This window comes from Phaseolus vulgaris, chromosome 4 (genome assembly GCF_000499845.2).
Source record: "Phaseolus vulgaris cultivar G19833 chromosome 4, P. vulgaris v2.0, whole genome shotgun sequence".
NCBI lineage: Eukaryota > Viridiplantae > Streptophyta > Magnoliopsida > Fabales > Fabaceae > Phaseolus > Phaseolus vulgaris.
This window is the reverse complement of record NC_023756.2, coordinates 42,416,931-42,561,109: the sequence shown is the minus strand read 5'-3', so window position 1 is coordinate 42,561,109 and position 144,179 is coordinate 42,416,931. Positions and strand designations below refer to the sequence as shown.

Sequence of the window (144,179 nt, the reverse complement as noted above, 5' to 3'; positions counted from 1 at the left end):
AGTTGATCTTGTATCTCCGCCCATCTAAAATTACTGGACACTCAGCACACATGGAAGAAGTTACTATATTACCTTCTATTGGTGTAAATGCCACCAACTCAATTTCTAATTCTCGAACTGACAACTTAAGTTCCTTAGCATAATCAAAATATATAAAAGAATGGGGGTTGTCCTAGAATCAAATAATACAAATAATTACGTTTCAAGGATAGAATAAATACCTCTAACAAGGCTATCAGACTGTGAAGCTTCAGCTCCGCTAATAGCAAAAACTCGACCCGCTGCTATGGGTTTTTTATTATTATTCTGTTGTACTTGCTACACTCCACCAGAATTTAGAGCTCCCAATTGGTCACGACAGTTTTTTGTTGTATGACCATACATGTGACATCTATCACATGTCACATTTAACATTGGATGAGGACATAATCTAACAACATGTGGCCCACCGCATCTAAAACAAATGAAACTAGGAAGTGATTGAGAACTAGGTATTCCTTTACTATAAGATCGAGGTCTAAAATAAGGTTTCTTTCTTCTTCTTTTTGAGCAAAGAATTATATGAATTAAAGGGAGCACTTTAGGGGTGCTCCAACCCTTATACAATAACCATCAAAGCAAACCTACTTTTCATTCCTATATCCCAAGAGATAGTTCTACCACATGGGTTTAAAGATTCTATAAGAACTAATATAACTCCCTCCCTATTACACAATCTTTATAACAATTGCATAAGAAACATCAAGCCATACCCATATATATAAAGCTGGAAAACCTCCCACATTAAATTGGAATATGCAAATAATCCCATAAAATTGGCTTCATTATTGATTGGCCAATGAAAACCACTTTAACAGTGTGCACCTTTGCTTGATTACAAACATCCTCTGCTCAATAAAACCCCTAGTACAAATTCCTTCCATGTATACTTGCAAAACTACATTGTCTTAATGTTTTGTTGTCGAAGTATAGATTTCCAGCATTTTCAGCAAGCCTTTTGGCACCATGAACCAACATTCATCGGCCCTTTTTGATATTTACTTTCTTTTGTTTGTCTACTCACTACCTGTAATACCTCTGTACCCCTGCAACACCGAGACAATACCATCCTTCCAGCAAAGATCAGTGTTAAACAGAACCAGTTCCAAGAAAAACATGCATGCACAAACTTGCAGGATTTGCTAAAGCTAGTTTTCAAATATCAGAATTAAACCAATGTTGTTTTTCTTAAGCCAGAATTCTAAAGTTCATCAAATATATTCTAACAGATTTAAAGAGCCAAATAGTTTAGAGTCTTACCTACAATTCTACCTTTTATAACTTGTTTCTTATTTTGTAATTCCACATTCCATCATCCTTAAAGCCTCTAGTAACCCTCTAGCATAATTGTAAAAAAAAACTGTTGGCCTTCCACGCCTCTTCAGCCAGCACAAAAAGCATAATCCAGCAAAAATGGTAAATCTAAACCAGTATTTTAACAACAATAGCTTATACAACAAGTTTAAATTATAGACTATCAACAACAAACAATAAGTAAACAATTAAAGATAATGCAAGTTACACTTGTATCCCCAACAGGTTATGTTGTTGCCATATTAATCCATGTTAGGAGAGATAAAATCCAGTCAGAAAAAGAGAATTTAACTTTCCTTACTTTTTGTTTCATCCATGCCCATGATTGAATTTGTGCCATGGTAAGAATTTCCTCAGCATCTATCTTTGTTTGATTAAAAAGAGCCTTGTTTCTATGTTTCCAGATACACCAAATCACTAAGACCCATAGGCTTTTCCATAGTCGATTACCTTTTTTTGTTAAAACAGATGTAGGAGAATTGCTCAAATTGATTGACCAACTCATTGTGATACACCGAACTAATCCCAAACCACCTATTGCACATATTCCAAATGGCAACAGATACCTTACATGAAACTATAATGTGTGAAGTCGACTCCTCTTCCCTCCCGCATAGGGTACATAATGTATCCCTCAAAATAACACCCCTTTTACAGATTCTGCTTAGTTGTTATCCTATTCGAAAAAACCCTCCACACATAAAACTGAGTCGATCGCATAACCTTTAAATTCCAAAGATATGCAAGCAGCGATGATACAACCCCAGTTCCATGATTAGCTAACATTTTATAAACGGATTTTACCGAGAATGTATATGATGGTGGGTCGTTCCATAGCCATAAATCCTCCTTATCTCGATGTAAGGAAACCTGTGAAATACTTGTCATAAACTTGTCTACCAAAGGTTTTTCCCACTTGAACCACTCCCTTCTCCAGCGAAAAGCCCACTCCCACCCCTTTGTAGACAATCTTCCAAATCTAACAATAGGTTCATCTTTAATCAAGGAATTATTGTAGATTCTGGGGTATCTCCCTTTGAGCTGACAATTGATTAACCATTTATCTTCCCATAATTTAAACTTGGCCCCAGATCTTACTTGCCAAACCACATTTGAATTGAACCAACTGCTACCCTAAACCCTAAACAGATCAATTCGCCTAATGCCAAGGTCACCCTCCTCTTTTGGTTTACAGACGTTCTCCCAGCTAGACCAAGTTATTTTCCTTCCCTCCGCACCCCATCCCCTGTTATTTTTTTTATTTCCTTGCACACTCCTATAGGGGCTTTAAAAAAGGATAAGAAGAATAGAGGTATGACATTAATAACTGATTTTATAAGACAAACTCTTCCCACGAATGATAGGTACCTCCCTTTCCACGCCGAAAGTTTCTTTCTGGTCTTAGATAGCTAGGCTCCCAAAAGGAACACCTAGATGGATTACTGCCAACAGGTAGGCCTAAGTAGGTGAAGGGTAATTCCATTAGGCTACAATAAGTATTTTAGAGAACATATTCACCAGGTTCTTATTTACTCCTATTGCACATATTTTAATCTTGTGGAAATTTACTCTAAGGCCAGAACTTAATTCGAAACATCTTAGCATAGCCTTAATAGTCATGATATTTTGCACACTGGATTTGCAGATGAAAAGAGTGTCATCGACAAACTGTAATAAATTCACATCAACATTTTTATTTCCAACTTTTATTCTGGAAAACAAAATTTTTCTTGTTGCTTGATTTACTAACCCAGATAAACCTTAGGCCACAATCAGAAACAAAAACAATGTCATTGGGTCCCCCCTTGTCGAAGGCCTTTAGAGGGTTTGAATTCTTTTGTTGGGCTACCATTTCCCAGAACAGAGATAGTAGCAGGTTCAAGACAAGCTCTAATCCACTATATCCATTTTCCACAAAACCCTAATATGTCCCACATGTAGAATAAGAACTCCCAATTTACCGAGTCATACGCCTTTTCAAAGTCTAGCTTAACAATCACCCCACATCTCCTTCTTCTTTTCAATTCATCCACAACCTCGTTCACAACAAAGACACTATCTAGTAACCTCTATTAGATTAAAAAAAAAAGTTGATTGTGACACATCGATGACCTTCTCAATAACTTTTTTAAACCTATTAGACATTACTTTAGCTAGTGTCTTGTATAAGCATCCAACAAGTGAGATGGGCCTATACTCTTCTAGAGATTGAGGGTTCTCAGATTTTGGAATAAACGTTATGAATGAAGCATTATAACCCTTTGATACCTTCCCTTCTCTGTGGAAGTAATTAATTGCTCCGAACACGTCCTTTTCTAGTAGAACCCAATGCTTCTTAATAAAACTGAAAGAGATTCCATCTAGCCCAGGGCTCTTACTACTTTCGCAATCCCAGATAGCATCCTTAATTTCCTTTCTCCTTAAAAGGTTCAATCAGCAGTTGATTATCTGAATTTGATATGGCTCTGAATTCCACGTTATCCAACCTGACGTATATATCCTCAACAACCAACATCTTGTTTTTGTAGAACTCTTTGACCATCTCCTTCACAGAGTTTGGTTCTTCCACCCAGGTGTCAGAACTATGACACTGAACTCCTTTAATCTCATTTCTCATCCTCCTTCATCTAATTATCGCATGGAAATATTTGGAGTTGGAATAACCTTGTTTGAACCATAACCCCTTTGACTTTTGTTGTAAGATGACTTCACTTCTCATGTTAATAACATGTAACTGACTCAAAATCTCTCTTCTTTCCTTGATCATATTTTCATCCAGATTATCTACATCATCCAACAGATCAATCTCTTGTATTCTATTCATGATATCAAGTTTGATCTTGTTAGTATACCCAAAAACCTCTTTGTTCCACCCTTTCAAATCGCTCTTTAACATTTTTAATTTATCTTTTAACGTTTGGAACATGTTCCCCTTAACCAAGTAGCTTTCCCATTTACTTCTAACGAAGCTGCCAAAATTCTTATCTTCCTGCCAAATGTCAAGAAATCCAAATGGCTTTGGCCCCCAATCCACCAAGTTTGATTTGAGCACCAAAGCACAATGATCATAAATTTGTCTGACTAGGATATATTGCTTGCTGCCCGGCAATGTTGCAACCGTTCAAAGGAAGTTAGGAACCTGTCAAGCTTACTCTTGGTCTTGTCATTAGGTCTATATCAGGTGTATTTCCTGCCGATACAAGGGATATCAACAACTTCCATGCTTTCGATGAAATTATTAGAAACTTGCATTTCTCTCTCATTACTTCTGATACGGTTTATCCCCCTCCACTCACATTCATTTCTTACAGAGTTGAAATCTCCCAAAATGCACCAAGAATTACATGCCTCTCTTTGTCTGACATCTTTTAAATCTTCCCACATTTGTCTTTTCACTTGTACGTTACATGAGGAATACACATTCGCATAAGCCACAAGGGTATTTTTCTCTTTAATGCACCTGATGAACACAATGAACCATCTATTAATTATGTGATTAGTACATTGGAAACACTTATTATGCCAAATTGTCAAAATTCCACCAACCCCATTAATAGGTTCACTATAGAAAAACCTAATGTCATTATCCCCCCATAGCTGACAACATTTTTTCATACTAAAAGTAATTATTTTTACTTCATGAAGACAAACCATTTTAATACCTTCCTTCCTAATGAGATCCTTAATATATCTCCACTTCATAGGGCTCCTAAGACCTCTTACATTCATAGAAAGAATTCTAATTGATAACCTAAATTCCCCCATGCTTTCCTTTCTAACTTTAAATTCTTGTCCCTAGTTTCAAGATCTTTTACACTAACCAAGAGTTTTCCTTCATCTCCACACATAACACCTAGTTGTTTTCCCAATTCCCATAATTTAATTGTCTACAAACTCCCATGTTTTAATCAAAATAAACAATCACAATTGTTAATGGCAATATCAGAAACGAAATTACTGATTTGAGATAAAACTGACCTTATGTTCTTCCCGCTTGCTGTTTTTGCTTGATTCCCCCACCTAGAAAACTCTTCTTTCCGCAAGCTCTTTGGAGTTAAGGGCCACCAAATTGTTACAATCCCTTTCCGATAACTATTGAATGTGTACCTTTCTCTGTTCATCAAATGGGAGATAAGTTTCTTTGACTCTGAAAGATCCTAAACCTCTCAGAGAGTGTTGATGGTCCATGGTTACTTTTTTTTTATTGAGAAGATTTATGGTTTGATGGGTACGCTTCTCAAAGATGGAAGCAGTGGATACCGATTGAATTGGGTGAGGTGGATTGTTATGGCCGATTGATGTATGGCTAGAATTTGGAGAATGATTTGGATTCTGCGGAATGCATTTTATATTCTGAAGAGGTTAAGGGAGACGCGGTGTCGCGTTGGGATCGACAAGAGCGATTGAGAGCTACTGAGGGATTGGGTTGGGCTCCACTTGTGCAGGGGTGAAAGAAGCACAATGTTTTGGGCTTGCGGGATTTGGGCCAGAACAAGTCTTGGCGACCAAAGAAGGGGACCACGTAGGAATAGTAGGTTTATCAATGCTATTCTTTTGTAAAAGAGGACGAGTACGAATTAAACTTGCCTTATATGAGTAACCATTGCCACCCCTACCACATAATTCATCACAAGCCTTTTCCTTTCCCCTATTTGTGTTGGCTACAAGCCTAGGTGTTGATTGTAGTCGTTCTTCTGACCAACTTCAACGGTTATAGTAAGGGGGGCCTCCAGTATTCCTATGTCATTTTTCGATGAGACAACGATTGCTTCTCTTGATTTAGCATTTGTGTTGCCTTTTGATCGTTCCAACTGTTCAAAGCACTCTGATTGCGAAGATAACTCTTCGAATAGGTCTTTTAACGATAGGGAATCTGAGATTGTGGAATTAAAATTACCACATCAACACATGCAGGGATTCTCTTAGATCATCTCGTCCCAGACCACCACATGATAAATTGTACCGTTGATCTTCACGTCATGTATGAAGTCAATTTTGTGCCCTAAAGATGTTGTCATTTGCACCTTTAGATATTCAAGGTTGATTATAGATATTGAGTTTTGGTCGATTGAAATAAATTTCCCATCTGTAGAAACTATTTTTCTAATGCATTCTTCATTCCAAAGTGAGACAGGGAGTCCCCAGCACCTTGCTCGAACCACTTTGTTATTCAGAATCTTCCCATCTACCATGGAACAATTGAGTCAAAGACAGATTCTAGCCACACTCTGTTTTCTTCAATCATCTTTTCGAAAGTATATTTTTCATCACTATAAATAAGCACCATATTATCACCCAGGTAACTTGTTTTCAGACTTCCCATACCTTTCATAATCAAATTTTCTTGTATGTTGCCCAAGGAGGAGGTATATTCGCTTACTTTGCCCACCAAGCATTTATCGAGCCACTCTGTATAGCAAACCTCAGAGTTTAATTCCATACCCTTCCAAACCTCCCCTGAGTTTGCTCTAAGGATGTGTCCCTTTACTACTTGTGCATACGATTTTGGTGGTTCCCCCTTCTACGCCAAACTTTCGTCACCCTGTTATTTCTTTGATTTTTTGTGTACCTCCTATGATTTGCATCCGCTTTTGTTCTTCTGAATCTTGCAAAGTTGAGATGTATTTTTTGATTACCAATGTTGATAGCATCAAGTTCTTTTTTAAGTCTTTCAGCATTTCCCACGTCAAAAAATCGAACAAAGATGAATCTTCTACCCCTTCTATCTGTTTTCATTGGAATGAAAACCTCTTTAATTCTTCCCCATCTATGGAACACTCTTCACATATCTAATTCACCGAAATTGTTAGAAAGTTAGTGAAGAAGAAAGGTGTTTCATTGTTGTTGTTACGTTTCGAAGCTCTCGAATGCATGCTTCTAGAAGGTCCTCTCACTTGAGGCTTAGCAATTCTGCTACTATTTTTCAAACTATCCACTACTTTTGTCTTCTCCACTAGAGTAGGAAATTCTCTAATGAACATAGAAGTCACCACTTCTTTATGTTCTTGCTTCAACCCAAACTCAAATTTACTACATCTCCATGGTCATGGTTTAGGTGTAAAATCTAGCTAGGTGTTTGAACCTAGTAGCATATTCAGTGAATTAAAGATTTCCTTGTTCCAACTGCATGAATTCAATTTCTTTTGCATATATGACACTATCAGAAAAATACTCCTCCAAGAATCTTACTTCGAACTCTCTCAAGTGACAATTTCTTCTCTATCTTCCATCATCTGCTTCATACTTACCCACCAAAACTCAACTTCTTCAATAAGCATATAGATGGCATAAGATAACTTTCTCTCTTTAGGGCATTGAGTAGCTTTAAAGATTCTTTCTATGTCTCTCATCCACTGGTCTGCTTCATCTGGATTTACCTTCTCATTAAATTTGAGTGGATTGTGTCTCAAAAAATCCTCCAGACTAAAGGTATGGGGTTGTTGATGAAGCTGAGACACTTCTGCTGCTAGTCTAGTTGTTTCAAATTGATGAAGGGTGGCCTGATGTTGTTGTGTCATAGTAGCACTCTGTTGTTGCAAGGTTGTTGCCATCATCTTTATTTCCCAAGCCAAGTTGAGCATATCTACTGATGGAGGAGTGAGTGGTCTACATGCCATTTTCTAAACACATAAAGAATTAGGTTAGATATATCTTTAAGACAAAGCAACTTTAAAGAAATAATCACACAAAATAGGTACAAAACCAATCAAGACTTATCTCTAAAATGTATTCTAATTATTTAGAATTAAGATAGAAAATCATCTTGATCTAGTCATGAGTGTGCACCCTCACCATTCTCTCACCACTCTATCAAGATTTTTTTCATTCTTAATAATTTCATCTTTATTCATAACAACTAGTTTGACTCAAACACAAACAAGATTTCAAGAAAACAACTTTGTCAAAAACCTTATTAGAAACTTTTAACTAAGTCTTTAGGCTAGACTTAAACAAAAATCGACATGCGGGAGAAAAAAAATAAACCCACTACCTTCATGTTATCTTAAGTATGAACCACTATGATATCATTAAATATAACATTCCAAAAATACGTCTAAATGTAACAATACAAATCCTACATGTTTATTATATACAAGCTTAGAATTACGAGATTGCGGGGTTTTCTTGCTTCTTTTTTTTACGTTCTTACAATAGGAAGGGAAGAATACATCATTGGAAAGAAAAAGATAGATAGAAAAATAAATAAATAATTTATAATAAAAAATCGTTTAAAATTATTATTATTATTAAATAGTGTATATATATTGTGTATTTTGATTAAATTTGGGGGATATTCGATAAGACTATTTCTCACATTAATCTGTTTTACCAAAATACCTTATGAAGACTGGAACAAAATATTAACAACTACATATTAATTAAGAAAAGTGATGATATTAGTACCCATAGTTTTGAAAAAGAAACAAATATATGTGTGTGTGTATAGCAGCTAAAAATCATCTTTAGGTGTTAAGTTTAAATATAATAAAATATCTAAAATCACGTATTTTAAATTTAAAAGTATTAAAACTAAATACAATTTTCACAAGGGACAAAAATATATTTTGTTCCAAACTTACATGTAGCTTTTAAAAAAAATATAAGCTTAAATAAATGTTGTCCTTATATAAAAAGGCAAAGATGGTACAAAATCTTAGGCAGGAAATCTATCTAGTTAATGCGCCTTCTCAAATGTCGACCCTTTAGACATAAACTTACCAATTTCTTGACATTGCTATTATACTAAATTAATCTAAAATAATCTACCTCAATTTTACAGCCTCCAACGAGATTTATATATAAAAAAAAAAAATAGATTCATAAAACCAAGTATGCTTGAAATTGATATGCAGTGAAGAAAATGCTATTTAGATAGCTTTTAAGTAATAAGTTGCCAGATTTTAAGTAACTTTTCAAATAGTAAAGAGAAGATGAAGATCTATAATCTGCATAAAATATATTGTTTGATGCAGCATATACTAAATGAGAGAAATAGGGTAACACAATAAACAAGTATCATTTAAGAAACTGGAATCAATTTGTAAGATCTGTATTAATTTTGAACGTTGCTAAATATCTTACAAACTTATGGACAGCAGTTGGAAAGGATACCACTACTCTGATTTACAAAAACAAAAACAAAAATTGAGTAAGACCCTATAAAAAGTGTATGAGCACCAGCTATTACAATGTTAGAAAATAAGTGAAATCCCTGAATGTTTTGACACCAAATAAAATATAGCTAGAAAAAATTTGACAAAATTTACCTTTTGTATAACTAATCACAACATTGTCAACTCTATCTGCTGGATCCTGTTTTGTCAAATTAATTCTGGCTTTCTAGTATTCTTCATCCTTGCACGAGCCAGAGATTCCAAAGGTTCATCCCATCTAGCATGCTGCATTCCATTGCTGCTACAAGCAACTGCATATCTTCTTTCTCTTTCAAAGTTTTTCCTTACTGCGCATGTCTTTGTCCTTTTCCTGCTGTACTTCCCCGAGTTTCCGCACATCATTGATCATTTCCTCATTATTAGCTTTTGTCATGTCGTCACTTGTATCTACTTCCTGCATGTCTTCATCCTCCCCCTTCTTTTCTTCCTCAACTTTTCCCATATAGTTGATCATTTCCTTATTACTTTCTTTTATCATTTTATCGCTTGGTTCTTTGACATCAGTATCCTCTTTGTCTGCCATGTCTTCCACCTTCACAACTTCTATTAGCTGAAGAAATTCAAATGGAGTAGCAGCTGGGTCCAACACCCTGCAACCCTTTGGAGCATCTGGAGCTTCTTGACCAGTGAGTACATATGAAGGTATTTGATGAGAGAATCGAAACATCTCTTCCATCGGAATGATCCTGATTTCTGTTGGATCTAAGTGGTGGTGAAATACTGTCCTGAATCCAGCCACTTTGACCAGAGGAATAACATCTATACCATGCCCTTCGATAAAATCCTCAAGTACTTCAACCACATCAAACTTGTGAATAACCTCATCTGGTGTTACCTCATCCCAGTCAGGAGACCAATTCCTGTATAAGGCCCAAACATCCCCTTTCCTGGGATATATACAAATAGCTCCATCAGCACCTGTTCTCCACCTAACCTTGTGGGAGAAAAAGTTGGTCGAGCTACAGATTTCAGGTCTGCTCAATCTGAAATCCCCACAAATTTTTGAAAAGCCTGAAGCAACCCATTTAATGGGGTCCAGTTTACTATTGGTATTTGGGTTGAGCCAACTGATCTTTATCTTGAATGGATTCATGGAGATGATGCCATGAATCATAGCATAACATCGAGGCATCCCATCATCGTTATCATATACAGCCCATACTTGATTTTCAGTGAAAGATACTTCAGTTCGATCTTTGAAAAAATCATGGAAGTCAGGGTCTGGTACATCAATAGCTGTTGTTTCTAGAAATTTTCTGTTACCTTTAGCAATTGTAGAGCCTGCTAACGACATGATGGCAATGTTATCTTGAGCAGACGTTTCAGAATTTCTTAAGCATTTCTCTCCTTTATCGTTCACTTTATAGAAGTTATCTCCACTCTCTTTCATCACTGTTTTATCAACAGCATTTGACTGATTTCCCAGGAGTTTATTGCTAATTTCTTTTCTAGCTTTCTCCATAAGAAGATTCCGAAGCTCAACTGGGGAGATTTCCCCCATACTGTCAGTCTTGTTGATTCCATTAACCCTATTATATTCAAAATTAGCCGGTTTAGATCCACCCCGATTTTCCTTACCACCACTTGCACTTGGGTCCTCCATGCCCCCTCTTCTTCTCTTAGCAGGATTATAGTAACCCTTTTTAGAAACATGCTGCTTCCTTTTTAAGGCTTCTTCCCTTTTGCTAGCTGCTTGTGCCTCCTCCCGATCTCGCTTCACTTTATCATATGCCTGCTGAACCACACTTGCAGCTTGAGCCACGTTGGAAACACCGGATGATTTTGAGAATGGAGCCCACTGGAAACTGCCTGTTTCAGTATTACTATAAGATCCTGCTCCAACATTTGGAGCAGCCATGTCATTCCTTCCGGCATTCGATTTGCTTTTATTAGGTACTTGGCGATTGGAATTTTGCTTCTTCTGTGCAAAATTCCATTGAGTTGCAGGTCTAATACCACTTGCAGGTGGAGGAGAAGTCTCTACAGCCACAAATGCTGTACGGCAGTTGGGGCATAAGAGTTTGAGGTTAAGATAAACTCTAAGATACTCGTACTGCATTTTGCACCGAGTGCAAACAGTCCAAAATGTATTTGATTTTGACTTATGAGTAGAAGATGAAGTGTGCTCTTTAGCAGTACTCTTCTGAACAGCTGCGCTTGAAGGGGTAGTCTTTGTAAAATTGTAACTACCATTAGTGCCTTTTTGTGCTGATGAACCTCCAAACTTGGAAGAGACTTTCCGTTCTTTTCCACTTCTCTTATCATATGCTGCTCTTTTAGTCTTATCTGATAGTAAACTCCATGCCTCAGAAACAAGTTTAAAGGCCCCATCAGCTCCAATGGACTTGTTCTTATCAGGGTGAAGCATGAGAGCTAGCTTCCTGTATTGTCTCCTTACTGTATCATCATCAGCAAGGGAGTCCACACCAAGTACACCGTACCAATCTGCTTCTCCATTTGTTTTATTCTCAGCCGAAATATACACATCAAGTGTTGCTACCATCTGAGAAATACCCTCAAGTTCAGGAAATAGATTTAGGGCCTTCAAAGCAAATTTCTTTGCTCCTGATATATCCTTTGCAGCAAACTTCCTCTCAGCAATTTCTTTTGCCCTGGTAGCCTCATCCTTATTGCACTCCATTTTGGTCGCCCTGCCTTCTCGATGTCCTTGTCTACTTTCTCAAGTTGTGATATAAAAATATCAACATTTCAATCTAAAAATATCATGATTCTTTAAATATTTCTACATAGTCTGAGCTCCACACAGCTTTGAAAATAAATTTGTCAATGGCAACCGAACCTGCAAAGACAAAGTAAGTTTTAGTTGATAAATTAACAACTCAGAGAAGTAAATTGAATTCAAACAAATTCAAATACAGAAAATACACATGCAATATTATTTGGGTAATGCAACAGTAGGCTCGACTTTATAATCGTAACGGCGTATAGTCAGCACTTACAAATTACAGGGAGCTACACAGTTTAAAAGAATGGAGCCTGCACAAATTTTAGAAAATAACCAAAGCTGCAACAAGCACCCAGCTGTGACAAGACCATTAATGTTTTAACAAAGTAACAAACACCACTAACAAAGTATTTGAACAGAGTAGAACAAAACTTTGGTGTTATTAGAATTTAATCAAAATTGTCAATCACAAAATACCAGCACAGAGAAGCTGACCCCAAATCCTCTTAATGGTAGCAGGATGGCCACTATGTTAAAGTCTTAACATATATCTTAAGTAATTTATAATAACATCACATATATAAATGCTCAGCAATTCAAAAACCACGAAGCACCCAAAGTTATAAATTAAAGGGAGGAGAACACCCAGACCGGGAACTAAAAGGGAAAAAAAATCACAAGATTTCCTCAACTAGTCAGGTTTTAAATTAAGAACTTGCACATCAAATTAAATTAAGTGAAACTCAAATATAGAAAATACAAGGGTTGTGATAATATTAGAGTAATGCTACAATACGCTCAAGCTTACAAATGCACCTCTTCATTGGTCAACAATTACAAATCTGCAACAGCTAAACAGTTTAAAACAGTGGGACCTAAAAGTTTTGATAAACAAACAATGCAGCACACAAAATTGCATAAAAGTTCAATAAGAAGTATCTCAGTTACATTTACAGTTTTCAGAAAAACAAATGGAAAGGTTTCATTACATCATTGATGTTTTAAAGCCCTAACCAAATCAACCGATTCAACCAGTCAGACCATGAATCCGCTGTTTCTCCCATCAATTCCCGTTATTCCTTACTACCACCAACTTAACCTATTAAATCAATCAACATGCAAACTAAAGGTCTTGGTCAGCACTTCAATTTAAAATAAATTGCATTATGTTTTTATGTTATCAGGCACAGCACATCACACGGGAATAGAATCAACACAAAGGATCAAAACAGCAAGTAATACTAAATGAAATAAACAAGAAAAACAAAATCCAAAAACACAACCAATTCCTCCGCAGCACTAATCTTAATTCATCACAGGGCAACACAACTTCGTAACTGAAAATGAAAATCAAATATACTCAATTGAAGTAAAAGCAGCAAGAGCATAACCAAATTACCAATTGCAGAAACGAACTCAAAACTCGAACACGCCGAATCTTCCACCGCAAAAACCTCAGAAAAAGTTCCTGCACTTAATGATGATCGCGGACAGAGAAATTCTGATAAAGGGGAAACAAAACCCTAAATATTAATATCCACATTAACAAAAGAAAAATAAAAATGAAGGAAAATTAAAAAAAGGGCAACCCTAAAATAAGATAAAGTTAACAACTTTGGATTGAAAAGAGAGAATAAAAGGAGATTGAGTAAAAGGGGTTAAGGAAGCAGGAAATAGCACAACCTTTCAGGTTTAGTTTTGAAGTAAAGAAGAAGAAAAGTGGAGACTCACGGTGAGGGGATTGAAGATCGTTGAAGAAGAAAGAATAAATGAATATGGTGAGAGAAGTTTGGTTTCATTCTCTCTTTTCTTCTCCATTTTGGTGTCTTCGCTGAGAATTGCTCATGCTTTTACACCTTCTTCTCTCTCGTTTCAGGGTCACACACTTGGAGAGGAACTTCTCTTCACAATAATAAATTATTCTCTTTTGTTGAAATGAATACTTTTGTAACAAATTGGGGGCAATTTATAATATTCGGCTTCAACTAATGACAAATAAATATATAATCATGGCTCCAAATTTGTCTTTACATAGACTATATTCTTATAAAACTAGGTAATTTCCAAATTTTTAAATTGAGTATAAAAATTAAAGGGTTAAATATATCTTTCTATTTTCTAATTCAAATTTTAGACTTTTTTGATACTTATAAGAATGAGTCTTTGTCAGCTTTTTTACGTGACTCATTATAATATTATAATAAGATTTACGTTAAAAAAATTCAATGGAGTATTTTATCATTTCATATGAATTACTTAAATATAAAGGGGATAATTCATTATAACGTTTTGTTGTGTAGATAATTTTTTTCCGATTCTATCCTTATTTAATATATTTCATTTTATTAATACAATGGAGTATTTTATCATTTCATATGAATTACTTAAAAAAATTATTTTTTCATTTTTTAAATTAATATTATTGTACCATTTTTATATAACTCCATCACTCTTTTCTTAATTTTTTATCTTAAAACAACTACGGGAAGAAAGAGAGAGCATACTCTCACACATTCCACACCAAATCTTATCTATCAAATAAAATAACCTTCATTTTCAATCACTCACTGCACTCCATTTTTTGTTTTTCAATTTTGACTCATCCAAAATTATTTATGTATCTATGTTAAATTTCTATTATCATAAAAGTTGAGTAAAAGAGAAAAATACGGAAATACATTGTTACAATAAAAAAAACACTTGATAAACACTCATTTCAATAGTTTCTTTTCTATAAATACTTAGGAAGTCTAAATTTTAACTAAAAACAAAAAATCAATTAAGTGTTGTATTACAAAGATATAGTTAACTCAAATTAATATATATATATATATATAAATTTAACATTTTAATTTGAGATGAAAATAGGATAAATATGTGTGTGTATATTAACTATTTCTATATTTATAGTATATGTATTTCAAAATTATGAGAATATTTTTAATTTTTTCAGCATTTTATTTTGAAATTTGTATTTTGTTATTTGATATTAGAATAAGAAAAAAAATATTACATTTTTAAAATATTAAATTTTGTTAACAGTTACTTTTACTTTTATAAATAAAGTATTTAATGAGCATGTGAACAGTTACAAATGCTAGTATAAATATATCCGTTAAGGATGAGACAAATTATATTAATTAATTAATTAATGTGTTTACATTGGGAACAAGACAATAAAACATGCATCCACTCACCTCTTGCCACGTGTGAAGGACTATTGTGATTTTGCTGTAAAATTAATTTCATGAGATTTATGACAACTTGGTAATTATGATTTTTTTTTATGGAAAGACATGGGCTTTTAAGGAATAAAATGGTCAACAATAATATTTTTACGCGTTTCAAAATTAAGAAACTGATCTAACATTTATTATGAAAATAAATAAATGGTGGGGATGCTCAATTTATCTTAATTATTCAATAAGCCAAAGCTCAAATTAGAAAAAAAATAGTAATTATTATTTTGTTTTAAAATATGTTAAATAGGAAAATGATTATTTTTTATTTTAAGATATAGAAATTTATCTAATATTTACAGAAATAAATAAAGGGTTGCTGAATGTATCTTAATATGTCAAATGCCAAATTAGAAAAACTAAATAAATATTTTTCTGTTCTAAAAAAATCAAATTGGAAAGTGTTTAATAAAAAAATTAACTTCTTTTCCTTTTCAAACATATTGAATTTTTTGGGTACACATGTTGCAAAAATTTAGATGTACATGCATTAATTAAGTTAGCTATAAAGTTTTGGGTTTAATATGGGTTAGGGCACCCTTCCTACATGTTTTTTTAATTAGAATATAGTAATAAATTTATGTAAAATAAATAGAATATAGTAAAAAAAAATATATAGGAATTTATGATTTTTTAGGTTCATTGTAAACATTAAAAAAATCATTAAATAGAAATCAATCTTAAATAAAAAATAATTAATCATTTTATTAATCATATTAAATATTATTTCAGAAATTAAAAAAATTAGTAATATTTAAATTATTAATAAATAGTTTCTAAAATATATCTAATTATTTATCAAAATTTTAGTTACTAATTATTCTTTAAAATAATATATAATTTAATTGATAGAGTGATTATTTATTTATTTGTGTCTTTAACATTAATTTCTATTTTAATTTTTTTTATTGAAAATTTTAGATGAATGCATATCAATTATGAAGTTTTTAAGTTAATCTCTTATTTTATTAAGGTAACCCTTTTTTATTGAATTATATCATATATGTCAAAAAAAAAATATACTCATGAATAGGGTTTGACAAAATTCCCCCTGAATTATTTTTTTCATTTTCATGCCAAAAAAAAACTTCAATCTAAAAGTTGTTCTAGATTCCATCGTATCAAAACCACAAATTGTATCAAAGTTTATGTCTTTTACGCATCAATGCTCTTCAACATCAACACCTTCATTCAATAACTAATGATGCATATCGATCACACATTTTATGAATTAAAAAAAAAGGAGAAAACAAATTTGATAACACAATCAAATGTATAATGTGTTGCAGGAGTTATTCAATCTTTAACATAATGAATTTTTTTAAAACTATTAGGAAAATTTATTGGATATTTTATGGGAAAGAATTAACATAAATAAGTGTGTTATAAGGAGTATTGATATTTATGAATGTGGACAATAATTTATTTACATTCAAGATAGAGATATAAAAGAAGATAGAAAAGTTTTAAATGATAGATATTATATTTATATTTTACCATTTTGTAATTATTAATTGATGACTTGCTTTATTTATGAAAAAAGTTACATAGTATGTTAATATCTTGTTAAATTTAGTCTAATATGATAATTTTATGCCTACAAAAGATTGGAGACTCAACAAATTGTTTTCTTTTATTTTATTTTTGGTATTACAAAAATATCCTTGTATGCAAGGATTTTAAATTGGTTATTAAGAAAATTGTTGTAGGTAAATTTATGTTATTTTTTAAATTATTTTTTAATAATCAATTTAGTATAAATCTAGAGGATTGGTTAAATTCAAAATTTATGTAAAATCAAAACTTTTCAAACTGATTATATTGAAAATGGATTTAATAGGTGTGATTCATATTTTATGGTGAAAAACAAACCAGTCTCAGAGTCTTTTTTTCTCGTAGTTGTGTTTGTTATGGCGTCTCCACATTAATTTCACTTTGCCTTTGCATGTTTGGATCAGGAAGAGCACTGTTCTTCCAGATGGAAGTAATGTGCACCCCTTGTTTTGATCAGCGGATTAATGAGAGTGGGCCCGAGGATGGAAAGTGAAGGTTCCTTCTGACAAGTGCAGAGAAAGATGAGGGAGAAGAAAGAAAGCGACTTAGGAATGTGGTAATGACGCATATGTCCTCATTTCTTTTATAAAATTTCCTATGAATTAATCATAATCTGTAGATCTACTTTTTACTTATTAATCAGAATTAATAAAATACATTATTTGAAATTTTAGGTTTTATAATAATATAATATAATAATAAAATAATATTATAAATATTTATATATTTATAATAGTAATTTTTTATTAACATTAATAATATAAATTTTTAAATATTAAAATAAAAATAATATGTAAAATTAATTTGTAAAATAATAATGCTAATTAAAATAAATTTTTAAAATAATAATAATAAATATAAATTAAATAAATTAATAATAATTAAATAAATGCATTAAATAATACTATTATTAATAATTATTATTTTAATTTTATATTCTTTTATTCTTTTATTTATAATTAAAATTTTACATTATTTTAATTAACTAAAATGTACACAAAATTATTTTTTTATACACAAGGATAAATTTGTAATCTTACAATTTATACCATTAAAATAATTAGAATATCCTTACAACCATCACATCATTTACCAATTTCAATAAACTTTTCTCACACATCCACTCTAAGGTTTTGTTTGGATTAGAGGGTGAGGGGGAGTGGAAAGTTGAGGGTGAGGGGGAGTAGAAGTGTGAAGAAAGTTTAGGTTGTTTGGATTAAAATATGTTAGAGTAGATGCGTGAAACACTTTATTGAAATTTGTGAGTGATGTGATTGTTGTAAGAATATTATAAATTATTTTGAATAGTAAAATTTGTAAGATTACAAATTTACCCTTGTATATAAAAGAAGAATAAATAATGATGAATCATTTTTCATATTTTAGTTAATTAAAATAATTTTAAGTTTCATTTATAAATAAATAAAATGTAAAATTGAAAGAAATCATGAATTATAATTTTAAATTTAAGTATAATTTGATTATTTAACATTTTATTTATTTTATTTTATTTTTTACTTAACTGAATTTACTTACATAATTTTAATATTATATAAGAATTTTTAAATTATATTATTTTATATATATACAAATATATATATATATAATTAATTTTAATAATGATTTTCATTATTATGAATAGCAAAATGAATATATTTAAAAAAGAAAATAGATATTTAGAATATAACATGAATATTAAGTAGTTGTTAAAATATATAATATAAAGTCATTACATTTAATCCGGAAAGAGATATAAAGACATGTTAATTTGTTTGTAATTTTGAAATTATGTAAAGATGAAGAACATAATAATGTTAATTAGAAAAAGAAAAGACATCCCCTGTAAGAACATTTTAATCCTTCTTGTGGAGACCTTCAAACAGTTTTCTAAAAGACATATATTATTCTGTTGTATGTTAATAATTGCATCTTTTTCATCGGCAACGTCTTCAATGCACCATTTGAAAAAATTACAGCCTAGAACCATGTCACTTCTAATCTGTTTTCAAGAAAACAATAAAATTGAACAATGAATAAGTTTAAAATAACATTCTTAAGTTTCTATCAAACCTAATTGAATAAATTTTACCTTGTAGTTTGGACAACCCCAAAAAAAATTTCCAACATCTTTTTCTATTGTCGCTATTCTCAAAACAACAAACTGTCCAAAATCACAAATAGGAGCAACGAAGACAATTGTGCTGCCAATAGCATGGTTAAAAGTACCACGTTTTTGCACACTACAACCAGTACAACTAGATGACGACGTGTTCTGATAGGCAGACATTGAATGACACTTAACCAATGTTGTCGAACATCCGTATTAGGGTTTAAGGACACAAATATGATTTATGCATAATAGAAATAAAATGGTAAAAATACCGTTGTATGCAAGGATTTTAAATTGGTTATTAAGAAAATTGTTGTAGGTAAATTCATGTTATTTTTTAAATTATCATAACTTTTTTAAATTATTTTTTAATAATCAATTTAGTATAAATCTAGTAGATTGGTTAAATTAAAAATTGATGTAAAATCAAAACTTTTCAAACTGATTATATTGAAAATGGATTTAATAGGTGTGATTCATATTTTTTTTTTCTATTTATTCTTATATTTTTTTCTTGGTGAAAAACAAATCAATCTTAGAGTCTTTTTTTCTCTTAGTTGTGTTTGATATGACTTCTTCACATTAATTTCACTTTGCCTTTGACATGTTTGGATCAGGGGAAGCATTGTTCCCCTAGATGGAAGTAATGTGCACCCCTTGTTTCGATCAGCGGATTAGTGAGAGTGGGGCTCGGGTAGTAGATGGATGGAAGGTGAAGGTTCCTTCTGACAAGTGCAGAGAAAGATGAGAGAGAAGAAAGAAAGCGACTTAAGAATGTGGTAATGACGCATGTACCCTCATTTCATTTATAAAATTTCCTATGAATTAATCATACACTGTACATCCATTTTTTCCTTATTAATAAAAGTTAATAAAATATATTATTTGAAATTTTAGGCTTTATAATAATATAATATAATTATATAATATAATAATAAAATAATATTATAAATATTTATATATTTATATATTTATAACAGTAAATTTTTTATTAACATTAATAATATAAATGTTTAAATATTAAAATAAAAATAATATGTAAAACTAATTTATAAAATAATAATGTTAATTAAAATAAAATTTTAAAATAATGATAATAAATATTAATTAAATAAAAGAATTAAATAATAATATTATTCATAATTATTATTATTTTACATTATTTTAATTAACTAAAATGTACACAAAATTATTTTTTTATACACAAGGATACATTTGAAATCTTACAATTTATACCATTAAAAATAATTAGAATATCCTTACAACCATCACATCATTCACCAATTTTTTTCACCAATTAGAATAAGGCTTTGTTTGGATTAGAGGGTGAGGGAGAGTGGAAAGTTGAGAGTGAGGGGGAGTAGAAGTGTGAAGAAAGTTGAGGTTGTTTGGATTAGAGTATGTTAGAATAAATGTGTGAATAAAATTTATTGGAATTTTTGAGTGATGTGATGGTTGTAAGAATATTATAAATTATTTTGAATAGTAAAATTTGTAAGATTACAAATTTACCCTGGTATATAAAAGAAAAATAAATTATGATGAATCATTTTTCATATTTTAGTTAATTAAAATAATTTTAAGTTTCATTTATAAATAAAAAAATGTAAAATTCAAAGAAATCATGAATTATAATAAGTACAATTCAAAAAAATGTAAATTTTTTTTCCAACATCTTTTTTTTGTTGTCGCTATCACAATCACAAATAGGAGTAAGGAAGGTACTTGTGCTCCCAATAGCATGGTTAAAAGTACCACGTTTTTGCACACTACAATCAATACAACTAGATGACGACGTGTTCTGATACGCATTGAATGAGACTTAACCAATGCTGTCGAAGTTCCGTATTATAATAAGATTTACGTTAAAAATTCATTTATTTATCTATATCTATTTATAAATGAGATTCCTCATTATAACATTTTGTTGTGTAGACAAATTTTTTTCAATTCTACCCTTATTTAATATATTTCATTTTATTAATACAATGAAATATTTTATCATTTCATATGAAAAAAAAATAATAATTCATTTTTTAAATTAATATTAATGTACCGTTTTTATATCACTCCATCTCTCTTCCCTTCATTCCTTATTTTAAGACAGGAAGAAAGATAGAACATACTTCCACATTTTCACACCAAATCTGACCTATCAAATAAATAACCTTCATTTTCAATCACTCACTGCACTCCATTTTTTGTTTTTCAATTTTGACTTATCCAAAATTATTTATGTATCTATGTTAAATTTCTATTATCATAAAAGTTGAGTAAAAGAGAAAAATGCGGAAACATAAACGCGGTTGCACTAGTGTTTCCGCTAGTAAGTATTAATTGGTTTGTTACAATAACAAAAAAACACTTGATAAACACTCATTCTAATAATTTTTTTTCTTTTGTTATAAATACTTAGGTGGTCTAAGTTTGAACTTTCGTGTTATATTAAAAAATATTTTCTAACTCAAATTAATATATATGTAAATTTAACATTTTAAATTGAGATGAAAATAGGATAAATATGTGTGTTTATATTAATTATTTCTATAATATTTATAGTATATTTATTTTAAAGTTATGAGAATATTTTTAATTTATTCAGCGTTTTATTTTGAAATTTGTATTTTGTTATTTGATATTAGAAAAAGAAAAAGAAAATATTAATTTTTGTTAACAGTTACTTTTACTTTTATAAATAAAGTATTTAATGAGCATGTGAACAGTTACAAATGTTAGTATAAATATATCCGTTAAGGATGAGACAAATTATATTAATTAATTAATTATTTTTTTTATGATAAATAACTAGTTAATTTTAGTGTAGTTAGATTAAAAAAAGTATTGGTGTAGGTAAAGTTAATTAGGAGTTTCGTTGTTTTATATTTATCATAGGAAATAAACACAATGTTTTATGAAGAAAATAATATTATTTTGAAGGAGATGAACCTTCATAAATAGAGAATAATATTATTTTTTTTAGATAAATATTATTAAGATACGATCTAAAAAAAAAGGAGAAAACTAATTTGATAACACAATCAAATGTATAATGTGTTGCAGGAGTTATTCAATCTTTAACATGATGAATTTTTTTAAAACTACTAAGAAAATTTATTGGATATTTTATGGGAAAGAATTAGCATCAATAAGTGTGTTATAAGGACTATTGATATTTATGAATGTGGACAATAATTTATTTGCATTCAAGATAGAGATATAAAAGAAGATAGAAAAGTTTTAAATGATAGATATTATATTTATATTTTACCATTTTGCAATTATTAATTGATGACTTGCTTTATTTATGACAAAAGTTACATAGTATGTTAATATCTTGTTAAATTTAGTCTAATATGATAATTTTATGTAAGAAATTATTTGAATCAACTTGTGCCTACATAAGATTAGGAGACAAAAAAAAATATTTTCTTCTTTATTTTATTTTTGGTATTACAAAAATACCCTTGTATGCAAGGATTTTAAATTGGTTATTAAGAAAATTGTAGTAGGTAAATTCATGTTATTTTTTAAATTATTTTTTAATAATCAATTTAGTATAAATCTAGTAAATTGGTTAAATTAAAAATTGATGTAAAATAAAAACTTTTCAAACTGATTATATTGAAAATGGATTTAATAGATGTGATTCATATTTTTTTTTTCTATTTGTTCTTATACTTTTTCCTTAGTGAAAAACAAACCAATCTTAGAGTCTTTTTTTTTTTCTCTATTGTTGATATGAATTTTTCACATTAATTTCACTTTGTCTTTGACATCTTTGGATCAAGGGGAGCACTGTTCCTCCAGATGGAAGTAATGTACACCTCTTGTTTCGATAAGCGGATTAATGAGAGTGGGGTAGGGGTAGTAGATAGATGGAAGGTGAAGGTTCCTTCTGACAAGTGTAGAGAAAGATAAGGAAGAAGAAAGAAAGCGACTTAGGAATATGGTAAAGACGCATGTGCCCTCATTTCTTTTATAAAAATTTCTTATGACTTAATCATACACTGTACATCCATTTTTATCTATTTTTTCCTTATTAATCAGAATTAATAAAATACATGATTTAAAATGTTAGGTTTTATAATAATATAATATAATTATATAATATAATAATAAAATGATATTATAAATATATAAAATATTTAAATATTTATAATAGTAAATTTTTTATTAACATTAATAATATAAATGTTTAAATATTAAAATAAAAATAATATGTAAAATTAATTTATAAAATAATAATGTTAATTAAAATAAAATTTTAAAATAATGATAATAAATATAAATTAAATAAATTAATAATAATTAAATAAATGCATTAAATAATAATATTATTAATAATTATCATTAGAGTCTTAGAGTCTTTTTTTCACATAGTTGTGTTTGTTATGGCGTCTCCACATTAATTTCACTTTGCCTTTGATATGTTTGGATCAGGGAGAGCACTGTTACTTCAGATGGAAGTAATGTGCACCTCTTGTTTTGATCAGCAGATTAATGATAGTGGGTTCGGAGTAGTAGATGGATGGAAGGTGAAGGTTCCTTCTGACAAGTGCAGAGAAAGACGAGGGAGAAGAAAGAAAGCGACTTAGGAATGTGGTAATGACGCATGTGCCCTCATTTCTTTTATAAAATTTCTAATGACTTAATTATACACTGTACATCTATTTTTTATCTATTTTTTTCCTTATTTATCATAGTTAATAAAATACATGATTTGAAATTTTAAGCTTTATAATAATATAATATAATTATATAATATAATAATAAAATGATATTATAAATATTTATATATTTATAATAGTAAATTTTTTATTAACATTAATAATATAAATGTTTAAATATTAAAATAAAAATAATATGTAAAATTAATTATAAAATAATAATTTTAATTAAAATAAAATTTTAAAATAATGATAATAAATATAAATTAAATAAATTAATAATAATTAAATAAATGCATTAAATAATAATATTATTAATAATTATCATTAGAGTCTTAGAGTCTTTTTTCTCATAGTTGTGTTTGTTATGGCGTCTCCACATTAATTTCACTTTGCCTTTGATATGTTTGGATCAGGGAGAGCACTGTTACTTCATATGGAAGTAATGTGCACCACTTGTTTTAATAAGCAGATTAATGAGAGTGGGGCCGGGGTAGTAGATGGATGGAAGGTGAAGGTTCCTTCTGACAAGTACAAAGAAAGACGAGGGAGAAGAAAAAAAGCGACTTAGGAATGTGGTAATGACGCATGTGCCCTCATTTCTTTTATAAAATTTATAATGACTTAATCATACACTGTACATCTATTTTTTCCTTATTAATCAGAATTAATAAAATACATGATTTGAAATTTTAGGTTTTATAATAATATAATATAATAATATAATATAATAATAAAATGATATTATAAATATTTATATATTTATAATAGTAAATTTTTTATTAACATTAATAATATAAATGTTTAAATATTAAAATAAAAATAATATTTAAAATTAATTTATAAAATAATAATGTTAATTAAAAATAAAATTTTAAAATAATGATAATAAATATAAATTAAATAAATTAATAATAATTAAATAAATGCATTAAATAATAATATTATTAATAATTATCATTAGAGTCTTAGAGTCTTTTTTCTCATAGTTGTGTTTGTTATGGCGTCTCCACATTAATCTCACTTTGCCTTTGATATGTTTGGATCAGGGAGAGCACTGTTACTTCAGATGGAAGTAATGTGCACCCCTTGTTTTGATAAGCAGATTAATGAGAGTGGGGTCGGGGTAGTAGATGGATGGAAGGTGAAGGTTCCTTCTGACAAGTGCAGAGAAAGACGAGGGAGAAGAAAGAAAGCGACTTAGGAATGTGATAAATTTGTAATCTTACAGTTTATACCATTAAAAATAATTAGAATATCCTTACAACCATCACATGATTCACCAATTTCAATAAACTTTTCTCACACATCCACTCTAAGCCTGTGTTTGGATCAGGGGGTGGCCTATAGCGCGGACGGATTATAGGGTGGCCACCCTGTTTGGTTTTGTGGGAGGGAGAGGGTGAGGGTGAGGATGAGTGGAAATGAGTGTTTTTTGGGTCATTTGAAATATGAGGAGAAAGGAGAGTGGAAAGCATGGAAAGCCACGTAGGATTGGTTGAATGACAATGGTGCCCTTATTTACGTTACACAACAACAACCTCTTTTATTTTGCATTAGAAGCTAATGAAGCAAATACCACATCTGTTTAGCCTTCACACAAAGAGTTGCATTGATATAGGGTGTTTGGAGAGGGTCTTCAGTGAGCATAGAGGTAGGAGAGTGAATTTGGTAGTTCATGTTTGCCCTGGAGTTACGTTATTTTCATTTTAGTTTGAAGCATAATCGATTATCATTGAAAAATAACGCACTACATAATCGATTATGTAGTTAAAAACAGTTGATAATCGATTATAATCGTGATATAATCGGTTATATAAGAATTTTTGGCAAGCATAATCGATTATGGGACCTTTGTTATTTTGACCATAATCGATTATCTGTTACCATAATCGATTATGTTAGATTTTGAACTACAAGAATAGTCAATTATGACTGTGGATAATCGATTATATGGCTTTTTTTAAGGGAAGTGATAATCAATTATGTTCATGGGTTTCCAGATTTTTTTTTTTTTTTTTTTTTTTTGAATATTCTAAATATCTATTTTTTTTAAATATATACATTTTGTTTTTCATAATAATGAAAATCATTATTAAAATTAATTATATATTTATATATATATATATATAACATACCATAATTTAAAAAATCATAAATAATATTAAAATTATGTAAATAAATTAAATTAATAAAATGTTAAATAATAAAATTATATTTAAATTTAAAATTATAATTCATTATTTCTTTTAATTTTATATTTTTTTATTTATAAATAAAATTTAAAATTATTTTAATTAAATAAAATATGCAAAAAGATATTAATCATTATTTATTCTTCTTTTATATATAAGGGTAAATTTGTAATCTTACAAATTTACTATTCAAAATAATTTATAATATTCTTACAACCATCACATCACTCACCAATTTTAATAAACTTTCCTCACACATTCACTCTAACATACCCCAATCCAAATAACCTCAACTTTCTTCACACTTCCACTCCTCCACACCCTCAACTTTCCACTCCCCCACACTCTCTAATCCAAACAAAGCCTAAGGCTTTGTTTGGATTAGAGGCTTTGTTTGGATTAGAGGGTGAGGGGGAGTAGAAGTGTGAAGAAAATTGAGGTTGTTTGGATTAGGGTATGTTAGAGTAGATGTGTGAAAATTTTTTATTGAAATTTGTGAGTGATGTGATGGTTGTAAGAATATTATAAATTATTTTGAATAGTAAAATTTGTAAGATTACAAATTTACCCTTGTATATAAAATGTAGGGGTATAGGAAGAAACTACCTTTAAGTTTTCCGAGTGATTTAAAATGAGGCAACACATGGACCCAATTAAATAAAGCCCAAATTTTCATAATTAGTTTTTGAAGCCACAATTTGCATGTGACAATTACTCAATCACTAAAACCAAATCACTCACTAAACAAACCTTTTCTATTTTTTAAAATCAATTTATATATGTCACGTAAACCTAATGACTTCTTCTCTTCCAACTTCCTTCATCGTACTAACTAAAGAGTTGCTACATCACAATTAATTTTTTTAAGCCAATTGAATCCATCTCTTACAAGTTCCCCAGTGCAATGATTTGATTAAAACCATCAAAAGTCACAACTCCTGCTCTCCCTTCTCTTCCCCTCATCTATTTAATTTTAGTGAATAAGCATTGCATTCCAAATTGCAGTTTTCTTTCTTCCTCTGTTTTACTCATTGCAACCAAAGTGCATTTTTCTTCCTTTGTTTTACTCACTGCATTCAATTATCACTTCACTGCACCTAATCTGTAGTCCCAAATTCCTATCATTAAAATGAATTTTATACTCGTGATTGTGTCTCCCAAAACTGCTCCAAGAAATAGGAATGATATTGCTTGGAAGCATTGTATCTTAGTTGCTAGGGATACTAGAAAACTTCAATGCAAATACTATCAAAAGGTATTAACAAAGAGAGTTTATCGATTGAAGTATCACTTAGCTAATACTCGAAAGGATGTTGGAGCTTGAAAAGATATTCCTGATGAAGTTAAAAAGGAAATATGGGAAATTGTTGTTAGTTTGCAAAAAAAAATAAAATAAGAAAGCAAGCATGGATGATGAGGAAATGGAAAAAGTTGGTGAGAAAAGAAAGATAGTGAGGAGTCGTACAACAATCCCAGTGACAATTTTTTTTAAGAATAGAGTTAGTACACAAGCTACCATCAATAACATGTTTAAGAAAGGTATGAGAGAGGAGGCATTTCAAGCAATTGGTAGGTTCTTATATAACAACGTTATACCTTTCAATATGGCAAAACGTGAATAATTCACTGCTTTTGATTTGGTTTCAAGACATGGTCTTGAATTTAAACATTCATCCTATCATGATATTAGAGTCAAATATTTGAAGAAGGTGGTAAAAAATACATCACTTACTCTATAAGCACATATGGATGAATAGAAGAAAATGGGATGTACGATTATGACTGATGGTTGGACTAATAAGAAAAGAAGGACAATAATAAATTTCTTGGTGAACAACCCAAAGGGAACTGTATTTCTAAAGTCCGTATAAGCATATGTTATATGTAAAACAACTGAGAAAGTTTTTTAGAGGATTGATAACATTGTTGAAGAGGTGGGAGAATACGATGTCATTCAAGTTGTAACTGATAATGCAATAAACTACAAAGTTTTTGGTCAAATGTTGATGGCAGAGAGGAAAAGGCTATTTTGGACACCTTGTGTTGCACATTGTGTTGACTTAATGTTGGAAGGTTATGAGAAGTAAATCTCAATTCATTAGGAGACAATTCCAAAAGGTGAAAAAATTACTATCTTTATCTATTCAAGATCTTCTTTAATATCTCTACTACAACATTACACAAAAGGAAGAGATTTGGTAAGGCCATGTATTACTCGCTTTGCTACATCTTACTTAACTTTAGGGTACCTTCATGTGAATAAGGGAGCTTTAATTAAAATGTTTAGTAGTGATGGATGTAAGTCTAACATGTTTGCTAAAACAAATGATGGAAAAATAGTTGAAGATGTGATTTTAGATAAAGATTTTTGGAAGAATGTCATAACTTGTTTGAAGGGTGTATTGCCTCTTTTTGAAGTGCTTCGATTGGTTAATTCAGATCAAAAGCCAATTATGACTTTCATTTATGAAGCGAAGGATCAAGCCAAAGAGCATATACAAAAGACTTTCAATGCTATCAAAAAAGGTATTTTAATTTAGTTAGCTAATTATATATGTTTTTGTTTGTTAGGATAGTGATTTTGAAATTCATAACAAAAAACTAACTCAATGTAATATATTTTGGTTAATTATTTGTCTTTGTGGAACATCATGGAAGGTGGGACAAGCAACTCAATAAACCTTTGCATGTTGCAGAGTGAGAGTGAGAGACGAGAAATAGTGAGACTAATGAGAAAGCGAGCAATGAGATTAAAGGGAGAGAGGCGAGAAGCAATCAAAAGAAATTATTAGAGAGACTGAGACACAAAAGATGATGATACCACGATTGACTGAGAAACCACGACAGGATGGAAGATGACGGTGACTGCCAGAGAGACCATGGTGATTGTTGGAGAGTGAGCTAAGGTTGAACTAAGGGAGACCACGAACACGAAAGAGATGTATTAGAAATTGGAACATCAATGTCTCTTAATTAATTCTTAATTTGTTTAGTAATAAGACAAAATTTTAGGCCACACTTTTTTTTAATAATTTTAAAATTTTTAATCATAAAATATAGGCTACATTTTTTTTATGTCGCTTATGGATAAATTATAAGTCACACTTTTATTTTAAATCACACATTTTTATTGTTGATTATTTTTTTCTAAAGACCCACATAAAAATGTGGCTTAAATATCTACCTTTAAAAACTGTGACCTAAAGTGATTATATGACACGTTTTTAAAAGTATTGTCTTTTTTAGTTTTAGGTCACATTTTTACAAGGATAAATCATTGTTGCCTAAAGGTATAAATGTTGTAGTGTGCATAAAATCTCAATGAGTTTTATTTACATAAATGAACTTGATTAAGTGTCTTAATTGTCTTGTTACATTATTAGTATTTTGATTATGGTATCAATAGTTAATTGTAATTGAGTTTTTGTTCTTATAAAGATTAGGGTGACCCATAAGAACACACTTTATATATCTAAATGCTTGTATACCTACATGTTCCCTTGCTTGAACTTTAACAAACTAGATTCTTAGATTTTAGAAAATAAAATAGCATGTTGGACCATTCTGTTTTGCTAAAACCAAGTTGTCAAACACACCATTTAGATCTAACTCCTCTCTAGTGGTAGTTTTTAAATAAAATAATTATAATTATATTAAATTAATAAAGTAAGAAAAAGTCCAATGACAAATAGAAGTTTTTTACAAATAAATAAAATAAAAAATAAAAAATTAATATAGTATAAAATTATACGAATGTAAGACATCAACAGTCACAATATCCTTCCAGTAACTATATTATTAATGTCATCACACTAAAAAAATTATTAAATAAAATTATATACTAAAAAAAAAATTATTAAATAAAAATTAATTTTAGAGATAAAAAAATTAATCATTATATTAATTAAATTATATATTATTTTAGGGAGTAAAAAATTACTAATATCTAAAGTAACTTTTATTATTAATAAAAGTTAAATTAATTTTTAAATTGATATCTAATTAGCTATCAACTACTCTACATTCTAAAATTGATGGTTAAAATCTTAGTAATCAATTAGATATCAATTAACTAAGTAGATATTAATTTATAAATTAGTTTATAAATTTAAAAACTATTTTAGATATCGATCATTTTAATTTATAAAATAATATTTAATTAAATGTTATTAATTTTATTTAACTTTAAAATTAGTTTCTATTATTTAATGATTTTCTAGCTAATTATTCATGCAAATATTGCTCCTTAAAAGACAATTGGAGAGATTACATTCTAGAAATTACTTTATGAAATATTTAAAAAAATTAAGAAAGTAAAATTTGGAAGTTTTAAAAGAATTTAACATTGGAAAAATACTTTGAAATTTTTTAAGTTGGAAATTTAAAAAAAAAAACACTTTTACTTCATAATTTTCAAGTTTTTCCTTCTCAATTTCGAAAAGGAATGTTTTTGAAAAAATAAATATAAAAGGGAAGGTATAAATTTATGACATGGGCCCTAAAGATTAGGCCTATGCTAAGCCCATGCAAGTTCCATAAAATAGGCAATTACTTCCAGCACCTTATCAAATTTGAACATGCACCTAATTTTAATGTAAAATAACAAAAATATTCTTAAATGAAAAGGGATGAGAATAAAAATATATTACAGACCGTTTTCCCTAATATGTTTCTGAAATTTTTTGAATTTTTTTTTTTTTACATTTTTAGAAATTTTATTTTTGAATTCTATTTCAAATTTTAATTTTCAAATAGTCTATTATAAATTTGTTTTTTCAAATGTATTTTTTTTTCAATTTTGAATAATTTTCAAAAATAAATAACATTTTTTAAAATTTAAAAATGTGCATGGTAGAGGTTAAAAAAAAGGTTATGTAGAAAGAATTTGCCTAAAATTACAAATACTTTGACACTAAAGAAAAAGAAAGTAGAAAGAATAACAAGAAAAAATTTACTGAAAAAGGTTACAAAGAAAAAACTTACCTCAAAAAGCAGAACCAGTGAAAGTAGTGAAGTGATTGATGACTACAGAGGAAGAGAGTGCGGTGAAGGAGCCTTTGGATCTCATTAGGCTCAGCCTTGACGAACGTATCTACGTCAAGCTCCGTTCTGACAGAGAGCTTCGTGGAAAACTTCACGTAATTTTCAGTCTTTTTTCTCCTTTTCATGAATTTTGTTTGCTTTCAACTTTTGCACTCTTTTTGTGATTACCATTAATTTACATGGTGTATTAGGTTTTGTGAGGTGAGAAATTTATGATTTTTAAGTTGTTTTCAAGATAATTGAAATCTGGGTTGCTTGCATTGCAATTAATGGCAAGTTTTTGCCTTTCTGACTGCCCTAACGTTTGTAAGAGTACAGGTTTGTTTGGTAATTTCCTGTGGAGATTGAGTTGAATCTTTGATGTTTTCCGAATTTGGGTTTTTGAAGGAATTGTTGTTTATTGCTGAATGAAAATTTCAGTGTTTTGAACTAGAATTTAAAATAAACTGGTTTAGGATGAGGGATGTGGATTGTTAGTTTTTAGTTTTTAATTCTTTGTTGGCTAGGGACTTTATGTAACTGGTTGAAGATTAGATTAGAGTAATATGAACCCTTAGGGATTTCTAAGCCCTTTATGCGGAAAGGATTTAAATGGTTGGATTAGATGAGACTATCATATTGAAATGACTGTTTTTTAAGGTTCTTTTAGAGCTATAACTAAGTGTTTTTTTTTGGAGGAGGGGGGTTTTGGTGTTTTTATGCATTTATTTATTTACTGTTCTTGAATTTCTCTAAGATTACAATGAGTTTGTTAATTGATTTACCGAATGGTTCCTGTTTGTGAGTTGAAACCAACCTGAGTTTACAATGAATTTATGAATTACACATGGTTGTCGTTGGTCTTTCTTGTTCATTTGGTGGAAGTGTAAATATGAGAAATATCATAACTACATAGGTTTCAGATTTCAGTTTGTTATGAAATGGGTGATGAATGGTGAGGTAAACTTTCAGCATGAAACCTCAAAATCAGCTATGTATCCATAAACTTATGATGTGCTTAACATAACTACAGCTATTAAACTTTCAATCTGATCTCTAATAGTTTTGTTGCTTCTCCTTTTCTGTGCAAAGCGTAAAATCACTTCTTGATTGAAGTAGTGAGTTACCTGATGGATAAAGTACTTTTAATGACACACAAAAGTTAAAATGAGACATTATTTAAAGGGTCTTAAAATGGATTAATTTTGGATCTGATTAGTGCTTAAGATGTGCTTCCCCTTAAATTAGTACACAGCAAAGGCTTGCCTTTTTTCTCCTTATTTATTTATCTGCCACGCAGTCAAATAATCTGTTGTCATGACATAACTGGGGCCAATGCCATCTATTTGATATATATTTCTAGTCTAAAATTATTAAACTTGATCTCCAATTAAAGAAGGTAATGTACAGAAAATGTGAATTCCTTTCTATTGTATGTGCCTCCTTCCATTTCTCAATTTGTAGTGGGTTTTCAATTTGGAATTGCAGGCTTATGATCAGCATCTTAATATGATTCTTGGTGATGTTGAAGAGGTTGTTACTACTGTGGAAATTGATGATGAGACATATGAAGAAATTGTGAGGGTAAGCTATACATGTATATTTATATATACATATATAATTATAGAAATTGTGAGGGTAAGCTATATATGTATATATAGACATACATACATATATAATTTTTTGGCAAAGCAAAGCGGTAGAACTATGATTAGTTGATGGAAATTTTGAGTACTTGTTGATTATTGATGTGTAATGCACTATGGACAACCAAAGAGGGAACACCTTTGAGATTTTGCCAAATGCATATATTTACAAACTTCAATCTGCATCATCCTTCAAATTGGTTCTATTGAATTAAAGGCAAATGCATGGTATATTATATCTAAGATAAATTTCCTTGGATGATGTTTTGTTTTGTTTCTGATTGCAGACTACTAAGCGGATGGTTCCTTTCCTGTTTGTTAGGGGAGATGGGGTGATATTGGTTTCCCCACCCTTGAGGACTGCATAACATGGACCGATGAACTATGTGATGATTTGAATAACAAGTGTCACTGTTTATGAAATTGTACAACTGAAGTAGTGATATCATTTCTCATGATTAGAGATTTATGTTAGATAGTCAGTTTTCAATCATCTTTATAGCTTAAAAGAATCATGGCATGCACATAAACAAGGAATTTTGCTGTTGTTTGGAGCTTCCATTTTATCGGTGATTCCATTTTTTTGGTGTCTAATCTGTTGGTTAAAACACACTCAAAGAATTTGACTTTATGTTTTTTTGCCTAATCGATTCTGTTTCTATTCCTAATTGATTTTGTTGGTTAAAACACACTCAAAAAAATTGACTCTATGTTTACATTACAATAGTTATTCATATTTTAGTTGTTATTCAGATATATTTCTGTATAATTATTATTTTTATATCAATATGATTTAGTTTATTATAATCTGTTATAAATTTATTTTTGTATTTTAATTACTTATGATGGTTAATTTTTTGTTTGGAGTAGTACTTTTTATTTTCCATTACTCCAACGTTTTCTAATTTTGAAAAATATTGCTTTGTTTTTATGTGATTTTGTTTAGAATTTTATAGTATATGTTTAATGTTTATAAAAATTCATGTTGTTATGTTTATATACATATATTTTTCTGTATAATTATTATGTTTATATCAATATGATTTAGTTTATTATAATCTGTTATAGATTTATTTTTGTATTTTAATGAGTTATGATGGTTAAATTTATTTGTAGTAGTATTTTTTATTATCCATTACGAGTACTTTGTTTGCTTTTCATTGTTTTATTGCATATAAATTGAAATAAAGAATGATACATTAAATATAAAATATCAATTTTTAAATGTTGTTAATTCATATATCATAATATTTTTTAAAATACAATTTTTTATTTTAAATAAATTTTTAAATATTCAATTAAATTTAAAATGTATTAACCTTTTCATAATAATAGTCATAATTATCATTATTATTAATATTATTCTAAATATAAAATACGTATACGTATAGTTAATAATCCAAATATTAATTATTACCTAAATTTAATTAATATAAATATTTAATTATATTATTAATAAAATTATTTACTAATTATACTTTTTAAATTTATGAATATTTAATTAACTTAAATCTACACAAAAATACTTCATATTTTATTATTCAAATATTTTTTAAGACAAAAATAAATTTGTAATCTTACATTCTCAAATATTCCAGTTTGGTGCATCTAATTATAAAGTTTTCTAGACATTTTAATCAAAAAGAAACTTTTTTCCGAAAAAATAATTAAGATAATTTGCCATTCATGATTTGGAGAATACTGGTAGCTTATTATAGTACAAAGCACAGTGAAATCATTAATGATTTGTTTGATAGAGGTAAGAATCGGTTCGATGGAAATAAGTTGGTATAAAGAAAATAGATGAGTTAAAATAGAAATCAAAGGTGTGTTGTGTACATTAGATTGTTTAGACTTGTATATCTTCACGAATTGGGGAAATAGTGCTGAAGAGTGTTCTGAAATGTGTACTTTCATTATAGTAATTTGAAATAAAGGTAATGAAAATATGTTAAACAGTAGTTCTTCTCCAGTAAGATGCTAAATTGCTACTTTATTCTAAATAATTTTTTATGTACATAAATTTTATAACCATGACAGGCACGTTAACCACTTTTATTAGCATAAATACAGAGCAGTTAAGAAGTTTTGAACAAGAACCTGCTAATAACAATGGGAAAACAAGTGCATGTGAGTAGCCAAAAATACAAGGATGCATGTGTCTTTCAGGATCATTCTTCTTTACCCTCAGCAGCATAAAGCGCTTTGATTTCCTCAACATCATCATAGCTACCAAGGAAAATGGGAGATCGCTCGTGCAACTTCGTTGGAACTAAATCAAGTGCCTGATCACATTCAACATTCATCAGTTCATTGCCAAATGGTACCTTTGAAACTATACAGCCATATTTCCTTTGGTTGCATTTGGTAGGGATTAATAGAAATAAGTGAATCTCAATCCTATTCCAACTTCATTTTCATTCCACTTAAGGACTACAAAATACTAATGGATCTCATTTTTTTAATTTTCATTTCACATCACTTACACTCTCTCTATTACACTCTCCTGCACCTATTTTCGTACTGCCAAACGAAACATTAGCAAGAGTGGGTAGAGGTGATTCAAATTTCAAATGAAAAAAAAGAGTTTAATTAATATTTTAGTCCTTATTTGTTTTAGTTTATACCATATGAAAGACGTATCAAACCCAAGCATGCTACAAACACAGACATAAAATAAAAGACTTGGAGACACCACATAATGAAATGAGTAATAAAACAAAATGTTCAAGTTGATGAAGTAGGCCTAATGAATATTAACTTGTGTCCATATATATGGAAGTCTTTCAGTTTTGCGAAGGTGTTAGCTTGTGTCAAAAATATATGTCGAACAAATGTCAGAAAGTGTTGGTGTGGGAAACTTGTTCGACATAAGAATACTTCAAATAAAGAGAGGCTTGTGCTTCATAGTTTATATAATAAAAACTCTATTTTAATTCTCATGGACAATTTTTTTGGTTACAGTTTGTGTTTTTGGCAGTGTAAAAACCTCTATAAAATGAAAATATAAGGATTAAAATATAGAAAAATTGATTATATAAAAATTTAAATATAGATTTTGAGTAGAATGACAAAAGAAAAATTGGCATAGGTATGAAGACCTAAATATGTTAAATAAACCAAGGAAATATTGGCAGAGTCGGTTAAAAATGGATGTAAATTACCCGTTCCTTGCCCGTGAAAGACTGTCCTCCTGCCTGTTCCAACAAAAATGACATTGGGAAGACTTCATACAGAACACTGCACAAAACAGTTCAATTCATAAGCCAACAATTTCAAATGAATGACTAAATATGAAGGTTAAACATGACATACCGAAGTTTTCCGTTAGGATTTTTCTTATCACCAGGGTACAAAAAGATGCCTCCGTAAAGCAATGTACGATGAACATCAGCTACCATGCTGTTAATGTATAGAAATGTCGTAAATTGAAAAAAGAAGTTGAAACTTATATAGGGTAGTCATTCTGTGGTGTCATTCAAGAGCAGCACTTAAGAGGATTTCTTTTGGTTCATAGTTCATGAGGATAATGCAAAGCAAAGTTGATTTGAACTCAAAATAGCTATTAACAAACTCTGTTAGCAGTTTACTTTCAGAGCAATTGTACATAATATGTATTTCTAAGCATAAATGACTATTGAACCATGACATTCTTCAGAGCACCCGAACTATCAATTTTCTTAATACTCTTTCTGTGAATAAACGAACTAAGTTATCAGTTTAACAATTACATGGAGTACATTACAGGTCTTTTTATCTTTTATTCTATGACTGATCCTATGACGCACGGACACGAGATACGAGTAAAATAAACAAAAGCCTTACAAAACAGAAGCAACAGAAAACAGAAGCCAGTTTTATAGGAATAGACCCTCAACAGATACAAATTTTGGAAGTGTCTACATGTATCCGTATCCCGTGCGTGTTGGACACAGATACATTAGGTCAAATGTCGTGTCTGTGCATCAGAGCTCATCCTTTATGTATGCTCCGGTAAATTTCAACCAGAAAAAAAGTTCAGAGTAAATTGGTGTGTGTGATTTAGATTCAAGGTAAAAACATGTTAGACCGGAAAATATAAATCAACTGCTAGAAAATTAATGATTCTTGACAGACTATGGCAATGAGTGTTAATTGTGATGGAGAAACAATAACACAATAACAATACATAGCACACTCTAACGGTTAATGTAGTGGAAAGATTTTAACACAAATGAAAAATAGTAACAAATCACCAAAATCATAAACAAACCAAAAATTTAATGTGGAAAACCCTTCAAAGCAAGGGTAAAAACCACAGGTCGTCCAAACCAAAGAAATAGCTCCATTGTGATTAACAAAACGTATAATGGTGTCTCAATCAAGTGCACAAACAAAACAGTGCTAACACCCAACCAAACAACAAGGCAATAAAGCATACAAAAAGAGAACAAGGAAGATGAAAACCTTAAATACACAGCTACTATACAAATTGAATATCTCTGTACTCAGACCCCGTATTAAAGATTCAACCGTTCAGAATGAAGAACCAAGTGTTAAATTATCATTGATCCAACAGTGAACTAATCTTCAGTAGCGATTTTACAGTTGTTATGTGAAAAACCAAGAATGACTTTCTCTCTTCCTCTCCCTCAAAGTGATGGCGTTCTAAGTGACTTAAGACCTTTTTCTCTTACTCTCTTTTTGACTTCACAGCCCTCTCCACTTAGTTAAGTGAGACATCAAGTGGGCTTCTCAATTTGGACCTTCTCTCCATATAGGAAGGGACCAATAGCAACATATCTCCAATTATTTGGAGATAACTGGCAAACCGACGAATCTCACAACAAACTTCAAACTTTTCTCTTGGGAATGCTTAGTCATCATATCAGCACCATTATCATCAGTCTAGCATACAAAACATCACTCATCCAATGATACCTTACATCAATATGTTTGAACCTTGAATGAAAAGTTGGATTCTTACCAATATGAAAAATCCCAAATACACAACTATTCAAAATGAAGAATCAGGTGTTTCAAATCAGCTTTGAATCAGAGGTCAAATTTTCAGTTTGATCCAATGGTGAACTAATCTGCAGTAATGGTTACATGAAAAATCGAGAATGATTTTCTCTCTTCCTCTCTCTCAAGTTGCTGGTGTTCTAAGTGAAACCCCTCTCCTCTTACTCTCCATTTAACTTCAAATCCCTCTCCACTTAGTTAAGTGAGACATCAAGTGGATTCTTTTCTCCACATAGGAAGGGAGTCCAATATCCAACAAATTATAGATAACCGTTAATACTTAAAAACTCAACTTTACTCTTAGTTGAAAATTTGCAAGCTTCATTATAGAGCAAACCATTACCAAGGAGAGTCTTAGGTGACTTCTTTTTTATTTATTTGTTATTAAATGTTACTCTTCGTACCTTTTTAAAACTAACTTTGGTCTGATTATTATTTCTAATAGTTGTTTGTATTAGCTGTTAGAAAATAAGTTGCAGGGTGGCAATTAACTAATTCAACTCTGAGATCTAAACAAGGCAATGAGTAAATTGAACTGCTTCAAGGATTGAGAATCTAATGATACCTTCCAATATATCTTAGAGACTTTGGCGATGAACCATCTTCTGGAAACTTGCATTTTTCAACGTAACTGCACAGAAGCAAAATACGAATTACAAGATGACAAAATTTGCTCTTTAATGCCTGAGAACACTATAACATTACTGAATTCGAACATACGCTGCAGTAGGACCATCCCAGTTTTTCGCATTTCCTTCATTAACTGAATAAATCTTTCCTTTCTTTGGGATCTGCAAGAAGAACAATACATCACATGATCAACATATGGCGTGGTTATTCGTATATGAATTGGTGCAGTAACTTTCTCTGCCTCAAAATCCAGTAAAGATCAAGAAATACTGGTGCAATGATAAAAAATCAGGGATATCAAAGGACACTGGACAGGAACATAATTCCTACTTCCGAAGGTTTAAATAGGGACTCTTTCAGGTTAAAAAAATAACAGAAGAAAAAACATATGCCGTCGTACATTTCTATTATTCAAGGAGAACAGATCATGTCAATAATTTTTTTATGTCAATCATCTAAATAGTTAATAAATATTGTTGGGCACAATATGGTTCTAGAAAATATTTTGAAATTGGACTTAAGTCCTTGTAAAAATTGAATACATATTTTTAGTTCCTATATTGCAATACAAAATATACGTTTTTAATCCCTGAAAAGGGGTTACAACTACATTACTTTTGGTAGAAGAAGATATTGAAAAAGCATTCAGTTTTTATATAGATTCAAACTGAATTTTAGGATATTTTGAGGGACCAAGATATATTTTACCAAACATCGTCAAACATTTTATTCTAAAGAAGGAAGGAAAATGATTAGCGTCATCCTAACTAAATTAAAATAAGTCGAGCAAGTTTGTATGGGAAGTAAAGCCTCCGGCATCCAATTTGAAATTGCTCAGTCTTTAACCAAAGACACTTTTTGTGGCCTTTGGGCATAGTTTAAGGCCAAGAGAAATATTTTTCGTTAGATTCAGTTTAAACAAATAGAAAAATCAAGCAGGTGCTGACTTTCATACGAGCAGCCTAGCAAGCATTTCCTGAAAGAAGATAATTTATAATAGTCACACATAAGTGATAAGAGTAATACCTTAATGTCAGGGTGAGTTAGGATGAATTCACCAAGAGATGGGTCAAGGGTGAAACCGTTAACACCAGCTCCAGTACTTAAGACAAGCTGCAAAACCGATAGGTTTCAAATTGAAATTGAGTTATTAAGCATTGCAAGTTTCTAATGAAAGCAAAGGAAAGTCTCAGTCCGCAGCTATTCCAGAAAAAAAAGAAGATTGAATATTGTTTTCTACTTCCCCCCAAAAATGTGAAACAAAAATTCATACCATCTTAATAAATTTTGTCCCAAACGATAAAATACTGTTATCTAAATTCTAAGCAATAAAAAAGTACGTAGGTTTGTCATACCGTGCAAGAGCTTCCATACATACAATAACCAGCTGCCACCATTTTCTTCCCAGGTAGCAGGACATCCTCTACAGTTGGTTCATGGACATCTGCTAACGTATAAATTCCAAAAATCTACAACATATTCAATTGGCAGGCGCAATATCCAGTTAGTCAGGAATTTTAATCCTTCCATAAATAACTCAAGCAACAGAGGATTCCCATTGAAAGCACAACTATAATATTATTATTATTTGTGGTGGTGGTGGTGGACAAAAGTTATATATACTTGTGTAGTTTCTTAGATGCTTTTGGTACTGCTGTTCTTAATTAGAATTGAAGTGAAGCTTACTTCAGTAAAAATTTGAATTAAACACATTAATTACGGAGTCAAGGAATGCTAGTAACACATTCTTCCTATTACACTTTATAATTGACTAAAATTTATTGAAAACTACAAAATCAGTAAATATAATTATTAAACCTATAAAAAAATTTAACTTTCTATACAAAAATAATGTGTTAGAGATTGTTGTTAGCATTTTCTATTGAGTTTAGACTCTATTTTTAACTAAGAACAAACATGTAAGAAATTGAGTTTAAACTTTTGTCATAACAGTAATAACTGCAAGATGGAAGAGGGGTCGTACTGTGCCAATGGAAACCCCACAATCAATGTTAGACGAGCCATCCAAGGGGTCAAAAACAACACAGTACCTGCCAGCAATTAAAAACCAAAACATCGAACAAACTAATCAGAAAAGAAAAATCAAGCAAAACATTTTCTATAAGGTTTTTAATTGCAGAAACGGTCCCATGATGCAGCTGTAACTTGCACAAGTCACAATTGCCCAACATGTGACCGTAGTTGTTGCAACTGTAATTTAAAACCTCATACACAGAACAAAAACTAACAGAACTAGGAAAGAGAGAGAATGAACAACTTTCCGCGCTTAGAAGGCTCCACAATTATAGCGTCTTCATCTTCTTCAGAAACCAAGATACACTGTTCAAAGATAGACAACACTATCACCAGAAGCCCCATTAATAGAATCACAGCCAAAATAAATGATAAATAAACATATGAATAGAAGTTTTAAACTACTATCACGGTTTTGTTGGGATTGTCAAGGTGGCTTGAATTTCTGAACAAACATGGGGACACAAAGTGATAATAAAATAAAAACCTTGATGTTGCAGCCAAAGGACTGCTCTTTTAGACCTTAAAATAAAGAAGGTTTAAAATTCTTATGGTTTCCTTGTAATTTCAAAATTGTGTAAAGTTGTAAACAAAGGCAATTATATAGAGAATCCAGAACCCTTCGGGTCTAAATCGTAGTCTGGACCATTTTTAAAACCTCAAAATAAACCAAAATTTTAAATTGATGTCGTGTTTTTGCTGTGTAAAATTGTGAACAAATAGAATCATAAAAAAAAATTCCAAAACCTTGATGTTGCAACGCATATCCTTCTTCAGAACCTCAAAATAAATAAAGAAAATCACATAATCACTTACGGTTCGGCCACTGCTTACGAGAGCCTTGATGAAAACCTCATTGGAAAGAACATCTAGCTTCTTCTGTTCTTCACCCTTCCTTCCAAACACAGATGCAAGGAAAATAAATAATTAAATAAATAAAATCCACACACACACACACTGGGTCTTAACTTAATTAAATTACAGTAATGATTGTTCATATTACATACAGATAGCCACAATCGTAGTGGCATTGCAAACAGTGCCTTCAAATCTCACCACACCAAAAAATTAAAAAAAAATTCATCGATTTATTCATGAAGAAGCAAGCACACGCATACCTGAACATTGGTCTCTCCAGCGAGTCCAATAAGCTTAGCAAGTCCAGCCTACACAGATCACGATGTATTAATTGAAGCATAAACACACAATCTGCAACAGAAGTTTCGTTACTCTTCATCTTGATTTTAGAGCAAAATTAATCGAGAAATCGAAGGCAGAACCTTGTTAACCGCGGTGCAGACGAACTTGCAACCAAGCACAATGTGACTGAGAAGGATGGTGAAATCGCCGCGTGACTCGGGGTGCTTGGATTGCTCGTTCAACACGAAGCGCGTTATGGTCATCAAGTCCGTGCGAAGTGCATCGGCACTGTGGTCCATTTTCAATCCCAACAACTTTCGATAACCTTAACAACTTTAATCCCACTCAGACACAACAAGTTAGTGAGTGCATGTGTTTATATATTTAAGAGGAGGAAGACGAAAAGAACTGATGATGATAATAAATAAGAATCACTCCACCTGGGAGATTGGGCCAGTGGAAGCACTTGTCAGTCCACTTAAGGCTGATTCTCTCCGTACCATATCCATTTGCACCCAACACATTAATGTAAAATGTCTGTTTTATCCTAACATATTAACGTAAAATGTCTGTTTTATCCTGATTTAAAATTTTTGTCTTTCTCATATTTACATGTCTAATCAAATTACAAAGTTTCATATATACAAATTTAGAATTAATGTCATTTTTGGATTTCACTATCTGGAAACTTATCTTAATAGTATAAATGATCTTCTGGATATCAAGATCCGTAAGCAAACATAAATGAATTTTGTACCTGTATGGATAGTGGGAGCTGAGTAACGTTGATCCACGTCGATACACAGTGTTTACTTCACTCTTGGTTGTCCTATTCTTCACGTCTCCTTTCCTCTTCGCGTGCCTCGATCGGTCGGCGGGGGTACCTGCGGTTGCACTCCGACGCTCAAGTCAAGGATGGTGCTCAAGTGAGAATTCTCTGATATTATGAAAAACGTACATTTTCCCCCTTTCTGAAATCCCTTTAGTAGGTTGACTTGGGCCTTGGTCATGTGGGCCAAGTAACTGATGGCTAGAGGTATGCTTAGTGGTCTCTGGGTCGTGCTTGGTGACATCCTGAAATCCGGGGAGTGTTCTAGAGAGCGTGTTTGACTTATTCAGCAGAAACTATAACTGCTCGTTCCACGTGTAACCACGTTCTTTATTTAACTAAGTTATTTAACGCAAACCTTTCGGTCGTCCGGTGCCGACCGGTACACTTGCCCCCCAGGCTCGAGGATATGGATGGCCAAAGAGTCGTATGAGACGCATGGGATTTTTGAGGTAGTGCTTGATAGCTGGCACCATTAAATGCGTGGCAGAGATGTGACGCATGGCAGAGCTACCGTTTGGGGGCGCTGTCCCATCCAGATGAATTTAACAGTGAGGATTTTGCGCCGTTTCGTATGCCGAGTGTGCTTGACCGTTGGATTGGTTTTGATCTAACGGTGTTGGACGAACACTGAGGTTTTCTTCTCTCACCTCCTAGCCTATAAATAGCGCCTCATTCGATTGTTTGAAGGTTTTCGCGTTTCTCTTTGCTTTATGAATTTTGTGCTAAATCTTGTGCTTTCTGCTCCCAGTGCCGAGTGTCGAGTCTATTGCCAGTGTTAGTTCCTTCGTTTAAGGTTAGTTATGCCTCCCTCTGTAGAGTCCTTTAATGTTGTAGATTCGTCTCTGACTCGCACTGCATCTAGCAGTGCGAGCCAGTCGTCGGACGGCCCGAGTTATGATTGGGTCGATTCATCCGTCCTCTGAATCCCTAGTAAGATTAAATCTTCTGATGATTTAGATGATTTTTTGTCTGCTCATAAAGATTATTTAGCAGCAAATTTCCCTATCGAGGCGCTGTCTGTCGATATTTGTGGTATGACCGACCGCGTGTGTCACGGTCGGGAGAATGCTCCACATGATTTTTTCTTTGTATATAGCACTTTCTTTTCTCACTTGCACATATCTTTTCCCTTTGATGATTTCACCGTGAGCGTCCTTCGGATACTCAATGTTGCACCGACCCAGCTACACCCAAATTCATGGGCAATTTTACAAGCCTTTCGAATTATCTATCAAATTTTTGGCCTTACGCCTACCCCTGAGTCTTTTTTATATTACTATAATACTCACCCGAGTACTTCTGTCAGTTGGTTATCCTTGTCCAGTCGTCCGGGGAATGTGCGTTTTGCCGCATTCACCACTTCCTATAAGAATTTTAAAGATTATTACTTCAAAGTGTTTGTCGAACCGGACAACCGAGATTTGTTTTATAACGCCGATGGGACCACAAAATTCCCGTTCCATTGGACTGAGAAGCCTACTCCCCTTGACCATCGGTTTTGGGAATCCTTATCCCCCTTTGATAAAGAAATTTTGATGATTGTAAACCAACTACCGTGTAGACTTCCTACTCGAGAATTGGTAGCCCTTTATGGGCGGACCTGAATGGTGAGTACCTTTTTCTCTCGGTCGTTTCATTAATAATTCGATGTTTCTAACTTGTGTATGTTTTGTAGATATTGTCCTGACGATGGATCCTAGCTTGAGGAAATATATGAACACTTTGAAGAGACAAGCGAAAAAAAGTAATATATCTGCCCTTGATGGGATCGCGCCTTCACCGACCGAGCTGGAGGTCGTGCCGGTCGAGCTCGCTGCTGCTCCAGTCCAAGGTAAAAAGAGGGGGCGGCCGGCTAAAGCTCCTCGATCCGAGGCTGGGACATCGTCCGAAAGTCCGGTGAGGATGTTGGGGCTATCTGTGAGGGTGGCTCTAACCATGCAATTCGATCTTCGCCCTGAAGATGAGGGTGTTCTTTCGGTCGTTCCCTGCTTGGACCTGATAGAAGAAAAGGTGGAATTGCAATGCTGGGCGGCCGTGGTGAGCAGGGCTATTGGTGATGAGCTTAAGAGAACCAAGACAGTCTTCATTCCTATATTGAAGAAGCAGTTGAGTGATTCGGCCGTCTCCTTGAAGGAGGCCCTGAAGGCCGTCGATGAAGCTCGGAATGAGGCACACTTGGCCAAGGAAGAACAAGAGGCTCTAAACGTCACCCTAAATCAGGTGATGGCCGAGCGAGCTGATGCAGTAAAAGCAAAAGAAGAACTGACTGCCGATAAAGAATCCCTCAGCTCTCAAGTTGAACAACTCCAAGGATTCATGCTAAGTATTAATGAGGAGTCTTTCAAGCAGGGCGTCCGACAAGTTGCTTTTTATCACGGTGTGCCGGTGGATGATGAGCGGTACGACTCCAACATGGACGTGATAGATGGCAAGTTGATGCCGCTTGGAGGTGAGGAGGTCGAGGATAACAATCAAACCATGGACGATCCAATAGCGGAGACACCACAAGCAGATGACATTGTACAACCGGATGAATCTACACAACCGGATGATACCATCGATATTATTTGAAGCTATTTTTACCTGGACCCGGGGTGTGGGCTAAGAACAATTTTATTGCTTTAAATTTGAACTGCTTTGAACAATCGTCTTTTACTTTTCATTATCAATATGATTATGCACTTTCGCTATGTATTTTTGCCAATTGCTTTATTAATACTCGTTGATTGTGCCCTAAGTTATAATTCGGATGGCCGACCGCTAAGTATTAATGAATAACGTAAAATTATTAAGTTATTGTTCGGATAACACTAAAGTTATCATTCTGATCGAACGACCGGTTAATTAATAATTGATGTTAATTTCTGACCAAAAACTTGGTAAATAACGTTTAAGTTATTGTTCGGATAACATTAAAGTTATAATTCTGACCGAACGAACGGTTTAATTAATAGTGAATTATTAATTTCTGACCAAAAACTTGGTAAATAACGTTTAAGTTATTATTTGGATAACATTAGTTATAATTCTAACCGGACGAACGGTTTCATTAATAGTAAATTATTAATTTATGACCAAAATAGGTGAATAACATTTAAGTTATGATTCTAACCGAACGAACGGTTTAATTAATAATAAATTATTAATTTCTGACCAAAATAGGTGAATAACATTTTAAGTTATGATTCTGACCGAACGAACGGTTTAATTAATAATAACTTATTAATTTCTGACCAAAATAGGTGAATAACATTTAAGTAATGATTCTGACCGAACGAACGGTTTAATTAATAATAAATTATTAATTTCTGACCAAAATAGGTGAATAACATTTTAAAAGTTATGATTCTGACCGAACGAACGGTTTAATTAATAATAAATTTTTATTTTCTTACCAAAATAGGTGGGTAACATTTATGTTATGATTCTGACCGAACGAATGGTTTAGTTAATAATAAATTTTTAATTTCTGGCCAAAATAGGTGGATAACATTTAAGTTATGATTCTGACCGAATGAACAGTTTAATTAATAATAAATTATTAATTTCTGACCAAAATAGGTGAAGTGCCTCGTTAAAACCATCCCGATCGAAAACCTTCCTTAGGGATAAAACGACCGAGCGAGGAAATAGTGCACTGATTTTATTTATCAACTGTAATAGAATTTGAGATGCGTGGCATTCCACGTTCTCGGTATGGATTTTCCGGATAAATATTCTAAATAATATGCTCCTCCTGCTGCTGTATCGGTAACACGGAATGGTCTTTCCTAGTTGCTTGAAAACTTTCCGCCGTCCGTCCAAGCGTCGCTGCGCATACACCAAACTAAATCTCCTTTTTGATAACTTCGTGGCGTCACCTTCGATTTATATCTTCTTGCCGCCCGTATCTTGCACGCTTCTTCTCTTATCCTGCATTTGTCTCTTAATTCATTGATGAGGTCGAGGCCGACTAGTAGGCTTTCTCTGTTCAAGTCTAAGTCTAATGTTTGCCGGCGTAATGAAGGTTCACCGATTTCGACTGGAATCATGGCCTCAGTGCCGTACGTCAGATTGTAAGGTGTTTCCTGAGTTGTCGACTGAGGAGTACAGCGGTAGGCCCATAGAACTTCTAACAGTTCTTCAGTCCAATTTCCTTTGGCTGGACCAAGTCTTTTCTTCAACTCGTTGAGGATGACTTTGTTGGCGGCTTCAGCTTGACCGTTGGTTTGTGGATGCTCGACCGAGCTCTTGACATGCTTGATGCAGAGTTTTTCGTAGAATTCAGCTAGCCCTCAGTCAGTGAATTGCCGACCATTATCCGTGACAATAACCTGAGGTAGACCGAACCTGCAGACAATGTTTTTCCATAAAAAATTCTGGAAGTTGCGGGCGGTGATGGCCGTCAATGGTTCGGCTTCGATCCACTTGGTGAAGTAATCAACGCTGACCAACAGGAATTTGCATTGCCCTTTGCCAGGTGCGAAGGGTCCAATAATATCCATCCCTCATTTCACAAAGGGGCAGGGAGATAGGATGTAATGTAGATTTTCCGATTTTATGTGCGATAGGGTGCCGAACTCCTGACTTTTTACACATTTTTGGACATATTCGGTGCAATCTCCTTACACGATCGGCCAATAGTATCCTGCCCTCAATATTTTGGCGGACATGGTTCGTGCTCTAGAATGGGTTCCGCATACCCCTTCGTGTAGTTCGGTCATCACATAAGTGACTTGCTCTGGACTAAGACACTTTAGGAGAGGATGGGAGTATCCTCTCCGATAGAGGTCTTGGTCAATGAGTATGTATCGGGCGACCTGCAGTTTCAACGTTTTCTCCAAGTGTGGATCACATACTCCTTCGGTTAGGTTTTGCTTGATGGGAGTCATCCAGTTAGGTTGAGTGTCGGTCGCCATGCATTCTTCGATACCAACACTTGGTTTAATAAGGGTCACGTGTATGGCCGACCGATGAACTCCTTTCTTTTTTATAGTGGCCAATCTTGACAGAGCGTCCACCCGAGTGTTATTTTCTCCCCGTACGTGTTGGAACGAGATTTCTTTGAACCTGCTTACAAGATTTTTCACAAAATGGAAATATTGTTGAAGCAATGTTTCTCTTACCTCATACTCCTCTGTGAGCTGTCCGATGACTAGACGGGAGTCACTTTTACAAGTTATATTTGTTATCTCTAACTCGATTGCCAGGTGTAAACCTGTGATTATTGCTTCATACTCGGCCTGATTATTTGAAGTTTTAAATTCAAACTTCATGGCTTGCTCGATAACAATTTCTCCCGGTCCTTCGAGTACCACTCTTGCTCCGCACGAACGACTGTTTAAAGATCCATCCACGTATAGTGTCCATCGGGGTGTCTTCTCTTCTCTTCAGTCGAGTAAGGAGTGAGCTTCGCTGTGAAGTCAGCAAGGGCTTGGGACTTAATGGCTCCCCTAGGTTGGTATTCGATATGGAATTCTAACAGTTCGACTGCCCAACCTATCATCCTTCCGGCTAGGTCAGGTTTGGTGAGGATCTTCATAATGGGGTAGTTAGTTTTAACTATAACCCGATGATTCTGGAAATACATCCGCATCCGTCGTGCGGTAATGACCAAAGCTAGTGCGACTTTCTCTACCATCTAGTACCGGATCTCCGCACCGTGCAAGACTCGGCTAACGAAGTATACTGGTCGTTCTTCTGCTTCAATTTCTTGCACCAGAACAGAACTTATTGCTTCGCTGGAGATAGCAAGGTAGACTATGATGGGTTCGTGTATGTTCGGTTTCTGGATGACCGATGGGGATGCCAGGAATGTTTTGAGCTGGAGGAAGTTTTGTTCGCATTCACCTGTCCACTCAAACTTCGTCGTTTTCTTCAAAAGTTTTATAATAGGTCTAGTTCGTTCGGCCAGCTTAGGTACGAATCGAGATAGTGATGTAAGGCGACTGACCAATCTCTGAATCTCTTTGAGTCCGCTGGGACTTCTCATTTCAGTGATTGTCTTGCATTTTTCCGGATTAGCTTCTATGCCTCGATGGGTGAGCATGAAGCCTAGGAATTTTCCACCTTCTACGCCGAACACGCACTTTTCTGGATTCAAGCGCATGCGGTACTGGTGCAAGGCTTGAAAAACTTCTTTCAAATCGGAAATGTGTTGTTCGCACGAATCTGATTTGACGACAATGTCGTCGACATATACCTCCATGTTTCGACCGATCATGTCGTGAAAAACGTGATCCATGAGTCATTGATATGTGGCTTCGACATTTTTGAGGCCGAACGGCATGACCTCGTAGAAGAAATTATCGGAATCTGTTCTAAACGCAGTCTTCTCCCAGTCACGGTGGTACATCTGTATTTGGTTGTATCCCGAATAAGCGTCAAGGAAACTTAGTATTTGATGGTCGGCCGCACCGTCGACCAGTCGGTCGATTGTAGGTAAGGGATACGAGTCCTTTGGGCATGCTTTGTTAAGGTCTGTGTAATCTACACACATTCTCCATTTACCATTCGCCTTTTTGACCATCACCACATTGGCCAACCACGTTGTGCAGTGGGCCTTCTGAATAAAACCAGCTTGAACTAGTTTGTCTGTTTCCTCCCATGCGGCTTTGCGTCGTTCTTCACCTAGTTATCTTTTCTTTTGAGCGATCGGCCTAGCCTCTTTATAGACAGATAATCGATGGGTGATAACATCTGACTTTACCCCTGGCATGTCTGCAGCGGTCCAAACAAAAAGGTCAGCATTTTTTGTTAATGTCTTACCGATCGCCTCTCGGTCGTTCGACTTGAGGGATGTCCCCATGTGCGTTTTACGGTCTTTGTCACGGAGGAATATGGGTTGAAGATCTTCCCCTGCTTCCATCCGGGGATCATCCAGCCGGGGGTCTAGGTCGACTAAAGTGACTAAGTGTCTTCTAGATCCTCTTCCTCTAGAACGTCTTTCTAGCGATCGGCCTCTCCGTTCAGGGGTTTGGTCGGCCGACGTGGTATATAGCCTTCGGGTTGGTTCTACCTTCAGGCTAGCTACATAGCACTCTCGCGCTATCTTCTGATCTACATGCACGGTGGCTATATCCCCGTTGACCGAGGGGAATTTCATGGCTAAGTGAGGGGTTGATACGATAGCTTTCAACCTGTTGATGGATGGACGATCGAGCAAGATATTATACGATGTATTGGCGTTGACTAGTAGATACCGTATGTTAATAGTCTTGCTGAGGTAGTCATCGCCGAACGTAGTAAATAGGTCAATGAATCCTCTTGTGTCTACTCTTTCTCCTGAAAATCCAACTATCTGTTCGTTGTATGGGTGTATTTCTGCCTCTGAAATCTGCATTTTCTTGAATGTTTCCCAGTAAAGTATATCGACCAAGCTACCTTGGTCCACAAGGACCTTAGCGATTGCAAATTTGTCTATCTCCACGGTTATGACCATGGGGTCATCCTGAGCAGGATCGATTGTTGTGAAATCGTCGTCGGTAAAGGTGATTGGCGGTATATGTGGTCGGCGGTGTGTGGAGGCCGAATGGACGGATTGGATCGCCCTTAGATGCTTATTCCTTGTCGAATTGGAGCATCCACCACCTGCAAACCCACCTGCAATGTAATTAATCTCTTGAGGAGGTGTGCCAAGTGACACCGGTCCAGCGATTGTATTGATGACCGCACGAACTTTCTGCTTAGTTCGACTTCTCGCTCAAGGCTTTCGCTTTTTGGCCTCGTCCATCTGACCGGACTTTCACTTCGTTTCCTTCTATTTGAGCGACGATGATCGTCGTGAGTTCGGTCTTCTCTTTGTCCTGAACATTCTCGTGGATCCGGGTCGCGCTGGGGCGATCTAGGTGTAGTTATAGTTGTCTTCACAAATTTGCGAAGATGACCGACTTGGATAAGTTCCTCTATTTTATCTTTTAATGCTTGGCAACCTTCGGTCGTATGACCGTAGTTGCGATGGTATTGGTAGCGTTTACTCGTGTCGACATTGGGAGGAGTTTGTGATTGTTTCAGTGTTGGAATCAATTCAATCTGCAATGCTTCATCCAAAATCTTACCCCTTGGTACAACCAGCGACATATAACTATGAAAGCGGGGACCTCTATTTGGACGATACCGGTCTCAGTCGGCCGATACTATGGGAGGACGAATCCCTTTACTTCTGTTTGTGTTTTCAGCATGTGTTTTGCGATGATAATCAACACGCTCCTCAATTTGCATGAATTTTGTCGCTCTTGTTCTTAATTCATCCATATTGTACAGTGGACGTTTGATAAGACTGTCTGTGAACCTTCCGGGCAGTATGGTCGAAACCAAGTGGTGCATAGCTATTTCTGGATTCAGATTGCGTATGCTCATACAGACTTTGCTGAATCTGTCCATGAAAGCCCTCAAGGATTCTCCTCTTTCTTGTTTGACGTTAAGAAAGGACATGGAGGACGTCCGATGGGGTCTACTGGTAGCATATTGTGTAGTGAATTTCAATTCTAAAGCATCGAAGCTTGCAATGGAATTAAGGGGAAGGTTAGAGAACCATCCGAAGGGGCCTTCCCTGAGCGAGGTGGGGAAGACCTTGCACCATATCGTTCGATCAATCGTGTAGAGGGTCATTTGCGTTCTGAATATATTCAGGTGCTCGTCCGGGTCTGTGGAACTGTCATAAAGGTTCATGGTTAGACCTCTCCATTTGTTGGGGAAAGGTGTGGCTATGACATCATCTGTAAACGGATGGCCCCTTGGGTTTGCTACTCTGTTTGGGACTACCTGCTTCACACTCTGGTGGGTTTGCTGGACGAGTGATGTGGGAGGTACAGTTTGGGCTACCGTTTGGGCTATTGTCTTCGTCCCGGATTGGTGTGGTGGTGGATTAGGTGCACGTGAATGTCCCTCACGCTCAGATTGCTCGAGTCTTTCCATCAATCTTCTGTTTTACTCTTTTAACTGAGCTATTTCCTCTGCATGTCGTTGGTGTTCTTCTTCCTGTCTTTTCTTCTCCTCCTCCTGACGTAACTAGTCTGTAACTCCTTTCTGAAGTAACTCCTGCATCTGAACTTGGAGAGCTTGGAGCATCATCCTATGCTCTTCAGCAGCGTTGTCATTGTTGGTGTTGTTTGTTGTTGAAGCCATCTTCACTCGTTGGAATCCTTATGTCTGGGAATAGTGATTACTCAGCCCCACGGTGGGCGTCAATTGTACCTGTATGGATAGTGGGGGCTGAGTAACGTTGATCCACGTTGATACACTGTGTTTACTTCACTCTTGGTTGTCCTATTCTTCACGTCTCCTTTCCTCTTCGCGTGCCTCGGTCGGCCGGCGGGGGTACCTGCGGTTGCACTCCGACGCTCAAGTCAGCGATAGTGCTCAAGTGAGAATTCTCTGATATTATGAAAAACGTACATTTTCCCCCTTTCTGAAATCCCTTTAGTAGGTTGACTTGGGCCTTGGTCATGTGGGCCAAGTAACTGATGGCTAGAGGTATGCTTAGTGGTCTCTGGGTCGTGCTTGGTGGCCTCCTGAAATCCAGGGAGTGTTCTAGAGAGCGCGTTTGACTTATTCAGTGGAAACTATAACTGCTTGTTCCATGTGTAACCACGTTCTTTATTTAACTAAGTTATTTAACACAAACCTTTCGGTTGTCCGGTGCCGACCGGTACAAGTTCTAAATTTCAATTCTCAGCATCATTTACAGCAAACCATTTTGGATATGAAAATTCGGAACTCATAACTTACTTCTGGATATGATCATCTGAAAACTTAAATGAAATACAAAAATAACCTTCCGGATTTTGAAATCCATAAGACATAAAATCACTTCCAAACTATCCATAAGCAAAATAAAATCAAGGACAATGTGTTAGGTGCATGTCATAAATGATATGGTGCAGGAAGGAATTGCCTTGCCTCCACTTTACGAGGAAGAAGTCCACTTTATGATTGTTTCTTCCTTTACCCTAACAAATTCTTCCTTACATTCCATCAGTTTTGTAGAAGTTGTTTTATCCTTTTTAGAAACATTTAGAAATAATTTTTAATTATTCTATCCAAAATGTTTCAGGATTATATTTTTTGAATTTTAAATTTATTATTTTGGAAGTCAATGTCTTTGGAAAGAAATGTTATTTTTATTTTTCGGATTTTCTATTCTAGAAACTTGCTTACAAAACTTATGTTTAGAGAACATCCCAATTTCGGAATCACAAAAATTATCGAGGATAATTTGAGTATTCTTTTTTGAAGTTCTGCATTCCCACAGTGAGTAATAAAGGGCAGAGCCAAGGAAAGAGAAGATGAACAGTAATAATGAGAGAGAAACTGAAATATACTAAAGCTTTTATTATTAACGTAATGTTTCACGTTTTTCATGCATCGAGTTGCATGCATTGAGTCATATATATATACACGTGAAGAACGAAAGGAGAGAGGACTCAGCCCAACAGTTTTGTGAGAGAGGGCCCAACCCAATAGTAAAATAACAGGGAACATCAAAACACCTCCTCAAGCTGGTGGGTGAATGTTTAACACACCAAGCTTGGAAAGGAATTTGTAAAAAATCTCTTTGTTAAGAGATTTGGTAAGAAGATCAGCAGGTTGGTTTTCTGTGCGAATAGGCAATAGGTGGAAAAGACCTTGACGCAGCTTCTCCCTCACTACATGGCAATCTATTTCTATATGCTTCGTTCTTTCATGGAAGCTGTTATTTTGTGCTATATGCCTTGCTGATTGACTGTCACAAAATAGGCTGGCAACTCCATCAGAAGTAATGCGTAGATCTTCAAGCAAGAAACTTAGCCATTGAATCTCGCAACTTGTAGCTACAAGAGCTCGATACTCTGCTTCAGATGAAGAACGAGATATGGTGCTCTGCTTTTTGGTTCTCCATGATATCAGAGATTCACCAAGGAAAATGCAGAAGCCAGTGGTAGAGCGTCGTGTTGTAACGCATGATGCCCAATCTGAGTCGCTGAATGCCTTGATCTGCCGGCTTGTGTCTCTGGGATAAAAAAGACCTTGAGCTGGAGAGGCTTTTATGTAGCGAAGAATTCTTTGTGCTGCTTGATGGTGTGCTTTCGTGGGTGCCTCAACGAATTGACTAAGGAATTGCATAGAAAAACTAATGCCAGGCCTTGTATTTACCAAGTAAAGCAGTCTTCCAATGATTCTTCTGTACATGGAGACTTCATGCACCGCTGCATCTTTGTCAAACAGAGTTTCATTCTTTTGCACCATAGGTGTGGCTGCTGGTTTAGCATTCAGCATCCCTGCATCTGCCAAAATCTCAAGAGCATACTTGCGTTGACAAATATGAATACCTTTCACAGTCCTAGCGATCTCTAGACCTAAAAAGAACTTCAAATGACCTAAGTCTTTTATTTTAAATGTTGTATTTAAGGAATCTTTTACTGCATTAATGTCATCAGCATTGTTTCCAGTAATGAGAATATCGTCTACGTATACAAGAAGTGCAATGAAGGAATCCTCAATATTTCTCACAAAAAGTGAGTTGTCAGCTTTGGAGTGCGTAAAATTAATGGAATGAAGGAAGGAGGTAAGCTTATCATACCAGCGTTTGCTTGCTTGCTTTAGACCATAGATGGACTTCATCAAACGGCATACCTGATGGGCCTTCTTGGAGGCAATACCTGGTGGCAATTCCATGTAGACTTCCTCTTCTAGGTCACCGTGCAAAAAAGCATTGTTAACATCGAGCTGTTCAAGGTGCCAATTCATGGTGGATGCCACAGCTAGGATGGTGCGAATCGTTGTGAGTCTTGCCACAGGTGAGTATGTCTCCATGTAATCAATCCTTTCACGCTGTGTGTAGCCCTTTGCTACAAGTCTTGCCTTGTATCTCTCTATGTCTCCATTAGCTTTCCGCTTAATTTTGAAAAAACCCACTTGCACCCGATGGCTGTTTTGTTTGGTGGGAGCTCCACTATCTTCCAAGTTTCATTCTCTTCAAGAGCTTTTATTTCTGCTTTCATGGCTTCCCTCCATTCAGAATATTGCTTGGCTTCCTCATAGTTTTGAGGTTCATTTTGGCATAAAATTGACAGAGCATATTTTAGATGACTTTTTGCTAATCCTTTATAAGATATGACAGAGCTAAGGGGATACAGTACCTTGCTTTTCTGTGTCACATTGCTGCATGGTGATGCCATTATGCTGTGATGATAATCCTCCAAATAAGTTGGTGGTTTCTTGATTCTCATGGATCGTCTAGGCTCTTCTTGTTCAGTGTTCTCTTCGGTCACAGCAGGCTTAGGAGGTGCAGCATCATATATAGCAGAATCAATGTCTTCGAGTGCGGTATCATTACCATTTTCATTTTTCAAATTACAAAAATAAGTCTCATAGAATATCACATTCCTTGATGTGAAGATCTCTCTAGAGTGAATATCTATTACCACATAACCCTTGGTACCATGTTTGAAACCAAGAAAAATGCACTTGCGTGCCCTGAGGTCCAGCTTGTGTCTATTTTGCTCAATTGTAGAAGCAAAGCAGAGACACCCAAACACCTTAACGTTGGAAAGGTCAGGCAGGCTTCCATACAACAGTTTATATGGGCATTCGTTTTTAATAACAGGAGAAGGTAAGCGATTTATAAGGTGCACAGGGTGTAAAACAGCATAAGACCAGAAAGGATTTGGCAAGTTGGACTGATACAAAATGCAGCGAGCAATATTGAGAATGTGTTGATGTTTTCTCTCAACAGTAGAATTCTGTTCAGGTGTTTCATTACAAGATGTTTGGTGTATTATGCCATGTTTATCATAGAAATCTTTCCAACAAAACTCTTTTCCATTATCAGTTCTAATAGCTTTTATATCTTTATTAAATTGGTTTTTGATGTGAGCAATGAAGTGTTGCATGTAGTCTCTAGTTTCACTCTTACTTTTCATAAGATGAATCCATGTATATCTACTATGATCGTCAACAATGGTTAAAAAATATATGTGACCATGCAAAGAATGAACATTTAAAGGCCCCCATATATCCATGTGAATTAAATCAAAAACGTGTTCGCTACTGGTTTTGTTCAAGGGGAAGGGTAGTTTGTGTTGCTTAGCAAGATGACAAGGGGTGCATACATCTATATCAGCAAAGTGTATATCAGTGTATTGCTTAGCAAGTTTTTCTAATACCCTCTTTGATGGGTGACCCATTCTACAATGCCATATATTGAGATCTTTAGCAGCTTCAAAACTTCTTTGCTGTCGTAAGAAGCAGATCAGGTTTTCTTTCTCATTCGTGTGCAGATGGTACAACCCATTCACAATGTTAGCTTGACCAATCATCTTCGAAGTAGACCTCTCCTGTATCTGGCAAACATTGTCAATGAAAATAAGCTTACACCTCAAAGAAGTTATCAGCCTTTGCACAGAGAGGATATTTAAAGTGAAAGCGGGTATATATAATACATTATGAAGAGTAATGTTATGAGTCAAAATGATAGTTCCAGCGTGAGTAGCAATAACATCATGATTATTAGGTAGTTTAACATTCACAGGCTTTATCTTGTAATAGTTTACAAAGGAAGAAATAGAACATGTTACATGATCCGTGGCCCCAGTGTCAAGTATCCAGAAACTTTTACCTTCCTTACCCATGTTGCTTGCTTTTGAAAAATCTCCAATGCTGTTATTTACCACTTTCTGTTTTCCTTTGCAGTCTTGAATCATATTCACAAGTTGTCGTAATTGCTCAGAGTCAAGATCCTTTAGAACTTGATCACTGTAAGCATCATTATGTGTATTCTTTCCTTTCTCTGTTTCACTACTCACTTCACTTTCCATGGCATTCGCAGCATGACCCATTCTCTGTTTGATCCAAGGAGGGAACCCATGCTTTGAGTAGCACTCGTCGGCCGTGTGATTCATTTTATTGCAAAAGGAGCATTGTTTTCCATAATTCTTTCCTCTTCCTCTTCCATAATTGCGCCATGTAGATCATTCTTGAATGAATCTTGTATACTGGCAGCCATTGTCGGAAAAACAAAGCAAGAAGCAAAAGGAAAAAAACGAAGAACGAAGAGAGCAAGATAAGATAGCAGAGTTTAAGAGACAACCAGTTTGCAGAGGAGAGCAGAGCGGGTTAGACCCGCTCTGATACCATTTTGAAGTTCTGCATTCCCACAGTGAGTAATAAAGGGCAGAGCCAAGGAAAGAGAAGATGAACAGTAATAATGAGAGAGAAACTGAAATATACTAAAGCTTTTATTATTAACGTAATGTTTCACGTTTTTCATGCATCGAGTTGCATGCATTGAGTCATATATATATACACATGAAGAACAAAAGGAGAGAGGACTCAGCCCAACAGTTTTGTGAGAGAGGGCCCAACCCAATAGTAAAATATCAGGGAACAACAAAATTCTTTATCCAAAACTGTCAAATTGGGTATTCTAAAGAATATAGAGGTGCAGAAAAGAAAGAAAAATGTAGGCAAAGAATATAGAGGTGCAGAAAGAAGAAAGCAAAAGGTATACAAAGTAAAAAAAAATCTATAATCTTCTTTTCCCATTTATTCTGTATCAAATTTTGAAAAAACAATTACAATCTTATATTATATTTTAAGTGTAATATTAGATTCAAAAAATTGTTTTTATTGTGTTAGCTCACTTTGTTCTTGTTCAAACTTAATAACTTCTTTTATAAATAAATTATATAAAATAATATTAAAACTTTAAAAATGTAATATTTTATTTTATATCAATATCATAATTGAAAAAAATAACCTAACTTTAATTAAATAGTTTAGACTACTTGAAAAAATTATTACACTTTAATTTTTTATCTCCACCAAATATTAGGCACAGTTTTTAATATTCAACAATCCTTACCTTTTTTAATAATTATTACTATAGTAAATATTAGACACATGAACAAAAAGAGTTTACTTGCCACACATGAACAAAAAGATCACTTTTCTACTATCTTTACATTGATAATGGTTAACATTTACAATGAAATCAATGGTTTTATACAAGGAAAACTCCCTCCCCCTCTGTCTTGCAGAGGATGAAAGCATTGATAAATTAACTTTGTTATAAAAATAATATTAAATATTCTTATACAGGTCTAGGAGAGAGGAGAAAGTCTGGTAGTTGTCTTTGTAGCAGTATCCCACAAAAGGGACACAAGGGCTTTGAGGACACTGCTTGAGAGGAAGATTTAGTGAAAGAGTCTGAATCTACATGAAACGAAGACATCCTAAAAAGTGGCTCTGGTGCCAATTTAAACCCTGACCTATGGCAACAGACACAATACCACAAGGGAGTAATGGGGCAAACCTGCATACAAACAACACATCTCAATAACCTGTGAGGCTTAGCATCATCATCACTGGAATTTTCACCTTGACAAAAACCAAACTCAGGGGATTCAAATGGAACTGATGCTGAACAAAAACTGCATGTCTCCACTGCTGAACATTTACTGACCGTGAACCTGCATTTTAAGAGAAACACATTACTGTAATTAGCATATTTGAAGTTCTGAACCAAATCTACATATTTGTATGACTAGTTTACAAGCTTAGTTGCCAGTTTATGTTTGTTACAGGGACAATTAGGTATATAGTTTTTAACTAATCAACCTCTCAAATTAATGATTTTGTAAATAAATGGACACTTGTTGATCACTCTTTTAACATCAAAACCCAGCAGTGTTACTATTTCTAATTTGAATTTATCTACTTATTTATTTTGCAATTTCTTTCCATAAATTTATTATGGGAAAAACACCTTGCCCCAAATATTTTCTTTCTTCGTTAATTAAATACTTATTTTGTAATGAGTGCAAAGAGGAAAAAAGATTATTCAGGTAAAAAAAATGTCACCAAAACAGATAGAAAGGAATGGGAATGAGCTGCAACGGACTGGTCGATTGGAGGGTAATTTAGAAAGGTCAACCATTTGGTTTCATTTCAAGGAATCGTGTTAATATTCCACCAAACTATTCTATCATTTTGAGAATTACTTTCCTACAAATCTTAGACAGGGGGCTGTTGCAATGCCCTCGTGTTTCCAGTACAACCACACTGTGTTTCTCCACCTTTTTCAGAAAAATGCTAATTTATGTTACTCAGATTGACATTTGGATATCCTCAGGGGAAAAAAAGTTCATGCGCGTAAACTGAGCTAATAAAAAAAATCATTATATAGGAAGACAAACGGGAAAAGAAGCACTATCTAAAATCTAAAAAGTACCTTTTCTTGTGAGTAACTTCTGAAGCAATGACTTTCAACTGGTCACCTAAATGTTCCTGGTTTGAAGAAATCCATTGTTCCATCTGTGCTAGTCCAACAGGATACCAAGAACCATGTTGGGAAGATGTTCCAGGATTGGACATGCTAGTTCGGAAAACAGAAAAACTAAAGCCCACAAGCCTTTTTCGGAGCTCCCTTTCACTGCTTAGAAGAATTTCTGTCCACTTTGTAATTTGTTCTTCCATGACAGGACATGCCTCTTCCAGCTTTTCAACCTTTTTGGTTACTCCAGTTATTTGATCAGCATCAAGCTCTGCTAATATTACACGTCTACAAATTATATTGAACAAGTGCAGCAGTCGAGATGGAATGTCTGACAAGCTAGAAGAGACAAATGATAAAACTTTTTCAGAAGGAAGATCCATATCTAATTGAAGGAATGATGAGATCCACTTAACGAGTATACGTTCTGCATATTTTGAATTGTCATCCTTGAACGCCAATAATGCTGTAATTATATCCCAAAGAACCAAAGGCTTATCATGACATTGATATTGGTTTAAAGACCATATAATATTGGTTCCCCAATAAATTAATTCTTTTTCCAGATAACTAGAATTTTCTTCAATGTAACTTGAAAAGGGAGATTTCAGCTTAACATCCATTTGTAGCCCACCAATCCAAAAGTAATCAATAGCTGCCATCAGCATCCTGTCCAAAGTTCAAGAAGAATTTCAAATTTCCACATTTGTAATTTTTCTTTCATGAAACCCATGTTTTGGAAAGGACAAGGGGTACAAAATAAAATTAGGAAAAGACTTAGTAGTATAAACATTACGCTACAAATGTTTCTTGTTTCAACTTTAAAGGTTGAATATCAGCAGCATAATCATTGTAAATATACAAGAATTCTATCCGTTGCCATTCTTTTGCTACTTTGGACACGACTGACTTCAGTAACAATTTTGTATATGCATACTTCCAATTGGTGCCAAATTATAATTAACCAATAAAATACGTATTTATCCCTGAGGCCCCCCTCTGTCTACGTCTCTCCACATACACAACCAGAAAAGAAGGCAAGAAAATAATAATTTGCAAATCAAGTTTATACCTTCCTTCATACATTCGATTCAATTTCTCAACATCAAAGCAATGAACCTGCAATAAAAAAAAAGAATAATCAGAAATAACATATTAATATATGGTCAAAGCAAATAAAATAAGGAAAAGATATGCTAAATCACAACTTCTGTTCACCTTTAATTCCTGATATGTGATTTTGGTTCCCTTATTTAGTCGCCATGTTTTAGAAAATCAGCAAATTTGGTTCAATTCTCAATTTTACATGTAAGTATTATTTTTTATATTTTAATTAAATTAATTATTTTTTAATGGTAGCTTAAATGACATGTCAGATCTAAGGTCCAATTGATCCAAAATAAAAGAAATAAATGCATGTAAAATTGAGGACTAAACCAAAATTTCAGTTTTTTTCTAAAATATAAAAAAAAATAGGGAAAGCAAAATCGCAGAGTAGGAATAAAAGGTTGACCAAACTTGTAATTTAGCCAAAAAAATACTAAAGATGAATATGAATTGCTATGTTATCTGGCAACATATTTATTTCTACTGCACCGATTATTGGTATTTAGCCAATTATCAACCAACCCATTCAACATAATACCTCTTTGAAAAAATAAGAAAAAAAGTTTAACATATATACCAGGTTAGAACCCCAAGATTAAGATAAATTGTTAGATCTAAATTAATTAGGGTTAAGGAATGAATGGTGAACTACAAAGTCAACTCTCACTTCTTAGTATTGTAACCTTCTTTAGTTTCCTAGACATTTGGGGCATTCCAATACACCCTCTCTTGGAAGAACCACATCATTTTGATGCATTTAAAAAATATGAATATGTCAAGAACTGATATACAACTGCAAAATCTAAACGAAAAGAAAAACATACAGTAGCAATGAGAAGATTTCCAGGGGACACTGCTACACCAAAGCATGAATCAAATGCATCTCTCGAAATCTGCAAGGAAAAAAATGTATAATTTAGTAGGAAAGAACAAAGATCGTACTGAAAAGGAAATAGAAGCTAAAAAGATAATAATAACATACACAGACTGAACTGTCACGAGGCATATCAGAATTGAGGGTTACTTCATCAAGATGATTCTTACGCAAAATCCAGCTCCGCACTAAATTATCCTATCAACATTAAAAAAATTGTCCATCCATTATATACATCTAATCAATACACATTAAAAGCACGATTTTTTTTTTTAAATGTAGCAACTATACATAAAATGGAAGAAGGTCATGCAACATCTTGCTGAATGTATTTTAAACAGTAAAAAGCTTAATGCCTAACATAATTAACTAATTTTTCAAGCTCTCCAATTAAGATAAGAAAATTAATCATACTTGGTATCAAGTTCTTTCTTCATTATGAAAACTGACTAGTTGATTGAAACCATGAAATAAATTGAGAGTTTCAAGTTCTAGTGCTTCAACTACAATTTAATTGTTCCTCTAGAACTACCTTATGGTGATTTATGGGGAGCACCATCTAGTGGCTACTATCATCTTTCAAATGCAAATTTATTTTTCAAAACAAAAATCTAACCCACTTCAATTATTTTCATAGTTTAAGTCTACTGTTGAATTGTAATTTAACACTAAACTTGGGCCATTCGAACAAATTGGGATTGGGTGTTTTATCCCTTTTATGTCCATTTTGAAAATTGTACAGAGACTCAATTGTCCTCACACTCATCTTTAATATGACTCAGTAGAAAGGAAACACATGCATATAGTAGAAACGGGTCTCTTATTCCTGGCTCATGCCAAACTTCCCTTTCAGTTTAAGGACCATGCCTTTATCACTGCAGTTTTATTAACAGACTGCCCTTTAACACATTCTTAAAGGTCCTTTTGCTTGATTACCATTTCTCAGACCCAATAATCCAAATAAAACGTCCCTTTGCTAAAGTAGATGCATCTTTGTAGGTTAAGCCATTGGACAAGTATTTTAATGGTAAAATTTGTCTCTGAAGATCTTATAATAGAGATCTCACATCGAATAAAGATAGTGTTGAAAAGAGAGAAACCGAGAAAGTATAAGATGAATAATTCCATGTATAAGGTCCAGTGCAATTATAATGGCATATTGAAGAGATAAACCGAAAAAGAACATGATGAATTTTGTGGGAAACACATAATTACTTTTATTTATAATGAAGAGATATAGTAATAAGGAATAAAATCAATAATTAATAATGAGAAATATTAGCAAATACTTCTATATAGATGCAATAAAACCATGTCATATTTTCCTCTGTAACATAATAAAATCAAATCATATTCCCTATTTAATGTAATCAAATAAAATCTTTAACAAATACAAACATGCCTCTGGAGATGTTATTATTGAAATCTCACAGTTGGTTATATGGTTCTAAGGTTCTAGAGTTTGTTGTAACATAACGTCAGAAACTAACAAATCTGTCTGAAATACAAAATCACAAATTAAATAACTTTTCAAATTCTCTCTTTCTATATCATTCCCTTTCCCTTTTATCTTTCTAATGTGCAGGGATCCAACTGTAATCCATAATCCAGACAATTAACAAAGCATGTTTAACCATGGAAATGAAAATCAAGAATAAATTTGGTAGAAAAGAAGATACAAATGCTGAAGAAAGTTGGTATGGATTATTTTATGTCCACAACTATGATATTTCTTTTTTGCCATAGTTATAGATTGAATGACAATTTTGTAGACAAATAGTCAAATCACCTAAGCAAAAAATTATAACCTGGCTACAGCTGTACAAAAATCTTCCACCGAATGCCCAGGTCAAACCTGTAACCTTAAGGAATTAAAAAATGCAGAGATCAGCAGAGGATGGCCTTTTTCTTTTTTCAACTAACTCCAAAAAGAAAGAGGGAAAAAACTTACAACATAATCATGTGCACAATATGAGCCAAGCTTATCAAATTCCCTAGAAGATATGTCGCATAGCCATATTTCAAATGAACCAGAAACCTTGCCAATGGCTAAAAGAATCTTGGAAGGGTATTGAGCATGGACAGTTACTGAAAGTACAGAAACTGGGACAGCATTGACAGTCATAACCTATTTAGGAATTGAAAGTTGCTCTAACGAATTATTCACAAAAGAGAGGGAAACGAAAAGTCATGCAGAAAATACATTGCAGGTACCTCCTTCAATAATGAGAAGGAAGTTTGATCCACTTTTGACGATTGCAGCAATTTGTCATTGTCAGCCAACCAAATCTTCACACTGCAAAGAACATACATGATACATTCAGCTAAATTAAGATATTAGTCATAAAATGTAGCATCCTAAAAAAGGGTCAATCCAATACTTGAATAAATAATATGAAAATCAAAAGTTTGAAAGTGCAGTTCTCTGGGGATTAGTCTACAGCATCTGATCTTGTAAGCATAAGATGGTAAACTATGAGTGAGTTATCTGATAAATATAAAACATCATGGAATCTTTCCCTCAGCCTTTTCCTAATGGAGGCAGGTGCAGTTTCTTCCATTAAGAAGCACTAAAATAAAATAAAAAAATATCTATTTGAACATTTATAATGGATAAATCGCAAGAATGAAAGACATATTTTCAGTTTCAAGCTAATCAAACAAGTTTACTTTCAGGTTAATGTGACAGGTTTCAGGTCCACACAATATATGTACGATGTAAAAGGTTAACATTCATGTGTCCCAAGAACACATTATTGAAGTCTAATAAGCCAGAAATAGTTGCAGTCTCCATACTGTCATCTTGATTTTTGGAAGTAAATTTTTCCTGTGTCATGCTACCTACATTGCTAATACCAAAGTGAATATTATATAGATAAGGAGAAACTATACGGATTTGATTAGATTGTTGTAAATAGTAACATTTAATTATTATTACTTTTTTGGGAAGCTTAGTTATTGTGCTTAGATGACTGCAAAAAGCTTGATTATGGTTTAATTTGTACTCCATATGTACCCTCAAAACTTCACAAGGTCAACTTGCAGAAAATCTTACCAAAGGATTGTGCAATTCAAATTTTGAAGGAGATATATGCAATCTGGGAATAGAAACCATTTATTCTCCAACTTCAGAGGGAGTGATGGAAATAAGAGTGTCTATGATTATTTTCGATGTAATCATTATTATTATAAATAATATCCCTCTACTGTATGGTAAACAAGCTAAAACAAATTCAGAAAATAAAATCTCAGTTGTTAAATTTTTTCTCCACATCATTAAGTGCAACTCCCATTGTCACTACAATGATGCAGATAAAGCTCAAATAAAAAATCTCACAAGTTCCAGAAGTGTATATTAGTAGTTTAATGAGATGAAATCAGACTGATAATAGATATAACATATTTGCGTAAGCATGCTTAAACTAACCTCCCATCAGAGCTTCCAGAAGCTAATAAAATTTGAGGATTTGAAGGATCAAAAGCAAACAACAACCAACTTATAGTATTCACCCAAGAATTGTGTGCCTGAAGGTGGCCAACAAACTTCACAGTAGTTGGAACTTCTTTGTCTTCAATAGTATAACACTCTGGTGGATGAAATCTCCATAAAGAAATCTTACCAGACTTCCCTCCAACAGCAAGCAGACTGAAAGAATCGCAAACTGGATAATCTTCAGATGCTAAATGCAGCAAGGGAGACCATGAAACAACAAGCGAACATAGCATTGCACTACGAGAAGCATATTGGTCAGCACTTATCAGTGGCAACGCCTGGTTCTTGGGATTTTTTCTTAACAATTTCCCATTATGTTTATGCAAAGAATCCATCTGATCTGATGCATTTTTCTGCAGGAATAATCTAATATTAGAGAAATAACAATCAAATAAATGCAAATCATAGTGATGTTTTTAGAAGGCTATTATTAAACAAATCATTTCTAGTTGAACTTAACCCCGATTTGCATGAGAAAATGTTGCAAAGATAACTAAATATAGATAAAGTTTACACCAAGTGCGGTGGTGGTGCTTTTTTTTTAATCTGGTAAGAAACAACAAAGGAATTCTGTTATTTAAGAAAAGGATTTTGCTAACAAGTGCCCTGAGGCCAATGATTATGAAGTATTAAATACCTCCAATTACTTAAAAAAGAAAGCATTGAAATACTCTCTTTTGATAAATTATTTCTATTTTGTTTTGCTTCACCCGTGTGTTAGCACACAAGTTAGCAGTTGCCCTAGGGGCTAGAACAAGCATTTTAACGTTCACAGCCTGATGGCAGTTGAAGTCCATCATTGTCATTGGAATCTCTAGACACAATACAGATCATTGCACAAACATCAAAACAGCAGTCATATTTAATTGCCTATAAGGAAAAACAAAATTTATGAACATATATAAAATGCTGATGCTTTTACTGTATATATGCACATTAGACGAGGTACATAAATAATATAAGTAACATAAAAGTAGTTCATGCACACTCCTCAGATGTCCCTTAAAACTGTCTTTCACATGTCTTGCTAAATAATTCCACTGAAGGAAATTTAGAAAAAGAAACCCAACCAAGGTTCAAGAACATGGATGAATAAGATAACTTACATCAAATACATCCAATGTGGCAATCCCTATATCTCGAAACTCGGTACATTTAAGATTCTCATACAGCCTTTTAGTAATGTCCACAACCTGAACAAAATAAGAACGGTATATCATACTTGTAGCAGTCTACACATATAACATTAAAATATGCATTTCTATATATTGCACAAATCCATATATGGGAAATAGAATGAAGCCCAAATACTTAACACAACACAGGTATGATATGATACAAACACAGGAATTTAAATAATTCTTAAAAGTTCTAGACTCAATAAAGCCTAAATATCTTAACATGATTTATAAAAATGGCATAATTTACATAAATGCACAATATTTATGAAGAGATATTGATAATTTCTCAATAATACATTATACCATTTCCACCACACATACCTCAATCCATTCAGCACAGTAATCACAAAAAGGTGGACGATAAATCTTCACGTGTCCTTCAGAGGTGCAAACAGCGATCAAGCACCTGTAGCACATTGTTATATCATAAAATAATATTGATTTTTTCATGAACAAACAAACTATGATGCTGCTAGAAGTAAACTACGACCCCAGGAAGCCCTGAGCTATAAAATCAGATATTTGAAACCAAGAATCACCAATCGAAGAGAGTTTTCCATCTGAAAAATCAGAGATTCGAAATTTATAATCACCATTTCAAAAAATCCTACCTGGCCAGAAACCCTATTCCACAATTACACGAGCAATTCAACATGTGCCAAAAAGACTAACTCTTAATTGCCTTCTAGTTCTAGGAGTACATGAAATTATTCAAGAAAACTGAAATCCATACCCTGAATTAGCAGCCATGCCAAGCGGAGACCATGATATTGATCGGACAACAGGCTTATCATCCCTATACAAAGTCGTTGGCAGGAGGCATCCAGAGAGTAAATCTGCAATTTCAACATGGAAAAGTTATATGTTAACGCTATGTGTTTGGTAGCTGGCCAGTGAAAAATTTTCAATCTCATTAACATTATCACATGTGAAATTTTAACCATAAGCACAACAGTAATAATAATACTGTTGCATAATCTTAAAATTTGGGTTTTTACCCAACTTAACCCATAAAGCAATTCATAAATGAGGAAGACTCCCCACTCATGCATTATTTTGATTACATAACTAGTCAACAAGAGATCTCTAGCACAATTCTCATACCAAGGCCAAGAAATCCCTAATGTGAAGTTCAAAAAGTGACCAATAAGGAGTGGACCGATAAGTCCACTTATTACAATTAGTATACATTCTGATATCATCGTATAATTTCAATTTAGACCTAATTCAACCACAAAAACTAGTTGAAAAGATAAAGGTTGCCCCCACTCATATACCCTATGTCAAATTTTCAATACACACCTCACATTAAGGACCAAACATCTCAAGCATTAAAAAAGTAGATGAAGTAGGCAAGACCGAACATTGATAAATCCAACAACATCCACTAGGACAAGTTCTGACACCATCTTAAAAACCAACTCAACTTCAAAAACAAGCTCATGAAGTGAGGCTTATCTACACTTATAAACACTAATTTGAGACAGTCACCACAGGTAGGACACGCAAAAATAGCTCACTGAACTCACTAATGCACTCAACAAGCAAAGCCAAACACTAATGACTAATCAACAATTGATTTTCGGAATGGACAAGGTTGCAGTAATGGCAGTACCTTGTCTCTCTACAAAGCCGAGGGGAAGAGGCTGGCTTGGTGAGATTTTAATCACGCCTCGCGGTCCACCAATAGGCAAGTCAGGTCTCTGAAAAGAAGAAAGAAAATCAAAAGGAACAAAATCATTGGATGGAAAAAGAGAAAGGAAAGCGAACAGCGCATTTATGTTGTGTGACGGTTGGAATGAGTACCAGAATGGTGACGAGGTGGCCGGAAGCAACCGCAATGAGGTTGTCGTCGGACCAAGCAATGGCGTTGGGGAAAGAAGGAGCGCCCAAAAGCGTCGCAGGTTGTAACGGACTGGGACAAGGACGCGCCATGCTGTGGCTTTTTGAAGAGAGAAGAGAATGTGAGTGCGTGAGTGAGGGTTCGAATCCCTAATATCATACAAATAAATAAATAGCAATTTAAAAAATAATCTACTGAACTGAATGATCCCCTGTATGAAGGTGCACGGTGTGGACGATGAGTTTCAAACGAAATTAGGGTTCTGAAATTTCGTCAACGGTAACTAACGAACAAACACCCTTTAAAAATTTGAAGAATATTAAGTTTCCACATTTAATATGATTATTTTCCAACATTTAAAACAAATTGATAGGATTTATGATAAGTATTTTGTATTTTACATTTTAATAAATTTATATAATAAAAATTAGAAAATTATTGAGAGACTTTATGTTTTTTTATAAGATTTGAAAAAATTATAACTTAAAAAAACAAATTTAAAATTACAAAAATTAATGGACAAATTTATAGAAAATATAAGGTTCAGATAGAATGGTAAATAAAATCAATAACAAAGATCAATATTTTATAAGTGAATTAGTTTAAGATTAGAATATCAAAATATTATTAACAAACTTTTTAAAAGTGATAAAATTCTAAATGATATCGTGAAATTTTATGTATTGATATTTAAAAGGTTATATCATTACTATTTTAAATTTATAAAATAATAATTTAAAATAAATTAAAACCCCACAGTGGAGGATGGTAGTGATGGAGTCAAAATGGAAATACAAACTTAATAATTTGACTTTTTCATATATATATATATATATATATATATATATTATTTTCTATGATTTTATTTATTATATGAAAAAAAAGATAATTAAATATATTATTTATTATATATTATATTAAAAGTTATATTGCAATGAAGTATTTGTTATGTAAAATCAAATATTTTGAATATTTAAGGTTTAATTTTACGTATAAGGGAATACTTATTTGTTTTAAAATACGTCCTACTTTTAGCCTTTTTCTTCCTTTTCTCGTTATTTTTTACATAAAAATATTTAATCATAAATTTTGTATTATAACTTTAAAATATTATTAAAATTAAAATAGAAACAATTTATATACACAATATATAAATATATATATATATATATATTGATCTATTAAATAATTAATAATATTGTTCATGAAAAATCAATATGATTTTATGATATTATTTTATTTAATAATATTGTTCATGAAAAAACCAATCTTATCTTATGAAGGACACGTGAAGATTTATCGTCCACCTTTTTGTGATTACTGTGCTGAATGGACTGAGGTATGTGTGGTGGAAATGGTATATAATGTATCATTGAGAAATTATGAATATCTCTTCATAAATATTGTGCATTTGAGTAAATTATGTTATATTTTATAAATCATGTTAAGATATTTAGGGTTTATTACTTTTTAAGTTCTTATTTTGTGCAGGTTGATGTAAGTTATGTTACTAATCAATGATCTTGTTCTTGGACTTTGGTTGGATTTCTTCATTATTAGGAACTAATTCTTCCCATACCTCATCAATTATAATCAATTATAACCTACACCTAACATTTTTTTAAAATCTCATACTTTCTTTGTCATTTTTATTTCAGAAAAAAAACATAGGGAGAAATTCGTTTACTATAGTGGAGGCGTTTTGAGTGGAGGTGGTGGTGGTGGTGGTGTAGTTGTTTGTTGTGGTGGTGGAGGGCGAGACATTGTTGTTAGGTGCGGTGGAGTTGTATTTTCATTTAAGCATTTTTGTTTTCGTGTGATGGATGCAGTGACAATGGTGCATGTCATATTCGTTTCTGTTTTCATTTTTCAGAAAGTGGCTTACGGATGTAGATATCCGAAAGCATTAGTGTAGATTTTGGATATTCGCATCCAGAAAGTAAAAGAAGGTCTTCGGATCTCAGCGTCCGAAAGTAATTGTTGGGTGTCTTGATAAGACTCTGGAAGTCGCTTATCAGTTTTGAACGAGCAGATACAAAAATGTATTGTTTGTGTTGTTAACATAAATATTCATAATGTTAAGGATAAAATAGTTATTTTTTCTACTAGTGTAAGAGAATCATGATATGAAATGAAGATGAAAAAAATTAGGAGTAGAAAGAATAAAGTCTGAAAGTTCACTAAACAATAAAGAAGAATAAATGACATATTTGATTTTCCTTATCTCAATACCTTCAAGATAAGGTTGTTTCAACTTTAAGCTTCCCTTAGTTTATTTGTAAATCATAAAATATGTCATACATGAAATAAAGAGTCATGATACGAATGAAGATGAGAGAAAACTAGAAGAAATAATAAAGCCTAAAAAGTTCACTAAAAGGGGCATAAATAGATAAAAAAAAATATGTTTTAGAAAACAAATTGAAATAATATAAAATTACAAAGCAATATTTCAAATTCTGACGATTAGTGAGTTAGAGTGGTATTTTCAAATTTGGATACCAAAATAATAGAAATAAAAGAAGCTCAACTATGATGTTTCTTGTTTATTGAGGTTATAATGACGGAAATATTAAATTTTTATATATTATTATAGATAATAAATATGAAGATAATGTGGTAATATATATATATATATATATTTCTACCGTTAATTATGAATTGTTAGTGATAAGGAAAAGTGAAAGGAGATTTTTTATATTTATTAACAATCATTTCAAACTTATAACATAGATAAATGTTGCTTCAAAAATGGAAAAAAAATATATGAAAGTAGTGATTTTTTTTATCAAATATTACTAAAATTGACAGATTTTTTAAAAATTACGGCTATAGGTTAGTCATGTCTATACAACATGATTTTGTTGTAAAAAAAATGTGTTACATAAATATGACATCAACCTCTTTTAAGTGAAGTCATGTTTAGTCACAATGACTTTTATGTTAGTATTAAAGTCATATGACACAAATATAACTTTGTTTAACGCATTTAAAGTTAATGATTTTGTCATTTTTTTGTTGGTTTAAATATGAAGTTGTGTAAGGAGAACACAACTTTAATGTTGTGGAATTGTACTTGATATCATGGAGGAGGGATACAACTTCAATTATTATGTCATCTGAATTTAGTATTAGAATGAATGATGGATATAATTGGGTTTTTGAAAAAAAATACTAGTACACTATTTTTGGGATACATGAGCGAAAGAAATAGAAAAAAAATGGTGTAGAAGTGAGGTGAAAGAAAAAAAAATGTGTATTAAAATAGATAAATACCACAATTTTAATTTATAATAAAAAATTGTAAAAAAGAATGTCTTTATGTTACATACTAGTATTTTACAATGATGTGAAAAAATAATTCATGACGTTCTAATGTTTGAATAGTAATAAAATGGTGACACAATTTGGCTTGTAAGGTTAGTAATGCAATGACATGAGTGCAATAAATGTCCATTAAAAATAAATATTTTTACTCATTAGGTATTAACACTAAAGTTGTGCTATCCTTATGTAACTTCATCATGACTTATGCTTCAATCCCACAAATGAAGTTGTACTCTCCTTACATTACTTCAACTTCGATCCCACAACTCTAAAATTGACAACAAAATTTAACAAAATCATTAATTTCGACTATGAAACAAAGTTATGTTTGTGTCACACAACTTTGCCATTAACATAAAAGTCGTTATGGGCAAACATAACTTCATTTAGAGAAATTGAAAATGTGTTTATATAACTTCTTCGTAAAGAAGTTGTGTCACCCAAACACAATTAGTATGTGAACATGTTTTTTAAAATATATTTATTTGTATTGGATAAAAATATAACACTTTTGTATTTTTTTTCAAAATATGTCCAAGCTTGTAAATGTAGGAGTGGTGATAGAGAAAAATGTCATAGAATTTATATGTTTCAATTATTTAGTGAAATTTGAAATTTTTAATAAATTTTGCTAACTTAAATGTTGATGTGTCTAGACAAAGTATGAGAAAAGGAGAAACATTTGTCGAAATCTTAATGTTGATAAATCATTTTGACATCATTACTTTGGAAAATATAAAAAATAATATTCTATTAAAATAAAATTTTAGTTATAGATTTTAATATTGTTTTAAGAAAAGAAAATTTGAAAATAATAGTTTATTTTTGAAATAATAATATGAATTTATTTACACAAATGTTTTTATTTTATTTTATAGCTAAATTCATACTACTAACGAAAAGAAAATTTCTTTTGTTGATCTTCTTGTTTCTACATATCCAGCAAAAAGTTTAAAAACTCTTTCTATTCCTCCTACTTTCATTGAAAAATATTATTTTTCTCACGAAAAATGTTTAATGGTAAGAAAACTACTTGATAGTCATTCTAATGATTTGGAACGATCACAACAGGAAAATCTATTCCACATAAGATGCAAAGTTTTTGATAAAATATGTTCTTTAGTTGTGGATAGTGAGTCATATTCTAACTGTTGTAGTGCGAGAGTAGTACTCAAGTTAAATCTTTCTACCATACCTCATCCAAAACTTTATAAGTTACAATGGATTAATGAGGATGGTGGTCTTATTATGAGTAGCCAAATAAATATTCCAATAACCATGGGGTCTTATCAAGAAACTATTTTATGTGATAGTATCCCAATGGATGCTAGACATCTTTTACTTGGCTACCCATGGCTCTCTGTTCATAAAGCTATTCATGATAGAAAATCTAATAAAATTAATTTTCGTCATGTAGGGAAAAAGATTACCCTTTGTCCTCTCACTCCTACTAAGTATAAGTAGATCAAATTGCTTTACAGAAAATCATTGAAAATGAAAAGATAGAGAAAGATAAATTAGAAGAGATAGCAAAAATAGAAAAAGAAAGAGAGGAGAAAGAAATAGAGGAAAAATAAAAGAGAGGAAGTAAAGATAGAAAGAGAAGCAACGAAAAAGAAAGATAGGATAAAGAAATTTTCTAAAGAGTTTATTAATATTGGGTCCAAAGGAAAGGAGTCTAATACTAGTATTTCCAATGAGTATTTTCTTGATTCAAATATCTTGTTTAAAAATGTTAATCAATTTAATACTCTCCATGGAGAAAATGATTTTCATCATAATTGTCAAATTTTTCAAAAAATTTCTCTTATGGATAATTATCAACTTCTACCTTTGTTTATTCAAATGTTGAAATACAACATAAATACCCATTTTCCATCTTATAAACATCTTTTGATTCAAACTGATGGGGATTTAGTTGTAAGTCAATGCATGAAAGTCAAGCCTTATTTAGGACATGATACAAATGTTTTAGGTCACATTATTTCTATATAAGCTTGTAATGCTTTATTAAAACAACCTAGCAATTTTCACAGTAACTTTATTTACCAGGGTTGTTTTGATCAAATTACTTTCACTAACAAAGGCAATAAGTTTGTTGTTAGTTTCTCTATACCCTCACAAGTAGTGGAAAAGCCATTACAAAAACTTTTTCATTTTTTATAAATCTTTGTTTGAGACTGCATCAGAATAAAAAAATATAAATTTCTTAGAACAATCCTGTGAGGAGTTACTTGATGCAAACCTTTTATATGGAGCTAACCAGATTTGGTTCAAACACCTTGTGAATCCTTGCTAGTAATACAACAAAATGATAAAATATTTAAGCAACTTCATAAGGTACAAATAATGAAAACACCACATAAATCAGATGAACATGTTACCTCGACACAAAAAATTAATTGCAAACTTGTATCACCGAGGTAATTCTGTTTCCTATTATATTTTTTCTTATTCTAAGTTGTTTTCTCCATTTTGTTTGGTGTTTTATTTTCCTACCTTCGGAAATAAGAACCACCATAAAGGTACCATACCAAATACTTTATTTGTTTTCGGTTTCTACATCCATCAACTTCTATTCTTTTGCATTCTCCTTATGTTTGTTGTCTTTTTCAAGTGGATTCATGAACCAGGTTGGGTAAAAATAACTCCAAAATATTGAATGAAAAACTTTGAATTTGAGATTCATTCTCTCCCAAATCTCCTTTTGCTAGAGAGCCTCCAATGCCTAGTAATTCCTAGAAAGTTGGCCAAACCTCTTTCTACTTCCTAGCACCAAAACTACTCCAATTCCTCACCAAAATCTCCCATTCTTGGTGCAAACTCTTCTCCATTTCGTTGCCATTGCATTCAACTTCTACAATCCATCACCTTGGATTGCATCACTTGGTCTTTTCTCTCTAAAACTAGAGTTCTTAAATCAAAGTACTAGTTTATAATGGTTTATAGATCCTCCTCTATTTGGCCTGAGATTAAACAATTTTATGACACTATTCTCGAACATACTTCTTAGACTGTTGGTACATGTACTTTTATTAATTTTTGGCATGATAAATGGTGTTTCACTCCTTCTTTATCAATCATTGCAGGGGTACCTGATGGTTCTAAAATCTCGGATATAGTTTCTCAATTCTAGACTGGTAGTGATTGGAGTATTCCCTTACCATAACAACAGATGCCTAATTTTTTTGAACATATCATGATTAGGTAGGAACAGGATATTCCTAATTGGATTTTAGAAGATTCTGGATGTTTCACTCTTAAGCGGCTATGACTTTTTTCTTGGATCCAGGAATTCCCTGTGGCTGGGGTAAACTCATTTGGTCTTCATATATACCTCCTTCCAAAACTCTAGTTCCATGGAAAGTTTTTAATGGGCGATTATCTACAAATCAACACATTTAGCATAAAGACTTGCATATATGTTTTATGTGTATGCTTTGTGAAAAGCATGAGGAATCTATTCACCATTTATTTTCAACAAATTTTCCTTACTTCTCATTTCTCTAATGTGGATGTTCTCCTTTCTCTTATTAAGAGTGATGATAGTCCTTTGGTTAATTTGATCAAACTTGTTGTGATAACCTTTTCTATTTGGATGATATGGTGTATGAGGAATTATGCTAGATTTCAAGTTAAAATTGATGTTTCTAGGGTCATTTTGGTCATTAAAGATCACATTTGTTTTAGTGGGTAGTTCGTCTAAAAGTTCTATGCGAAATTATATGTTTGATTTCAATGTGCTTAAGTTTTTTGGTATCAATACTCGTAGTGGTAAAGTTCTATCTCCTCTTCCTGTTAGATAAGAGTTTCCTTATCCAAGTTGGGTAAAAATAAACAATGAGGGTGTTGCTAGAGGTTCTCCTGCTCATGCTACTTGTGGTGGTATTTTCTGTGGGAGAATTTACTGGTGGTTTCTCTGCTTTTCTGGATGTTCAGAATGCTTTGGTTGCTGAGTTTTATGAAGTTATACATGCTATTGAACAAGCTCAAGAGATAGGTTTTACTAGTTTATGACTTGAATGTGATTCTACCTTGGTTTGTGCTGCATTTACTATTAGGACTAATGTTCTTTGGATGCTTTGTAATAGGTGGAACACTTGTCTTAACTACTGTGGAAAAATCAAATTTAGGGTTTCTTACATTTTTCGTGAAGGGAATGTATGTTAATAAACTTGCTAACTTAAGCTTTATTCATAAAGAGTATCTGCATTGGTATAATAGGCTTCCATCTAGTTTTTTTTAGAGTTCTTTATTAATAGACATAGATTACCTATGTTCCATTTTTGTTAATATATGAGTTTTGGTCTAGTCCTCCCATATTTTCTTATATTTCCTTTTTTTTCTTTTAATAATATTTTTTTTCATGTAATAACAAATAATTGTTATTACGTGAGGTTTCAGCCTAGCTGAGATGTCAAGTTTTATAGTAATATCCAACATGAGAGCTTTCATAAAAATAAAAAAGAGAACTAGAGAGAAGAGATTTGAGAAAGAGAAAAAAAAAGGATTGGGAGTTAGGGAGGTATACACTTTTTCACTTAGAAATAGTTAAACAATTCCTCAACTCAACATTAACAATTTAATTTTTATTTCTTTTATAATTATTATAGATAATAATAATATAATAAAGGATAAAATAAATAAAAAGTATAGATGAAGTAATAAAATTAATATTTCAAGGATTTTACTAAAACATTTCTTTAAAGATAAAAGTTTACCAAACAAAATAACTAATAGGTGTTTGGTATATTCAATAGACAAAAGGAATCATGATTTATATATTTAAAGAATAGAAAGGCAGTGACGAATTTCATTGATGAATGTCATCCACGTGGAATTAATTATATCTATGTGATAGCCTTGGATCTTCTTCTCCATCTACATCTTCATCCACACACATCCAACAATAAATGCCCACTAAAAATAAACATTCAAGAAAAACCATTGACTAATAATCTCTTCTGCTGCTATATTTGCTTATAGAAACCAAACCAGAGATGTAGCTAATGGCTGCAATCCAACACAAGATCAAGTGAAGAAGATGGAGAGAGAGTTAAGAATTTAACATTTACCAAATGGATTGCACATCATGTGGTCAAAGTGTCAAAAAATAGAATAAAAAATGCAGCACTTTAACCATCACCCACCCACTTCATATACTTCCTCAAATCACAGATAGAGAGAGAGAGAGAGACACAAACGTGTGTCATGTTCTTTGTGTTGGCAGTTTTCCTTCCTTCACCGAAAAACACTCCTTAGCTCTATCTTCTTGCTCAATCCTCTCCCCTCCAATCCAACTTCTCCTTCATTTTCTCTCTTTCTTACCCTTTTTCTTCTCCCTCCATAAATTCACGCACACCCATTTTCTAATCCGCCCACACAGATCCAAATTTCTTATCTTTTTCACCGTTCCACGCTAATTCTTCAACTGGGTTATCCAAATCCAAAGCATTACTTTACTAATTAAAGCAACCCCAATTCTCTGGTTTTAATCCCGAGTTCCCGAGTTTGGCTTTTCGGATCAAAATCTTCGACCCATGTCGCGACTCTTTGGTAGATGGAAGAAGGCGCAGGAAATGGCGTCGCTTTCGGGGTTTCTGCCACGTGGGCACCAGCGAATCGGGTTAAATTTTTGCCCAATTTCGACCCAGCTGAATATGGTATCCGGCCACCGGCGGGATGCTCAGGTGGGGGTTCAGGAGCGGTATAAGTGGGACCGCGGCGGGTCGGACGACAACCCGACCCGGAAGATCCGGGCTGAGGCTAATTGCCCCCGTTGCACTAAAGACATGAATCTTGTGTTCTCTAATCGCCACTTTCCCTCCCCACAAAGTGAATCGAATTCTGAATTGGGTGGTGAGGGAGAAAGAGAAAAGGGTTACCAAGCGGTTAACCTCTGCCCAAAGTGCAAAACTGCTTATTACTTTCGCCCTTATGACACTACACCTCTTCAAGGTACTTTTGTGGAGATTGGTAGGGTCAGTAGTACTAACAATAATGGTGTTAATAATGTAATTGGTAAGGGACATTCTCCTAGGAGGATCACACATGGAAAAGGTGGTGGTAAAGAAGGTGGTAGTAGTACTAGTAGGGCTAGTCATGGAGGAGAGGAGTCTGGGCCTAAGAGTAATACTAATGCAAGTAAATGGCTTGAAGTGTCATTGTGGGAGACTTTGATGGCATACAATGGTGGTGGTCGTGGTAATGGTGGTAATGGGGAGCCACCTGAGTCGTGGCCTGGTGGTAACGGGAATGAGAATGGGTTGGCTGTGCATACTCCTCCAGGCCCACCTTTTGCACCTGGGATGAATGTTATCCGGGCTACGGGGCCTCCGAATGGCGGTTCAGGTGGTGGTGGGGGCGATGGTGAGAAGAATGCCTGGGGAGGGTCTAATTTGGGGAAGGATTTGCCCTCGCCGAAGGAGATATGTAAGGGTCTTGACAAGTTTGTTATTGGTCAAAAGAGAGCGAAGAAGGTATCCTGTTTTTTTGAGTTTTGTTTGGTTGCTGATGTACAATTATGTGTCAATGTGCCCCTTTTGGATAGTCTAGCATGCAGAATGAGGATAGAAAGAAATTTAGTGTAAATGTATGTCTGCCTATATTCATTGTCATAGCTTTGAATTTGACTCCAGTGTTTTTTTTTCATTCATTGTATATCAAAAACAATTAAACTTGCTGACACTGCAAATGCATTGTTTTGACTGTACCTCATTAATGGTTTATGTTTCTGTTGAAGGTGCTTTCTGTAGCTGTTTATAACCACTATAAAAGAATATACCATGCCACTTTACAGAAAGGGTTAGTTCTTTTACTACCCCTTGGTGGAATTGCAGCCAATTCTTTTGATTCCGTATTTTCCCAGATCTCTTCATGTATAAACCAATCTATATGTCGTGATAGATATATGGGGAATTTACCAAATGTCAAAATCATAGTTTGTTCTTTCACATTATCTATTTGCTATTTGCTATGATTGAATTAGTGGAGTTCATACTAGGTCAACTGTAGATTCAGAAGTATTAGATGATGACGATAATGTGGATCTAGAAAAGAGTAATGTTCTCTTGATGGGTCCAACCGGTTCAGGTATGACATTCATTGACACTCATTTATTTTCTTTTTTTCTTATAAAATGAGAATTAGCTGTGTCCCCATTGCTTGCTCTTTTTATATCTGCATCTGAAATTACACTGTGCATGCTATGCTAATCTAAATTTTATCAAATAGGGAAGACATTACTAGCTAAAACACTGGCTCGATTTGTGAATGTGCCGTTTGTCATTGCTGATGCAACAACCTTAACACAGGCAAGTATGAATTCATCAATGGGGATTTTGAAAACAAAGTACAGCACACGCAAGTAAATGATGCAAATTTATCAATTTTCCTGTGGCAAAGATCTGAATTTTCTTATTTTTGAGAGATAGGAACATATTCGGTATGTTGTGTTGGACACAATCCTTTTTTTTTTCTGCTGAAACTTTGGGTGTTCAGTATTAGTAACTATATGTGATTGGGTTTTGTAGTTGTCTCATTTGTCCTTGAACAAAACTTTGTTATTAGACCTAAAAGAGGATTTTAATTTGCAGGCTGGTTATGTTGGAGAAGATGTTGAATCAATATTGTACAAACTACTTGCGGTATGTGTGCTGTTCTGCACAATTATAATGTTTTATTAGATTATCAATTATTTATCTTCTAGGAATTGCCCTGTTTCTCAATTTTCAGTGTCCTAGAAATTCTTAGGTTTTTCTTTTGTATGCTCACTTACATTGCACAGTTGATGATGAATGGATTTTCTCATAACAGAGTTTGTTAAATTCAGGGAAGCTTCCTTGCTTTATTAACTTAATTAAAAATGATAGGTCAGCCCAAATTCTTTAGCAATTTATATTAGTTATAGACAAGAAAATATTACCCTGTTCCCTCATTATTTTGTTGATAGCTATCTTCTTATACAATAGTCAATAACTATTGACTTGTGTTGTCTAGTTAAAAAATTTCTAAATGGTAAAAATTACAATGTTCTTAATTTTTCTAAATTTTAGTCTTTATATCCTTGTATGTTATATAGGTTGTTATCTAGTGAGATGCTTGTTATGTTGGATTCTTCCCTCATTGGCATTATGATGCATGTGAGGTAGGAAAGCTAGAGTTTGAATATCCTCATCTACTGTTCTTATGTGCAAAGCTTGTCCTTTATCTCACTTGTCGTACCTTTATTCCATATCATTGTAATAACTGCTTATTTTTTGTGATACAGGCAGCAGATTTCAATGTTGCAGCAGCTCAACAAGGAATAATTTACATTGATGAAGTTGACAAAATAACTAAGAAGGTTTCTTTGCTAATTAATTTGACAAGTTCATACTTCTTAACCCACTAAAGATTTTAAATGTTAAGGTAAATATTTTTACAGGCTGAGAGCTTAAATATCAGCCGGGATGTTTCTGGTGAGGGTGTTCAACAGGCATTATTAAAAATGCTGGAAGGAACTGTAAGTAAAAGATCCTAAATGCAGTTGTTGCTAACTGGTGTATTTTATCTTATCCATACTGGAACTGAAATCTTCATTTTGACAAGCAATTTATTCACATAGATTCTCATAGGTATTTCATCTTCAGTCTAGAATATTTTAACTGGTAATTGATTGGTAGTAGCAAATAACATTGATGCATTAATGGTAATTTCAATTAGGTTAAGAAAGAACATTATACCTTTGTTTTTTTTTTGCATGGTAGGATCTGATTTTGAGATTCCTAGGACAGACTCTAATATATTCAGTAAGATGAAGTTGACATGCTTTATAATTCTTGTGCATTGAGGGCGGAGTTGTTGGAACATGAGGCAAGATTTGAATTGATGCAATGTTGTTGGTTATAGGGTTTAGTAAAAGCAAGGGTTATTCGTTGGATTATAATATTCTTTTCTACAGCGGAAAACTAAGTGTTTGCAATTTTTTCTGTCCTATTAAACAAACTAACATTTGCTCTTGTTTTTCCCAAGATTGTGTTTTGAACTGTTGTTGGGGCAAACCGAAAGAACTTGGTATTATAGCTTGACATCTGAGGAAAATGTGCAGTTTTTACCTAGTAGTCTCATGTTAAGTGAAAAAGATGGCCATTTTATTTACACCATCAAAGCACCCACAGCAATACTGAACAAACATTGAATTATCATAACATCCTTTTGCCTAGGAACTCCATGGTAAACAAAATCATGATGATAAATAAAAAAATTAGAGTTATTTGAGGTGAGACTAAATTTGCTCCCTGGTCTGTTTAGCTAGTTTTATTCAGTTCTATGATTCTAAAACTGTATATTCTGTAGCCCTTTTTTTAGTGACTGTTTTAAAGATTCATTTTAATGTTAGATTTATTTGTACTTTTGTTTGCAATACAAATGCAAGTTCTCATATTCCAAATTCAATAGTTTTTTTGTAACTTTACCTTTATGTTTTGTGGAACATTTTCATATTATCACTTATTAATTGATTATTTGTTCTAAATGTTTTGAAGAGGTAGGTGGTAAATTGGTTAGTGCCATTCTTATTTGCAGTATCATAAACTTGTACTTATTTCTTATTGTCTAGATAGTAAATGTTCCTGAGAAAGGAGCCAGGAAGCATCCAAGGGGGGATAACATTCAGGTATGTTGTTTTGGAAGCATAACATCATCAATCATTTTATTCATGCATGCACCAGGATGTGATTAGACAAATGTTCTCATGTTAGGTTGCCATTGTCTTGAATCCTATAATATCCTCTTTCTACATACACTAGAATAGCTATCTTGAACAGCGTTTTTAGGAGTTATTGTTGAACAAGAGCGTTTTTGGATTTTTCTTCTTCTTCATCTCTTATCTCTTACAATCTATCATTTTTATCTTTATTTGTAAATTGAATTTTAATATTTTTTAGAAGAAATTATCATTATTAAAATTAAACTTATGATATAAATTGTTTATTATGAATTTAAAATAATTTTATGTGTTAAAAAATATTTATTATAAATTTAGTTATATAAATAAACTTTTATAATGTGCGTTGCACATGCTAAAAATACTATGTGTATAATTTATAAACATGTTTCTGTTGTTTTGATTAATGTATCTTTTTTTTTTCTTATTGGAAAAATAATGAAAAAAATGAGAATGGTACAATGACCTCATTAGTTGGTTACTAATGATGAACACTTTTGCTTTAAAAGCTACATAGATAGCTGGTGTTTCTTTTTAAAACTCGTTTCTCCTTTTTGAATAGTCTGTCTATGTGGGCTAGTTTCAGTCACCTAGTGGCTAGTACAGTTTGCATATAGCTAGTAACACTTGTTAATTCCTTCAATAATATTCTATTCATTTTTTTATCTTATACAGATGGACACAAAAAATATTCTTTTTATATGTGGTGGAGCATTTATTGATCTTGAAAAAACCATTTCAGAAAGGTAGATGTTTTTCTGCCTTTGTCTTGCAAAGTATTTTTTTACAAATCATAGATGCTTTACATATGCATTGGTTTCTATCGGGGTATTCACTAACTTGTATTATTTATCAAATAAATCAGACGACAAGATTCTTCAATTGGTTTTGGAGCACCAGTTCGTGCTAATATGAGAAATGGTGGAATAACAGACTCTGTAGTAACATCATCTTTACTTGAGTCAGTGAGTATTGGCTCTTATTATCTGAAATACGGATCTCCTTTTTTTATAATTGAAGCTTGTAAATAATGCATTTAAGCTACCATGCTTGGTGTGTGCTTTCTTCTATCCTCCAACACCAGATAAAGACACAATAGTAAGATGATGAATTGTTGTATTGTAGCTGATAACTATCATAGTGAGACTAAAATGTTGCCTTTAATACTTTCCAGGTGGAAAGTGCTGATCTTATTGCATATGGCCTTATACCAGAGTTTATTGGACGATTCCCCATCTTAGTCAGCTTGTCAGCTTTAACCGAAGACCAACTTATGATGGTATTCTTACCTTGTTTATGTTATCTTTTGATCACATCATATCTCATACTTCCCGATTTTTCTGAACAATGTAGTGCTCAAAGGACTGATTCTGCTTGCCTGTTGAGTGGTGCATCTTATGATAATTCTGTTCTGTCATTTATGATTTGTGATGGTTTCTACAATTAAAGGCTTGAGAATCCATATGGATTTTCAGCCTCCTAAAAGCTTTAAATCTTTATTTTTCTCTCAAGAATCAAGGTTTTTTTTATACAGTTAAAATAAACTTTAATATTTTTATAAAAATAATAATAAATTTGATAAAGAAAAGAACATAGTCATATGGTCTTTATGTAAGTGCATGGTTCGTATTTAATAGCATGGAAAACAATTGGATTTTTTATTAATTTTAATTACTAGAGTAGGCATTTATGATGTGGGTATAAAATGTTAAAGGAAAGTCAATATATGTGTATGTCATAGAGAGAGGAATGTCAGGGACATTCTCTTCTATTAGTCGTTTGAAATTGCAATTCTTTTTGGTCTCACATCTTACTTAATAAACTTCTTGATTTTGTAATTTTGTATAAACTTTAATCAATGGGAAAAAGTGTTAGAAAGGGTGTCTGATAGGATCCTCGAACCCAATTATGATAATGAATGAGCAAGAATGGGATCAGATGTTGGACCTAACTTAGAAAAAGCCCATCACTTGAAAGTATAATCTAGAAGGAAGAAAAAGAGTTCAAAAAACAGAGAGAATTAGTTAGTGAGAGGGCACACAGTTACTGCATTTGCAGAAGGAATTCTGTTAGTATATTATGTTTTACAGCCTGCTTTAATAGAACACTAGGGGAATGAGGGAAGGCAGAAATCCTTGTCGGGGTTCCATCAGTGTTCATATCACTCCTCTATGTGTGTGTGTGTGGGTGTATATCTAATATTTAAATCTTAAAAATTGTCTGAATTGGTTTTAATTTATAATTCTAACAAAATTGGAAGAAGATACTCAAGGTAGTTATAAAAGTGATAAGACTTGGGTATTATGGGGTGCCCAAGTCCCATATCCAGTAGTATGGGATGCTCGGTAGAGTATTAAAGTGTTTGGTTCTTCCTCTTTAATAGCTAGCTTTTGAGGGTGGGTTCCCCAAGGACTTGATACGTAGCAATAGTTCTTTCTTTGATCGTGTGACTTCCCTGAAGCTATTGTAACTTGGGTGATTCATATTTATTCAATTGCGTGACTTCCTATAATTATTGAAACACCCATATAAAAAAGGTCTCGTTTATTTGATGTTGACACTTTGTTCCTCTCTTTTCAGTTAGAGTAAAACAATTTAAATGCTTTTGGGAAAGTAGAAAAGATTTTGAAAGATGGGAATCCCTTTCTTTCTAGTATATGTTACTTCATATGTTAATTTTGAAAATATGGTCATATGACTATTGGGTTTGCAGGTCCTCACTGAACCAAAAAATGCTCTTGGCAAGCAGTACAAGAAATTATTTAGCATGAATAATGTAAGCAGCTCTCTCTGTGTGTGCCTCTCATGGTGTGTACTTGTGTGTCTGTGATGGTGTGAGTGCCTGATTCTGTGGATGCATGTGACTACTATTTGGTGTGAAAACCTGAACTCTTGTGGCCACCAGATACATACATTCCGAACAAAAGATGCAAACTGTTCAAACTTTGAATTGGTTAAAGGGATTGATTTAATAATTGTCCATGACAGACTATGCTAAATTTCTAATGACTAACTCCCTTTCATATATCTCGTTTCAAATTTGTGTATAATTAATACTTATTTTTTCCATTTGTTGATGATGCCTGGAGCCTGCCATTGTTTTTGGGCCATTTGATCTTTCTTCTTTGCTGGGTCAAATTTGTCAACTTGTTTTTTGCCTTTTGCTCAAAATATTCAAATTGTCCTCTGTGTGTCCATTTGTTAATTCTTTTTTTTTTTCAATTAAGAGTGCAAGTAGCTTGTAAAGTGGACACAAGGAAATCTATTTATCACAAACTTTACCCCTACTCTCCAGGTCAAGTTACACTTCACAGAGAAAGCTCTAAGACTGATAGCAAAGAAAGCAATGTCCAAAAATACTGGTGCTAGAGGTTTAAGAGCCCTACTGGAAAGCATTTTAACTGAGGCGATGTTTGAGGTATTGAACGGTTGGTTTATTCTTAAATATCAATCACAAACTATCATAATTCTCTACAGATTTTCACTAATACACACCTTGCTCATGTGCAACAGATTCCTGATATTAAGACGGGTAGTGATCGAATTGATGCAGTTGTTGTTGATGAGGAGTCAGTAGGATCACGAACTTCCCTTGGATGTGGGGGTAAAATTCTTCGGGGAGATGGTGCTTTGGAGCAGTACCTAGATAAGATGAAAGATTCAGCGGTATGTTGGAGGATTGATCATAAAAACGATGAATTGTTCCAGTTACCTTCTAGTATTCCCTGCTAATTTAATAACATGAGATGTTTCCTTCATTTGATGCATTATGAGCTATGAGGATGTTGTATCGAGTTTCAACTAAACTTGCTTAATCTTTTACAGGTTAATGTTGAGGTGGGGGAATCAGATTTACATGAGGGGGATTTGGAGCTTTCATCAAGGGCCATGAGCCTGTAATATCATTCACTTACCATAATCAGTGTATAATTTGTCATTGTCATTGTTATTTGTACAAAACTCATTAAAAAAAAGCTGCTGTAATTATCCCTTGTATAACAGCATAGCTACTTGTCCAAGTTTGCTGGATAGGAAACAAATAATAGAAGAGAAAAGAAAGGTGTAGTGTAGCATTGCTAATTTAGGCAGCACATTATACAAAATTTTTAATTATTTCTTAATCTCAATGAGGACTTTTTTTTTATCCGTTGTACTACCAGTGCCCATTACCTACTGTGGATTTAATTGTAGTTAGTCTTTTGGCTTATTTCACAACTTCAACTTGTGACCTTGTCACATGTGAAATGACAGTAATCTTAGCTATTGTGCCAAGGATTCTTCAGATTGTCAAGGTGTTGGTTCACATCTAAATTTATGTTTATGGAATTGAAACCGACCAAGGGTTAATAATGATAAATGAACTGGGCCACCTCTGAAATGAGACAACAATAAAAGCCCCTAGGAAGTGACATAAAACGCAATCTTACAAACTAATCATGTGACAATCATTTCTAGGATGGACCATTACATGAAGGTAAATGTGTAATAAGTGTTTTCTCTGTTGTAAGATTTATTACATTGCACAAAGTAAGTTGAAGTATATCTTAATAGTTTCATTCTTCAATCCTTAACGCCACAAATTTTTTCTATTTTTTAAAGATTAAAAATATCCAGCCACGCTATTCTTTAAGCACTGGACGTTTTAATTTTTCGGAACTAGGTTGAGATTTTTACATTTTCAACGACTATTAATAGATGTGTAATAAAGTCTCCTTGATATTTTGGTGTATACTTTGCTTTTAGGATTTCCGTAATCAATTCTGAACAAATGACACGAGGAGTCTATTAATTATTGTTCATACCCTCATATTTTAGTGTTGTTATCCTGCAATCTTGGAAAAAAACTTCCACGAGGTTGTTGAAGGTTATCACTCTCTCTCTTTCATGTACGTCACAGGTGCATTCTTTTGCACTAAATTCATTTACTTAGAGGAATTCCAACAGAAATGGCTAATAACATATTGTATAGCTACAAATCATTCAGAAGAATCTTTTAGCAGAATATCTTGTCCTCATGAACAATGAATCTGCAACAATGGATTCAACCAACTATGAAGATAATGCAAAATACGAGTCAGGAGATGAGAATGTGCTCCCTCCATATTCATCTTAATCATAATGATGAGAGATTACTTTCAATAGGATCACTGTCAAAGGTACAATGTAATGGAAGTGAAGACTTTTGGTACATCCTTGTAGCTACTAGTAACTATAGCTTTAGTGAGTAGTCATACTTGATCAAGTTCATACATGGCATATCATTAGTCAACAACAGTAGAAGGGGTTATTGGCACAGATTATTTTTTCAAGCTGTAGTGCTTCTTCACAGCTTCAATCACTTCCCAAGTAATATTCATTCCTTTTGGGAAGACAACTAAATCACCAGCCCCAATTTCAAAAGACCCAACAGATTCTTCAACAGTAACCCTCACTTTTCCCTCCAGCACATACATGGTCTCTTCTTCTTTAAAGGACCATGGAATTTTGGTTGGACCACCTTCCCACCTGTTCAATGTTTAGACCCATGTGTCAAAGCTAGTATGAAATATAAAAGATAGCATGGAACCAAAGCACTACAAAATTACACCTGCATCATTCAGCATCAACTATAAAAGCATACAATTTTCAAGGATAGAAATGAATATGAATCCAACTGTCCATAGATTTGTTTATGATTGATAAATAACAGATGAAATTTGAAATATTAGGAAAACATTCTGATTAAGATCCTTAAAATAGTTTAGGTCTTCTTTTTGCTACCATCTGCGTATGTATTACTTTTAGATCCCTTAGGATGAAACAGTCATCCAGGCATTTTAAAGTACTAGAAGTGTACTTTTTTACATCAGAAAAAATAGAAAATAAAAACAAATACTAGAAATCGGAATGCCTCAACACCTATACGATTCAACATACCCTACTCTACATATGTATATATGCATAACAAATCATGTATCTGTATGAATATCATTGGTTAATTTTCTCAGTGAGAAGGTGGTATAATCCTACAGATGGCAATAAGTAGAATATCAATGTGAAAATTAATTATTGACATTCCAAAACATCCATGATAGTTATATAATTATATTAGTATACATACCAGCACCAACTGATGATTTTCTTATCGATGAAAGAAATTACTTACTTTACCTTTAGGAGAAGATCAACAATTGATATTCTAACACATCATTTGCCATTATTTTCTGATCAATGATGAAAATTACTGATTTTACCTTTACCTCCATAGTGAATTGTACATTCCCACTACCTAACCCCTACAGTAACTTCTGAGATAGGAGTGTGAAACACAGACATGATAAAGACCCAAAATTTGCAGTGCAGAAAAGGTTGAAACTTTGAAGGAAACACATCATGGGCAGCAGAGAAAAAGTGAGTAACAAGATCATACTTGAAAAAACAGAAGTCAAAAAAATTGAAAAGAAAGAGACAGTTACTTGTTCCAAGTTGAGACTCCAAGTTCAGTGAGTTTGGACTGATGTGGGTTCTTCTCTATCTTCACTCCAAACACCTCATAGGTTGTCATGGCGGTTTCCTTAGGCATGAGTGCTAGAAAGAAGAGGGAGAGAAGCAGAGGAACAAGAACAAAAAGTGACAAACGCAGCACAGAAGGCTTCATTGCTTTACCAAATTGTAGTTTCTGTGTTTCAACAAAAAGTTGTGTTCTGAGGAAAGTGGAAGGGAAAAATTTTCCACTTTACGTTTAGGGGATTCTAATACAAAAGATTTCCACATTTTCTCATGGCAGAATATTTCAATCACAATTTGGGAACTTTTTTCAATAAAGAACATTTTAGACATTATTATAAATTATGTCATGGTCGACTAGATTCCATTTCCACTCTATCAAAATTATTAAATAAAATTAATTTTGAAAATAATAATAATTAATTATTATATTAACTAAATTAAATATTTTTTAAATTTTTAAAAATTATTAATATTTAAATTAATTTCAATTATAAATGATTTTTTAATTTATAAAATACTTTATTTATTAATTAAAAATATATACGATTTATTAAATAAATAATATTAATTTGCAAGGATATAAAAATCTTTTTAAACGGTAAATAATAATTATGAAAATCTTTTATATCATGGTCCACTTACTTCTTATTAAATTACTTTTTTTTAACCTTTATAATAATTATTTTAAAATTATACTTATTGTAGTTTTAGTTTAATTATCTCATATATTTGAGTATCTTTAATTAAATTTCTATTAAAAAAATTATTCTATTAAATATTTATATTTTATAATTGAATTCTTGGTATATAATTTTTCCTTGAGATCACGAGATTGTTATCTTTCCATTATTATTATTTTGTCTTCATCACGTAGAAAAAAAAATATATATATATATAATTAAATTTTAAACTTATCATAAAAATGTCTAAATTTATTTATTGGTAGTTAAAACTATTTATTAATAATAAAAACTAATTTAGAAATCAATAATTTTGTTAGTATCTAAAATAGTATCTAATTTAGGCAATATAACAACTAATTATTTTTAGTTTCTAAAATTAGTTTCTATTTAATGATTTTCTAGTAATATATCCACAACATTAAACATACATTTGCTCCATAAAAAGTAATTTATTTATGGAAAGACGTGTCACAAGGTAATCTTCTTATTTGTCTTCTAAGTCTATATATTGCACTTGGACCTCCTATTGTGATATTGTTTTTTTTTATATATTCATGTTGTATGTATACGAGGAAAAACATATCATCAAAGACATGGTTAATGAATTCAACGAAGATGATGAATAAGATGAGTACATACCACAATAAGACAACTTTCCAACATCATCCAACCACAATGTTCAATCAGTTAGTTGTGATCCCAAACTAAATAGCTAGACCTTTTGGAACACATGTGTTTCAAATCAAAGGAGTCAACTTTGAATGCAATCAAGCAATACTACATTGATCAAGGTTATGATTTTGTCATGGTGGAATCATAGCCAGATAAATATTTTGAATGTTGCATTCATTACAACAACGACCGCCAATGGCTTATTTGAGCCTCTTTTAGAAAAATCCAACATCAATAGAAAATAAAAAAAAAATTGAAGCTCCCCACACCTGTTTGAGAACTTATCTTTCATTTGATCACATAAATTTGGACTCAAGTCAAATAGCTTCCTTTGTGGTGAATTCGCTGAAGGCGAGTCCATCAACTCTGATAAAAAGTTTAATTGTGGAAATAAATAATCATCTTGGTTATTCAGTGACTTATAGAAAAGGCTTGGATGGCTAAATAAAATGCTCTTGCAATGGAGTTTGATGACTAGGACAAATCATATAATCATCTTCCGAGATGGTTGCAAGTTGTACGAGACAATATCTCAGGAACTATTGTTCAATATATTACTCGTTCGTATGTTGTTGATGGTGTTGAAGACCAATCTACTTACATCTTAGAATGTGTCTTATGGTCGTTCAAGTCATGCATTGATAGGTTCAATTATTGCAAGCCAATAGTTCAAGTTGATGGCACATTCTTAACCGAAAAATATCACAGAACTTTGCTGACTGCATCAATCAAGATGGGAATCAAAACATTTTTCCATTAGCTTTCACCATTGTTGAAGGTGAAATAAAGGATGCACATATATGGTTCTTCCCATTTTTACAAGCATATGTGATGCCTCGGTCAAATCTATGCATGATTACTGACGTAGGAACAACAACACTATCAACTTAGAATCTCCATAAGTTGCTTGGGAAGGAGATGATTTGGCCTTAGTATATTGCATACACCATATAACATCTAATTCCAAAAACAGGTTAAAAAATGCAAAGTTAAAGCGACAACTAATAAACATGGTAAACATTCCTTAACTTCCATCACACAATTCACTAACTTTTCCACTAATCCCCTTTTTGACAATGTGATAGGTTATGAGATGAAGCAGCCAACTCTACAAACAAAGTTATCGATGATGAAAGCAAAATTTCGGTCAGCAGCCTCTTGGATGGATCAAATATCATTGAAAAAATGGACTCAAACCTATGACGGGGCAAGAGGTTTGACCACATGACAATAAATCTTGTTGAAAACATGAACTTTATTTTCAAAGGGGCACGATTCTTACCTATTTGTGCTCTAATTAAGACCATATTCGAAAGAACAAAGGCTTGGTAATGCATATTGCAAGCAGCGCATTAATATCCAAAAGATATAGTTGCCTTATTAAGAACGAGGCACAATCTCTTATGTATCATGTGCAAAAATATAATTGAAAAAATTCAGAGTTTGACGTTCAAGAGATAGTCACTTCCCATCTTCGACGTCGACCTATGTCATACATACTTAAATTAACTTAATGGTGATGTGATTGTGGGGAGTTTCAAGCTCTACGACTATCTTGCCCACACATAATTGTTGTTTGTTAATTTTGTCATTTACAACTAATGACATTTGTTGTCCCAGTGTACAGTCTCCACAATATTTTCAAGGCTTACGGGGTCCAATTTCATCTAGTTCAAAATGATGATTATTGATCTACTTACACATGACCAAATTTGGTACATAACCCGATGCGTCGACATAAATCAGGATGACCAAGTACTCAATGTATTCATAACAAAATGCATGATCCAATTCTGAATAAACCAAAAAAAATGTCCATATTGTTGAAGCAAAGGTCACAATAGAAGCAATTGTACATATAAACAAACTTCATAATAAAATTCAATCCCAACTTTCATTGTTAATTTTCTTAGGTTTTTTTTACCTGTGTATTTATACCTTCAGCTTATTCAAATGCCACATAAATTAATAAACAAAAATTATTTATATATAACTCCATAAAGCTAACAACCTAAATTTTATGTTAACTATAATCATATTCTTCATAACAAAATTTTTTTAAACAAATTTTATTATCTTTATAATTTTATTAAAATTATCTTTGTTTTTCCTTTTTTACAACTATGAAACATCAAATTTATCTACTATTTACATTAACTAATATTATATATATTAATATTTTTATTCAAAACACGTATATAACAAAAAAAATATTGACTTATACAAAAATTGTGTCAAGGTAGCATGACTCTACTTAACAAAAAAAAAATTCACTAATCTTAGATTGTCATGAGTCCCCCATGTCTCTTTAGTCTTTCACTAGGATTTCTAGTATCCCACTGTTGAAAATATCAATTCTCTCATTTATTCTCAGTGTTGTTCTTTTCATTTGTTTGTTTTTCTTTTCCTCACAAGTTCCTTTTATATAGAGAAGAAGATAAAGACATCTTCGTCCAGAGACAATGGATTATTAGTGTTTGTGATATTTTAAAGATACATTGAAAAAATTATCTTTAACTGTCTAGGATGAACTTCAGACTCTTCAAAAGAGAGGTATAATTGACACATTCATTATTTCTATTTTTCCTTTTCTTTGCAGAAGTTCATGAATCTACGAGCTTTGAATTTTGACTGCTGTGAATGTTTAACACAAATACCTGATTCCATATCTGATCTCCAAAATTTGGAGGAACTTTCGTTTCAAAATGGCGTAAATTTAGTTAGAGCTCATAATTGGATTGGTTTGGTGGATTAACTTAGGATATTGGAACTTTCACATTTTTCTAGTCTTGAGAGTTTTCCAGAAATTGTAGGAAAGATGGAAAACATAAGGGAACTTGGGTTGCTTCAAAAGTCGTCCCTGCTATTCTGTGGAATTGTTCAGTTACAAAGCAGCATTGTCATGATGCCAGAACTGACTCTTATTGAGAGTTGGGGATGGAAAGGGTGGCAGTGGATAAAGTGGGAAGAGGGTGAAGAAAAAGATGGCTCAATGTGGGAGATTTAGACCTATCGAACAATAATTTCACACACCTTCCTGAATTCATCAAAGAATGTCAATTTTTAAAAAGCTTAGTGTGAGTTATTGCTAGCATCTTCGGGAAATCAGAGGAATTCCACCAAAGTTGAAACATCTCAAATGCAACAAACTGTTTATTGCTGACATCCTCGAGTATAAGCATGTTCCCAAACCAGGTTTTGTCTTGTTTTTAATGTATTTTTATTTAATAACATATAGTGTACCTAATGTTGGTAAACTTATAAATTCCTTTATGTTTTGCCAGGATCTAGGATCCCAGAGTGGTTCGATCACACAAGTTATATACCTTCAAGTTCTTTCTGGATTCGCAACAAATTCCCTGGCAAAGTTCTTTGTCTTCTTGTTGCACCTAAGGACCGAGACAACAGTGATCATGTTAAACCCATGTTGCTCATCAATGACAAAGTTTATGTGTGTTTCTTTGATAGGCTCAAGTTCTTGAAGTTGGGAGCAGAACATACATTTCTTTTTTATCTACAAAATTTAATTTTCACTGATAATCTGTATGAAGTGCCTTTAGAAAATGAATGGAACCATTTGAAGGTTACATGTTTTGGTTTGAAAGAAGAGAGAGCTAGAGATGATCCAAACTGTTTTTCAATCGCAAAACCGCCAATTGCTAAAAAAACGTAGGATTGTGGACTGAATTTTTGCTACAAGAACTGCAATCACAATGCTGTAACCAGTGCAATAACTTTATGGTTTACTGCTCTATTCCTAGCTTATTTTACAGTCACGATTCTTAGCAGTTGGTGTAAGTTTTCCTTTTGGCTTTGCTTTTGGCCACTTGCTGATGTGACAATAGGCAGTGGAGAGTTTGTTCCTAGCTATTGTAATGATTTTAATTCCTTTGGTATTTAACTAACACAAAACAGGACGAAGTGAAGATTGAAATGATTGACAAATCAATACAATAGCTAGATTATCCACCTGAATGCTGACCCAATCTGATAACATAGTGATGTAGATATTCTAAGAGGAAACACCAACTTAAAGCATATTACATCATTAAGTTGCATGTTGAAGGGGAGAAATTTTTATTTCATGTCTACAGAATCACTTTTCTCTACAATGAAGATCACTACAGTTAGATTTTATGTGACTTGCCCTATTACTGATTGAAGGGTAGTGAACAAGGGAACTTTTTTATGTTTATGACTGGGTATAAAATGTAACAACTAGCCATGTATAAAAAGATCATCTGATTATATTGTAATTGTGACAAAATAAATTAACACATGCATTGATCTTCCAACATAACTTTTCACTAGTTTAAGACATTTTACAAACTAACTAACCAAAGTTATCTGATAAAACCTACTTGCTCTACTATTGGCTTTATATATCATGTACACTAACATTGGATATATGGGAATCTAGCACCTAGTAAATAAATCAGGCATGTACTGTTGAAGATTGATTTCAAGGCCTCCCCTTCTGGTAGATCATTGAATGCGTTTTGCATGCTAGGATTACGCAATATGCACGTATAATAACAGACAAACACAGTAAGCACGTTCAGATTACATCATGCAATCATTCTTGCCTCCTCAGGGTCTGGAATTATAATGTCAAGCCTCATCATGGGCTTGTACTCGTCTGGTATCTGTGCACCAGCTTGCATGCACACTTCAACCACAGCCGGAGCCTTCCCGTAATATCTCCTAAGTGCAGATGCCAAGGGAGGCCCATTAGGGTCTCTCACATGCCACACGTAATTTGGAGGGAAAACTTCATCCACAGTAGCATCCTGCCAACCATGCTTCCCATCCCTCCACTGGTGCTTAAATTCACCACAAAGCTTAGCATTGTGGCCCCATGGCCCCACATGAACCTCAGTGCAATAACCACACGCTTTCACAGTGTACTTCTTCATCAACTTCCTGACACCCTTTTTTACAATTTCATATGCATTCATTGTGTCTTGGGCAATTTTAGGTAGATCTGACAATGATGTTCGAGGAAATCGTTCAAAAGATCTGTAAGTATCAAAGTCATTGAGTGAAGAGGGGTCCGCAAAGCGCCATGGTTTAGGTTCCTCTAAATTTCCACCTATGTCAATTACTCTCTTCCCTAACATCCGTATGGGATTGGTCCTTCGGCGTGATGGATATTCTGGGATATCAACACCAGCTTGTATGCATAGCTCAACAACGGCTGGAATCCGGTCATATTCAAATCGTGTATCATGCTTAATCCGCTTACCAAAGGGGTCAAAAAGATGATAGGACTCAATTGGGACAAGTATATCATTGACAGAACCCTTTACCCAGGCATGAGCACTCCGACGCTGCCTACCATAAGGACTAGAGCAATCCCAAATGTGGTGACCAGTTTGAGCTACATGAACTTCTGAGCATTCGCTGCATGAATTCAATTGGTAAGAATATAACTCTTGTATCAACAAAACAAATGCAAAGAAACTAGGACATTCAGCAAAAAATATAATATAATCTACCTACAGCCATGTACAGGAATGTGATGCAAGACCTGGGCAAGACATTTAATCAAAAGCTTCCAAGCTTCAAATACTTCATAGGCAACAGGAACTAGGTCTGGAACAATTAATCCATTCTTCGGAGGCTCAAGAGGTTTCTCTATTCCCATCCGTGCAATTTTCTTGTCCTCCCTTGCAGCCTGTTTGATTTCCTTAAAGGGAATAGGGTAAGGTTTTTTCTTATTCTTAGGTAAAATTAGAGGTAAATCCTCATTTTGTGGTAATTCTTTTCGTCTCCACACAGTTTCTTTGCTCTTGGGCCTTCGACTGGTACAAACTAAAACTCTCGGGATTGTTGATCTACCTTTGCAAAATTGCTGGCACTTAAACTGCAACATAAACAAAACTAAACTGTAAATTCCAACAAGGATGTTTAGAAGACTTGGAAAACACTTTCTTCAATGTCAGACAAAGGATAACAGCAAAGTCCCTCGGAATTTTCTATGGCTAATCAATAGGAGTAAGGCCGCAATAAACTATTAAGAGCACAAAATGGATTTCAAGAAAATTAGACTACATAAAATTTGAGAATCTTTCCGACTAGAGTTACAAACACGCATCCGTTATATATATCACATAAGTGACTACAACCACTACATTAGAAATTAATCATATTTTGTCAAAGGTTTATCCAGAAGAACTTCATTGCAATTCACACTTGGAAGTTGGAACTAGTACATTACCAATATGAAGGGAGGACTGAGTATAATTAAAGTGCACAGGACCTAACCTTTTATTCTCAGCTATATTCAACACTGTAAGGAGACTAACAGGTTTTGTAGTTAGATAAGAGAGTATTACAACTCTGCCTTTAACCACTAGATGCAAGTTCAATTGAGAAACAACAAATCGCATTGAATAACTAGAAAAGGTTAAAACAAAAAGTGAAATACTGGGACATCCCTTGAAACAGCATAGAAGTTATTCCGGGAAATTCTAACAGTAATAGCAACCAAGAACAATATCTTGAAGATGGTACCATCACTGATCTGCAGCTAATGCTTTATAAACATCTCAATAGAATAACCTCAGAGATAAAAAAAACCACCCCCACCACAATAAAAGCCAACCAAATAAAATAAAGATGTAGTCATGAGATTATAGAACTCCAAAAGACATTGAGATTGAAATCATTTCTTAGTCACACACATTAGGAAAATCTAAAATCTAACAATAATATCATTAGCAAGCCAATATCAACAATTAATTTAATGTGACGTGACGCTTATATTTCCTTTAGCAGTTGCTTCCCCGAGGCTTGTACACATAATTCCATTAGAGGAATGAACCAATATGATTTCCTAAATGTGTACATTATTAAGTAAAAATAAATGGGAAAAAGCAAATCCAACCTTCAACCCAAGACAATATGACTTAGAAGATAGATGGGGCCAGATAAAGTCCACACTGGAGGAAAAACCTGCAAATAAAAAAATCACATTAAAACAAGATAGAGAGTTGTTGTTGCTTCCCCTTTTGGATGGTGTTCAAGAATATTGTTAAAAGTACTATATCATAAAATTAAATTAAGAGAAAAGGGTAACTCACAGTTATGAGAAGGTTCCCATAATGCAGATGAAAGTAGCGGCAACCCCATGTATGTTTGTTCTCTATTCCTGTAGCTCGCTGCAAACAAGAACAAGAGGGGCTTCGGAATCAAAAAAAGCTGTATTGGCAGCAATGAATCAACACAGGAGGAAGACAGGGAAAAAGAATATAGATTTAGCGGAGCAACTCATGGTAACAGAAGATGAGAGCTGGGACTTTGAAATTTTGCCTGAGCACAGAAACTGATTAGTGCTAATTCTTTGCTTCTTTTTAAACATTGAACAATTTCATTTGCACAAGTATTTCACATAGACCATAAAAATATGCATAGCTCTGGATTAATTCTATTGTTCAATGGTTGTGTTGTGTGCATCTTGAGATTAACTTAAATTTGCTTCTCATATACACAACTAGTACCCTACTAATGGTGTGCTTGATTCCTCTTCTGGACTATATACTTTCCAATTGTTTGAAAAAACATGAAGAATAGTAGTGGACACAAATCAATCTCTTATAAATATATCTAAAACAGAGATTATACTTTTGGCAAGCACAACCTACATGATTCTCCCTCTCATCCTACTTAATTCTATTAAGAACTCATACTTACATGACAATGATGACATATAACAGGAATTCAACTAGTCAGACAATAATACTAATAAATCAGTTCGGTTGATATAGAACTCTTCCCTTTTCGTGCATACCCTTATCAAACAAGTTGTCATTAAAAATTATGCACAGAATTATTTTTAACTAACAAAACCCTAGAATCAAAAATTTGGTTCCACTAGGAATAAAATCACTGAGGAAAATTTAACTTAAGAAAGGAAGGTCAGGGGTTTGTTATAGGACCAATTTTCTTTCCTTTAAGCCAAAAACATTTTACCCCCCTTTTTTCTTTCTAGGCTATTCCTTTCCTTCTCTGTACAATCAATTTCTTTCAAAATCCCTTCCATTAGTATAGCAGTGAACACAATTGCTGTATTAAAGCATGTTTCATGCAAATGTTGAATGATTCAGAGCAATTCCCCATTATCATTTCCTTTTTTTTTTACATTCGTTGGGCATCAAACTCTTATCCCATTCTCAAAGCTATTATTTCCTGGTTAGAAAGAACAGCAATATGATAGGTATCAAACGAAATTTCAAACTTTGGATTGATAACTAGGGTCCTGCTCGTGTAGTAATAATAATAATAATGTATGGTATATTTGGAAAATTTACTTTATAAGCACAGAAAAACATAAAAGTAAAAATAAAATAAAATGAACATTTTCCTGTAAACTAAAAACTAATTTACACATGTAAAAAAAAATAGTTTCACCAAAACCCCATTTTTAACTTTTATATAAGCTTACAACAAAGTCAGTTTCATTTTTCTTTTTTAATTTTCTCTCCCAAAATTATCTATGAAGTAGTTTTCTCCCAACATACCCGTACCATGCTACACCAAGCTCAGATTGTCAAAGTACCTTAAAATTCAGTAGAGACTCTTTTAAAATCCTAAACTTCTGGGAACATTCATAAATTAATCGGGCAACTGTTAAATGTTACCAGAGACAGAACCTTAACATAGTTCCCACGTAGGTGGTTTGTCCAATGTTAAAAATCTAATAAAATGAACAACATACAACCTTTGGTTCTCACTTCTAGAGCTGTAAACTCAACCCAACCCCACTATTTTCCTCACAGTGGCATTTTCACAAACATCTTACAGGCTTATACAAGCAAAGTTTGTCTCTTTTACTTCAACAGTTTTCGAATTTAATCCACGACAGAATGCTCCAAGATTTGACCTCAACCGGTGCGATCAAAACACTACCGTTTCTTAGTTCCAATGATGGGTATGAAGAAAGATAAATAGCCATACCTCAGTTTCTCGCCGCTTCTTCTGTATGCGCGAAACAGAGCATATCTGCCACGCCAAATGATATTTTGCTCAGTTTGTAAGTTTCTTTCACCTTTATAAATTTATTAATTTAAAGCATTATTTAAAAATATTTTAAACTCCATTATTTTTTACTTATCCATCTAACCACAAATCACTTTAATATACCTTTCAAAATAATTTATGGAAAAAATAACGAACTCATACCATACATGATGATTTCTAATGGGATGATAGTGTAAAACTAGTGTTAGGAATCTTAAAAAATATTTGAACTTTATTAAGTTATATAAAAAAAAATGAATTGTTTAAAATAAATTTAGCATTATTTTTTTAAAATTTAATGATTGCTTGAACTAAATTCAAATTATAAATTACTAGTGTATCCGATTTTTTAATTTCATCATAAGTATGGTGTATCTGATTTTTTAAATATTATTATAAATTTATAATGTAATATTTTAATTGATGTACAAAATAATGTGTACGTAAAGAAGATGAACAAATTATAACAAAATCTGAAAAAAAAATGAATTTAGATTCAGTATATAAATAATTTTTGTATGAAGGGAAAGAAGGAAGTGACACTTGGAATAGGTTAATTGGAACTGATAATTTTAAGGGAAAATGAAATTATTAAATTAATAAAAAATTATTAAATTATTTAATTGATAATTTTTATTTTTTTAAAGATAAAATTGAAAAAAAAAATTGTGTGAAAAAAAAAAGTATGAGAAGAATCCTCCTTATATAGGTAATATTAAAAAATTTACTTTAAATTGAGTTTTCCATCTATAATAATTCAAACAATTTATAGATTTCAACAAATTTATAATAGTTTAATTTAATTTAGTTAACTCTAATGAAATTTAGTTCACTTAAATTATTATATAATTCAATTTAATTTTTTAAACTATTTTTAACACTTTTATAATTCATATATTTTGCCGACTCTTAACTAGTGTATAATTTTTCTAAGAACCTTACACCTCTTCAAAAGAAATCTGCTTACTCAAGAGAATTCTATGAGCTGACTAAAGGATTTGCAAAATTTCAACATGTTTTGGTTAAGCAGATTCTACAGGAATTTCACTCATCTCCACTAGGTGGACATGGTGGAATTAATAGAATAACTGCTCAAATTGCTTCTCGATTTTACTGGAAGGGTATTAACAAGGACATTGTTCATTTTGTCAAAGAATGCCTTGTCTGTCAGCAAGCAAAATCTTCTAATGCTTTACTTGCAAGACTATTTGATGGAAGAGGCACTATTGTTAACCCTTCCAATCTAGAAGGTATAGGTATATGGGAGGATATAGTGTATTGGTCAATACAAGGCTCGGTTCCTACAGCCGGACCGACCGAATGATGCACCTTTGTGCAGAACGATCGATACCCCAATCCAGTAACGCTTAATCAAGGTCAGTAAAGTTAAGTCATCATTATGAATTAGGTAATATACCTCTAAGGATGATTCACCTCATTAATTCGACCCAACAAGGTAAGTTCATTAAAATAATATAAATGGCGTACATTCTAAAAAAACAGTTACTCTGACAATTGAGTGCCGACCACCCTTTACTGACTTGAGCGTCGGAGTGCCTTTTACAGGTACCCCCATTCGGCATTTCCCAGGAGATTGAGTGATCAAGCGACTGAGACCAAAAGGAGTAAGCTGAAGTGTAGGTCAACCGCCCGATAAAAAGAAGGAAGACGAAGTCTCTCAATAGTTCTTTAGATGTCATATCCTTAACAAGAACATATAGCAATGGACTTCATGGTATGGAAAAAATTGTGATGTCTCTCTCTTCCTACTTTTCTCTTTTATATTCTCTGTAAAACTTGCTATTGTTGAGAAAGCAATGCTTCAATCCATTGTTGATAGCCATTAAACTAGAATAATACATAAAGAGATACTTGTCACTATTCTGTCTTCTTAATTTTCCTATCTTTGCCCTTCATTACATCATTGCCCACCCTTTCATTTACTACACAATATAGTCACTAATCATTGGGAAGAAATTATAGGAAGTAGTAATTGTAAGCATTTTTCGATGGATACTTAAATAGTGCCCACAAAATAGCATTTTTTTCACTGCAGTCAGTTTTAGAGTGTTCATATGGAAGATATACAAATGAAGTAAATTGATCAATGTGGTAGTGAGATTAAGTGTATATCAGATATTTAAGGGCAAATGGGAAAAATAAAACAAGTATCCAGAGATAAGGAAAGAAAAACTAGGATAACACCATTACCAAAAAAACTGGAATATACTTCATAGTTCTTATTTCATTCAACATTACAGCCATTTGTTCATGAATGTTAACAGCCTCTTGTTTCATTCACTGGGAATATCTACTTGTAGATTCATTCAAAGTTATAGTGCTTGTCAACTGCAACTGACACATCCCAAGTGCAACTCATCCCTTTTGGAAACACAACAAAATCACCAGCAGCAATTTCCACTGACTCATTTTCCCCAGTTGGGGTAACCTTCACTTTTCCTTCCAAGAGATAGCAAGTCTCCTTAGACTCATATGTCCATGGGAATTTGCTCGGAGGGCAACTCCATCTGTTACACATCATGTAAGTCACATAGAGAGAAAGAACTTCATAAAAGAAAGAACAAACATGTAATTGAAGAAAATGTAACTGCTTTATCTTGAAAGTTTGAGGTCTGTTTGATTTTGCATGGGAAAATCAATTCATGAACTTTCCAATGAAAAAAATACATGTTTCAATGTAAGTTTATGGTTGAAACTAACCAATACACTGAATAATGCTAGATAAATGTTCTAAATATCAATTCTTCCCAATTTTAAAACAAATGACCCTAAATCCAATTACAGATGAAATAGACAAATGTTAATAAGTGATAACATTTGAGTGCATGCCTGCAAGCAAAGTGTGCAGTGGATAAAGCAAACAGAGAGAATTTATAAATTAAACAAAACCATGTACATTCTTCACAGGTTTATTCACCAATCTCGATTCATGGTCTCAAATTTACAATGTCATCCATGATAATGACAAAGTTAATGAATTAATTCAAGGTACAGGGTGAGCATCATTTATGAACCTCATTTCTGCAGTAGATTTTTTTTATGTAGACCCTTCACCTAGGATTTTGAACCACCGAACCACAAATACAAAGCACATGATTAACATGGCTATGATTATCTCTGAACATAGTATTTGACATTGTTTAGCAGATAGTGGTCCACAGGTCCCTCATTCCTTTTAATATCGTGAGAGAAAATGCTTAGCAGAAAGATGAATACGTTTGATACTTATTTCAAACTAGAGCTCGCCAACAACTATCAATACATCATTACTAACATTAACAATGACCCTATGAAACACCTAATAGGGTAATACAAAACTCACTAACTAGCAAATATTAATAATTTATCCTTTGCCTAAAAATATAGAAAAGTCACTGTGAATTTAGACAGCAATCAGAAAAGGACTCAAAACTGCAACATACAATTTCATCACTGCTCTAGAGCTAATCATCATAGAATTCAAGAACACTCAGTTAGCTTTGTCAAATTGATGAGGAAACGTTTTCAAAAAATACTTATAGGAGAAAGATACATGAATTAAATTTCTTCTAAAAGTTCAAATTAACTTATGTATAAGCCAAATTTACAAAAAAATAAATCTCATTTAACTTCTGTAAAAGTGATTTTTTCCCTTTTGAAAAAACTTTAATTCAATCTTTCTTTTGTATTTCCTCATCTTATTAGTGTTTATTGAAAGGTTTATCCAAACAAGGCCTAAATCAGGTTTATTTGAATAATAAACCATCCAAACTTTCGTTCAGATTATACCATCTGCAACACTGTTTCAAATACATCAAGACATGTTAAGAAAAAGGCTCATCAACAAAAGGCCTTGAAAAAGTTATTCCAAAATATACATTTCCAGACCTTAACAATGAAATATAAAATTTTCCCATGTCAAAAACATTAGTTACATTCCATAGAAAGCATCATAAATAAAACCAAGCACAATTTTTTGGCATCCAATGCTGAAGAAGATCAAGCAATAAATATGTGAAATTTAGGGTAAAAGTGAGAACAAGAAGAAGAGGGCAGAGAAAAGAAGCGTACTTTGGCCATTGCCTAACACCAAGTTGAGTGAGCTTGTCTTCTGGAGGGTTCTTTTCAATCTTAATGCCCAATTTCTCGGTGAAGTTACTCATTTTTTCTCTCTTCTAAGGTTTTTTCTCAATCACTGATACAACACTCTTGTTTGGGTTTGGGTATGTTTTACAGGAGATGAAAGACAGTGTTTGGTTTCTTAGAAAAGAGTAAACTTTGATTTTAGTGTGATTAAGAAATCTTCCTCCAAATTAAGAAAAAAATAATAATTTATAATTTTAATTTTGTATTTTTTTAACATGAGAAGCTCGGACACTTCTCTTAAATGGACGTATCCGTGTCGGACACATGTATCTGTGTCGATACTCGTACGACACTTGTAGGACACTTGTCGGTGAAGTATTCAATTCAAAAAATATTTGTTGGATTTTTGAAAATTCTACCAGGTTCTAACACAATTTTAAAAGGTATAAATACAATAATTTTCTAAAAACTCAAATTTATTGTATAAATTTTTATTATGATTATAAAAATAATGAACAAATTCTTTTGAACCAGTCATGAAAAATATCTTCCTATTTCCAAAAGAATCTGAAACATACTTTGCACATAAATATTTATTTTCAATTTATATAATTCAAAATTATATAATATATAGATATGTGTCACCGTATCCTACATTTTAGAGATTATACATATATCTGTGTCCGTGTCGTGTCCGTATCCGTATCTGTGTATGTATTAATTGTTCTTAATAACATATAGAGATGTCAGAAATAGGATATAGTTTTTAATATTTAATAATATCAAACCAAAATTATTGTTAAAATGCAATTTGATAGTAGGGTTTTTTTTTTCATTTTCATTCGGAATGAAACTATAAACCTACTGAATTGTAATATTAAAATAATTGAAAATTTACAATTTTGAAAAACATTTATTAATTTTGTTAATTTCAAGCAATATGATAATCATGAGTGATAATTTTGAGATTGAATTTAAATATTTATGAGTTTGAATGAAAATTATTGTTAAGAAGATTGAATGAAGAATCTATATTTATTGTGTTAATACTCAATTTCGTTTAGTAAAAAATTAAAAAATATTGACTAAATTTTTTAATTAATTAATTCAAAACAAAAACACTTAAAAGTTAAATATATATATATATATATATATAAATAAATAAAAATAAAATAAAATAAATATTATATAGATTCAATTTAAAAACATAGTTTGAGAAAACATAAAAAATAAAATATTGTAATTTATGCCATCTTAAATACATAAAAAATGAAATATACATAATGAGAATAGTAGTTTTGAGAAATTATTTATAGTCTCACACATTTTACTATTATTAGTTCAAATTATAAGTAACCATAAATTTATGTTTCCTCGTTAATTAATTAATTCATTGACTTTTCTAAAATATGTTGAGTCGATCATATATTTCTTTCTTTAATATGTCAAGTTATAAACAGTTTAGTTGATAATGTGTGGACCTGTCTTACTTTTCACAACTTCTATTTATGATATTTTTAACTTTCTATAAACATTTTTTGTGGATTTAACATGTACTTTAAAAATACAATTAGCAAAAAATATTTTATAAACTAGAAGGAATAACATATAGAATTAATTGAAAAGGAAACATAGTAGTTTGTTTATATTCGATAGAAAATTGGAATAGAACAATTTTTTAAATATTGGAAATGAGTTATTATAAAAGTTTAAATAATTAATGTATATTTTACATAAAGAAGGGAATTCTAAAAGTAATTAAAATGGAGATTTGGGGGGAAAAGTTGTTAACATATTTTTTTTTTTACAATAATAGAAATTTAAAACTTAAAATATAATTAAGCCTTCATCTTATTATTGGTTGACATCTCAGCATGAAAAGTAATATATGTAAAACTAACAATTATTCTCCTACGATGTCGATAGTTTCAAATTAAAATATGATAAATTTATTAATTTTATCTATACAAGGATACATTTTTTATTAATTTTACGTTTTAATGAACAAAAATATTTTTTCTTATTTAATAAAATAAATAATTTAATCATTTCTCTTTTTAATAAAATATAATTACATAACTTCTTTATTTTAAAATAAGCACCATGTATATTATTTTTATAAAATTTATATTTTAAATTATATTATTTTAAGATTTTAATATAATTCTTAGCAAATTATATATTTGTAAAACTATAATATCTATTACTATATATAAAAGACCTATATATAAAAAAAATTCTCCATTATAATCATTTTTTTAACATAAATATTTTTCAATTCTAGGTATCTCATATTATTAGTATAATAGAGTATTTTGTCATTTTATATGAATTTTAAAAAAATATTTTTTAATTTTTTAAATTAATATTAGTGTACAATTTGCAAACTGACTCCTCACTTTTCTCTTAATTCCTTATTTTAAGGCAACAAAATAAGAAAGAGATGACATACTCTCCCACATTTCTACACTAATCTTACATATCAAATAAAATGACATTTATCAGTAGAAGAAGAGAAAAAAACTTAAATAAAAAAAGAGATTTAAACCGAAAAAAATAAAGAGATTATTTAATCAATTCATTATTTTTTTTTACATATTATTTTTTTTTCAATTTTGACTCATTTAAAATTATTTATATATATATATATATATATATTTTGGCTAATAATAATTATTTTAATTTGTTTTTCACATATCACAATCTTTTTGGGTGTGAATTTTGCTTCCTCTTTTCACTATTTGTATTCTTCATATTTTTTTTCAATAACATGTCATCAAAATTCTTCCCTTTTTTTGGAAAAAAAATGAAAAATATAATATTTTTCACACCTTGAAATTCAAAATAAATAAAAAATGACGTTTCTCTTCCTTTTTTCTATCGCACAGATTGCGACAGAAACTGAAAACAGAGCAACGGCTGAAGATGAACGGCGATGACGACAAGGGTTTTCTGTGGAACCTTCCGGTGGTCAAGTCCGACCAGCTCGGCAAGGTGGGTCCCGCCTTCGGTTTCGGCGCCGGCTGCGGCCTCGGTTTCGGCGCTGGCCTTCTCGGAGGTTCACTCCTCAACTCTACCCTTTACTTGCTTCAATTTCACATACTTGTTACGCGATGCTTCGATATTTCGATGGAAAAAATCATTGTGTAACTAGACTCGTAGTTTTTCTAGTTTATGTGAATCATGAAAATTTATTTGCAAAATTAAGTTAGGGCATCAAGTTTATCCTTAAGTCCTTCTACCAGTGAAAATAAGAAAAAAAAAAGTAAGTTAATTTATATAAATTATTTCTTATAATTTTTTAAATTCTTATTTCTGGTACGTGGATAAGTTAATTTTAGAGAAAGCCTTTTGCGAAGTACTTGTGTAAAAGTTTGTCTAAACACATTCTTAATCACTCGACGAAGAAAGGAGTGTTTGGATTCAGAAATCGTTTTTTATTTTCACTTTTTGTATTTTATGTTTTAAGTTTAAGTTGCAAATGGTTTTCTATAAAAGAAAAATAAAGTGTCGAGTTAAGCCCTCAGCTCGTTCCTTTTGTTGTTGAATACTCATAGGGAGAACTTTGCCATTCATTCTTGTCTTAGTAGTTAGCTTCAGTTTTATTTTCCTCCTAAGGAAGGATAGATGTGGTCTGTACTAAAAAAAAAACAAGTTTGTAACTAAAAATAAAAACAGAAATCCTAAGGCGGTGAGTGTGGTGGAAGGGCCAGTTCTTCACAATTTGGTGAGCCTAGGTTTGAATATCTATTGGAGTAGTGTTCACATTTAGTGTCTGACGATGCATTGAACAAGATTGCATCCAAAGAAAAATACCAGTGGGGAACAAAAAAAATGAATATAGAAAACATTTTGTACCTTTATAGACCTTTATTTGTCATTTGAATTCTAGTTTGCAGTTGAATAATTGAAACTCAAAGCCTGTAGTGTTTAAAGGTGCAGTATTTATTGGTTATTGACTAAGTAATGACTTGAATCCACTGAAGATGAAGGAATTTCCGCAGACAGAAATATGTGCGATGAAGTGAGATAAAGGGGGAGAACTAACAAAGAAATTATACCTTTTGTTGGAGATGTTGGCATTAAGTGCATGCATGGGTTGACCACTTTTTGGAAATCATTGATGGGATGAATGAAAGGGGGCTCTCCTCCAATTGATTAGTTACACATTGTGATTGTTTTACTGTATTTTGAACTATTGCTCCCCTGTTGGGCCAAAAGATGACTGGAAGTGAACTATTTAAGGCGGGTTACTGTTTTCTATACCCCATACAAATCTACTCACTTTCATTCGAAATGAGAATTTTGGAATGTAAAAACTACATTATGGAATACCCATTAGTCCAGAAGGAAAAAGGGTGGGAATCGATTTTTATGGGGTACAGGAAGAAATGCCCTTTAAGGGAGTGCAAGTCATTGGTAAATTACAGTTTATAACAATACAATATCCACTTTTGATTGTAGTACCTGTCAAAGAGTTAAATTTCCCGTTGAGAGTTGTGCAGTATTTAGGTAAATTTTGGTGCTCGATAGTTGGTTTGATTGTTATGGTATAAACCATACACTTATAACCATGACCATGAATCTCTTTAATTGGTTTTATTTAATAAAAGACTTTGTTGATATCCTTAGTTGCTTTATGCATTCTGACAAATTTTTGTTAACTTTTGACCAATGGTTTTTATTCCTCTGTGGAATTGACGACAAACTGAAAATATTCCTAAAAATCTAAAATAGTATAATAGTGAGAGGTAGTATGCTACTTTTCATCTTCTTGTTTCAACATTGCTGTTGATTCTTTTCTGCATGGCTTTAGGCTTTTAGATGCCTCTTCGGATGCGGCTACTAATGATTAGGATTATCCCTTGCCATATTGTAGTGAGGAGATGTAGTTTATGCTGCTTGCTGATTTGTTCATGTTTTAACCTTTAAGTTTGAACATACTTCCTGCACTGTTTTATGCGTCAAATAATCTTACACAATATTTGTTTGACTCCAGGAGTGGGTTTTGGCCCTGGAATTCCTGGCTTCCAAGTTGGCTTTGGATTTGGTGCTGGATGCGGTGTTGGTTTAGGGTTTGGCTATGGTGTGGGGAAAGGAATTGCACAAGATGAGAACAATAGGTACTCTAATGTTGGAAATCCTTTTCGTGGATCTAGAAGCATAATTTCTGAGTAAGTAAATCATCTAACTATCCGCATTTTTTTGTTTTCTTGGTGTAGATATGATCATTTTGTCTGAACCCTTTTAAGTTATTTCATCCTATTAATTTACTGATAATTGTTGAAAATCTTTTCTATTTTCTTTGCTAATACTTTTACTTTTATTGCCAAAAGAGATAAAATTCCTGTATTTGATATTTTTTTCAAACATAAAATTTTACAAATTTGAATAGAAAATGTAAGAAGGAATAAATAAGGTCAGAAAAAAAATGTGAAAAGACTTTGCCGTATAATACATAATACAAATACATTTCCCTAAATTTGTGTATAATTTTATTCGGTCAATTAGCTGCTCAATGATTATGATTAGATTTACATATTTATTAAATTCGGGACTACTAATTTTATAAGAAGATCGGTGTTTAGATTTGGCGTTGAGAAAATCCATGGACTTGATGATCTGATCTGATTGCAAAATAAAACGTGATATAAAAAATTTATGATAGATAGGTGCTTAGAATACTAAACAATATTATCAACTTAGCACATTCAGGTCTATTAATTGCTCCAATAGAAAACACCAGAACCTGAAATAAGACTTCTAAGATTTTGCTGCTACTTTTAACAAAGAATTTTAGCAGTATGAAAATCTTGCAGCCTTGCTGTTCAAGTAGTATTAATTCTTAAGGCTCGCTTCATATGATTTGACATCATGCTTCTTCAAAAAGAAATTTTATGATATATATGATAGCCCTCCACCACTTTTATGAAAGATGTGACATGGTAACAGTGTGTGGTTATAACGGGCTCCATTCACTATTCTTCAGATATACCATTAACTGTAAAGATCTTATTGCTTGAAAGATTTTCATACATCTGATACTTTTCCGTGGCTACTGGCTGCTCTTCAAAACTCATCTCATTTTTAACGCCATTTGGATATTTTGTGTAATTTTCAGGAATGAGATTACTGCACTCGTGGACGACCTCGTCATCAATACTAAAAAGCTTATCAAAGCAACATCAAAAGAAATTGACAAGTGGAGAAGATAATGGAAGAGGCCATTTAAGTTAATTGTATAAAATATAAAGAAAAAATTCTCTCCTATTAGATTCCATTCTATATGCTAATTCATGGCAAACTCTGCATATTCAAACTCGTAGCATTACACGAGATACTAAATTTTCATATTAATACTTAGTGGGGTTATTATTGAATTCTGCCAATGTTTAACTGGGGTATGAAATTGAATGCCAGAATATTGCTAAGTAAAAAGAGCAGTGTGGCCTTGTAAGCTGATTCTCATTGGTTTGGGTTAATTTCCAGCACTCAGATTAACCAGTGTCGGCCATCAAAACCGGTTTGTATAGCTGGTTCGAACTGGTTTTTGGGGGAAATGCTGTGGAACGTGTGACTAGACCGGTTATTTTTTAGTGCATTGGTGACCTGGCTGGTTGAAGCAGTGAACTAGTAACACAGAAGGTTTTTGAGTGAATTGGTGATTTGGTGTGTTGTGTATAGTATGATACATTTAATAATTTTCTAAGTATGAAATTTACAGGTTATGAATTTTTAATATATTTTAGTTCATGCAATGGAACTAATGATTTACTAGTTTAAATAGTGACTTCGTAACCTATTGTCTTTATCTAAGTTGATAATAGAATCTCATACTATTGGATGAACCTTTGTATATCAAAGTCAGACAAGGGTTTAACATTGTCTCAAATCTCATTTATTGATTTTTTAGGGCTAGCTCGTGTTTTGACAAACTCTGAAATAGTTGCAAATATTTTAATAAATTGCAAATCAATAAGTGAACTCTTGCATAGAAGAACAACCACACCCCGTTGTGTGGTATAGAATCACTCACAATGTTGCAAGCCTTGGGTATTTCTAAATCTTCTGTTGTGAAATTTGGTGGTCCACACACGAGACTGGCTGAAATTCTTCTTTCAAAATACAAGTCCGCCCATAGATTGGTTCCAAAAGAAAACAAATTCTTTCACTCTTACTGTTTACTCATGTGAGTGTTGCTTCAATTGTGTGGTAGCCCTTATTTCTGCTGAGTCTGAAGATAATTACAAAAAACCTAAAAGCCTTGCCTATGCAAAGGTCGAAGAGGTTGGAGGATAAAACATGTTATCCAGAACCAATCAATCTTCCAGCTCAGGAGATACCATCATCCTTCACACATCAGGGATCAACCAATCAAATCCTTGCATTGGATTGCAAATCTCACCTGTAAACCAATCAAAGTCCATGTTGATGAATCTGACGTGGCACGTTTACATCCACCAGTCCATGCATATAGTATATGCATCTCCATCCTCTAACCCCTTCATCCTTCACCACCTGCTTGTGAGACATTCATCTGAGTTTGTGAGGCTTCCAAAGCATGGCTTCCCTTGCAGCTTCCACTGCTGCTGCATCCCTTGGCATGTCAGAAATGCTTGGAAACCCCATCAACCTCAATGGTGCCACAAGGCCTGCTCCATCTCCCTCTAGCCCTGCCTCCTTCAAGACTGTGGCTCTTTTCTCCAAAAAGAAGGCAGCACCAAAAAAAGCTGCTCCTGTCTCTCCTGCCAATGATGAGCTTGCCAAGTGGTATGGTAAGTCCTCTAGTTATGTGTGTTTCATCTTTCAGTTATGTTGCTTGTGTCCTCAAGTTGCCTAACTTGTGTTGCTTCAACCTGTGTTAAATGGACGGTGTAACTGAAGAAGGATAACTAATAGTGCGTTTGGTTTCACATCCATAGCAAATAGCTTCTTAGTTTGATAAACTTTTTTTGTTCCATTCGTTGCCAGGTCCTGACAGAAGGATCTTCTTGCCAGAGGGTCTCTTGGACCGATCTGAGGTCCCGGAGTACTTGAATGGAGAAGTCCCCGGAGAGTATGTGCCTTCTCCTCCCTTCTAGTCTACTTAATTCACGTTGACATGCAAGCCGTTTTGTGAATTTTTTTGGTTTTAATTTGGTAATGTGTGTCCATGCAGTTATGGTTATGACCCCTTTGGTCTCGGCAAGAAGCCAGAGGACTTTGCCAAGTATGCATAACACTCACAATTTAGATGTCTGTTTATGTGTTGTTACATTACTTGTGTTGTGATGTTGGGGAGGTTGATGCAGATATCAGGCATTTGAGTTGATTCACGCCAGATGGGCAATGCTTGGTGCTGCTGGATTCATCATTCCTGAGGCCTTCAACAAATACGGAGCAAACTGTGGTCCTGAGGCTGTTTGGTTCAAGGTTTGCAAGCTCTATAGCAACTGTCACTATTTCAAGTTCAATAATACATTGTTTTTTATGACAAAACAAATGGAATTTAATAGACCTTACAAGTACTATTGCATGACTCTATCAGTTTCTCTTCTTTGTGCAAAATAACTCTAGTAGACTCCTGTTCAAACCAAATTTTGAAACTCGAGTTCAAAAGTTTAATTCCATTTTGTGTAAATGACAATTCTGGTGTAAATTTAACATAGACTTGAAAAAAAATGTTCTTTTCCCTTGTGTTTTACCCATCTCATTCAATTTTAGTGCTCATTTTTAACCATGCCTTTAAATCCTGACAATTGTGCTAATAATTTACTCTCTTTTTTCACTAGAGTTATTCTCTACCTTTCAATTTAGCTATTACCAATCTTTTTGTGATTGCATATATTGCTTACACTAAGCCAAAATCAATATTCTTTATGGAATTGGTGCAGACTGGAGCTCTGCTTCTTGATGGGGGTACGTTGAACTACTTTGGGAAACCCATTCCCATCAATCTTATTCTGGCTGTCGTTGCTGAGGTAGTTCTTGTGGGAGGTGCAGAGTACTACAGAATTACTAATGGCCTGGTATGTAGATTTCTCAATCTGAATATTTACTGCAGTATTTGTCATTGCATTTTTTCTTAATCTTTGTTTGTAACATAAGGATTATTACAACAAGAAGGTTACTATTTAGTCAACTGAACTATCTTATTACTGTTATTTTTGCGAACTATTTGAATTAGCAATGCACATAAGCACTATGTTCATAAAATTGTAACAAAACTTTTTGAAGTGTGGGCTTGGATATATGTTTGCAAACTTAATTTTCAATGATATTGATTTTATGTGAAATTGAGTTTGAAGCAGAGTTATGTTTAGAAACTTCATCTCTAAAGCAAGTTTGAAGTAAAGTTTAGTATAAAATTCTCATCCCAACACCAAGCTACATATTTTCACAGTTACATGAATGTCTTTTAACAACCTTGATCATAGGAAACAAACTACATAACTTTTTTCCACAATCACAATCAACACTTTCAAAATCAAGTTTGTGGAGCATGAACAGTCTCCCAAAGACAGTGCTTAATCATTTGATTCACCAAATTGTGACCTATTTTGAGCAGAATTTCGAAGACAAACTTCATCCAGGTGGTCCATTTGATCCATTGGGGCTTGCAAACGATCCAGATCAAGCTGCACTGCTAAAGGTGAAGGAAATCAAGAATGGTAGACTTGCTATGTTTTCCATGCTTGGTTTCTTCATCCAAGCCTATGTCACTGGAGAAGGTCCTGTTGAGAACCTTGCAAAGCATCTCAGTGACCCATTTGGCAACAACTTGCTCACAGTCATTGCTGGAACAGCTGAGAGAACTCCAACTCTCTAAATCACTCATCTTCATGTTTTCCCCCAATCTTAATGTACAATACATATCACTGAGATATTTTAAGGCATCTTGCTTTGTTCCTTGGAACTCAACTTACTCATCATTTGTAGAGCCTGCCCTCAATCTGAACTTTACAAAAATGATTTTCTTCCAATTTTTCTTTGTCTAATTAAATAAAATCATTCCACAAAACACTAACTAGAAACAAATTCTTAATTTCAAACTTATAATTTATAGTGCTTGAGTTATTTCAAATGAGGCATAGCCAATGAGGTTCTCTGCTTGAATGCCAAGATAATCCATTGTTCACTGGGACTTTTGAAGGAACACTGTATAATTTTTCTAATATTTTGGACTAAATCATAGAAACATATCAGTCAATGTTGGTATTCAAAGGTTGTAGATCAGTCATGTATATCTTAAGTTAGTTCTGATACAGACATCATTTGACAAAAATATAATAATCACAACAAAAGCAAAAAAAATAAATTATACAAGGAAATTATATGGTAAAAATCATTAACTTAACGATAAGTTAAATTCACAATAAATACTACAGTTTCTTGCCAATAAATAGTTGCAGAGACATGTTTCAGCTAGTATACTCTCAAGAATCTGATGTAAGCTAATCATGACATGAGAAATGATTTTTCATGTGTAATTATTAATTCAGTCTCATCCTTCAACCCATAAATCGGTGATATTAGGAAGCAAAATCATGGTGGATACTTGAAGCAGAATCAGGTTGATTTTTGTTAAAAAAAATATTGTTAAAAAAGTAACTTTTTTTAAGTGATTCTTAGTAAATATTGATATTTGTTTGTTTAGGGTAAAAAAATATAGTTTTTAACTAAAAGGTTCTCTTCTACCGTATATATTTTTAATGAGAAATAACTATTTCAAAAATAAACAGAACTGTTTCTGATCTTTTTTAAATAAATTTATCCAAACATTTTAAGTGATTATTTATTAAAAAAACATTTTTTTATGAGAAATAACTTTTTCTGAAAAAAACAGAAAACTGTTTTTTTTTTAAATAAGTTTATCCAAACATGATAAGTGATTATTTTATTAAAAAACATTTTTTTTCTAAAAAAAAGTTTAACAAGTATACTTAGTGCATGCAAGACATGCAAAGTTCAAACCCATGAGCTTATTTATTGGTTTAGAGAGCCAAAATTTAGAGTAACTATTTTTTGTTGCCTTTTCTTTCGGTTCAAATTGCTAATTTACTAGTTTTTTAACCCAACTCTCCACTGTTACTTATTTATTAAATTTAAAAACTAATTATTTTTAAATTACATATTTGAGATATTTGCTAAAAATATATTAATTTTTAATTTATATAAAGAAAGATAACTAGTTTAACTGAACTTTTATATATACAAGGTGAGAAAGTGATGTTTCTAAATTTAATTAGCATATATAGTATAAATTACAAAGTAAAAATAGAATGTATATTAATATATCAATATAAAAGTGTGAATATAAAAGAAATAAACATCAAAAACTAAACATAATAAACAAAAATAAACAAAACATAAAAAAAAATAGTTAACATAAATATATAAATTGTTCAAGTCTCAATCCAATCTTGTTGTCTTCTCCGAAGTCATTTAACATACAAAAATTCTTTCATCCCAATCCAATTTTGTTGATTTATTTGCTCCATTTTCTTTCACTGTTTTACACTTTTCAAATTTGAGTTGTACAATAAATTTTAAATTTTAAGTGAGTATATAAGTCGCAAATAGAGGATATAAATTTTGTAAGATAATCTAGACCGTCTATAAATATTAAAAGAAATTAAATAAAAATAGCAAAATAAATAATACCAAATGACCTTATTCACAGTTATGAACCATCGAAAAAAAGATTATCCTTTAAATACGGTTGTATAAAATTTTTTTTTTCTAAAAAAAAATTTAACAAGCATACTTTAGTGCATGCAAGACATGGAAAGTTCAAACCCATGAGTTTATTTATTGGTTCAGTGAGCCAAAATTATGATATACTTAAAAGGCAGATTCTTCCTGCACCCGATGCTTTTTGACTGGCACCTAATCGGATTTATGAAAAGATCATATTACCCTTAATGAAATTAAGAAACACATGAATTGTGATCTGCACCCAATGTAAGCACCCAACAAATAGGGTCGTTACCGTGAAGTTGCAGGGAGACACCGTCAGCCACCGTTCAACACCGTCAGCCACCTTCGTAGTGTTCGTTTGCTTCACCGTGAGTGAGCTTCATCGTCGAAGAAGTCAAGGTACCCTTCATCGCTGTTTTTTATCCATAGAATAGTGACTTCTGGATAATTTTATCCGCAGATCAATATTGGCTTCTGGATATTTATATCCGCACTTCACCAGTTGCTTCTGGATTATTTTATCTGCACTTGAATATTGGCTTCCAGATATTTTTGTCCGCACTTGAATAGTGGCTTGCGGATATTTTTGTCCGTAGTTCAATAATAAATTCCGGATATTTTTGTTCGTAATTCAATAATGGGTTCCGGATATTTTTATCCATAAGATACATTTGACTTGTGGATATTTTTATCCGGAATGTTGTTGTTGTTCTACGGATATTAATATCCGTATTAGTGTGAAATTTTTCACAACTGTTTTAGACTATATGTGTTATAATTTTTTTATATATATTGGATTGAATGTTACTTTTATGAAATGTAAGATGGTGCAGACTAGAGGTGGAGGAAGTTCTAATTTGGATCGTGTGTGTCCAACTGCATCGGTTAGAAGAAAACGGGGTGGGCCTAGTACTTCAATTCCAAATGAACAGTTTGAAGATTATATTGAACAAGAAGAAGTTGAAGTTGATGATGAAGGCTATCCAGGAGGACCATTGGATAAGTCCTTACTTGTTAATTATGAACATCATGTAGCCAAACAGTTATGGAATGGTTTGGTAAGTAATGAAAAATAAATTTTTGTATCACAATCCACAACAAATCCCCACACTTCCATTGCTTGATCCCATGCCTCTCTTGGATGCACCAACATTTTACATTTTGCTTTCACATTTTTATCAATGTGAAACTGACAGAGCAAATTATAAGCTTCAGGAAACACCATTCTAATTGCATTCATTAAGGCAACATCTCTATCACATACCACCACCCTAGGGCATGAATCAACTCTTAAAAACAACCCTTTAAGTCTGTCAAGGGCCCAAAAAAAATTATTTTCCTTTTCTGCTGCTAGTAAACAAAATGCAACGGAGAAAATCAAACATGTAGACGTAATCCCAACAACCTCAAGTAACGGCATCCTATACTTGTTCGTCTTGTACGTACTATCTATTAATATGACAATATTAAATGAGTTCACCAATTTTACTGAATCTGGGTGTGTCCAAAATATATCTTGCACAATATTAGAGACCTCGTCACACCTACACCAATGCACGTACCTGTCTCGCTATAGTAACAACATCAGTTGTTGCATTTCTGTTCTGTGACCTCGTTGTGATCTTCGGTGAACAGTGATTGCATTATAAACCTGCTTAATTGTTGTCACATTCTTCTCATTTCTCTCTTTCATGGTTAGTAAAATATTTCTTGGCTTCACAGAAGTTTTAGTCATATCCTCAACCATAACCTTTTCCTCTATACTTAACCTTCCAGCATATGGATGACCCACCATTGTCTCTGCCAAGTCATGATTGTGAGAACCACAAATTAATTCAACCATCCACCCTTGACCACCTTTGACTGGTTTGCCTCGCAATCTGAAAGGACACTCACACTTCCTACTTCCAGTTCGACTGACATCTACTTCTTTTTTATACCGTTTGTATTTACCTCCTCTCTCATAACCTAACAATACATATGTCATCCTTCCTCGTTGGCTCGTCCATGTATCTGACCTTAATATAACAATAACAAACCCATAATTATAGCCAACACTTCTCGCCCACTCTAACAGCTCATCTCGATCACGAAATACCTACAATAACATATGTCAAATTTAAAAATAATTCATAAAAAAAACATTCACAACCCAACATTGACCATACCTCATTTGGCCTCATTACATTCATGTGCCCTTTGTTCATTATCTAATGCGTTATAACTTATTGACTACTCCAGATCAACATCATCTAATCCATCCCACCTATCAATCTCCCCTAAAACTCCCATGTATGACTCTGTTGTATCCATTCGGCTGTTGAAAAAAATGAACACTTAGCTTCCGGATAAATAAATCCATAACCAAAAAAATATCAACAGTTAGCTTCCGGATATATATATCCGGATTGCATAAACTAGTTCCAGATATGTACATCCGTAAGGCAATGATGAACTACGGATATCAGCGTCTAGAAGCAACGATCCACAGTTCCGGATATTAATATCCGTATTGAAAATTTTGACTTCCAGATATTAATATCCATAAGCAAAAAAACAGAATTCCGGATTCTGATATTCGGGACCAGCTGACCTCGAACAAAAACCAGAAACGAACGAAAATGGATTACTTACCTCATTAACTTGGCAAACGAAGCTTACACTCAACTTAGCAACAATGAACGAAGCACAACCTCCTCTTTTGCAGCTCAAAGCAAAGCTTCAAACATCCATGAACTTCCTCTTCCTCACCATTCAATGTTTTCAAAAGTGAAGAAGACAAAGACATAGTAGGATTTTAAAAAATATGTCGGGTGCCAGTCACAATTGATCGGGTGCAGAAAGCAATTGCCTACTTAAAATAAGACAAACTCAATTTAGAGTAATTATTTTTTGTTGACTTTTCTTTCGGTTCAAATTGTTAATTTGTTATTGAGTTTTTTTTTCTTTTGGAAGTGTTTGCAGACCAAAAATAAGGCCCTGCAGCCCAGATCGAAAGCCCACTCCAGAGCAAGGCACTGCACCTAAGAAACAACCCCTGCCATTGGCAACCCCAAGTTACTATTCAAACTCCCAATCAAAGTGAAAAGTCAAACTTTTGGCATTTAGTTAAAAACACTAACGACGTAAACATGTTTTTATTGAATAAGTAACTTATCTTTTTGAAAAAAAATGAAACATTTTTTCTTTGTATTACTTTATTGAAATAAAAATGTGATGACTAGTTAATGGGTTTAAGAGGAGGAGTGGTTTAATGAAGATGAAATAAGAATACTTTATTATTTCAGCTAAAAAAATTTATAAAAAAAAATAAATTATTATTCAAACTTTATTTCACAAAAATCATTATCTATTTAAAACATTTTTCTTCTTTCTTTTTTTTTTTTGGAATTTTGAAAGATTTGTTTATTTTTTCTTAGATCAGAGTTCACCATAGAAATCTTGATGAAGAGTAACACATTTATCTCCGATCATAAATTATTTTTGAGTAAATTTCTTTTTGCCCGTTTATTGAGTTGATTTTTGGAAAAATTTGCATGTTTAGGGTTTTTGTGTTGTGCAAGTGTTGTTTATGGAACAAACGGTAGATTTCTGTCAATCTAGAAGTGTAGGTGTATTTAAAAGTGTTGAATAGAGTTTTTTTTTTATAAGTTTTATCTTTCCTATAAGGATAAAAAGGTTAGAAGTTTAAGACTCAATAAACAAGTCTTGACATGTAGGGAAACTTGGGGGTAAATGATCTACATGTGAAAGTGACGTGGTTATAATATTTTGATTTTTACACGTGTATTTTGTGTTGTTTTAATATATTTTAATTATTTGAATTTGGAAATGAATGTTATATAAAATGATTAAATGTTTCTTGTAGAAAAAAATTAGCTAAATATGTATGGTATGCTTGAGATATTAAAGAGTTGAAAGTGATTGAGATACAAAATTGTATAGTTTGAGTGAATACTTTGATTGTTGAGAAAGCAAAGTTTTCGTTGGGCAACCAAAATTTGTTGGGCAAGTTGACACTTTTGGTTGAGTGAGAAGTGAATAATAATATAATGCTTAATTTGTTGGGCAAACAAAGTAAAAGTCAAGCGATATATTGTTTTCTAAAGTTTGAAAAACATGTTTCTAAATGTTAAAATATATGTATATTACACTATATTGTTGTACTTTAACAACATATTATGCTTGAATATTATAATAATAGGATGAATGATATCACTTAGTGAAGTTAATATCACTTGTGCATATATATGAGTCTAATTCAACAAGTTGTCTTCTAATAGTAGATTCAAGTGTTTGTAATGTTGATTTCAGAAACTTATGACATGAAAGGTAATCAATGGACTGAGAGTTAAATATTTGATTATGATATATATTTAATGAATGAATTGATTATGTATCCATGAAAGTATATGGATGAGATGTGAATAAATTATATATGTATAAATATATTTATATGGTTTCAATATATGCATGTATGTGAGATTTAAAGAAAAATATTAGCTTACTTTGTTTTGTGCGTTTGTATATTGTTTATCAACTATGATGATCATGTGTTAAATAGGAAAAAAATGATATTGCGAAAAAATAATCTGAGCATAGATAAAATGACGAGATAGAAAATGATTTTATGTTTATGTTTTATTTATTTTCATTTTCTTTGAGTATGATATGATTATTGTGAAGAGATATTTTTTTTTTTGAAAGATTTATAAAAAGATAATATAAATAGTACATTATATTAATTTATCTTATATTCATTAGTAATAGTGTAACTCTTAGTGGAATGGTATTTAAAAAAACATAACAAGAAATTTTTTTTCAACATGTTAAATTTCTTTTGAAAAAATCAATCCCATAGAAGCAAGTTTTCGATATCTATTCCTTTTGTTAAACATACCATTATAGCAACAAAATTTTGTGTTAATTTTTTCAATTCTCTTTCAGAAAAAGCATTGGTTTAGCACAACAGAACCATTGAGTTAATTTTTTTTTTAAAAAAAACATAACACAACGGAAACTTATTTTCATTATGTTAACACTGGCCATTGTGTTATTTTTTTTGAAAAAATAATACAGAAGAAAACTTATTTATGTTATATTAAATTTTCTTAAAAAAAAACAACACAGTAAAAACTTCTTTCTGTAAATATTTTTATCAAACAAATAAAATCAAAGAGATGGAGATTTTAAATAGTAATAAAGGGGTGCCAATAGCAATATAGCAAGAAACACCCTTCTGTGTTTTCAACTTGGGCCTTCTATAGACAAGGCTTGCCTCTAACACATAAGGGAAGTTTCTTCCTGCACCCCTACATTTTTCTTTCTACACCCCACAATTTTGTAAATTTCAAAACTAACCTTCACCTGTTATTTGAATTTGGGATTTGGGAGTGTGCTACGGATTAAGTGAATCATGTTGCTTTCCGGATGAGGGGGTGTTCCAGAAGCAAAGTTTGCATAAATTGTTGATTTTCGGATTACTGAATCCGGAAGCCTAATTTCTATTATGGATTGGTGGATCCAGAATGATTTTTTTCACTTATTGATTTCTGAATCCAGAATGCATATTTTGAATTATGGATTGGCAGATCCAGAATGGTTTTTTCAATTATGGATGTTTTACATTTTTTTACTTTGAATTAACACTGTCATTCATGTACTACCGGAAGCACCAATCTGAAAGATTATCGGATGCGCCAATCTGAAATTTTACCGGAAGCGCCAATACAAAAATTTACCGAATTTCATAATCTGGGATACTAAAAAAAATAAATATACAGTTTTTTATAGGGACAGTTTTGTCTTTGTGCAACCTTGTGGGGGTGCAGGAAGAAAAATGTAGGGGTGCAAGAAGAAACTGCCACAAATAAGTTGCTATTTGGAACTGATTATAATATTTCACTCTTTTTTTCGTTCTTGTTCTCTTTACACCTTTTCATTTTTTATATTTTGGAAAAAAAAAATTCCAAAACAAGTTTATAGCTAAAAAAAAGGAGGTAACATTTAAACTATCCCACATAAGATTGATTATTTGCAGAAGCTGACTTATTTCTGTGTTACTTTTAATTCTTAATTATTTTTTAAAAACCATGATTATTATACTTTTAATTCTTAATTAAAAATTATATGATTGAGATTGTAATTAATTTTAACTTTTTTATATATATATATATATATATATATATATATATTTTTGGTATTTTATCACAATCTCTAAACCAATTCTTTTGATATTCTAACACAATAAACCATCATTTCCTTAAAACAAGTTCATCTAAAGACACAAACCATGTTCGTCATTGAACAATGCTTAGCTAAGTTGAGAGTGGTATCTCCTAAAATAATCAATTCTCACTTTTTTTATTCCTATTTTTCATGTAGTTAATAATGCATAGGAGTTAGTGAGAGACAATAGAACATTGCCTTTTAAAGCTGCTTTTCATTTTTCATTTAAAAAATTTAAAGTTTTTTTAATGGTTTAACCTAGCATGGGCTTACATAATAAATTAATATAATAAGAACTTTTTTTAGCATGGTATTTATTAATTAGTTAACCTTCTAAGGAAAGGGATAAAAGGGAACCCTAATTAATATTTTTTACTTAAGTTGGATACTTGGGTCCATTGTCATCATTTCCAGCTTTATGCTAGGAATCTTGGTTTTTTTTTATTTATTTATTTGGTTTTGTATTTTTCTTTTTCACTTTTTTTTTCTTGTAATGTAATGTATAAGACAGCCTAAGCTTTCTGCATATCTTATCAAAAAGAGATGCTCTTGATGTTGATGTTGACCAATACCATTTCTTAAAGACTCCATTTTTCTAAGTGCCATGCACAAAACAAACCACACATGCAAACCCACTTCAATTCTCTTACTAGACAAAAGAAAACTTCCAACAAAGTTTCTCCAATTGAGACAACTCTACATCATCATGCAATTTAAAAAATAAAATAAAAAATTATAATTTTTGTACCTTTCAATTTTTATCTATCACTTTCCCCCTTTTTCTTTTTCATCTTTTAACTATTGTAGTTTCCATATTTAAAAAAATCATGGTTTAACCCCAGAGTGGGTTTTTTTTGTACATTTGTTTTTATATTTAATTAAATAAAATACTTTTTATGGTGCCTTAATTGAATATGTTATTAGATATAGGGTTTAGTCCACTGAAATTAAAAGAAATAAAAGTACATGAAAAGTTGATAATTTGATCTACAATAGTTTTTTTTTAAAATTAGTGTTATGATCTCAAGTCTGATAGGGTTTAGTCCACTGAAATTAAAAGAAATAAAAGTACATGAAAAGTTGATAATTTGATCTACAATAGTTTTTTTTTAAAATTAGTGTTATGATCTCAAGTCTGAGAAATAACATCGCTAGGGTCAATCACCGCATCTGAGGTATTGTCCGTTTTAGAAGTTGGTGTTCCGTCACAATTTTGTCCTTAAAAGACGTTTCCGAAGGTGAAGGGAGGAAAGTGTATTTAAACTGCCATTGACCTCAAGTCCTAAGTAATGTGAGACTACATTGGCATACCAGAACATGTAGAAAATAAAATTACAAAAAATCTTGAAAAATTTAACCCAAATAAAACATGTTCAATACAAGAGAATTGAGAGGTCACTATATATGTTATAGTGATGCAAAATTACCTTTCAATAATGCACATTGATGGACAAAAATAAATAAATAGAAGATGTGAAGAATGTGTGAAAGCATGATAATTAATTTCCATGTTTATTCCTTCCCTTCTATGTTGGTAGTTGCTCCATTACTACCCAACATCAATGAACATCAATGAGAGAATGACGGCTAATAATTTTTAGTCACATGAATTCAAAGTATAATCATATCCAAGTTTTGTTAATTATGATAATTGTTCTCACCACCATTAATTGTTATGCTGTCTCCTAGGTTAATTTTAAAAAAATTATAGAATCTAATTGTGTTATGCCAAAAATCATGTTAAATACTATCTAAAAGTTATTAATACTCCAATATGGTAAAAGTTTGTGTTGTTATTCCGGTATCTCATACAAACTCTCTAAATTAGTATTTAAGATTATAATATAATTATGTAATTAATAATGATAAGATGTAAAATAATCATAAAATTATGATTAAAGAGTTGTTTAGGTTTATATGGGATATCTTAATTATTTTTATGTATAAAAGTTTATCGTATGTAATTTAAATAAATACATGTTATAAGATAAGATGTATTGATTATTATTTATAATATTTTTTTACTTTTATCTGAATAATGATTTAAGTGTTGGAGTATCATTTCAGATAAATCTAAGACAAAAATTGAAATTGAAGACAAAAATAAAGAAAAGAAATACTTAGTGTTATGGTAGTAACATATGTTAATTTGGTTATGAAAAATACTAGTTTATTTTATTTCTTTATTTTTTTATCTTTTAAATTAATAAAATAATATATTAAAGTTATTTTCTAAAAGTAGTTTTATGTTTCTAAAACTTTATTTACTACAAATAATATAAATGACAAAAAATAATGTTGCATAAATAGTCTTAACCTTGTAAAGCAATTTTTCTAAAGAGACTAATTAAAAAAGTATAAATTATTTGGAGTATAGTCCTAAAAAGTAAAAGTAAATGAGAATTGAAAAGAGAAGAGAAAGAATGATAGAGAAGTATTATGCGCAAGAGTTAATGAGATCGAAAAAGGATAAGGGTTACTAATAATATGGATGAAACTCTTTGAATGTCATATTAAAACCTTAGTGACCAATAATATTCTAAGAATGGTATAATTGAATGTACATTTTTCAAAAAGTAATTATTATTTTAGGGGATAGTTAAAATTGTCGATAATCCGTTAACCATGTTAAATCTTATAAAAAAAAATCAAACTGCGGAGAAATTAAAATTGTCGAAACCGTTAAATATATCTCGGTTAAATTTTTTATTATTATAGTGTGAAAGTCACTAATTGAAATTTAATTTCCATGAGAAAACAATACTTGAATTAATAATGATAAACATCTATCTTATTTTTTTGATCAATTGAGGAAGAAAAAGGAAAATGATGTTTGTAATAGAAAGGAAGTGAAAGATAAGAAGAAGATATGATGAAAGATACATAAAATTAATGAAAAAAAATGGACATAGGTTGAGTATTTGTTCTTATTAAATTTGACTATTCAAGTGGTTTCAAATTAAAATTCGTGTTTAAGTTGTTTGAAAATAATTAAATTACACTTTCTTTCTTTTTTATGTTTAATATCTGTGTGTATTTAATATTATTATTTCTATTTTAAAAACACACTGTCTTCTTTTACTTAAAAAAACATTAAATATCAATTAATTTAAAAAATAATAATAATAATAACTGATTAAGATAAATACTATTTTATAAATTAAAAATATATTAATATTTAAAATATTTTTTATTATTAATAAAAATTTATAAAATAGTTTTTAAATTTTATTTAATATAAACTACTAAGATTTTAGCTACTAATTATTTTATATTTTAAAATTAATCTTTAATTATAAATTAGTGATTAATAAATTTTAGTAGCTAAAATTTTAGTAAATAATCTTAAATACAAATTTAAAAATAAATTTATAAATTTATATTAATAATATAAACTATTTTAGATATCAATAATTTTTTAATTTTAAAATAATATTTAACTTAATAAATATTATAATTATTATTTTTTTAAATTAGTTGTTTTTTTTTTTAAATTAGTTGTTTTTTTTAGTATTTTAAGTGTAATATGTATTACAATTTTATCTAATATTTTTATTAAATATAAAATTTATTTTTTCTTAAAGAATATCAGAGGAGTATGGTTTACTCTAAAAAACACGAAGTATCAATTTTCAAGTTTTTCAGCAATTTGATTTAATTTCTTTTTTTTTACTTGCTTTCTAAATTTATGATTTAATATTCAAAATGCATTTTTACATAAGAAAAAAAGTTTTATTACATTTTAAAAAATTAATGCCTAGAGATAAAAAAAAAATAGTAGTTATATTACATTTTGGCAACCATACTCAAGATAATATAATAGAGTATTACATTAACATAGACGTATAATTGACATAATAAGCCAATGTTATCAATATCAGTGCAACTTATTAAAGACATTTATTTTAATAAAAGAATTCTTTTTTATTTATAATTGAATTTGAATTATTAATAATATATATTTAGATAGGGCAAGTCTAGGATTCCATGCTATAGCAAATCCAAGGCCTCAAAAGAAGCATCATGCAATATTTATCTATTGTGCCAAAACCTATTTTTTTGGGTGACTAATTAATTAATAATTATGAACCTTTTAATTTAGTTTTATGTTTAGTTAACCAAGACACAAAAACAAAACACATGGTTATTTCACATTGTGCTCCAATCTCCAAAAAGGTTAATCCTTCAAACCTAATCTTTGTGAGGGAATCTATTCAACACAAGGACAAAGTAGAGAGGTACACCAACATCATTTGTCAATAAACTAATGCTAATCACATTTAATCACTTTATCTTTCTTTTCCTACAATCTTTCCATATTATTCTTTCTCTTAACCAAATGTTAGTTGGATTATTGTTCCTCTTCTTCTACTACATGATTAAGATCACATTAACCAAATAAAAATGTGTTTTTACAATGAAATAATATAAACATAAACTACTAGAAAATTATTAAATAAAAAATAATTTTAAATAATTAATTATTATATTGACTAAATTAGATACTATATTAGAGATTAAAATTGGTTTATATGTTTATTATTGAATAAACAATTTATAAATTAATATCTAATTAGCTACCAAATTTTAGCTACCAAATATTTATATTTTTAAAGTTGGTAGTTGAAACCTTGATAGTTAATTATTTAGAAAATATTTTTCACACTATAAAAAAATCATGAAATAAAAATCAATTTTAGAGATAAAAATAATTAGTTGTTATAGTGATTAATTTAGAAATCATTTTAGAAACTAAAAAAAATTCGATTTCTAAATTAGTTTCTATTATTGTAAAATAGTTTCTAAATTGGTATCTAATTAGCTATCAAAGTTTTAACTACCAATTATTTAAATTCTAAATTTGGTAGCAAAAACCTTGGTAACTAATTAAGTACCAATTTAGAAAACATTTGACAATAATAGAAACTAATGTAGAAACCAAAAGTTTTTTTAGTTTTAAAAATGGTTTCTAATTTAGTTACTATAGCAACTAATTATTTTTGTCTCTAAAATTGGTTTCTATTTCATGATTTTCTTGTAGTGTTAATAATATAAATTAATTTAGATACTAATAATATTTTAGTTTATAAAATAATTTCTAATTTAGTCAATATAACACATTATTTTTATTTTTAAAGTTAATTTTTATTTAATAATTTTTTATATTTTTAATTTTTTAGGAAAAATACATTTTATTTTATTTGTTAGTTGCTTAGAAGTATCTATAGTATGGTCAATTATTTGAGGCCATGCCTATTGGGCAATGGATGAAAACAAAAGGTTGATGGATATTTGAACTTATATTAACATTGGGACAAAATGGAAACAATTTAAAGATTGAAATAAAGGAATCTTCCATTCTAATAGTCCAATATTTTGAAGAACATGGTGAGAGGTGGTAATAGAAAATTACAAGTTGATAAAAAAATGTGATGAAGATTTTTTGTTTGTGATGTGAAAGTGAATGAGAGAGAAGAAAGTGTGGAAACAAAAGAGTGGGAAGGGGTGTCAGCAACCTCTGAAACAGCACAAATGAAGAGACCAAAAAAGCAGAGAAAAAGTGCTTTCACAAAACGCACTTTTCAGGTTTTCATGCCTTTAAAATATTAAACCTCTTTTCATTTTCCAGCTATCAACTTTTTTCTAAAATCACACACTAATTATATATAATATTTTTAGAATTTAGAGACTAATTATAAAATAGCTAATTAAAATTTTCCTAATCAATCTATAAAACTATTGAACTCTTCTTCTCCTTCCTTCGGTTAGTCAGGTTGTTGGATGATGAACTGAGGTTCTTCTCGTCCTCCTACTTCTTCTTCGTCACTCGATCTTGGATGAACATCAGATGGTGGGGTACCTGCGAAGACACTTCGACGCTCAAGTCAGTAAAGCGGGTGATCAGTACTCTAGTAGGTGAACAGTAATAAATGACGTATCTTTCTTCTTAGGATGTGTGCTATTTATATTATTCTAATGGGCTTACCCATTAGCGGAGTGGATCTCGCTTATGGTTGTATTACCTAATTCTTAATAACGGATTAACTTCACTGACCTTGGTTTGAGCGTTAACGGTAGTATGGATCGGTCGGCCGTGGTGATTCTACTCGTCTCGACTAAGCTTAACTGGCTTCGGCTAAGTCTCTTAGGTCTCGATCGCTTCGGCCAAGACTCTCAAGACTCGGCCAAAACACTTAGGACTTGACCAAATTTTCCTAGTCTCGGTTAGATAAACCAGGTCTCGGGCAACCAAGTGAGTCTCGGTCAAGGAGTCCACGTGTCGGTCTCGCCCATGCCGATACATAAAAAAAATGCCAAAATCAATCTGATAAAAGTATTTATTCCTATTATCAACGTTTAATCTATGTTAAAAATGTGGTTAATTAGTTATTTTCATTATATTATTTAATTTCAATCATAATTTTTCATCTACATTGTTAATACATTATTAAATGTGGTTTTTAAGAATAATTATTTGCGTTTTAAAGTTCTGTTGTTGTTGACTAGAACTTTGAACGACTAACATGGAAGGTGACTTTGAGCTTACGATGGATCTGGAAACAGAGGATTGTGGCCAAGTTTGAATTCGAAAATTCTTGATTAAACAAGGGAATCTGTGCCCACGCCAAGAAGGTTTACCCACGCGCTATCTTACGCGCGTGTTTCTCACAGTATACCCGACCCACGTGACAGACGTAACCCGATTATCAGAGTGGGACCCGCACAAATTAATTGCATCCGTTGATTTTCTTCATCTATTATTGCCACGTTGCACCGAAACAAAAATATTAAAATGGATAATGTAAATTTTCAAAATGTTCAATAATTAAATTATTTTAAAATATATTTAAGACACCCTAAACTTAAGTATTTTTTTTTATCTATAGTATATTTAGACAAGCTTATCCATAAGATTTTTAAACTAAAAAATAATCGAAACATTTTGTTCTAAACATTTATTTTAGAAAAACTTGATGAAACATATTTATAATAAAAGATGGCTAAAAAATATTTATTAGATTTTTTCTTAAACAAAAAAGTAATATTTGAAGTCAAGTAAGAAGCAAACAACTCACTCAGTAATTCTTGTTTGACCAATTTTGAAAAGTCATAATTATTAACAAAACATCAATTAAATACTAAATTAATTGTTGTAATGAAATAATATAATTGATAATTAATAATAAAAATATCAATTAAATATCTTCACGACTCATAAATGGACCTGAAAAAAAATAATCATGGATACAATGCAAGCTGTGTATGTCACTTCTCAACATAATGAGATTATAAAGTTAGAGTGTCAGGAACAAAATTAAATGAAGTGAGAGATAAATCATAGATACTTGTAAAATTTAGGAATTGTTTGGAGATGAAAAAATGGAAAAAAATATGTTGTGATCATTGTTGAGAATGAAGAAAGAATAAAAAAAATCTGAAAATTAAATTGTATAAATTTTTAAAAAATAATAGAAAGTGAAAAAAAAATATTTCCACAATTTTTTTTACTTTTTCTTAATTTAAGTGTTGGATTTTTGTGTATACCAATTTGTTAAATTGGTTAAATTTTTTATGTGAGAAAATGTTAAGGTAACTCTATTAATTAATCATAAACATTTTATATAAGAAAGTTAAAATAATACTTTTAACCAATTTTTTTTAAAAGAATGGATATTGAGTTTTTTTCCTGTTATTTTCAAAAGGAAATAAACTCAGTTAAAATTTTAACAACAAATATTATTTTTATTTTCAATGTCTAGTTTTCATTTCTTATATTAAAGAAAAATGAGTAAAATCTATAAATTTTTATTTATTTTTTAATTCAAACAAAATTTCCATTTTTTTCAGTCTTATTTCTACTCTTCAATTTAAACAAAGGTTAAATTAAGTGAGATAAAATCATAACATGAAGCATATTAGGAGTGCTAATTTAAGAAATTAATTAAGTTTACATCACTCTCTTTTATTTAGGTAGGTGAAACAATCTTTGTTGATTTTAGTAATCATAATAAAAATGATGATGCCAATGCACACACTGTGACAATATCTTACTTTCTCTCCACCCCAAAAGAAAAAAATTCTCTCTTTTCACTTCCAAAGAAGTGTATTCAGCAGCAATATCAGAGAACAATGTCACTCCCAAACACACCACAAAACATGAACAATTTAAAGCCACTTTTACATTAAAATTAACTTTGGTATTTGAAAATTGAGATAAAATATTATAATGAATACTATTACACAGTTTCTGTGATAACACAGTTATTTAAATGTAATCTATCTTGGTTTAGAATTAATTTTAAGAAGAAGAAACAAATTATGAGATGTTATTGCTATTTATTATTTTGTGTTCCCTTTTTTGTTTCTGACCTGTCCACTTCCCTGCACCTTTTGTCACTTCCACCACCACTTCTCTCTTTGGCCTCTAAAAACACACAAAACCAGACACAAACACTGCTGTTACAGAATCTAGTAAAATAGGTTTCAGAACAACAAACCAGAGCTAAGAACAATAACGATAACAACTGAGTTTGGTTGAATCAGTAACCATTTTCATCTGAACATGGCTTGTTCAGTGCATCTCCTTCCACTCCTCTTCTCCCTCATGGTTTTGCTCTTCAACCCAACATGTGTATGTGGCAATGACGAGCTTAAAGCTCTGATGGACCTGAAATCCAGTTTGGATCCAGAGGGGCAGTTTCTGTCCTCATGGACCTTGGATGGCAACGCCTGTGGTGGTTACTTTGAGGGAGTGGCTTGCAATGAGATGGGTCAGGTGGCAAATGTTTCTCTGCAGGGGAAAGGTCTCTCTGGGAGGCTTTCACCAGCCATTGCTGGACTTAAGCACTTGACAGGACTCTACTTGCATTACAATTCTTTGTATGGGGAGATTCCAAGGGAAGTTGCAAACTTGACTGAGCTCAGTGACTTGTACCTGAATGTGAATCATTTGTCTGGTGAAATCCCACCTGAGATTGGCAGGATGGAGAATCTTCAAGGTATAATGCCACCATTTTTGGTGTAAAAATTGAAACTTTCAGTATTTTCCCACCTTGATTTGGTTTCTTGTGGTCCTTTGTTAAAGGGTTTTCTTTTTATGTCTTTTAAATGTTGTGTGGTTGCGGGTTTTACTGAAAGATTTGAGCTTTATTTCGTTTATTTGCTGTGCCATTGAGTTTCTTTTTCTGTGATTTATATTTTTATCCTTTTTTCTCCATCTAATGGTTGGTTCTCTTGCACTGTGATATTCCAAAATAGTCAATTCATGTGAAAGAAAAAGAATGGTTGCTTTGAATGCTTTTGCACTATATGGTTATGGACTACAAGGCGCTTTTTGTAACTATTAAGACTATTTTGAACAACCTGGTGTAAACTGGTTTAATTGCTAGAGGTAGGTGTGAACTAGAAAATTAAAGGGTTGCATTGTTAACCTCTTGTCCCAGTTTCTGAGATCCATTTAATGATTTTTCTGGAAATCTCTTAACCCTTTTTTTCTGGATAAATGAAGGATTTATGTAATGCTACAATGCATTCAAAATTCTAGCATCTATCACTGTTCATAAAAAATCTATTATAAATCAGTATTTGTTCCATAGAACTGAATTCTTACTGCCTGCTTTGGCTTTTTTCGTGGAAATAATGTTTGATTGGTGGTTTAATTTCAGGAGTGTGCTTATTTGTTTTTTTTACATGTTCTGCAGTTTTGCAGCTTTGTTATAATCAGTTAACAGGAAGTATACCTACACAGCTTGGTGATTTGAAAAAGCTCAGTGTTCTTGCTCTTCAGTCAAACCAGTTGGCTGGAGCTATCCCTGCTATTCTAGGTGATTTGGGAATGTTGACGAGGCTAGATTTGAGTTCTAATAGTCTCTTTGGTTCCATTCCCACTAAGCTAGCTAATCTTCCTTCACTGCAAGTTCTGGATGTTCACAACAATACTCTCTCTGGGAATGTACCCACTGGTATAATAATGCTATTTTATTGCTTCTGTCCATTTCTTTATTGATATTTTTTGTAAAGTAAGTTCATTCTGCTTTCCTTGGTTTGATGAAGCTTTAAAGAGACTAGAGGGTGGATTTGTGTATGAACACAATGTGGGGTTATGTGGAGTTGGGTTTTCATCCTTGAAGGCTTGCACTGCTTCAGGTAATGTCAATCTCACTCGACCTGAACCTTATGGAGCAGGAGTTGGCAGTAGTATCACTAGAGATATCCCAGAAACTGCTAATGTCAAGTCGCCTTGCAATACATCTCATTGCCAAAATCCATCAAAATCCAAACAAGCCACATCTATTACAGTTGGCATAGTTCTAGCAACAATTGCAATATCAGCAATTGGTATTTTGACCTTCACTATGTATCGTCGGCAGAAACAAAAGCTTGGAAGTGCTTTTGATATCTCTGAAGGCCGACTGAGTACAGAGCAAGCAAAGAGTATATACAGGAAAAATGGATCTCCTTTGGTTAGCCTTGAGTATTCTAATGGGTGGGACCCTTTGGCTGATAGCAGGAATTTCAACGGAGATAAGCAAGATTTGTTCCAGAGTTTCAGGTTCAACTTGGAAGAAGTGGAGTCAGCTACTCAGTATTTCTCAGAGTTGAATCTGCTGGGGAAGAGCAACTTTAGTGCAACATATAAAGGGGTTTTAAGAGATGGGTCTGCTGTTGCTGTCAAGAGCATCAGTAAAACTAGTTGCAAATCAGATGAAGCTGAGTTTTTGAAGGGATTGAACATTTTGACCTCTCTGAGAAATGAACATTTAGTGAGGTTGAGAGGATTTTGTTGCTCAAGGGGACGAGGGGAATGCTTCTTGGTTTATGATTTTGTTCCTAATGGAAACCTGACACGCTACCTTGATGTGAAGGAAGGTGATGGAGAAGTTCTTGAATGGTCAACTAGAATTTCTATTGTGAAAGGGATTGCTAAAGGTTACTCTTCTATCACACCTTTTATTAAAATAATTTACTCTCCCACAGTTTGATACTTCAACAATCAGCATCTTTTTTCTATTCTAAGATATAAAGTATACACCAACAAACAGCATGCTATTGCTAAGAACATGCAGTGTTTGGTGAATAACTGAGAGCATCTCTTTTCTTGTTACTATTATAGATGCTTCAAGAGATGCCAAAACATCATATTATATTGCATAACATATTACATGCTTTTTATAAATGCGTGCTTAGTTAGTTACAAACCTGTATCCTAATTGTAGACTAAATTTTCTCTAACATTATTGTGATTGATTTGCATTCATTTTGATGAAGTGATCTTTTAATTACTGAACACAATCAGAAGTGACATATTCTCATGGTTTCCAATCTCCATGTATACTGAACAGAAACCTTGTTTTCTTAACCAGGTATAGCATATTTACATGCACACAAAGCAAACAAACCAGCCCTTGTTCACCAAAACATCTCAGCTGAGAAAGTGCTAATCGATCAGCGGTACAACCCAATGCTTTCAGATTCGGGCCTGTACAAGCTTCTCACCAATGACATTGTCTTCTCTGCACTAAAGGGTAGTGCAGCAAAGGGATACCTGGCTCCAGAATACACCACAACCGGCCGGTTCACAGAGAAAAGTGATGTTTACGCATTTGGAGTGCTTCTTTTCCAGATTATCACAGGGAAACAGAAGATCACAAGTGCAATGCGCCTTGCAGCAGAGTCCTTCACGTTTCAAGAATTTATTGACCCGAACTTGCGTGGCAAGTTCTTTGAATATGAGGCAGCTAAACTAGCAAGAATGGCGTTACTTTGCTCCCATGAGTCTCAATTTGAGAGGCCAAGCATGGAAGCCATTGTTCAAGAACTGGGGAATTGTAGTAGCTGTCTCTGATTTGAATCTTACCTGAATTACTTTAACCATCAACACAACATCAGTTTTCCTAGTATTTGGCCACTGGCTCATGGTCATGGTGATGGTGACCCCTTTAAGGCATGCCATGTTTCTGTGTCCTTAACTTAGGACTAGCTTTTATGTGAATGAATGTGAATGCGTTGAACTTTGGTTGTAGCTAGGTAAGGGATCTTTATCTCTATTTTTATTCATTTCAGCCATTTGTTTTCTCTAATAGTCTGTTATTCTGGTTTTTCCTTGTCTTTTGGGTTCTGTGGTTAATGCCCTTCTGTTTTAATCACCTTTTTCCAACCAACCATGGACAAAAAGTAAAAGCAATAATAGAAATGAACGTCATGAATACAATGCATCAAGTTCCCTAGTGCTACAATACTTTATTGCCACTGTTAGCACTTTGTAAAGCCCTCCATTCCTTTTTAAGATTATGGATGCTGATTCGAGATTATTACTTTGTGGCTTCTTTTAGTGTTGCTTTTGAGTGCAAGGGCTTAGCCATTTCTTTTCTCTAGCGTACTATAGGTTGAAAGTTCTTAAACTTAAAAGTAAAGTGTTTGAAAAATGATAAAAAATAAGTAATTTTTACAAAGAAAAGTGTTTCTGGAAATCGATTTTGCATCAGCTTATTAAAATGAGCTGTTTTCAGCTTGTTTTTGGTTGGTTTTTGCAAAAGTTTTAACAAACATGTCAAAAGAAATATAAAAACGGGTTTTTCTGTTAGAAAAAGTGATTTTCTTGAAAGAAAAACTCAAACCATTAATAGGATTTGAGGCTAGAATACCCTTGTGCTATATTACTGATGTTTATAAAAATACTCAATTGGTGTTAAGTTAAAGTCTACCTGTTCTGAAAAAAATAGCAAATGTGTTGAATTATTGAAGTCTAGAAAGGTCTTGCATAGCATTTTGAAGACAGATTAGAAGGACAACACAAAAGATTGAGCAGAGAATCTGGATTCCATTTTGAATTCACTGCTTATGTTAATTAAGAGCCTACCATACCAGCAAACATTGAGGGCCACTGATAGGTGTTGGATCCAACTCACAAAACATGTTGTGAAGGCTTATAATTACATGTTTCTTTTTGGTACATGTGTAACTGTAACAATTGATTTTTGGAGACACCATGCAGGCAAAAGCATGTCTTGGTGAATTGTTGAATTGATGATTTACTGGAATGAAAGTCTTGTCACTCACTCCTAATTCCCTATGCACATTGGTAGATGAACAAATTTTTTTTCTTTTTAACTGGTGTAGGCTTGTCTCATCTCAATGAACTATGATTATCTGACATCTTTTGGATAAAACTTCTAAGCTATCATTGACCTGAATAGCAAAGAAATAGAATAACACAGCACTAGGCTAAAGTAATGTAATTGTTATTCACTATGACTAGGTAAAATTTATGTGCAATCAGTTTGTCTATTGATATGATTCTTAACACTGTTGGTGTAAATGCAGAATTTTTATATCAATATAATAACAACTTAATATTCCCAGGGGAATTATTCTAATGAAGCAAGACAGAGTCTCCATTGAAACAAAATTAACACCAAATTATTAACATATGTCAATTAATATAAGGGTTAAAATTATATAATTTTTAAGGGCCATCCTTTGAAAACAAAGTTTTGGCATTGTAGGATTGGAATGTGGTTGCAGCAATTTGAGTGTACATGGAGGTAGAATAGAAGACCCTTTCAGTTTGGGCAATTTTTGGAATTCCAAAACTACTCATTATGGAGTTGAAAATCTGGAATTAAAAAATACATTCCAAAAAATGAAATCTGAATTTGTGTTCTGAAAATAAAGTTCCAGAATAGAATTGGAAAATCAAAATCTCATTATAAAAAAGTAATTCTAGAATAAAAAAAATAAATTTTAGAAAATTCTTTTTGGAAAACAAAATCCAGAAATATATTCCAAAAAATGAATTTCTGGGAAATTATAAAGAGTATTTTGGTCATTTCATGTCAGTGATTGGATGCAAGTTTAAATTTGTTAGGTGCAGGAAGCAATTGCCTTTGGTTTGCATGAACTATAGGGGAAGCTTGTTTCATGATAGTGTTGGGTTGTTGGGCTAGCATGCTTGTAAAGGACAAATTTTTCCTCCACCGTATCTTTCCTCTACACTTCCATATTAATTGTGAAAAGTCGATTTTAACATCATCTTTTTAAATAAACTTAGTTGCACTCTCACATCCCCATATTTTTCTTTCAGTCGCATACTTTCTTTCGAGCTGTAACACTTTCATTTTTCTCCAGTCCCAACGTTTGAGAGAGCAATTTCATCATTTGAACATGTGTGAGATTGTGGCGAGAAGATTCGTTGTATTCGACATTCCCAGCTAATTCTTTTGAGTTTTGTATTCTATTTTTGCACCTTGTTGTGTTTTTCTTCTTTTGAATTTTGTGACTTACGAATGTACAATCCCGAATACATTTTAAAATCTATAAGCCTTTTGAAAAAAGATGTGATTTCTGGATTGTTCAATCTCAAAGGTATTTTCGAAAAGTTTGTATAACCCAAAATGTAATTTTAAAATGTATTCCATATTTTACAATCCATAAGGTATTTTTGGATTTGGGAATACCTTCTAAATTGTACAATCTGAAATACAATTTAATTAATGATTTTTCGGATTATGCAATCCGATATACATCAAAAAAAATGAAAAAAAATAAGCGAACAAAAATAACCAAACAAAAATACAATCATTACTAGTAAAAACACTAAAAAACTTATCTCAATTACCAATGTTCGCCATCAACCACCACAAACAACCATCACTTGAAAATGAAGAAAAAAACATCATACTCTCCATTATATTCATAAGGGTGTTTTTGAAATTAAAAAAGTATGAGGTGTTGGGAAAGTTCACCCTGTAAAGGATGGTGACATTTTCTACCCCACCTCTATAGTTTCTTCTCTCACTCCATGACTATAATGCATTTACTAAAATATTCAGATTTATTATTTAAATAAAAGAACCTTACCTCTTTTAGAATATTTTGAAGTTTCCAAATTACGTGTTCCAAATAGGTTTTGGAACAATCTATTCTTAAATATATTCTGCATTTGTTGTTTCCAGAAGTTTGTAATTATTGTTTTAATAGTGTACTGGCTCTATAATTTAAAAATTTAAATTTTAAATTTTAAATTATACAATCTAAAGTATTTATAAATTACACAATCTAAAATATATTCCAAGTTATATAATCTAAAATTATATTTCAAATTTTAAATTCTGTAATTTTGTATAATACAGTTTTATTTACATAATTTAGAATATGGTTTTAAATAATATAATCTAAAGTATAGCTATGAATTACATAATTTACAATTATATTTCATATTACATAATTCAAAATCATATTCTAAATTTTATAATTAAAAACTATATTTCGTGTCATTAAAAATCATATTCGAGCTTACGTGACTAGGAATATCGTTTTAAATTGATTAAGAAGTGTTTTGATAGGGGCACACTTATCAATTTTTAAATTCTGGGAGTGTATGAAGAGAGTATGGGGGTGCAAAAGCAAATCTCTTTAATGGTTTTACAACTTTTTCATTGGGGTCTATGATCCGGATCATGTTAGGCAGTTTCTTCTGCACTCCTACATTTTTCTTCCTGCACTCCCACAATTTTTTAAATTCTGAAACTAACCTTCACCTTTTATTTAAAATTGGGATACGAGAGTGTGTTACGGATTCATCAATTTGGAAGTGAATCATATTGTTTTCTGAATGAGGGGGTGTTCCAGAAGCAAGGTTTGCATAAATTGTTGATTTTCGGATTGCTGAATCCAGAAACCTAATTTTTATTATGGATTTGTAGATCCAAAATGATTTTTTCAATTATGGATTTTTGAATCCAGGATGCATATTTTGAATTACAGATTGACGGATACAGAATGATTTTTTTAATTATGGATGTTCTACATTCTTTTATTTTTTATTAGCATTGCCATTCATGTACTACCCATAAGCACCAATCTGGGATACCGAAAATTTTACCGAAAGCGCCAATCCAAAAATTTACCAGATTTCATAATCTGGAATGCAAAAAAATAAATGTACAGTTTTTATATAAGGACAATTTTGTCTTTTCACAACATTGTGGGAATGCAGGAAGAAAAATGTAGGAGTGCAGGAAGAAACTGCCATCATGTTATCCAACTAGCCAACAGGCCTACTAAATGATTAGACAATTGTCTGATAATTGGCCCAATTTTTATGTAGAACAAGGCAACCTACACCCTATTAGGACAGCTTCTTCCTGCACCTCCATGACTTCTTCTGCCACCTCCATACTAAAAGCACATTTACTATTATACCCTTCAGTAAAAGATTTAAAAATTTAAAATATTATTTTAACCTAATTCCAATTGTGATTCTTTCCCTCACCACCTTTTCACTCTCCCCGCCGCAGCCACCCCTCCCACCTCCTTCCAATTCTTCTTCTCTCCATCACTCCTTCTCTCAGAGTTCTCATCCTTTCTAACCTTTCCTTCTCCATCATTCACCAGTGTCATTTTCATTCATAGGTTAGTAAGTTTAATTTTACTGGTTTTGTGTATATTAGAAAGTGTTTGTGCTCCTTCACAGAAATAGGCACCAGATTATGTATTCTGGTACATTTTAACAACAAAATGTATTCTAGATTATGTAATCCGTAATTTGAAGTTCTAAAATGACTTATGGATTGCATAATCCGTAAGTCATATTTGAAGTTTCAAAATTACTTTCGGATTGTGTAATCCGTAAGTCAAATTTCAACATGAGTTCCGGATTCTGTAATACGTAAGGCATATATCAAGTTCAAAATTAACTTTTGTATTGCGTAATCCATAGTTCATTTAGTACTGGATTACACAATCCAGAAGTGTGGTTTTGCACGTTCTGGATCCACTATTCTTACGGATTATCTAATCCATAACACTTTTGCTTTATGCGTAAAGAACTGGATTATCTAGGGTTTAGTAGAATGAGAAGCATTGTCGCTCACACTAGCACGTTACCACCGCCGACCACCAGCTCAAACAGCACCTCAAGGAGCATGCACCACCACCACACCAAGCACCTTCTCTTTCACTCTGCACCACCACCACCACACTAGTACCTATGTGAAACAACTTTAATTTTTATCTTTTTACTGAAGGACAATTTTAGTATTTTAAAAGTTTATGGAGGTGCCCGAAGAAGTCATGGAAGTACAGGAAGAATCAGTTCCCTATCATCTTTCAAATTGTCCAAAATTATCCTCTATTCAAAATTTAAAAATCTAACATATAATTCAAAAGTTAAAATTTTGTTTTGGAAATGAATATGAAATGTAAAACATACATTCCAGAAAAGAAAATCTAGAACACAAAATTGAAAAATACATTCTGAAAAAGAATTTTTAAAATTTAAAAATGTATTCCAAAAATTAAAATCCGAAAATTTATTTAAAGCAGTTCTATAAATATATTTTTTATCCACAATCTCCTTTCAGTCATTTTTATCATTTTGTACTAACATTTTTCACATATTAATTGTAGATTGAGTGGAGGTTGAAATTAATCCGGTGTAGGAAGAATTTACCAAAGAACAATTGTTTCTTTAATCATACATGCCATTGTTACCAACAATCAATCTATTATGGTAATGATTAAACTTCATTAGAAGATTTTGTTAGCCATTCTTAATACGCTTGTTTTCCTCTATATGACTTGAAATCCACATCTTATTTAATGAAATGAATCTAATTTTTATCTTACCAATATAATGATAGAATGTAAAGTGATTAGCATTTATCTAAATTTAAATAATTTTTAAGATGAAGTGTTTTAAACTAATAAATTTTTTTAATACTACTATTGCTTTATTTCGAACTTATTTTCCAAATTTGTGAGATGTAAATTATTTTATAAATTATTATAATTGATTTAATTTAATGTTTTTAATTGATGTGGACCCAATTAATTTTAGGTACTTTTTCTGCTTGAAAAATATGAATAAGTTAAACAAATAATTAATTATACTACCATTATCACAATAATTAGTAATTTTATGCTCAAAACTCTTTTTGTTAAAAGAGATAGGTATATATTAAATGAAATATTTAAGCTTTGAAACTAAAAAATATATATGATTTTTTTTTCAAGAGTTCAAGTTTAATTATACATAGTAAGATAAAATTGGTAAAAGATAGTCTAGTAGTTCAAAATTATCTATCTGAATCAAAAAAATTTGTTCAAACTATTTACTTTTTTGGTATAACTTTCAAGTATTTTTTGGCATTTGCACTCTCTAATGAGATCATTGTGCTTGAGACTATTTGTATTGTCACATATTCTATTGAAAGTTAGTTAGACAATATTGTTGATAAGAACTTGTATTTGTATTGTCACATATTCTATTAAAAGTTAGTTAAACAATTTTGTTGATAAGAATTTGTACCGAATAATTTTTTTTTTGAGTTTTGAGAAAAAACTTCATGTTGTAATCTCATATTCTTTCTTATAGGGAATTTTTGTTTGTGAAGTTCTAAATTCCAATTGATGTTAAATTTTTTATGTGAGTTATTTACTTTCTTATTTATTGTGGTTTCTTCATTTTGCATTTGTGTGTATTAGACTCTATATATAGTGAATTGTGAATTTTCTTTATAAATATAGAGTAGAGTGTAATCAAATAACAAAAAAAATATAAACAACACTTATCACTAATGATGATTTGATATTATTGAATGACTTAAAACTGTTGAAGATGGTTGCTGCCCCTTCAAGACATGTGTTTGATGAAGACTTCTATGTACATTTCATGTGTATTTTGCTTTGCTTTAAATGTGTCTTAGGTAGTGCTTAGAGGTTGTCTTAGGTAGTGCTTAGAGGTTGTCTAAGAGTGGGCTTTTTGCTGAGTAACTCACCTCATAACCACTGACCATGTGATAAGAACAAACATAAGTTTTCTTAAACTGTTTTTCACATGTTTTAAAAAAAACACGTTTACTGCATAAAAATAAATATGTTCTTTTCTAAATAAACAGATTCATTTTTTAAACTGATGTCTTGGCTAAGTCTTGTGAAAATTAGATTTTGTGCATCATGTATTTTGACTAAGTCTTCTACCTTTCAAAACGACTGTGTTTAAATAGTTAAGCTTTTCTGTTTTTGTTTTGAAAAATGAATTTGTTCATCAGTAAATGAATAGATTCTTTTTTTCTCTGGTGCCATGTCATGCTTAAACGTTTTTCAGTTTTATCTCTGCACCAGAATGGTTGACTAAGTCTCCTCACTTAACAAATTCTCTAACTGCTTTTTGAAAATAAATCTGTTCATTTTATTTTCAATCTGTTCATTTTATAACAGCTTTAACTGTTTTTCAAAAATCTGTTATAAGTTGGTTTTCTATAAAATGAAAACTTGTTTCTGAGTTTAAACATCGTTCATACATTTACAAAAACAAGTTTGACAACAGAGAATTAAGTGTTTACAAAGGATTAACATTTGTTCTTCAAAGATTTCGAAACTCACAAAGTGCTTGTTCTTGGTTTGGTTCCAAAAGCTTGGTGTGAGGTGCTGCTACTGTTCTAACAATCTTGCCTACTGGTTTAAGGCAGATCTTTCTCAATCAGGTGTAGTCGTTTCACTTTTCACTTCTTGTAATAGTTTGGTTGAACGCTCTTCTTGATAGGTTTTCTTGGAGAGTGTGTGTGAGCTGAAATAGGTTTTTTCAGCAAGAGTACCTAAGTTCTTGTAGGTTTCAAGAACAATGGGAATTGTGTTTGGTTGTACTGTGATTTAGTGAATTTCACATTGGTTTTAGGTGAAGACTGGATGTAGCTCAGTTGAGTGAACCAATATAACTGCCTTGTGTTCATTCTCTCTTAATCTCTGCACTTAAGTTTCTGCATAACTGTTGGAACAACAAAGAAATAAATCTGTTCAAACATTAATAAATCTGTTCTTTCTGGGCTCGTTTCATCCTGTTCTTAATTTCTGGAAAAGTTGTTTGATTTTGATAAGAACATATAAAATTTGTTAAAAGCCAATGGAACAGATTGATTGTGATAGGTTGCTCAAGAAATTGTCAAAGCTATTAATTGAACCTTAAACAATTGCTTAAAATTGAAGCTTGTTGTTCTTTGCTGTTCTGTGATTCACTGTTCTTAATTTCTGGAAAACTGTTTGTTTCAAGAAGAACACTTATAATTTGTTAAAAGTCACTGGAACAGGTTGATTGTAAAGGTTACTCAATTAATTGACATGCTATCAATTGAACCTTAATCACTTCTTGAAATGGAAGTTTGTTGTTTTGTGTCTCACTGGTTTTCGTTCTAATATCAGTGTGTGTGCATCTGGAAAATCTATCTGCATAATCTTGTGATTAACCTTGCTGTATAAACACTTTTCAAACAAAAACAGTGCCAAAATAAATTTGTTCATTTTCACATAAATCGATTTATTTATTTTAAACTGTGTTAAACACTGTTTCTGCAAGAAAGTTTTAAAATGTTAATTCACTCCCCTCTTGAACTTTGGCACTATTAAACCCAACAAAAACAACAAGAAATAACGTTGTGAAAGTATCCACGGTGTATATGCATAAAAAACTTTTGTCATGACAAGTTTCACCATTGATGTGATGAGTCTAAAAATAAAAATATATAATAAAAAATAAATTTATAATTAAAAGATATAAAAAATAGTAAAATAATAATATTAGAAATTGTAACGTGATTTTATAAAAAATTAAAATTTTCAATATATCGTTACCTTTTAATTTATGTAACACATGGATGGATGGGACAAGAGCTTGCAGGATCACATGCATAACGAGAAGGCAGCAATTGTTGTTGGGTGTTAATTAGGTTGTTTGTGAATAGTCTATTACATTGTGGTCTCATGGGTTTGATACCATAGTACACCTATCCATGCATGCAACATGCATTACATAAAGGTTAAGGTTGTGAATGCAGAAACAAAAAGCCACACGACCCCATAATTAAGGTTGTTTTAGCGCACAACATTGAGCTTAGAATATGCAGTGCTTAATTATTGTATCTACAACCTGTTATCTCTGAACCTCTTGATGTTAGATTTTGTCTTCGCTGGTTTTCTTGGTCCCTTGGCTATAACACAAATCATCCTTTTAACTCTGTAAATTAAGAAATTCTCAAACTCTTCAAAATTGTAAGAGAAGTTGGGGACAATACTCAGTCATAAGAGCTTTTCGGTCTGTTAAAGTTGTGTGTTAGGACACTTGTCATGACACTTTTTTTAATTTTTATTTTTAAAAAAATTATTAGAATTAAATATAATTAGATATTAAAAATATTATATAATCAGTATTTTTTTTCCCCGTTTGTTTGTTTTTTTTATAAAAATTTTTTATGTTAAGAATCACTATAAAACTTGAAATTTCATCTAAGTTGACATTTTAAGGAATAACAATCATCTGTCATTACATGTAAAAAAATATTATTACTCCTGTTTGTTTGTTATTATATATATATATTTTTTGTGTAAATACATATATTTTAGTTTAATGATTTTTTTTATATCATATGAGAGTTTATATTTTAGGCAAATTCTCTATCCACCTCCATACTTTCCCATTCATCTCCATATTAATTGTTAAAGTTAGTTTTAACCTTTTAAAAAAATTTAAATAACTCTAAATGAAATATAACTCCGCATTTTTAAATAATCTCAGTTGTTTCTCACTACACAAAAAATCATTGAATAAAAATCAATTTTAGAGATCAAAGATAATTAGTTGCTATAATGACTAAATTATATATTATTTTAGAAACTAAAAAAATTATTGATTTATAAATTAGTTTTTATTATTGATAAATAGTTTCTAACTTGGTAGCTAATTATTTTTTTTATCTAAAATTGATTTTTATTTAATGATGTTCTAGTAGTGCCTCCGCATCTTCATACCTTTTTTCTTGTCGCAACACTTCTATTCTTTGAGCGTGTGTGAGAGTTTACAAGAAAATTCGTTGTATTCGATGTTTCCAAGTGTGAAGATAGTTTATTTTGAGTTTTGTACTCCATTGTTGTACCTGACTAGTTTTTTTTTTGAGTTTTGTAACTTCCAAAAAATGAAAAAAAGCAAACAAATACACAACCATCTATAGTGAAAATACTACAAAATTTACCTCAACAACCAACATTCACCACCAGCCACCACCACTTGAAAATGAAAAAGAATGCACCACACTCTCCAACATACTCAGAAGGGTATTGTTGGAATTAAAAAAAGTATGAAGTGCAGGAGGATGGTATGGAGGTGGAGAGAAAATGTGCCCCTATTCTAGCGATATTAGTTGGACCTATCGTACCATATACTATCGATCTTCTCTCTATTTTCATGTTCAATGTTCTTAATGTGAACATCCAATATTCTTAATATTAATGTTTGGTGTCTTTGGCATGAGGTTGTGTGTTGGACATCTCATATCTTTTAAAGATTTGATCAAATTATAAAATATAGTTGGGTACAAAATTCACATTATTAAATCAATTTTATAAAATTGAATTACACATAAATTTATTCACATTTTTTAAACTTTTTGTTTGAAAAATTGTTGATAATTGAAATCGACTTAATGAATCATAGTAATCATTTATTTCATTCTAACTAAGTGTCAAGGAATCATAGTGATTGCTTATTTCATTCCAACTAATTGTAAATTGTTTATTTTAAAACAAATGATACTTAATCATATATATATATATATATAATAAAGCGGAAAAACTGTTCTTTTAAATTAAAAATACTTCTAACTTTTCTGAACTTCAATTCAAATGCACTTTATTACATATTGCAGGTACGAGTAATACTAAATTCCATAATGTAAATAAAATGAAAAACACAATTAAGAAGAAGAAGATTTCGATAAAAACGATGAGTTTGATAACGTTTTTTTTTATATAAATATTATTAATATATTGAGAAATTGGATAGATGTTAATAGCACACATATATTGATGAAAGTTAACGTTATATGATTGAAGATGTTGTAATTTGTATAGACAAAATCACAAGGTCCACGTTAGGGAGGGTAGGAACCCTAGAAAGTGTGGCTCTTATTATAGTTAGAGGCTATAATGGCGGAAAACAGTGACCTTAAGGTACTCTAATTGTTGTCTGCACAGGCTGTTATCTGTACCTGCTGCTTGTGACTGTCTTGCTTCTTTCACATGCATGATGCTCTGTGCCTCTAACTTTCGCCAAAAACAATGTGCAACTCAATTAATTAATGCACAATTTTTGTCATTCATTTCAAGGTTCAGTAATGGCTGGGGTGGCAAAGAAGTTCAGTTCTCAATTTGAGTCAATGAACTTTTTGTTTTATTCAGCAAATAGAAATGCTTTGGGAATAAATTAACACAACTTTGGTCAAGAAATTGATGTATGATCTCGACAAAACCCACAACTTAAGGTGTTCTTGTTTCTGCTTTTAATTATTGATGTGGATTTAAAGTTCTTACAACGTTGTGTTTTTTTTATACATGTCGTTCATGCTGTTCGGCTTTACAAATTTTGGAATCTTCTCTTCAAGCTTTTCAAATGAGCATACAAATACTTGTTCTATGAAATAAAAACCAATTTAAAAAAAAAATATTATTTATTATGGTGACTAAATTAAAAATAATTTTAAAAACTAAAAAAACTTTTGATTTCTAAATTCGTTTTTATTATTGTTAAATGATTTCTAATTAGCTACCAAGGTTTTTACTACCAAATTTAGAATTTAAATAATTGGTAGTTAAAATCTTTGTGGCTAATTAGATACCAATTTAGAAACTATTTAATCATAATAGAAGCTATTTAATCATAATAGAAACTAATTTAGAAATAAACATTTTTTTAGTCTTTAAAATTGTCTCTAATTTAGTCATTATAACAATTAATTATTTTTTGTCTCTAAAATTAGTTTCTATTTTATGATTTTTTTTTGTGTTATAGTTATACTCCGATAAATAAATTAGTATAAATCTAAGTTAAGAAGTCAAGTTTAGTATTAAAAATTTATTACATTTATCTTAGCACGTTTACTTATTTATAATGATAATGTTAAACCTTTAATTATACGAATGATTAAATTGAATATAATAAAATTAAATTATCTCTTAATCATAATTTGTGAATATTTATTATATAATAGTTCTTAATAATATCGTTAATTCTTTTGTGAGAAAATTCGTGAAAAAAAATGAAATGTCGATTAAATAAAAAAATATGCTTCAAATGGTAAAAGATTCATAATTATTTGTCACTTTTTATTTTTATGGATGTGGATCTGTTTTTTCTTAAGTAATTAAAATCTTGTTTAGTGGATATATAACACTCTTAATTATATAGATTTCCAATTCAAAATATGAATTTAAAAAGTGAAATAAAATTTGCTTGAAAGTTTTTTTTTTTTTTTATATATTTTGAAAGAGAGAACAAATATGGGAGAGACACTAAAAAAGGAGAGCTTCTAAAAATTTAAGTTGCTTAAATTTGTGAGAGCTTCTAATGAAATATGTTTGATCCAACTTCTTTTAGAGGAAGTAAAAAAATTAAAAAATTGGGTCAAATTCACTGGTAAACCTTTTTATCTTTCAAATACTATTTATTGGTATTTTACATCAAACCAATAAGAGATTTTGTTTTATAAGATTTACATTTATTTTTATGACTCAGAATGTCTGCTATAAAACTTTTGGTATAGCTTTTGTCTTGTTGTGGTCCTGATTTGCTGCTACAAAGAGGACATGAACCAGAAGTTCATGTTCTATCTTCACCAGAAGTACTTATGGTTGAGTTTTGTTCTATCTTCATCAGAAGTACTTATGCAAGACAACAAAACTTTGCAAACCAATTTTTGTAATAATAATAATATGTCTATAATTTGCTATATACATTTGAAGTAGGACCAAGAAGATCAACTCCTCTAGTTCCTTTTAATTGCAAAATTTAACCACTCCATTTTCCCTAGAAAATAATGGAAAAGTAGCATGGTGGCTTGAATCAACCACTTAACCAACCACATGATTAAGCTTGAATCACTTTTCCTTGTGGAACTCTGATCTTGTACACATGTTCTTCACCAGTGCATTTATCCACCTTAACAATCCAACAACTACTTTTGCTCTTACTCACTCCAGATCCATGTTTTGGACTTGCAGCACTTGCTCCAAATCTTGTCACCAGAAGCCCTTTTCCTATAGGCAACAACTGAGTTTTTGATCCACAAGACCACCAAGACCCTCTACAGCTGAGTGCATTGCAGCCAACAACCACTGCACCATTCTCAATGCCACCATCTTGGATTGCTTTAACAATCTCTCCATGCCTCACAAGGTTGCAATCAATGAGCACAAAATCTGCTTGCCTTAACAGCAGTAGCTCCTGTTG

The 144,179-nt window shown here is 32.1% G+C and overlaps 13 protein-coding genes and 1 pseudogene across 15 annotated transcripts in view; 5 read left to right on the top strand and 9 right to left on the bottom strand.

The window, feature by feature from the left end:
- Positions 1 to 9,372: 9,372 nt before the first annotated feature.
- On the bottom strand, positions 9,373 to 14,154 carry LOC137837752 (uncharacterized). The gene is made up of 3 exons (XM_068646863.1): positions 13,945 to 14,154; positions 13,613 to 13,714; positions 9,373 to 12,327 (listed from the first exon to the last, which is right to left on the bottom strand). The coding sequence occupies exon 3, from the start codon at positions 12,166 to 12,168 to the stop codon at positions 9,799 to 9,801; it is 2,370 nt and encodes a 789-aa protein (XP_068502964.1). The 5' UTR covers positions 12,169 to 12,327; positions 13,613 to 13,714; positions 13,945 to 14,154; the 3' UTR covers positions 9,373 to 9,798.
- Positions 14,155 to 30,901: 16,747 nt separating this feature from the next.
- On the top strand, positions 30,902 to 33,240 carry LOC137837751 (sm-like protein LSM3A). The gene is made up of 3 exons (XM_068646862.1): positions 30,902 to 31,116; positions 32,489 to 32,584; positions 32,934 to 33,240. The coding sequence occupies exons 1-3, from the start codon at positions 31,000 to 31,002 to the stop codon at positions 33,012 to 33,014; spliced, it is 294 nt and encodes a 97-aa protein (XP_068502963.1). The 5' UTR covers positions 30,902 to 30,999; the 3' UTR covers positions 33,015 to 33,240.
- A 1,384-nt stretch (positions 33,241 to 34,624) lies between these two features.
- LOC137837750 (fructose-1,6-bisphosphatase, cytosolic-like) lies at positions 34,625 to 41,934 on the bottom strand. 3 transcript variants are annotated; one of them, XM_068646861.1, is made up of 12 exons: positions 41,595 to 41,934; positions 41,433 to 41,480; positions 41,131 to 41,209; positions 40,559 to 40,620; positions 40,265 to 40,331; positions 39,636 to 39,749; positions 39,307 to 39,393; positions 38,371 to 38,441; positions 38,216 to 38,281; positions 35,962 to 36,048; positions 35,811 to 35,886; positions 34,625 to 34,931 (listed from the first exon to the last, which is right to left on the bottom strand). In XM_068646861.1, exons 2-12 carry the CDS (start codon positions 41,438 to 41,440, stop codon positions 34,818 to 34,820), a joined length of 831 nt encoding a protein of 276 aa, XP_068502962.1. In that variant the 5' UTR covers positions 41,441 to 41,480; positions 41,595 to 41,934; the 3' UTR covers positions 34,625 to 34,817. The 3 variants fall into 3 exon arrangements, with proteins under 3 accessions (XP_068502962.1, XP_068502961.1, XP_068502960.1); XM_068646860.1 differs by having other exon boundaries at positions 41,433 to 41,523; positions 41,595 to 41,925; XM_068646859.1 differs by having other exon boundaries at positions 41,131 to 41,205; positions 41,595 to 41,901.
- Positions 41,935 to 52,759: 10,825 nt separating this feature from the next.
- LOC137838860 (uncharacterized mitochondrial protein AtMg00810-like) lies at positions 52,760 to 54,058 on the bottom strand. Its single transcript, XM_068648074.1, has one exon. The coding sequence runs from the start codon at positions 54,056 to 54,058 to the stop codon at positions 52,760 to 52,762; it is 1,299 nt and encodes a 432-aa protein (XP_068504175.1).
- Positions 54,059 to 57,174: 3,116 nt separating this feature from the next.
- On the bottom strand, positions 57,175 to 67,163 carry LOC137837749 (uncharacterized). The gene is made up of 14 exons (XM_068646858.1): positions 66,979 to 67,163; positions 66,788 to 66,875; positions 65,906 to 66,008; positions 65,494 to 65,578; positions 65,098 to 65,184; positions 63,926 to 64,344; positions 62,713 to 62,794; positions 62,450 to 62,626; positions 62,307 to 62,360; positions 60,607 to 60,696; positions 60,449 to 60,517; positions 59,590 to 59,636; positions 58,476 to 59,186; positions 57,175 to 57,714 (listed from the first exon to the last, which is right to left on the bottom strand). The coding sequence occupies exons 1-14, from the start codon at positions 67,105 to 67,107 to the stop codon at positions 57,336 to 57,338; spliced, it is 2,520 nt and encodes an 839-aa protein (XP_068502959.1). The 5' UTR covers positions 67,108 to 67,163; the 3' UTR covers positions 57,175 to 57,335.
- Positions 67,164 to 75,221: 8,058 nt separating this feature from the next.
- On the top strand, positions 75,222 to 84,192 carry LOC137837743 (CLP protease regulatory subunit CLPX3, mitochondrial-like). Its single transcript, XM_068646851.1, has 15 exons — positions 75,222 to 76,821; positions 77,085 to 77,146; positions 77,346 to 77,434; positions 77,576 to 77,655; positions 77,938 to 77,988; positions 78,612 to 78,686; positions 78,768 to 78,845; positions 79,941 to 79,997; positions 80,724 to 80,794; positions 80,914 to 81,013; positions 81,223 to 81,327; positions 82,762 to 82,824; positions 83,344 to 83,466; positions 83,562 to 83,714; positions 83,874 to 84,192. The coding sequence occupies exons 1-15, from the start codon at positions 75,883 to 75,885 to the stop codon at positions 83,946 to 83,948; spliced, it is 2,121 nt and encodes a 706-aa protein (XP_068502952.1). The 5' UTR covers positions 75,222 to 75,882; the 3' UTR covers positions 83,949 to 84,192.
- A 959-nt stretch (positions 84,193 to 85,151) lies between these two features.
- LOC137837747 (uncharacterized) lies at positions 85,152 to 86,845 on the bottom strand. Its single transcript, XM_068646856.1, has 2 exons — positions 86,504 to 86,845; positions 85,152 to 85,553 (listed from the first exon to the last, which is right to left on the bottom strand). The coding sequence occupies exons 1-2, from the start codon at positions 86,683 to 86,685 to the stop codon at positions 85,346 to 85,348; spliced, it is 390 nt and encodes a 129-aa protein (XP_068502957.1). The 5' UTR covers positions 86,686 to 86,845; the 3' UTR covers positions 85,152 to 85,345.
- A 5,303-nt stretch (positions 86,846 to 92,148) lies between these two features.
- Positions 92,149 to 96,945, bottom strand: LOC137837744 (APO protein 1, chloroplastic-like). The gene is made up of 5 exons (XM_068646853.1): positions 96,851 to 96,945; positions 94,978 to 95,055; positions 94,782 to 94,849; positions 93,391 to 93,758; positions 92,149 to 93,295 (listed from the first exon to the last, which is right to left on the bottom strand). Exons 2-5 carry the CDS (start codon positions 95,024 to 95,026, stop codon positions 92,461 to 92,463), a joined length of 1,320 nt encoding a protein of 439 aa, XP_068502954.1. The 5' UTR covers positions 95,027 to 95,055; positions 96,851 to 96,945; the 3' UTR covers positions 92,149 to 92,460.
- Positions 96,946 to 99,120: 2,175 nt separating this feature from the next.
- On the bottom strand, positions 99,121 to 101,186 carry LOC137837748 (uncharacterized). Its single transcript, XM_068646857.1, has 2 exons — positions 100,985 to 101,186; positions 99,121 to 99,441 (listed from the first exon to the last, which is right to left on the bottom strand). Exons 1-2 carry the CDS (start codon positions 101,074 to 101,076, stop codon positions 99,237 to 99,239), a joined length of 297 nt encoding a protein of 98 aa, XP_068502958.1. The 5' UTR covers positions 101,077 to 101,186; the 3' UTR covers positions 99,121 to 99,236.
- A 2,619-nt stretch (positions 101,187 to 103,805) lies between these two features.
- LOC137837746 (uncharacterized) lies at positions 103,806 to 107,379 on the top strand. The gene is made up of 3 exons (XM_068646855.1): positions 103,806 to 104,057; positions 105,999 to 106,173; positions 107,121 to 107,379. Exons 1-3 carry the CDS (start codon positions 103,925 to 103,927, stop codon positions 107,212 to 107,214), a joined length of 402 nt encoding a protein of 133 aa, XP_068502956.1. The 5' UTR covers positions 103,806 to 103,924; the 3' UTR covers positions 107,215 to 107,379.
- Positions 107,380 to 108,065: 686 nt separating this feature from the next.
- LOC137837745 (chlorophyll a-b binding protein CP26, chloroplastic) lies at positions 108,066 to 110,961 on the top strand. Its single transcript, XM_068646854.1, has 6 exons — positions 108,066 to 108,774; positions 108,971 to 109,055; positions 109,158 to 109,208; positions 109,291 to 109,411; positions 109,873 to 110,007; positions 110,547 to 110,961. Exons 1-6 carry the CDS (start codon positions 108,561 to 108,563, stop codon positions 110,805 to 110,807), a joined length of 867 nt encoding a protein of 288 aa, XP_068502955.1. The 5' UTR covers positions 108,066 to 108,560; the 3' UTR covers positions 110,808 to 110,961.
- Positions 110,962 to 113,705: 2,744 nt separating this feature from the next.
- Positions 113,706 to 114,885, bottom strand: LOC137838859 (protein FAR1-RELATED SEQUENCE 5-like; annotated as a pseudogene).
- A 12,138-nt stretch (positions 114,886 to 127,023) lies between these two features.
- Positions 127,024 to 130,986, top strand: LOC137837742 (somatic embryogenesis receptor kinase 4). Its single transcript, XM_068646850.1, has 4 exons — positions 127,024 to 127,905; positions 128,608 to 128,868; positions 128,960 to 129,835; positions 130,270 to 130,986. The coding sequence occupies exons 1-4, from the start codon at positions 127,470 to 127,472 to the stop codon at positions 130,749 to 130,751; spliced, it is 2,055 nt and encodes a 684-aa protein (XP_068502951.1). The 5' UTR covers positions 127,024 to 127,469; the 3' UTR covers positions 130,752 to 130,986.
- A 12,645-nt stretch (positions 130,987 to 143,631) lies between these two features.
- Positions 143,632 to 144,179, bottom strand: part of LOC137836520 (uncharacterized) — a 1,122-nt gene continuing 574 nt past the window's right edge. The window contains exon 2 of the mRNA XM_068645191.1: positions 143,632 to 144,179. This exon is cut by the window's right edge and continues 246 nt beyond it. Within this exon, the coding sequence (XP_068501292.1) occupies positions 143,817 to 144,179 (363 nt within the window). The 3' untranslated portion in view covers positions 143,632 to 143,816.

Bases quoted from the DNA above. Each gene is read 5' to 3' on its own strand.
- LOC137837752 (XM_068646863.1), bottom strand. From the start codon at position 12,168: ATGGAGTGCAATAAGGATGAGGCTACCAGGGCAAAAGAAATTGCTGAG.
- LOC137837751 (XM_068646862.1), top strand. From the start codon at position 31,000: ATGACTACAGAGGAAGAGAGTGCGGTGAAGGAGCCTTTGGATCTCATT. The intron at 31,117-32,488 runs GTAATTTTCAGT...TTGGAATTGCAG, and splicing joins AGCTTCGTGGAAAACTTCAC to GCTTATGATCAGCATCTTAA. The intron at 32,585-32,933 runs GTAAGCTATACA...TTCTGATTGCAG, and splicing joins CATATGAAGAAATTGTGAGG to ACTACTAAGCGGATGGTTCC.
- LOC137837750 (XM_068646859.1), bottom strand. From the start codon at position 41,753: ATGGACCACAGTGCCGATGCACTTCGCACGGACTTGATGACCATAACG. The intron at 41,481-41,594 runs GTTCTGCCTTCG...TGATCTGTGTAG, and splicing joins TCTGCACCGCGGTTAACAAG to GCTGGACTTGCTAAGCTTAT. The intron at 34,932-35,810 runs GTAATTTACATC...GAATGTGATCAG, and splicing joins CTTTCACGGGCAAGGAACGG to GCACTTGATTTAGTTCCAAC.
- LOC137838860 (XM_068648074.1), bottom strand. From the start codon at position 54,058: ATGGAGACATACTCACCTGTGGCAAGACTCACAACGATTCGCACCATC.
- LOC137837749 (XM_068646858.1), bottom strand. From the start codon at position 67,107: ATGGCGCGTCCTTGTCCCAGTCCGTTACAACCTGCGACGCTTTTGGGC. The intron at 60,697-62,306 runs GTTATAATTTTT...TAATGTTGATAG, and splicing joins TTTTGTACAGCTGTAGCCAG to GATAATTTAGTGCGGAGCTG. The intron at 59,187-59,589 runs GTATAAACTTGA...AACTTTGGACAG, and splicing joins AATCGAATGTATGAAGGAAG to GATGCTGATGGCAGCTATTG.
- LOC137837743 (XM_068646851.1), top strand. From the start codon at position 75,883: ATGTCGCGACTCTTTGGTAGATGGAAGAAGGCGCAGGAAATGGCGTCG. The intron at 77,656-77,937 runs GCAAGTATGAAT...TTTAATTTGCAG, and splicing joins ATGCAACAACCTTAACACAG to GCTGGTTATGTTGGAGAAGA. The intron at 83,467-83,561 runs GTATTGAACGGT...CATGTGCAACAG, and splicing joins TAACTGAGGCGATGTTTGAG to ATTCCTGATATTAAGACGGG.
- LOC137837747 (XM_068646856.1), bottom strand. From the start codon at position 86,685: ATGAAGCCTTCTGTGCTGCGTTTGTCACTTTTTGTTCTTGTTCCTCTG. The intron at 85,554-86,503 runs GTAACTGTCTCT...AACATTGAACAG, and splicing joins GGAGTCTCAACTTGGAACAA to GTGGGAAGGTGGTCCAACCA.
- LOC137837744 (XM_068646853.1), bottom strand. From the start codon at position 95,026: ATGGGGTTGCCGCTACTTTCATCTGCATTATGGGAACCTTCTCATAAC. The intron at 94,850-94,977 runs GTGAGTTACCCT...TTTTATTTGCAG, and splicing joins ATGGGAACCTTCTCATAACT to GTTTTTCCTCCAGTGTGGAC. The intron at 93,296-93,390 runs GTAGATTATATT...GAATTCATGCAG, and splicing joins ATTCCTGTACATGGCTGTAG to CGAATGCTCAGAAGTTCATG.
- LOC137837748 (XM_068646857.1), bottom strand. From the start codon at position 101,076: ATGAGTAACTTCACCGAGAAATTGGGCATTAAGATTGAAAAGAACCCT. The intron at 99,442-100,984 runs GTACGCTTCTTT...GATGTGTAACAG, and splicing joins GGTGTTAGGCAATGGCCAAA to ATGGAGTTGCCCTCCGAGCA.
- LOC137837746 (XM_068646855.1), top strand. From the start codon at position 103,925: ATGAACGGCGATGACGACAAGGGTTTTCTGTGGAACCTTCCGGTGGTC. The intron at 104,058-105,998 runs GTTCACTCCTCA...GTTTGACTCCAG, and splicing joins CGGCGCTGGCCTTCTCGGAG to GAGTGGGTTTTGGCCCTGGA. The intron at 106,174-107,120 runs GTAAGTAAATCA...TGTAATTTTCAG, and splicing joins TCTAGAAGCATAATTTCTGA to GAATGAGATTACTGCACTCG.
- LOC137837745 (XM_068646854.1), top strand. From the start codon at position 108,561: ATGGCTTCCCTTGCAGCTTCCACTGCTGCTGCATCCCTTGGCATGTCA. The intron at 109,209-109,290 runs GTATGCATAACA...AGGTTGATGCAG, and splicing joins AAGCCAGAGGACTTTGCCAA to ATATCAGGCATTTGAGTTGA. The intron at 109,412-109,872 runs GTTTGCAAGCTC...GAATTGGTGCAG, and splicing joins CTGAGGCTGTTTGGTTCAAG to ACTGGAGCTCTGCTTCTTGA.
- LOC137837742 (XM_068646850.1), top strand. From the start codon at position 127,470: ATGGCTTGTTCAGTGCATCTCCTTCCACTCCTCTTCTCCCTCATGGTT. The intron at 127,906-128,607 runs GTATAATGCCAC...CATGTTCTGCAG, and splicing joins CAGGATGGAGAATCTTCAAG to TTTTGCAGCTTTGTTATAAT. The intron at 129,836-130,269 runs GTTACTCTTCTA...TTTCTTAACCAG, and splicing joins TGTGAAAGGGATTGCTAAAG to GTATAGCATATTTACATGCA.